A 144179-nucleotide genomic window follows, 5' to 3' on the forward strand; every position below is an offset into this window, starting at 1 on the left:
GGGGTGTTGGTGTAATTAGATACTTACTAATTACACTTACTTAAGCATACTTAGGATAATGAATTACATAGTAATTTGTGATTGAGACACTTAGGAGTTTGCACCTCAATTAAACACATGGTCTAGGAGAATTCCACACTAGGTGGTCATAATGGTTATCTCATTCAACCTTTAGTGCACTTATCACATTATCATCCTCATCATTACACATACTTCATTGCACAATGGAGGATGATCCACCTTTGGTGGACATGTGATTCCACCTTGTGTGGGTGATAGCTTATCTTCTCCTTATCATTGTCTCTTATTGCCTCTCCTATATAAGGAGGCCTATTATATACATTTTAAATCAATCCATTGGATGTCCATCAAGCCCATTATCAATAATAGCATTCTTGCATCTTCATGCAATTGTCTTGCCAATCTCTTGTGGAAGTTATCTTGGTCTTTCATTTGATCTTGGGGGTGTTGTAGAGTAACCTAAAAATCTAACACTTTTATTATTGGAGTGTTATGGTATTTTATCAGTTATGGTGTCTTGACACTTGTTGTAGTCATTGCTCCTCTCACTATTGGATAAAATTTTCTTTCCTTGATGAAGTTAGAGAACTAAAGGTGATTGGTTCTTCCTCAAGTTCCTCAACATATCCCTCATATTCTACTAATTTGTTGGTGCCAATGGATGCAATCCTCTTCACTTTTCCTTTGTCATTCAAATCACCTCCAGTTAAGGCTTTTGTTTTCCTTGGAGAATTTAGAGAATACATGAGCTCCATCTGATTTTCTATTTATGTCTAGTATCTTTTTTTTTATTCAAACAATTATATTTCTCTACTAGTTATTATTAGTGAAATATTTTCTTGAGTTAAAAACTGTGAGACATATGCTTCTACATGTGTTTCCTTGTTTTCTTGTGTGTAGTCTAGCTTGACCTTAGATAATGCATCGCTAAGAATTTTTTTTTTGAGTTGTGTCATTCTAGCTTGCTATTTCTTGATGATGACTTATGCCAAGTCCTTTGGTAGTACTCTCTTTACCCTACTATTTATTCTATAGAAAGTTCTCATGTTGACCAATATTGTAATTATAACACTATTTTTGTCCTTTTCAGTCATTAGTGTGTATCTGTATCTTATCATGTTGCAATTTCCATTGTGAAAATTTTCATTGAGTATATCCTTAATGGCGAGTGTAGGAGTGAGATTTATACATTTCTCTTATAATTTTTTTTCTCTTGATGATGATGTACCCATGGATGGGATCTCTCTTTTATGTACCGATGTGGATTGTACTTTCATTTTACTTCTATCTCCCTTAGTTGACTCTAGTTATAGTGAGTAGTTTATTTTCTTGAGCCAGTTTATTTTCTTTCCTACCTCTTATTGCTTAAGGACTTGGTACTATTTTTCTTCTTCTTATTTTCTTTCTTGGCTTCTTTCTTATTTTCCTCCTTATCCTTTTATATTCTTGTAGTTGTGGTCCTCCTCATTGAGCTCATACCACAAACAGGTAGCATGTTATCTATAGGCATCAATAGTATCAGTTCAATAGTCATCCTTCCCTCTTCTTTTGTTATCTCATACTAAAAACTAGTGAGCTAGTGGGTTCTATCCTTCACACTTTGAATCATGCATGTGTCTTTCCATGCTAGAAAATTTACATTATTTTTGTATTATTCTACTGGGTAAAGGATATCCTCTCCCTTTTCCTCATTATTTCCTTGAAACTATCAAAACATATTTTGAATAGATTAAACTTATTTTCTCCTAACTTCATATATGATTTTCATACTTTTTCATAGATAGGCTCACCCTTTAGCTAAATGACAAAGCCTAGTCTAGGAAATTGTTGTGCACAGTAGTAATATATACATACTAGGAGAGCTCCAAACTTGAATAGGTGTGTACCTTGGAGTTTTATTTAATCTTTGTCAGGTTTAGTATTAATTTCACATATAGCCACCTAGTTAGGTCAAGAGGTGCACATTCATGAACAATTTGATATGTTGCATGTAATACTCTACAAGGTACATTTGTGGCCTTTCTCAAGAAAAAGAGTTTGTATAAAATTACCATTACAAAAAAATTCATTTTAGGGTTGGGAATTTCATCAATGGCTAGGGCTTGTCCTACCTTCTTTTCTCAAGACAACCTTGAAAATTCTTCAAGTGTGATTTTCCCTATGTTCAACCATGCTCCTATTTCACCAAGCCTATTATCCTAAGGATAACTCACTTGGTGATTTCATCAAGTTTATCAAGTTACATGAACTTCCCATACACTCTTCTCATTACCAATCTTACCTAATCTTGATGTATGAAATTAGGAATTTAACTACATAGTGCAATGTTGTGTTTAATAAATGTATCCATTCTTTCTTTAGATCATCACCTTCTAAAATCTAGAAAATGGTTCATAAATCTTTTCTAATCCTAGTTCCTAGATGTTTGCCTCTAGATATATGCTTACATCTTCTACAAGTAATACATCTACATTAAGTGAGGATAATGTAGCTACCTAATTTCTTGCATCTCTCTCTAGTGGGGTAACCATGTATTCTGGTTCAGAAAACTCTTCATTGCTAATAAGGTAAAATTTGGGCATTCCTTCTTCCATGATGCTCTCTATCTTATCTAAAATAGTTATTCTCTTCTATATAGGATCTAGTGCACTTGCAATCTCAAAAAAATTATTTGAGGTAGAAAAAGCACATAATTGTTTAGCTGGGTTTTTCTCTAGTTTGCTTATGTCAAGAGTTTGAAGTTCACAATAATTAATCAAATCCTTCTTCAACTTATTTATGCCTTTTGACCTACGAACATTATGTTTACATTGGATATCAATGGTAAACAAAAAAAATTACCTACCTATCTTTTCACATTAAATGTAGGAGATTTGTATGCCAATGGTCACATTCTCAACATTCTCTTTCCTTGATATAGACTTCTTATGCATGGTTTGTACTTACTTCTACCAATTTTGAATAGGGGACCAGTATGTGGCATGTGCTCTGTAGTGTAACCCCTTCTAAGCTTAAATTAACTTTTTTTGGTAAAGGTCTTGCTAGTAATTAGTAAGTTTTATACCTCTTCAAACTTGACTTATTTGTTCTTGTGTACCTTCCTTGCTCGTATCTTATTGAATTCCTTTATGACTTCCTCCTTTTCCACCACCTTTCTCTTTCCTTTGTGGTCCAAGTTGTACACTTGGGCTACTCTCCTCAATTTGAACTCTTTAGCAAGATGTCCTATCTTGCTACAATAGTAATAGGTCATGCATGTACCTCTTAATGATCTTGAGCGATTAAATCCACTTATTCTAGTTTAACATTGTTTGGCAATATGTTCTTTGTTCTCATAGTTTGAGAATATAGGTTTGTTGAGCATGTTCTTCCAACCTAAATTGAATTTTTTCTGATATTGCTTAGTTGTCCATGGTATTGATCTACGTACCTTAGCTTTGTGTTTGTACTTTTTATAGTAGTAGTAGTAGTTCCCATCAAACCTTTTCTCATGGGTATGAGACTTGCATTCCTAGGAGGAGTGATCATACCAGTGGCATATGTTATAGTACCTGTAAGGGGTGTAGTGTACATTGGATGTAGCCTTTTTGTGCCAAAACATACTTGAGGTGTGATCTACTTTACCACACCAATGGTAGGTTGGTTTCTTAGGTTTCTTACCTTTAGACAATATTTTCTCTCATCTTTGTTTGGTTTGAGTTTTGCTCGCAAATGGTTCTATAGTCTTAGTTTTTCTCAATCTTACATAGGCAAGGTCATTTGTATTCATGGTCCTTCTTTAAGCATTAAGTTTCTCATCTATCTTCTCAAAGCTATCATTGAACCTTCTCAACTTCTCATTTCTTTCATTAGTACTTCTTAGCTCCTTGGTTGAGCTTCTTTATATCCTTATCCTTTTGTTTGGCACATTCTTCATCTACTCTATTTTCTTCCATTCCTTCACTTAGTTCTTTAGTATCTCTCTCTATTGCTTGTGTTGCATCATTTGTATCCTTACATACTTGCCTAAGTTTATTCAATACTTCCTCTAGCTCTCTCTTCAACTTTGAGATTGATTTGTTCAACCTTTTGTTATCCATTGTGAGATCAAAGATGGTTTCTTCTAACCCATTTTATATTCTATGTTCTTCCATTTACTCTATGATGGTTTCTTCTAACCCCTTTAGCTTATCCTTGAAATCTTCTATGGTGTCAAGAGATTCTTCATATAACTTCTTGTACTTCATGGCTATTGTTTGATCTTCCCTTAACTTGTGAGGCTCGCTATTGTTGGGGTCCAAACCTTGATTACTTTTACTACTACTATAAATATACTAACTAAAAAACATTAAATAACTAAAAGAGATATGATAGCAGTAAAGTAAAACCAAATAAACTCATACACCAAGGCATTCATCAAGATGACATAGATGTTTTGTTTGTGGAAACCCTAGATGAGAGGATGAAAACCATGGTGGGGCTAATATACCCACTAGTGTTTTACTACATATTAAAGGTTTCCCTATTAGGAGCTACAATATGTTCCTTCTAACTACTCATTCTATTAAGAATGTCAGTAACATATTAGGATTAGTATTAGCCTATTAAGAGTATCTGGTTATAGGATTTAACACTCCTTTTAGGAGGTACCTCATTAGAGGATTTAACAAATGCTTACTATTGAAACATGCCTAATTAAGAGCTTACAAAATTATTATAGTTTTAGAAAGAAATCAAAATGTGATATAATTAAGATAAATAACACTCTCTTTCCTAGAAGATCTTCATTGTCTACCTTATGAGATATAATGATATCTTTGTTGCTCAAAGTCACCAAGTGATATCCTATTGTATCACCTATAACTCTTTCTTCTTTTGTTACTGATGTTTGTAGTGCACTCTACTACTTCTAGTTAGATATAGCTTTGTGTATCTATCTTATTCGCAATGGGCTTCATTTATCATTTTGGTTTACCTCCTTATTGGCTTAGCATTGTATTCTTTCTCTTCCTTCTCTCTTTTTTTTTTATAGCCTTGTTATTTTGAATTGTGTTTTTTTCCTTTTTATCTATGGGTTATCAAAACCCTAGATTGTTATCCTACTCAAAGTTAGTGAATTCAAAATTTTAATTTTAATCATTGAGTGGTTCATGGGTGACCCATGACACCTATAATGTAGGGTATAGACTATTGGCACAGTCCATTACTTTGTGTCGAGTCTTAATCTAGCTGTTCTTTTCTATGTTGCATCATTCATGTTAGAGTAAAAGGAAATTTTGAATTCTTCCATACCTAATCTACCATGTTATATTGATGATTCCCCAATCTAAGTAAGTTGGCTTCTCCCTTGTTTTATTCTCCTAAGCGGACTGGCGAAGATTTCTATAGGTGCATGCAGTGAAGTATCTCTTCAGCCAGTTGCTAATCAATGACAATGCACTTGTACCAATTGTACTTCATTATGTTAATGTGACTAGTTGGGTCAGCAAACCCTACTATTACAAATGAAGCCTTGGACATATTGGATGTCATTTCAAAATCCACCACTAATATATATGTATATATTTATGTATATGTATATATACATATAGATATATGTATGCATATGCATATATATATATATATATATATATATATATATATATATATATATATATATATATATATATATATATATATATATATATATATATATATACATACATATACATATATATATATATATGTATGTATATGTATACATATGTATATATATATACATATGTATACATATCTATATGTATATATACATATATATGCATCTATGTATATTTTATATATATAATACATATGTATATGTATATTATATATATATAATATACATATGTATATGTATATATATGTATATATATACATACATATATACATATGTATGTGTATGTATATATGTAATATATACACACACATATATATATGTATATATATATACATATATATATATGTGTGTGTGTATATATTACATATATATATACACATACATATGTATATATGTAGATATGTATATATATACATATACATACACACACACACGCGCACACACACACACACACACACACACACACACACACACACACACACACACACACACACACACACACACACACACACACACACACACACACACAATTTTATTTTTCTAATGGAGCCAAGTTCATTTAATGGGGTCAAAATTGTATTTTTTAGTCTTGGTGGGGAGAGGCCCTAGAGCCTAATGGCTTTCCAACCATATTTTTCCAATGGTTATGGGATAATTTTAGCTAGGATATTTTTGAGGTTTTAGAGGATTATAGAGAGGGTGGTTTTGTGCTCAAAGCTTTTAATAACATGTTCATTTATCTCATTCCCAAAAAGGAGGATACAACCTCATTTCATGAATTTCAACCATTGCCTCATGTAGTGTTGTATTTAATCACTCAAGAATGGTCATCTAGACTATGAGCCCCATTTCTAGTAATTTTGCATAATTTATTCATTGTTATTCTTTGATCAAATCACCAAAAATCTATTTATTTGATTATAACCTATGGTTTGACTACTTTATCCTAAGTCTTTTTATTTAATTAAAAGAACATGCTCCCTTTTAATTAAATAAAAATCTCCACTTCACAGTTATCCTAAGTTTGTACACATAAAGTATTATTCCTATTTTAAAAGTAAGAGGAAAAGACATTTTTGTCTACACATGAATGAAAAAATTTTCTATGTGAGAGGAATCTTTTATTTTTAAAATAACTTTAATTCTCCTCCACATAGTTCTTTCTCTCTCAAAAGTCAACTATTGATTGTGATTGGTGGAGATGCTTGCACACATGAATAACTCAAGATGCATTCCCCTCAATCTCAATCATCCATTTTTATTTTAAGGAGAGGGTTCTCTCCTCATTCCAAAATCTTAGTCTTTCATGCTAACATTATGTTGTAGATTTTCTTGGTGACTTTTGGATATTTGAAGGACTTGGAGTGTCCTCGTTCTTGCATTTTGGTATTTTAGCTTAGCTTCATTCTACTTGCATTATGGCATAGTTTTTAGCTAAGTTTTCCCTTATGCTTTAGCTTAGTTCTTTCATTTAATTTAGTTTAGATCTTGCATTTGCATTGCATTCATTATGATTCTTGGATGCTAGCACTCTTTCTCTCATCTTTGAATCTCTCTCTCTATCGTACACCTTGCAAGGGTTGTATAGCTTGGTTCATTTGAGAGACACCATCTCATAGATTTGTACATCATAGATAGAGAGCTATAAGGTGCCTCTAGAGATGTTCTCTTTCATGGGTATTCTTGAGTATAATGGTTTATAGAAGTGTGACACTTTTTGTACACACTTTTTTTGGTGCTCATCATGGGGCTAGAACCAAGGATTTAGCTCCATTTGCTTGTATTTATTTTAGTTCCATTCTCATTTCTAGTTTTTTCACAGTAACTTATTGGATCTAATCAAGTGGTTTTACAAAGATATCATTTTGGTTTTAAGGCTAATGCTTGTGCAGATTGGTTTGAATGCCAAAACCCTAGTTTTTCAAATATTGAATCATATCTTTTGAACCACCTAGAGTTTGGATCATAAATTTTTTTTTCATATTGTGGATTCTTTTTACATGTAACAATCCAATTTTTAGATTGTTTTGAGTTGCATCACATATAATTTTTTCTTTATTTTTCATTAAAAAAAAATTATAATTGCAAATTAGAATCATTTTTGGAAAACTTTACATTTTTGGAAATGTCTTTAAATTATACATGGGGTTAATTCTTTGTATTTTTAATTTAGAGGTCATATTAGGGATAAATAACTTGATTTGAAAAAATTGGTCTATTTTGAGAAAATGAGTCCATAGGGCACAAATTGAGAGATATTGCTAAATTTCTTGCATTTTAAAAAATATCTCTAGTTTTTAGCAAGGGTCTCTTTGAATTTCTATTTTTGGTGCTAAAATAATAGCAAACAAATTAGATCTTGTTGACTAGGTCAAACATAAAAAGTAAAAAAGAAAGCATTTGTGATTATTTTGCACTTTTTTTGTATATGCTTGATTGGAAGACAACTTGGATTTTTGAGGAAACTAACCACTTTGTGTTGTAGTTCTTACTTGGTTTTGATTCCTTAACCTTGTTATTTTTTAGGGGTTTCACACATTTTTTCCAAAAAAATAAAACACTTGTCAAAGATAAAAGGGCTACTAACGTATTTGCAGGGCTGCCCAAAGAAAACAAACAAACCAAGTCTTTCTTGTATTTTATTTTATTTTCAAGTGAGGAATTAGATTAGTCATTTCATTTTATAGGAACGTAAAACTTGCAAGTAGGGTTCATTGATGGTAGGAGAGTATGTTCTTCACCTTATAGGTGAATCAAAAATATCGATCCTTCATTGGATCTTGAAAGTGAGCAGCATACTCCACTTTTTAGTGATTTTAATTAATCTTCTCATTGTGTTTGTGGGAAGCACCAAGGAATATGAGAGTATTCTCTTCATCTTCTAAGGTGAATCATAAAACTTGACCTCCTTGGTGTGGATCCATTTTTTAAATCTCACTAGTGAGATCTTAACTTTAGAGGGCCTACTATTGGTGGAAAGATACCAATAGGAATGACCCAAAGTGGTAACAAGAAAAACCCAGCTAATTTGACCCACTATAATCACAAACCCCTTGACAAAGGCCAAAGCCTTGGGGGGCATTACAATTATCTTCATCTAGTGGAAGTACTTGTCAGATTTTGACTATGAGGAAAACACTAGGTGAGAATACTTAAGGTACCCTTGTGGTCATGAGGTCCATTACTTAAAATGTGATAAGTTGTCTCGTATTGGGAGAAAGGGGGGAGTTGTATATGGAACCCTTACTAGACACTCTATAATTAGCCACCTTATTTTTTCATTCAATATCTTGGTGCAAGGATCAATCCTAGTGTACTACCCAGATCACCCCAATATTTGACTCACTATATGTGTTCCTTTAGGTGTGGGTAACACATCTATGACAAAGCCAATATCTATTTTGGGCAACCAATTTGTGTGAGCCTAGGAAGCATCAAGTTGTGGGCCAAGGTACTAAGTAATAAACTATATCCTTTAGGTAGATATTTTTTGATGTGTTCTCAAATGTGCTAGACCTATGGAAATATTTTGGACATACACATTGCAGTAGTTCTAGAGTTTCCTTTTTAGACCTAACACATGCTTGTATCATGCAAGGTTTTTTTGTCCCTTCCTTTATTTTTTTAAGACTACTCATGGTGTCACTATCTTTCTTGAAAAACTTTCTTATGAACATCAAACTTGCTATGCTATCAACTATTGTCAAACTTTATCAACCAAGTCAAAACATTAAGTGCAAAAATTTTCTTGTGCTTCTTGCTAAGGGGAGTCTCATCATTTGACTTTGATTTTATATGTCTCTAGTGCTTGAACATGATTAAAGTGGATCTTTGGTCTTAGTTCTCTTGGTATTTTCCATGTTCATGGTCTATACTAGAACACTGAGAATTTGTTTTTCTGAAATGGTTACTATGATCTCTTGACTACACCCTTTAATTAGGAAATTTGTTCACTTTTCATCTCTTTTGCTTTATATACTTTTCTATTTGGGCTTCTTGCCTAGCTCTTGACTTTAGTCACTAGTGCTATAAATTTCTTGGACACTTTTCTTGACAAGTCACTCTTTCATTGCCACCTCTCTTTGATAACTAGACACTCTACCTCTCTAGTTTGGACATCAAGTTATCTTGTGTCACCTTATTAGCCTCATCTAGTCTCCTTTCATGCTTGATTTTAGGTAGATATTTTTTGATGTGTTCTCAAATGTGCTAGATCTATGGAGATATTTTGGACATACACATGGCAGTAGTTCGAGAGTTTCCTTTTTAGACCTGACACATGCTTGTATCATGCAAGGTTTCTTTGTCCCTTGCTTTATTTTTTTTAAACTACTCAATGTGTCACTATCTTTCTTGAAAAATCACTATCTTTCTTGACAAACTTTCTTATGAACATCAAGCTTGCTATGCTATCAACTATTGTCAAACTTTATCAACCAAGTCAAAACATTAAGTGCAAACATTTTCTTGTGTTGCTTGCTAAGGGGAGTGTCATCATTTGACTTTGATTTTATATGTCTCTAGTGCTTGAACATGCTTAAAGTGTATCTTTGGTCTTAGTTCTCTTGGTATTTTCCATCTTCATGGTCTATACTAGAATACTGAGAATTTCTTTTTCTAAAATGGTGACTATGATCTCTTGACTACACTCTGTAATTAGGAAAGTTGTTCACTTGTCATCTCTTTTACTTTATCTAGTTTTCTATTTCAGCTTCTTGCCTAGCTCTTGACTTTAGTCACTAGTGCTATAAATTTCTTGGACACTTTTATTGACAAGTCACTCTTTCATTGCCACCTCTCTTTGATAAGTGAACACTCTACCTCTCTAGTTTGGACGTCAAGTTATCTTGTGTCACCTTATTAGCTTCATCTAGTCTCCTTTCATGTTTGATTTTCCATCTACCACTATGGGTTTCAAATCTTATGTTACCAAACCTCAACCAAGTCTAGGTGATCCTGAGTTCTTCTATGACACTAGATATTTTCAAGATATATATGCTGAAGACAAAGAACTAGAAGAAACAAATGATCTTTCTTACCTTCATCTAACTAGGGGCATGACAGAAATAAATTCTAAAATTGAGAAAAGGTTAGAGGAAAGAGTGGAATCATCATGTGATCTTCCCTTAAGCTCTCAATATGCATACAAGTCATCTTCTTCAAGATCATATGCTTCCTCTTCTTATAAGTCTACACGCTTTATCTCTCCAAGATATCAATTGACTTCATTTATTGGATCCAAAGACCTCCTTAGAGATCAAGAAAGTGATATCTCATTTGAGAGTATGCCAATATTGTATGATAAACCTATCTTTGATGAATATATTGATGCATTTTATGCACTTGATGAACAACAAAAAGAACTTAGACATACTCTTGAGAGAAAATTTACTCCCTTGGAATATTCTTATGATGACATTTTGTAAATACTTCTTGGCACTAAGCTCATCACATTTCCTAAGTATAGCTCATATTGAAACCAATTCTTGGATATATATTGTTCGCATTATCAACATAATGAGCATAGTACTTAATATTTCTTTGAGCTAAAACATAAAATATAAGATCTTATTGATGATGAGATCATTGATACCCCTAATGAATCATGTGATGAGGATAATTCTCTTGAGCAAGATCATAACCTATGTCTAGTAGTGGTTCCCTTAATACCTCCACTTCTAGAAACACACATGAACTTCCTAAAAATTTAAAGCTTTCCAACATGCCTCCATCATATAAAGAACCTAATGCTTTCCATGTTGACTATGCCTACCCTCAAGGACTACCTCTAAAAGAATCTCAACCTAATATTCACTTGGTTGAAAACCTTTTCAATTCTACTAAGAGTAAATTTCGTCATCCTTCATACGATGTTATGCTAGTATGCCTACTCCAAGCAATCCTCTATTCCCTCTTAATGACCCTTTTTCCTTAGAATTGGCTCCACATCAAGAAGACTCTAAAAAATATAAAGCTATAAATGTCAAGAAATATCAAGATCAAGCACCCTTTCATATCCTTCAAGATGCCACTCTTCCATATCTTATATCTTATCCACCTCCTAAGTATGATGAAGAAATCACTTCCACTATTTCCATTGAGCTTACTAAAAATCATAAGAAAATTTTTTCTACCTATGATATCCAAAGAAACTTATCAAGATCAAAGTGTCCCCCCATATTCTACTTCTCCATATCCACTTCAAAACTATGCTTAAGCTTCAAATGCTCCTATCAAATGTGTTTCTCCTATCAAAGCTACTCATGAGTCTATTGATGACCTTGGCCATGTTTCTCACTCTAAAGATGTTGATATCCCTATTTATTATTCCTTTTCATATTCTAAATCTATCCTTGGTCCTTATCCATCAAAGCTAAAACCTTCCAACCTTACTTCAATATTGGGACCCTATTTTTCTCCATCTCCTACATTCACTCCTAGCTCATCCCCCAACACTCCTATCATAACTCAAGATCAACAAAGACACTCATATTTGATGAATTTTCATCCACATATCCATATGAACCATTTGTATCAGCCTTATTCATCTATAAATCCCAAGTCTTTTGGAAGAAATTTGTATCAACAACTAAATAAAAAACACAAGAATCCATTTACAAATGAGGATCACTATGTCCTATCTAATTGACATGTGAATACAAAGGAAGAAAAATTATTCAAGAGACCACAAAGGTCCACTATTCAAAAAGCTAAATCAAAGAAAATATGGGTTCCTAAAACCATTATTGAAGAAATATGTTCTAGTACATCCAAAGGAAAAGAAAAATCAAAAGATATATGGATTCCCAAGTCTCTCTTGAAAGACTTGAACATTGAAAACAAATCAAAGTTGAAATTCAAGCTTCCAAAGGCTTACACTCCATTTTCTTCCAAAAAAATTCCTCAAAAGCTTCCAAAGGCTTCCACTTCATCTTCTTCCAAAATTATCCTACTACCTCATACATCTAAACCTCAAGCTATTTCCTCCATCATTCCAAAACCCTCCAAGGTGTGTTTCGATGTTGATTTTCCCCACTTTTTCACATACCCTTATGAAATATTTTCTAAGCTACACTTACTTGAAATCCATACTCCTATAATCCTTTCAAGGCATGAACTCTTATCCTCCATATACTTATCCTACTACCATCTCTCTTCCTTCACCCTATCAACATCTTTGAGCATACTTTTCTATGGTCTTGGCTTATCATGACTTATTCTTCCAATAGGAGAACTATCTAATTTCAAAAAGCTTCATCTATTTCTAAAAACCCAAAAAGAAAAGAAAAAAGAAAAAGTGTCTTGGTGGAAACCACTACTTGTGGAATGTTGGTAGCAAAATTAAAGAGAAATAAGTTCATTATATAGTGAAACCACTTCTTGTGGCACCTTGGATAAGTACCATGATGAAAACCTGGTAAATAGACATCATGCATAATTCTTCCATCATCCATTTATTCCCTCTTCTTTCTTTGATCTTGACAATTTTGAGCTATCCTTGCATATTGGTTATTTTATCCATTAGCTTCCCTATTGTTCTTTCTCATTCATTCATAGCCTTCATATCTAGCTTCATTTTTATTTCTCTATCACTATCCTATCTAGTTGACCCCTTGGTCTTGATCAATAAATAAAAAATGGTTCTTAGGCTCTTGACATGTCTACTCTTTTGGATTACACACTTTCATGCTATCTCACTTATTGTCTTCCACTACTTATCCCATATGTTATATTTCTTGTTGGCTTCACTTCCTATCCTACATGCTATCTTTCTCATTGATTGCATTGTTTATCCAAAAATTTCTTTATATGACTATCTCTCCTAGCTTGGGTACTCTTGAGGTGTCAGTTCTTGAGGATCACTTTCACTTGCTTCATTCTTTTTTGCTTATCCATCTTATCCACTTGGTTTATTTCCATATTCTACACCTTGCTAGACATTGGGACAAATGATGTGATCTTTCTTGAGAACTAGTAATCTCTTAATCATTCTAAAAAATCCAAAAACACAAGATCATATATGATATTGAAAAAATACTAAAAAGTATAAAATGTCTCAAAAAAATGATCATCTTAGTAAAAACCTAGAAATAGGCGCTTTGATGTATCACCAAAAAAATCAAAAATTCAAAAAATTCAAAAAATCATGAAAAAATATGCCAAGTGGTGAAAACATAGAAACATGCACTACTTGAGACCCTCACACGTATGTCTATAATTAGTCTCACTTCATGCTTATTCATTTCCCAAGTACATTTCCTATTTTGGAATTAACTCTTGTCCTCATATAAGGGGCACAAGTGCTTAACTTATCAGGGTCTTCTTGTTTATGAGGGTTTCTCTAGAAAATTTTCTAAAATAGTGTTTCTGAACACTTCACCCCCTCATTGAGTGTTTCTCAACACTTTTTGGATACTAATTTTTAGTCTAGAATGCTACGTTATTTCTCACTAACAGATTTGAGTTTGAAGAAATGGCCATGTGACTTATACATACACACACATAATATTAAAGTTACTGAGACGTGATGAATTTTATTTTATTTGTGTGCTATCTATGATTATTTCTTTGCTAGGTATTCCCTCCCTAATAGTCTTTCAAGGATGTCATGGACTAGAATACTGGGGGCATGGGATATGTTTTACTTATTTTTTGCTTGTGGGTATGCTTTGTTAGTCTAAGGTGTTGAGAGCCTTCATGCTTGTCCTACTTGGAACTTTGGGCCCATAATATATCATCCTTGTCTATTTTTGCAAGACTGCACTCATGGGCTATCTTGGCACTTATACCTTGATACAGATGTAATCTTGCTATGCCAAACTTAGGGAACCTAACTACACTAGTCATGTCAACTTATATGTCTTTGATGCATAGGTTGGGTTGCCACATTTCTATCAGATATAGATCATATTCATATCCTAATAGTTATTCTAGTGACAATTGTATGATCTTTCAATGTCCCTAATAAGGCTCAATGATAAAAAAAAAAAAGGACCTATCTATATCACCCTTGTAATTTCACCTTTTGCATACTAGCTTGCATTTTACGGTTTATTTTAGCTTAGCTTTACATTTTTAATGTTGAGAGAGTATTCTTTATAAATCATGGATGTGTTAGCTAACTACGCTCATTATTCTCTTCTTCTTGACCATATCTTATCATCTTCTCTTGGCTTTTGCTTGCTTCTTTTATATCCTTTCATCACATTTATCTACCCTTTTGGATCCTTTATATAACATTTTGACCTAATTTTTCAAAGTCTTGGATTTTTGTGAAAAAATGCACATCTACCTAATTTTTACATCCTGGATCCATTTTTGGGATTGAAATCAAAATCTGAGTTCATCTTGATGGTCAAAATGGTATTTTAAAATTCTTCCTTTTTCTATGGAGTTGGCTTACTTTCTTAGGCTTAATCTTCAAATCTTGTTGGGGTATCATTTCTTCATTCCTTCATCACTTCTACCATCTTCATCTCTTCTCTTTCATTCTATTTCATTTCATTTCACCTATCTTCTTATTTTGACCTTATCCTTATGCTTTATCTTTGTAATCAAACTTTGTCAAATTGGGGCATAATATCACTCCTTGGTGGTTATTCTCCTTAGTCTTAATTTCTTATTTTTCATGTCATGGACATTAATCTTGATTTAATTAAATCTAGCTAATTTCTATATCTCCTCTATGTCATTTCAATTTCAATCTTGAGGGGCAAGAATATTCTATCATTTGCTGCAAATTGCTTTTTAGCTATGGCTATATATTTCTTAGGAGCATGTGATTGACGTTCACATTTTCTCTTGATTTATCTTCTTTCTTTGGATACTTGGATTGACATATTAGTTGTCATATCAAGTATAAGTATTGTTTATCTCTCTCCTAATGTCCAGTCTTGTTGCTAACAAGTTGTGCATTCAGGATTTGCTATCTCTCTACACTTCATTCTTTGGAGTTAGTTTCTACTACTTTCTTAGCTTCTTCAATATTTGATGTAATCTATCCCCATATCAATCACACATTAGTCAAAGAGGGAAAATTTTGATCACCCAAAAATGATCATCTAGACTATAAGCCCCCTTTCTAGCAATTTTTCATAATTGATGCATTGCTTATCTTTGATCAAATCATCAAAAATCTATTTATTTGATTATAACCTATGGTTGAACATTTTATCTTAAGTCTTTTATTTAATTGAAAGAACATGGTCCCTTTTAATTCAATAAAAAGTCCCACTTCCCACTTATCCTAAGTCTGCACACATAAAGCACTATTCCTATTTTAAAAATAAGATGAAAAAGGCATTTTTGTTTACACATGAATGCATCATTTTCTAAGTGAGAGGAATCTTTTATTTTTAAAATATCTTTAGTTCTCCTCCACACATTTCTTTCCCTCTCAAAATTCAACTATTGATTGTGATTGATGTAGATTCTTGTGCACATGGATCACTCAAGATGCATTCTCCTCCCTTGATTAAGCCTCTCTTGGATTTGAATCTGAATCATCCATTTTTTTTAAAAGAGAGGGATCTCTCCTCATCCAAAAATCTTAGTATTTCATGCTAACATTATGCTACAAGTTTTCTTGGTGACTTTTGGATATTTGAAAGTTCTTGCATTTTTCTTTCTCATTGCTTGCATTTTGGTATTTTAGCTTAGCTCTCATTCTACTTGCATTATGTCATACTTTTTATCTTAGTTTTCCCTTATGCTTTAGCCTAGTTATTTTTGCTAGTTGTTGCATTTCATTTAGTTAAGATCTTTCATTTCCATTTCATTCATTGTTATTCTTGGATTCTAGCACTCTTTCTCTCATCTTTGAATCTCTCATTCTATGATGTACCTTGCAAGGGTTGCATAGCTTGGTTTATTTGAGAGACACCATCTCATAGCCTTTTGACATCATAGATAGAGAGCTATAATCTGCATATTGAGATGCTCTCTTTCATGGTATTCTTGAGTATAATGATTGATAGAAGCGTGACACTTTTTGTACACACACTATATAAAAGATCATATTAACAGTCATTGCTAATCATCTCAAGAAGATATTGGATTCAAGTATCTCTAGAAAAAAAGGTGATTTCTCTCCAAATAGATCTATATTTGAAGGTGTAATCATAGAAAATGAGTCTATACATAAAGTTAGGATTTAGAAAGTGGAGAAAATATTTCTCAAACTAATCATAAGGAAGGCTTGTGATGAAGTGTATAGAGAATTTTTACTTAAGGTGTTAGAAAAATTTGGATTCAAAATGGAATGGATTAAATGGGTGGGCAACTATATCTCTACCTAGGTTTCTTTATCCTAATAATTGGTAGTCCCCAAGGGTTTTTTGATTCAAATAAGGTTATCTAACAAAGGGATCCACTTTATCCTCTACTATTGAAGCAATTGGTAAAATTATAGGATTAAGATGGCCAAACCATTCACACATGAAAACAAATTCCTAATTTCTTTTCACAAATACAACATTGTTGTTTATGTGTGCTCAAATAAAGATAGAGCTAGATTTAGTACTTTGATAAACCATTTGGTGGGATTAAGAGGAAGATCTAGAAGTTGTGTATTTTCTTGTAAATTTTTCTTATGTGTTTTTCTTTTTTATTCTTTTTGAAGTTATTGCATCTTGGATATTAGTACTTGTTTGTGCACTAAGAATAACTTGCATAAAAAAAAATTGAAAATAAAATCTTCTATTTTTCAATTGTATAGAATCATGTTTAGAAAAGTAATATGTAATTATTTTATAATTGGTCAAGTAGACCAAAATTTATTAATAAAATGGTATATATGTGTCTCTAAGGCTTATCAAGAAAATGGTAAAGAAAATTAAATTTCACTATGTTAATATTGTCAAAAAAGTGAAAAGCTTATATGGTTACAAAGATAAAATCATGTATGAGATTATAGTGGTAATTTTAGAGATACACACTTGATCATTTCTAAAACTGATGAGGATGAAGTCCAGAATTGATTTTGGAAGATGAAAATTTATGTAAAAGGACCAAACTAGAGGGAAAATGGGATTTCAAGCCTTAAAATCATTTTCCAAGCCTAAAACATGATTTGGTTTTGGTGTCCATAAAATATGATTGAGTTTTGACAAACACAAAGTATGTTTATAGTTTCCATAACATGATTGTGTTTTGGAGATGTAAATGCATACCTATTACATCTCTCATTTCCTCACTCATTTAATTCTCTAATCCTCTCCTCTCTCTCTCTCTCTCTCTCTCTCTCTCTCTCTCTCTCTCTCTCTCTCTCTCTCTCTCTCTCTCTCTCTCTCTCTCTCTCTCTCTCTCTCTGGTGTAGGAGCACCTAGACTAGCCTCCATTGTTTTAAAGTTTTTAGCTTGTACTTGACTATAGCCAAGTCAAGAGGATAGATTATATTTTTTGAAGACCTTAGAAGGTTATTTTCAATGTTGATTAGGTGACTTAGTCATTAGGAATAAGGTCACTAATTAACCTTTTTTTGTTGCTATTTCAATTTCCTAGTGTTAGGAGCTTAGATAAAGTTGGAGTCTTAAATGTGTTCTAAACACATAATAGTTATTGTAAAGATGCCATAAGGTCATAAATTGCCTTGGATCCTTGAAACATAGGTGGATAGGAGTTCTAGAATATAGGATTGAGGCACATGACAAAGTTTCCAAGTGTTGAGAAGAAGTTGTTATAAAGATTTGCACTAATTGCAAAAATGGTATGCAAATTAGTTAGCTTTGGATACCCTAAACTTTAGGAGGTGGGGAATCAGTCAACTAGCCCAAAAATGAAGGAAATGGCATCTAATGATACCCAAGACTCAAAAAAAAATTCATTCATTTATGCATTGTAATAGTTTGGAGAAAGTGAATAAAATTCAGCAAGCATTTTACACTGAATTTCTAGTATTTTTGTGATTATATTCATACTTAATGGACTGAATGACTAAATCCAATTCTGGATTAGTGTTCTATAGGTTTTTTATGAACTTTTTCATTTGAAGTGTTAGTCATTTTGAGGTCATCTATCTTCTAGTTTTCAACAATCTAGTTCAGGGTGTCTAATTTGCTAGTGCTTTGAGTAGTTTAGGAAGCCATGGAAAATAGTCCATGTTAGATGGAAATGGTAGAGGAGTTAGTAGTGTATGTAGTCGAGGAGTCTTATAAGCATGAGAGACTATTTTATATGTTAGGCCCTAGGTGAGTTTTTGCAACCCAGTTTGAGGTCTAGAGGTTAAAAGAGTGAAGAAACACTGCATGGTTGTATGGATCCATACTGCTCCAAGAAATTTTCATGAAGTTAAACATAATGTATAACCATTTTATGAAGATAGAAGCCATACCAATCATTTAAGATTTAGTTTGAACAAGTTTTGTATCAAAACTATAGTTCAGTCCTAGAAATTAGGCTTATTAGGCCTCTTGTTCTTGTTTATAGGAACCCCCTGTACGTTCACATTGAGACCCAGAACCCTTAATGAAATTTTTAAAACTTCCAAAGGGTATCCAAATATGATACAAGGAAATATGCTTATTTTAGAATCTCTACATGATGATTCACGGGATTTGATAAGAAGATGATTAAAGACCCTTAAAAAGTGGATCAAATGGGAAAGGAAAATAATGTTTTCATGATGGAGTAGACCCTTGCAACGTTGGAGAATGTTGTGGAGATTTTGTACTTAGAGCCTTCTAAGTGAGTGTAGAGAAGTTAATCAAAACTAAGGTGTTAATATTTCAAGGTTAACTTTTTAGAGATTAAGTCTTATAGAAGAGTTTGAATATATCTTAATTAATGATCTAAACCTATTGGAAGATCCTATAGAGGAATAGGATACTAGGAGGTAAGTGAAGTCTCTTGGAGGGTGTGAAAATAAGCCTTGAAGTTTATCATACACCATATTGGTATCAAAACTTGAGTTAGATTAGGTGTGTGGTTCATGTTTAAGCCTACAAAATCAGTGGGAGATAATATATCAAGTGGAATAGTAGAAGACAAAACCATGGTGACTAATGATGAGTTAGTCAAGAAGGTTGAAGAACAAGAAGAAGACAACAAGTCACTAAGGGAAAGAATTACTCAAATAGAGAAACTCTTGGGTGAAGTCCCAAATAAAGCTGATAGGGTCAAAGAAAAAATTGACCTAAAGGAAGAAAAAGAAGAAAGGGAGAAGGAGCTAGATTTGGAAGAAGAACCACAAACCCTTGACCCTATTCTTCCTAAAGAGCCATTCTTAAAGACATTAAAAGCATTGAGTGGCAAAGCTCTAGAAGGAGTACCACTATTTATGGACAAATGGATCTAGATTCAGTTGTGGACTGGATTGACAACATTGAGAACCATTTTGAATGTGATGGTATCTTTGAGGCACAAAAATTTGTGCTGGCCAAGTCTAGATTAATAGGTTCAACTCTTACTTGGTGGAAGTTTGTACAAACCAATAGATAAAAGGATGGAAAAGGTCCTATTTGTTAAAAATAGTAGTACACCAAGATAACTAGTGGGGGGGGGGGGGGGGGGGGTGGTGAATTATTTATCCAACAATTAAAACATTTATCTTCTTTAAACAAACTTAACCATTCAACCAAAGTAAGTAGTAACCATACAAAGATGCACATAGACAATAACACCAGATATGTTAACTAGGGCAACCCTTGATTAGAGGGAAGACTCCTATGGGAATGATGCCCACAAGATATTATACTAATATAAATTTTCCTTGTTAGAGGATGGACCATGTTAGGATTCTATTACAACATTTAGTACATATGAGTCCTTGTTAGGAGACTTTGAATCCCTGTTAGGAGATTCCAAATGTATTAGGAGTTGTAGTACAATGTATGCAAGATGAGCCCACTACCCAAACATGCAATTTCAACAACAAGAAGAGCTCACTCCTAAAACACATTATTTATTGTTATGTTCTTCTTTCCTTTGTTCTATCAACCAAACCAATCATTATCAAACCTTGTAGACCAGGTTGTAAACCTCAAATCCAAGTATCCAACTTTAGATCACTCAATAAAACATCGACAATGAAGTTTCCTTCACTTTTGCTTTGCTTTGCTCAACTTCACATTCCATTCTTCTCTATTTCTTACAATTACTTTTCCATGTCATACTTAATAAAGAAAAAATTCCCTACCTTTATACCAAGTCCACAAAAAAATTCCCTGAGTTGGTTGTTAGACCTTCTCAATTAATCATTATAGGACCACATTAAGAACGTGTTACACTTAGGGATAATAGTAATATTCTGCCTCACAACTTCAATAAATTTCCATACACAAAATATTATGACAAGTGAACTTGACCATGTTATCACCAATATGTCTTCATCATATCCTCAATCTCAATTCTTAGAATAACAACTCTGCTAAGATATATAACAAGTTTACTAGAACATGCTATCTGAGAACATACATCACCAAAACTTACATAACTTCTTCTATACTTATCATTGCTTTGTCTAACATTAACTACATATACTAGATACTTAGAAGTATCTCCCATAAGCTTAAATAGTTAGAATACTCAACTAGTCATCTATACCAACTTGATCTTTCCATTATTTTTTTGTCAAATACCAAAGAAAACTGCTATATTGACATCAATGGAAAACTTAGTCATAAATGCAACATATCATCATAGTAACATAACTAAAATACTCCACCATAGGAATATCATCAAAATTCATGCTTTCAAAAATCTCTCGACACTATTGTGAGATAGTAGGGTATGGTGTCCAAAGTAAAGAAAACCTACCTTCCTGATGATTATGAAGTTCAACTTCATAGGAGGAGACAAAATCTTAGGCAACAAGATTTAGATGTCCAAGAATATAATGAGGAGTTTCAAAAATTGTGTTTGAGGTCCAAGGTAGTTGAATATGAGAGCATCAAGCTTGCAAGGTACTTGAATGGCATTAAATGGTCAATTCAAGAAGAGATGATCCTAGTGAACTTCAAAACCATTAGGCAATGTTACCAAATGGCCTTGATGATAGAAGAGAAAAGCAAGAGGAAGCAAGAAACCTCTAAAGGAAAAGCTAAGTGCAAGGATAATAGAGGCTAAAGAGATGGATTTGGTGGAAGAAGTTTTGATTCAAGAGCTCAAGGAGAGGTAAAATTCAGTGAGCAACAATAAGGAAGCTCAAGTAGAGGTGGTAAAGGAAGAAATTCTAACTGTAACTTTAGAGGAAGAAGTGGTGGTTCATCACAAGGAGGAAGAGGAAATTATTTTTCCAATATGAAGTGCTATCATTGCAATCAAATGGGGCACCCTACCTATAGATGCTCGAAGAAAGGTGGTTCATCACAAGGAGGTGATAAGAAGACTAATTTGATCTAGATGAGTCTAATGCAGCAGACAAACATATTGAAGTACCATTGAACTTAGAGGAAGGAGAAAACCTCATAATGAGAAGAAATCTAACCAAGGAACCAATAAAGGAGAAGCCAAGTGAAAGATGATCTTTTTTTAGGATTAGATGAAAGATAATGGGAAAAGTATGTAGAGTCATCATTAATTCAGAGTCTACTAATAATATAATGTCAGAGGAAGTAGTCAACAAGCTCAAGCTGAAAAGAATATCCCATACAAATCCTTACAAGGTCACTTGGCTTAACAAAGACCAACATGTGTTAGTGAATGAATAGGCATGGGTGGAGTTCTCCATTGGAAGGTACAAAGACAAAGTTTTATGTGATGTGTTACCTATGGATGCATGCTATTTTCTTCTAGGTAGACCATGGCAATTTGACCACCAAGCCATACATGATGGAGGAAAGAATTCTTATTCTTTCAAGAAGGACAATGTGACTTTAAAAATTCAGTCATTGTTGGAGGATGTTAAAGTGAAGACATTAGGTCCAAATTTTCTTATGGTAGGTGAAAAAGAGTTCCTACAAACCATGTAAGAGAGTGAAGTTATAGGCTATGCATTGCCAAGAGAGGAAAATGAAGGCAAGGCAACCAAGAATATTGAATCACCAACTGAGATTCAACGTATGTTGCAGACCTACCAAGGCATTGCAAGTGATGGAAAACCATCAACCTTACCCCCTAAGAGAGCCATAAGTCATATGATAGATCTTATTCTAGGAGCTACCTTACCCAACAAAGAAGCCTATAAGATGACCCCTCAAAAAAATGAGGAAATAATAAGGCAAATACAAGAGCTCTTAGACCAAGGCCTAATTAGGAAGAGTATTAGTCCATGTATCATACCCACTATACTTGCACCTAAGAAGGGAGGAACTTGGAGACTATGTACTAACTTAAGGGCTATCAATAGGATAACCATAAGGTATAGGTTCCCTATCCCTAGGATTCAAGATTTAATGGATTATTTAGGTGTATCCAAGTACTATAGAAAAATAGACTTGAAGAGTGGCTATCACCAAATAAGAATTCATGAGGGTGATGAGTGGAAGACAACCTTCAAGACTAATGAAGGGTTGTATGAATGGCTTGTCATGCCATTTTATTTGTCAAATGCCCCCTCCACATTCATGAAGTTTTATAAGACTACATGGGAAAGTTTGTGGTTGTATACCTAGATGATATACTAAAATTTAGTAATACAAGAAGTGAGCATTTGGAACATCTTGATATTGTCTTCAAGAAGCTGCATGAAGAGAAATTGATGATCAACTTGGAGAAGTGCGAGTTCATCAAAATAGAGCTAGTGTATCTTGGGTTTGTCTTATCTCATGGTAATCTAAAAATTGATAAAATTAAAGTAGAGGATATCATAAATTGGACTTCTCCAAGGACATCAAAAAAGGTAAGAATTTTTCATGACCTTGCACAATACTATAGAAAGTTTATAAGACAATTTAGAGTAATTTGTGCTCCCATGTTGGATACTATTAAAGGAGGAATGAAAACCAAGTTATTTTGGAATGAAGATGGAGACAAGAGCTTTGAGTTGTTGAAGGAGAAAATAACTACCCAACTTTTTTTAGTGCTGCCATGCTTTAAGAAGCTATTCACCATTGAGTGTGATGCTAGCAATGTAGAAGTTGGGGCTATTTTAAGCCAAGAGGGCAAACTAGTGGTTTTCCATTCTAAAAAGTTAAGTGAAGATAAGAAGAAGTACTCTTCTTATGACTTAGAGTCGTATGAATTGGTCCAAGCTCTAAGAAAATGGAGGCACTATTTGCTTCCCAAGGAATCCATTATGTATTCAAGCAATCAAGCACTTAGTTTCCTAAATTCACAAGAGAAGTTGAGTCACAAACACATGAAGTGGGGTGAGTATGTTCAAGCATATACTTTTAATATCAAGCACAAGAAGGATTTTCTAAACAAGGTGGTTGATGCATTGTCAAGAAGAAATATAGTTGAAGAACATGGGAATAGATCATTTCAAGGATATATATGTAGATGATGAGGATTTTTCTGACATATAAAAGGTATGTCCTAAATACAAGAATCATTTTCATAGTAGGTATACTGAATATACTTTTCAAAGTGATCTCTTTTTTCAAGGGGAATTGTGTGTTCCTAGAGGCTCAATTAGAGAGAATTTAATTCAAGAAAATCATAATGGCTCTTTGAGTGGTCATTTTGGGATCACTAAGACTCATGACCTTGTTTCACAATTCTACTATTTGCCTAGAATGAATCTAGATGTTAGAAGGTAGGTGGAAAGTTGTGTGGTATGTCAAAAGGCCAAGGGCACTTCATCAAATGTTGGTCTTTATTAGCCACTACCCATTCCAACTAGGCCATGGGAATGTTTAAGTATGAACTTTTTAGTTGGGTTACCCAAAAAAAGACAAGGCATGGGTAGTGTGTATTTGGTTGTAGATAGATTTAGAAAGATGGCTCACTTTGTGCCATGCAAGACCATAAATGATGCAATTCAAATAGCACCCTTATTCTTCAAAGAAATAGTGAGAATCCATGGGTTACCTATCAATATTTTGTTAGACAGGGACACTAAGGTTATGAGTCATTTTTGGAAGACTCTTTGGCAAAGATTGGGCACCAACTTATCTTTTGGATCAGCCTACCATCCCCAAACCAATGGTCAAATTGAGATTGTTAATAGAAGCCTTGGGAATCTTCCAAGATGCTTGACTAGAGAGTGTAGAAAAAAATGGGATCAATTGATTGGGCAAGCTGAATATGCCTACAATGACACCATAAATAGATCCACAAGGAAGAGTCCATTTGAGATAGTTTATGGACTACATCCAACTGTGTCTTTGAATTGAGAGATCTAAAAGGAGTCAATTCAAGTAGATATGCAAATGATTTTGCATTTGCTATGAAAGAAGCTAATGAAATAGTGAGGAAGACATTAGTGGACAACACCAAAAAGCACAAAGCTAAGGTGGATGAAGGTAGAAGGTCAATAGAGTTCAATGTTGGTGATATTGTAATGGTGCACTTAAACAAATCTAGATTGAAAAAAGGAGTAACCCACAAGTTGCAAATGAGAAGCATAGGACCATGTCCTATATTGGTGAAGTATGGTGATAATGCATTCAAGGTTGAACTACTGGAAGATAGTGGACTATCACCTATCTTTAATATTGCAAACTTATTTCATTATAGAGGACCAAAAAAATACATGGATCAAACCCTTCATGAAGTGATCAGAGATGTGAAGGATCTCCAATTACCTATTGCTATAGTCACAAGCCTAGACAACATACCAGATACAAGAGTCTATAAAAAGATAAGGACTAAAGAGTATAAGGAGCATCTCATTAAAATGCATAGAAAAAATGATACTAATGTTGTTTGGATAAAAGAATTAGAGTTCAAAAATATGGGAGTTGATCTTACTATCATCTATCCAAGGGTGGATTGATCTTCTCATTTTGGGGAGGATGGTGCAAGAACACCTAGACTAGCCTCTATTTTTTTAAAGTTTTTAGCTTGTACTTGACTCTAGAAAAGTCAATAGGATATATTAGTTTGTTTGAAGAATTATAAGGTCATTTTAAATGTTTTTTATGTGAATTAGTCATTATGACTACGGTCACTAATTAACCTTTGTTTGTTGTTATTTCAATTTCCTAGTGTTAGGAGCTTAGCTAAAGTTGGAGTCTTAGATGTGTTCTAAACACATAATAGTTATTGTAAAGATTCCATCAGGTCATAAATGGCCTTGGATCCTCAAAAAATAGGTGGATAGGATACCTAGAATGAGGCACATGACAAATTTTCCAAGTGTTGAGAAGAAGTTGTTATAAAGATTTGCACTAATTGTAAAAATGGTATGCAAATCGGTTAGCTTTCGATCCCCTAAACTTTATGGAGTGGGAAATCATAAAATAGGCAAAAAAATGAAGTAAATGGAATCTAATGATACCCAAGACTCAAAAAAAATCATTCATTCATGCATTGTAATACTTTGGAGAAAGTGAATAGAGTTCAAAAAGCATTTTACAATGAATTTCTGGTGTTTTTATGTTGGAAATCATAGTTAATGGACTGAATGACTAAATCCAATTTTGCATTAGCATTATATAGGTTGTGTATGAACTTTTTCATTTGAAGTTTTAGTCATTTTGAGGTCATCTATCTTCTAGTTTTCAGCAATCTAGTTCAAGGTGTCTAATTTGCTAGTGTTTTGAGTAGTTTAGGAAGCCTTGGCTCCCCCATGAAATCTAACCATGGAAAATAGTCCATTTTAGATGGAAATGGTAGAGTATTAAGTAGTGTATGTAGTCTTAGGAGTTAGGAGTCTTAAAATCATGAGGGACTATTTTATATGCTAGGCCCTAGGCAAGTTTGTGTAACCCAGTTAGAGGTATAGAGGTTAAAAGAGTGAAGAAACATTGCATAGTTATACAGATCCATACTGCTCCAGGAATTTTTCATGAAGTTAAACATCATATCTAACCATTTTTTGAATATATAAGCCATACCACAAGTTTTTTATCAAAACCACAATTTAGCCCTAGAAATTAGGCTTATTAGGCCTCTTGTTCTTGTTTATAGGAACCCGTTGTATAGTTACATTCAGACCCAGAAACCTTAATGAAAGTTTTAAAAATTCCAAAAGGGTATCCAAATCAAGTTTTATTTTTCTAATTTTTTTGAATAATTTTACTAAAATGGGGGAAAATGAACAGGTGAAGGCTACAAGGAAATAGGCTTATTTTAAGATCTCGACATGATGATTAATGGGATCTGATAAGAAGATGACTGAAGACCCTTCCAAAGTGGATAAAATGGGAAAGTAAAAGAATTTTTTCATGATGGAGAAGACCCCCATAATATAGGAGCATGTTTATGGAGATTTGGCACTTAAAGCCTTCTATGTGAGTGTAGAGAAGTGAATCAAAACTAAGGTGTTGATCCTTCAAGGTTAAGTTTTCAAAGATTGACTCTTATAGAAGAGTTTGAATAGGTCTTATTTAATGATCTAAACCTATTGGAAGATCCTATAGAGGAACAAGGTACTAGGAGGCAAGTGAAGTCTCTTGGAGGGTGTAAAAACAAGCCTTGAAGTTTATCATACATCACTCTCTCCCTCCACTTCTCTTCTCTTCTCTCTCTCTCTGTCTCTCTCTGTCTCTCTCTCTCTCTCTCTCTCTCTCCACCCCCCCCCCCCCCCCCCCCCCCCCCTCCATATTCCCTTTTCTCACTCCCTCCCTTCATATTACTCTATTTTTCTCTTTTGTTTTCTCCCTCTCTTAATTTTCTCTCTTCCACCCTCCCTCCCTCCCTCCCTCCTCACACCCCCTTGCAATATCTCTCCATCTCTTCCTCTCTTTCCCTCTCCATCTCTCTTTTTATCTTTCAATTCCATTTTCCTTATCTCCCAATCTCCCTCCTCCCTCCCTCCCTTCCCAAGTTCCTATTTTACAAAATGTGTATGCATTATAGAAAAAATTTAACACTGGTATTAGGTTTCCATAATGCAAATATGTTAAGAGAAAATGTGTATAATATACTTTTTGGAACCCTAATTTTTATCAAAATTGAGAGTTCCAAATCTATAACTAAAATTTGATTTATTAGTACAATCATTTCCAATACCAATGATCAAACAAGTTCATCCATCTTCAACTCTCAGAAATTTATTACAAGGCATGCATGAGGTGATCAACCTTAAATTTCTTGTCACTTAATTTTGAAAGTGGACGTGATCCATTATATTAATTAATTGAGTTCATACAAGTTTGATGGATTCAAAGGGTCACCAAAATCCCTTGAAAATGAAAACAAATGTGAAAATCCATTCAATGAAATCAGAATGCTACCAAGACTAAGAAATATTATATTAAATATTATGTCTACTTGGAGAAACCATAACTTTATACTCCCAAATCAAGAATGTGAACTGTATACTTTGTTGGAAAGATCTCCAAGGGTTCTAGGTTGAGGCTTTCTTGAGGTGATTTTCCTGAAATGCCCATGAAAATGCAAATTACTAAAACATAGAAAACACCAAATTATTTTATTTTGACACTTTTCCTCCAAAATTGTCTATTTCAAATATTCAAAGTGGTAAGATTGTATTACTATTCCAAATAAGTGGCACACTAAGAAAATTAGGTCAAGTCAGCCTTCAAAACATGTTATTATGGGCTAATTTTTCTATTTCACAAACAAGAAGTCAATAGCTTAGCGAAGATGCAAAATTTTAGAATTTCACACAAGGTATATCCAAGGCACATCAAAACAATGACATTTTGTTATTTTTTGGAGATTGAATAAGGAGGGTTGCAAAGTAGAAAAAAAATATCATTTTGTGGGAGGCTAATATACATAGTAGTGGAATAGCAGTTTCCTTCCATTTCATAGAAGCCTATAAAGTAAGGTTGTGAAAATGTACTTTTGCAAGGCATGATCAAGGAATCTTATGAAGTGGAGTTTTTTTGCAGAATTGTGTGCGATGGCCAAAGTGAGCTCAGAATCAACAAAAGAATTGAATGGAAAGGATGGTGATCACAATTTTGGGACACATGATTGAAGTGGCTTGCAAAATAGTGAAAAGGTAAATATTTACTACAAAACTATTAAAATGGAGATTAGATTTATGACAAAATCATGCATAGATCACACAATGGGTGGAAAGCTACATGAACCTTTCTTGGATATCTAGTACTTGTTTGTGCACTAGGCATAACTTGCATCAAAAAAATTGAAAATGCAATCTTTTTTTTTCAATTGGATACAATCAAGTGTAGAAAATTAATATGTAATTTTTTTACAATTGGTCAAGTAGATCAAAATTTATTAATAAAATGGCATATATGTGTCTTTGAGGCTTACCAAGACATTGGTAAAGAAAATTAATTTTAACTATGTTAATATTCTCAAAAAATTTGAAAAACTTATATGGTTAGAAAGATGAAAAGATTTATGAGATTATAGTGGTAATTTTAGAGATACAAACTTGATCATTTATAAACCTAATGAGGATGAAGTTGAGAATTGATTTAGGAAGATGCAAATTTATGTAAAAGGACTAAACCAGAGGGAAAATGAGATTCGAAGCCTTATAGTCATTTTCCAAGCCTAAAACACGATTGGATTTTGGTGTCCATAAATTATGATTGGGTTTTGACAAGCACAAAGTACGTTTATAGTTTCCATAACATGATTATGTTTTGGAAATGTAAATTCATACCTATTATATTTATCATTTCCTCACTCATAAACTTCTCTAATCCTTTCCCCTCTCTCTCTCTCTCTCTCTCTCTCTCTCTCTCTCTCTCTCTCTCTCTCTCTCTCTCTCTCTCTCTCTCTCTCACCCTCCCTTTTCTCCCTCCCTTCCCAAGTTCCTATTTTACAAAATAAGTATGCATTATAGAATAAAATTTAACATTGGTATTAGGTTTTCATAATGCAAATATATATTACGAGAAAATATGTATAATATACTTTTTGGAACCCTATTTCTTTCAATATTGAGAGTATCAAATATATAACCAAAATTGGATTTATTAGTACAATCATTTCCAATACCACTGATAAAAAAAAGTTCATCCATCTCCAACTCTCAGAAAGTTATTGCAAGGCACACATGAGGTGGTCAATCTCAAATTTCTTGTCACGTGATTTTAAAAGGGGTGTGATCCATTCTATTAATTAATTGAGTTCATACAAGTTTGATGGATCCAAAGGGTCACTATAATTCCTTGAAAATGAAAAAAAATGTTTCAAATAATGTTTATCCTTTGAATGAACTCAAAATGCTACTAGGACTAAGAAATATTATTTAAAATATTATGTCTACTTGGAGAAAACATAAATTTCTACTCCTAGCTCAAGAATGTGAACCATGTACTTTTCTGGAAAGATCTCCAAGGGTTCTAGATTGATAAATAAAAGTTTGAGGCCTCCTTGAGGTAGATTTTCCATGAAAATTCCCTTGAAAATGCAAATTACTAAAACATAGAAAATGCCAAATTATTTTAATTTGACAAGTTCCCTCCAAATTTGTCTATTTCGAAGATTCAAAGTGGTAAGATTGTATTACTAGTCCAAATAAGTGGCACACTAAGAAGATTAAATCAAGTTAGCCTTTAGAACAAGTTATTATGGGCTAATTTTTGTATTTCACAGACAAGAAGTCAAAGGCTTAGCAAAGATGCAAAATTTTAGAATTTCACACAAGGTATATCCAAGCCACATCAAAACAATGAATTTTTGTTATTCTGTGGAGATTGAATAAGGATGGTTGCAAAGTAGAAAAAAAAATTCCATTTCATGGGAGACTAATATACATAGTTGGGGAATAAATTTTTTTTTTTCCATTTTGTAGAAGCCTATAAAGGAAGGTTGCAAAAATGCAATTTTTCAAGGCGTGATCAGGGAAGCTTGTGAAGTCAATTTTTTTTGTAGAATTGTTCACGATGGCCAAAGTGATCTCAGAATCAACAAAAAGCTTGAATAGAAGGGATGGTGATCATAATTCTAGAACTCATGGTTGAAGTGGCTTGCGAAATAGCAAAAAGGTATATATTTGCTACAAACTACTAAAATGGAGATTTGATTTATGACAAAATCATGCACAAATTGCACAATGGGTGGAAAGCTACATGAAATTTATTGGATATCTAGTACTTGTTTGTGCACTATGCATATCTTGCATCAAAAAATTGAAAATGCAGTCTTCTATTTTTAAATTGTTTAGAATCAAGTGTAGAAAAGTAATATGTATTTTTTTTTACAATTGGTCAAGTAAATCAAAATCTATTAATAAAATGGTATAAATGTGTCTCTGAGTCTTATCAAGACATTGGTAAAGAAAATTAAATTTCACTATGTTAATATTGTGGAAAATTTGAAAAAATTATATGGTTAGAAAGATTAATAGATGTATGAGATTATAGTTTTTATTTTAGAGATACGCACTTGATCATTTCTAAACTTGATGAGGATGAAGTCAAAAATTAATTTTGGAAGATGAAAAATTATGTAAAAGGACTAAACTAGAGGGAAAATGGGATTTCAAGCCTTACAGTCATTTACCAAATTATTTTCCAAGCCTAAAACACGATTGGGTTTTGGTGTCCATAAAATATGATTGGGTTTTGACAAGCACAAATTATGTTTATAGTTTCCATAACATGATTATGTTTTGGAAATGTAACTACATACCTATTATTTCTCTCATTTCCTCACTCATCAACTTCTCTAACCCTCTCCTCATACTATTTATCCCTATCCCATTCTCTCTCTCTCTCTCTCTCTCTCTCTCTCTCTCTCTCTCTCTCTCTCTCTCTCTCTCTCTCCCCCTTCCTCCCTCCTTTCCTATCTCTCTTTCTCTCTCTCTCTCTCTCTCTCTCCTTCTCTTCTTATTCTCTCTATCCCTCTCTCTCATAATATATATCCCTATCCCATTCTCTCTCTCTCTCTCCCTCCCTCTCTCTCTCTCCCCCTCCCTCCCTCCCTCCCTCCCTTTCTCTCCCATCCTCACTCCCTCCCTTATTACCCTTCCTATCTCTCTTTTTCTCTCTCCCCTTTCTTTTATTCTCTCCTCATATATGTATCCCTATCCCATTTCCTCTCTCTCTCTCTCTCTCTCTCTCTCTCTCTCTCTCTCTCTCTCTCTCTCTCTCTCTCTCTCTCTCTCTCTCTCTCTCTCTCTCTCGCACGCGCGCGCTCTCTCCCTCCCTCCCTCCCTCCCTCCCTCTCTCTCATATTCTCTTTTTTTCCCTCCCCTTCTCTCTCTTCCCCATTCCCTCCCCCACTCCCTCTCTCCCTCTCCACTCTCCTAATATCCTATCTTTTTCTCTCTATCTCTCTTCATATCACCTTTTCTCCGCCCCTTCCTTATTATTCCTATCTCTTTCTCCTTTCTTTTTCTCCCTCTCTTCATTTTATCTCTTCCACCAGCTCTTCCTCCCTCCTTCTCACACCCCCTTCCAATCTCTCTCCCTCTCTTCCTCTCTTTCCCTCTCCTTCTCTCTTTGTATTTTTCAATCCTATTCTCCTTATCTCCCAATCTCCCTCCTCCCTCCCTCCCTTCACAAGTTCTTATTTTAGAAAATGCGTATGCATTTTAGAATAAAATTTAACATTGGTATTAGGTTTCCATAATGCAAATATGTATAATATACTTTTTGGAACTCTAATTTTTTTCAAAATTTAGAGTTCCAAATCCATAACCAAAATTGGATTTATCAATACTATCATTTACAAAACCAATGATCAATCAAGTTCATCCATCTCCAACTCTCAGAAAGTTATTACAAGGAACACATGAGGTGATCAACCTCAAATTTCTTGTTAGTTAATTTTAAAAGGGGATGTGATCCATTCTATTAATTAATTGAGTTCATACAAGTTTGATGGATTAAAAGGGTCACCAGAATCCCTTGTAAATGAAAAAAAATATTTTGCATGATTTTTATCTAGTGAATGAACTCAAAATGCTATCAGGACTAAGAAATATTATATAAAATATTATGTCTATTTGGAGAAACCATAGCTTTCTACTCCCAACTCAAGAATGTGAACTATATACTTTTTTGGAAAGATCTCCAAGGGTACTAGGTTGAGAAATAAAAGATTGAAGCCTTCTTGAGGTGGATTTGTCTTGAAATGCCCCTAAAAATGCAAATTACTAAAATGTAGAAAATACCAAATTATTTTATTTTGAAACTTTTCGTCAAAAATTATCTATTTCAAAGATTCAAAGTGGTAAGATTGTAATACTAGTCCAAATAAGTGGCACATTGTGATGATTAGATCAAGTTAGCCTTTAGAATAAGTTATTATGGGCTACTTTTTCTACTTCATAGACAAGAATTCAACATCTTAGTGAAGATGCAAAATTTTAGAATTTCACACAAGATATATCCAAGGCACATCAAAACAATGGCTTTTTGTTATTTTGTGGAGATTGAATAATGAGGATTGCAAAGTAGAAAAAAATTTCATTTCATGGGAGGCTAATATAAATAATTGTGGAATAGCATTTTTTTTCCATTTCACAGAAGTCTATAAAGGAAGGTTGCAAAAATATGATTTTGCAAGGCATGATCAAGGAAGCTTGTGAAGTGGAATTTTTTTCTAGAATTGTGTGTGGTAGCCAAATTGAGCTCGGAATCAACAAAAAACTTGAATGGAAAGGATGGTGATCATAATTTTGGAACTCATGGTTGAAGTGGCCTACAAAATAGAAAAAAGATAAATATTTACTATAAAACTAGTAAAATGGAGATATGATTTATGACAATATCTTGCACAGATCGCACAATGGGTGGAAAGTTACATGAGCATTCCTTGAGTTGCACAAGATGAGGTAGGGAATAATGGAGAAGAAGATACAAATCAGGCAGAATGATACTTAATGCTCTTTGCAAAGAATTTAGTCTACTATAGTTAGTTTCAATTGCAAATAACTTTGAGCTTGGTTTTATTAGTTTAGAATAATCACAATTATGAATGTGTCTGAAGCTATGTTACACCCCTTTACTTCCAATAAGAAGGGGTACCAAGGCCCTAATTAGGATATAGTAAACAAGAGAGTATAGAATATCATGGAAGATGAAAAAAATGATTTTGCAACTCTAAATAGGTGTATGCAACTAAGCACGACTCTAATGTACTTCATTTTTTGAATTAGTTAAAGATATTTTTTTTGCCCCAATTTGGAAAATTCATTTTTTAATATTTTCATACTATATTGTCCTCTTGGATCTAGAACTTTCTTTTGATAGATCAAACTCGATATACACTCTTGATTATTAAATATTATATCCGATTTGATTATTTTATAAATGGTCTTTTTTAGTTGGATTTAAATTCATTTAGAATAGGGTCCATATTTTAAGTTCTTTTTCTGGTGGTTGATGGTTGGTGCATGCCATCTCTAAAAGATTCTGATGATAAGTTCATGAAAGGTTGACTCCAATTTCCCAATTGGACTGAGGACTCATCTTGCTTGATTCGTTTGAGTTAATATACAATTGCAATTTATGTATATCTTTTCCTTGTTTATCTACATGTCATTTATTCATTCTCATCCATATTTCTAATCACCCTTTATTCAAAAAACATTCAGTTATACTTAAGAATTGCTTACCATCTCAAGAGCATTATCCAGAAAGCCTACATTCAAAAGCATTGAATCATTGTGACAAAAATTGTGAAGGTGTACACAAATATGTATATTAGGGCTTGAAGAGTAGGGGTATTTGATTCTCAAGGGGTGAAAGTCATCCTTTGGCTAAATTGTGTTAAATTTTCTAGAATTGAGTGGGCAAGACTCATAGGAATCAAACCAACACCTTGAAGAACCAATAATACTCCCAATGGCCTAGAAACTAACAAGAAAAATTGTTTGAAGGTCCCACTACTATTTGGCATCACTATTTGGGAGGGATAGTGATAGTTAGGTCTTTAGTTATTTTGCAATTTTTTATTTTATTTGATTGACTTGTGTTACTTTTTAGTTTGTTAATTTATATTATAATAAAATTATGCTCATTTATTGTTTTCTTTTTATTTGATTGTAGATATTCATGATGATGTTATGTGTAGGACCCCATATTAACAATGAGAAAGAACAAAATAAGAATAAATGAACAATAAGAGGCAACAAAGATGAGACAAAGGGAGTGTAGAGGAGTTTACATAGAGGTACATCATCTAATGCACCTAATCAAAATTATGAATGTGCACCAATCCAAATTGACATGATAAAGGTTCCTAATGTGCCAAATAAAAATGGTCAACATACACTAATTCAAATAGACATAATGAATGTTCCTAATTAATCCAATGAGCATAATCCATTTGAAATCAATGTGATGAATGCATGTAATGAATTTGAAAAAAAAAAGGACAAAACTTCAAATTGATGAGAATAATGCACCTAATGAGAACCAAGACCATGCACATTGATGCAAATCTTTTTGGTACACTTTTAAGGAATGCTAATTCAACTCAACAGATTTGCAAAATGGTAGTACTCCCTCAAGGAATTAGGATCAACACAAAGGTTTCAATAGAGAACACTAACTTTTGGTAGCCGAGACAACATAATTTTGAACAATTTCCCTTTCCCCATCCACTTATCATGAATCAATATTCATTTGAAACCACACTCCAATCTTATATCAACATTATTTTTCTTCCCTTCCAAACTCCTCATTATATCTCAATTCTAATTTCATCTCCAAGTCTGACCACATTCTTCATAATAGGGACAACACCATTATTTCTCAAGAATTCACTAACTTCATTCATTAGAAGACCCCCAATGGTCCTACAACTCCAACTCACCTTACGCCATCCTTTACCCAAATAGACTTCCTTAAACTCACAAAATCCTTCCTTAATCACATAACTCCTCAAATTATTTTACCTTGATTTTGGTTGTCTTGCAACTCTCTCAACATTCCCTCAATCTAATCAACTATAGATCCTTTATGGGATTAAAAACTTATGCTTTGACTCCCCAATATCCTTCGACATGAGATAGGGTCAAAATCTTTCCTCTATATCTTCCTATATTAGGTTCACTAGGTGATTCAAGTTCCAAAATGAATATGAAAATTATTGTACCTTGTTATCCTAACAGTGACAATCACTCTTTTCTAAAACTTCCTAGGCATCAACTTCTTCTTGACTATGTTGGTTCATAACACTTCCCACCAAATAATCTTAGGACTTGACTCACATTTCCATTAGCTTATAACATCATTTTTAAATCACAATTATCAACTCTCAATCATGTATGGACTTATTCATGCTATGATTACCTTATCAAACCATCAACTAGTCTATCAACACCATTAGAAATAGACATTTCCTTACCAGAACTACTTGATCTAGAAGTAATACTAAATATTCTCAATGAATTTTTCACCCCTACTCTTCCTTCCTATATTTTTTATCATGAACCAACCATACTAATTATGAAAAACTAAACTATGAGAGGCTTTTCTATGAAATAACTTCTTATCTTGACCCTATCTAGGGCATCCAATTCTCCTTAGGGACTTCACTCATTCCATAACACTCTTTATACCAATAATATAGTGTTTCTTACCCTATCCTTCTTAGGATCAAAATCAAGGCTTTCTATATTTCCTTGGCTTTATTCTCATTTTAATTTAACCAATAATTTATTTTTGGACTCTAACCCAAATAAACTAGTTTACTTACCAACTTCAGTCCTATTGTAATAGTGAACCCACAAAAATATACTGTCGAAGCATTGATCCATCAACCACTCAAATAAACTAGTTTACTTACCAACCTCAGTCCTATTGTAATAGTGAACCAACAAAAATACACTCTCGAAGCATCCATCCATCGATTTGGTTGAACTATTCTCTTCAAAAATTTACACACATTCCTCTACCTTAGTTACGAGGTTCTTAACACTCTTCACTATGAACAAATCCTTTTAAATTCTTTGTGATAATGAACTCTCCATGGTGATTATCATATTCAATCTATACATTTGAAACTCATGCACTCTATTGCATGCTTTCCCATCAACTATATACATAGGTAGAATTCATGATTATCCATGCCCTTTCCAAGAATGATGACCATATTTTCTCATGCAACACATATGTATTCACATTTTAAATGTTTTTTGTGAGCCCTTGTTTGAGTTTTCCAGCCACCAACTAGACAGATGGGTCTTTTAGTATGTACAATCAAATAAAATTTTTCAAACCCAAATCAAAGTTAAGACTTGGCACTACTAGTTCCAACCAATATTCTCTCATGAAAAATGGATCAAAATGTATAAAATATTAGTTAGATAATCAACTATGATAAGAACACAAAAGTGTTTACAGAGCAATCAAAATAACCTTTATTGATTTAAAACTTGTATTACATCTATTGACTCCTTTGGAATCAAGAATTCCATGCTCAAATAAACTCATAAAGATTGACTAACTATATCTTAACCAACCATAGTTGACTCAATTTTACTTATAAACTACTAATAGGCTTAAGTTAAAAATTTGTATGTTGCCATGTTGACAACTATAAGTTAAACATTATATATTGTCAACTCAAAAAATTTAGACCATACCCCTCATTAAATATTAAGAAAAAATATTTTAATGACCTTAGAAAGATAAACCCTTTATTCAAAACTTAAACTATCCCATGAACCTACATATGTATCCTCTTAGGCCACATATGCCAATTTGGATTACATATCATGATTATTGATCCTATTACATGAAATGAACCCAATGGTCATATAAGCCTCATATAATGAAATGAATTAGTCTCATTACATGCACAAATGACCCTTCATGGTCTTCATTCAATCTTCCAATTTATTTGGAATCCATCATTGACTCATGGTGCCTCGTGGCGTTGGTGCCCCTACACCACACATATCTTAACACCTCCTAGAATTTGGCGTACAAAACCAATGTTTCTAATACACATTGATTAAAATACTTTGAAACCAATACATGATAAAATAAAATAAAAATAACTTGTAGGAGAATGATTGAAAAAATTGGAATAATTATTTTGAAAATTTAAGCCAAAGTGGAAGATTCCAATTAGTTGTTAAAATGTTTAAAATTTTGAAATTTAGAGAGACAATTATGATTTTGGAGTTAAGAAAAACTTAAAATAGTAGTGAAAGAATAATTGTGATAAATATATTTGATGCATACCAAGCCATTAGTATGAAATCATGTCAAATAATTGTTAATGTTACTCATTGTATCCTCACATCAACCATGATGAGAAAGGAAATGTAAAAATATAATTTGATAAAAAAAAAGGCAAGTCATTAAGGATAAGTAGAACAACATTACACATTGTCTTAGAGAGGGGAGATAAATTGAGGATCCTAACAATAATTCTCTTTGATCATTCTGGGGTAGACTCACACACAAGGGAAAGGTTATTATTGATGCACAAAGATTGCTATTTGAAAAGATTTGGCATGATGACACAAGGGTTTCACCAATCAAAGAGATGTTGTTAGAAGGAAATTTGGAATTAGGAATCATGAGCCACATCTAAAAAATTATTTAGAAATGACTCAAAAATAATTTTATGAAAGTTTTCTTTGAAGCTTTCATCATATTACAATTAGTCAAAGATATTTTGAGATGACTAAAATATTTTATGTCAAGATTAATCATGCATTTATTACATGTTGTTGTAGTGTCCATGTTGAATTTTTCATGTATTATGATATTTTTCATTATATATGTTGTACTTTTCATACTAATGATGTTTTGTAGGATTGTGGTCTACAAGAACCTATTAAGTCACCTAGGTAATTTATTTCAAGTATGTTACATAGATGAGATGATGAGTAAATCTATTATAAGATGATGTGTTTGAAAGGTATTTGTCCTAAATGTGGTGGTTTGAAATAGTTGCATAGATTCCTACATCTAGCTAGCATACATGGAATTAGTAAGGTGCTAGTTTCTATTGGAAAATACAAGTTAGTCACATATGGTATTAAAGATGGAAAATAATTAAAGAGGTGAGAGTTAGTGAAAATATATATATGTGTAGCTGATTTTATGAAGATGTATCAAGAGAAACTAGTTTGAAAATTTGTATCAAGATGTATGAAAATTTGGCATATGATATATGCACATTGCTTCTCATTGTAATTTTTTTATACAAAGTTTGGCCTCTAAATGTGTGTGTGTGTGTGTGTGTGTGTGTGTGTTGTAATGAGATACCATGTGCACATTAGATGCCAAATTTTGTATTAAAAAATGGAAATGAGATGCCATGTGCATATAAGGTGTCAATTTTTATGTTAAAAAAAAGAAATGGGCTATCATGTGCATGTTAGATACCAAATATGTATATATATGTATGTATGTATGTATACATACACACATACACACACACATACATACAAACATACATATATATACATATTTGGTATCTAACATGCACATGATAGCCCGTTTCTTTTTTTTAACATAAAAAATGACACCTTATATGCACATGGCATCTCATTTCCATTTTTTAATACAAAATTTGGCATCTAATATGCACATGGTATCTCATTACAACACACACACATGCACACACATGCATATTTAGAGGCCAAACTTTGTATAAAAAATGATTTTGAAAATATATGAGAAGCAATGTGTGTATATGCACACACACACACACACACACACACACACACATATAAAATCTGGCATATGATATATGCACATTGACATTGCTTCTCATTGCCATTTTTTGAATACAAAGTTTTGCCTCTAAATATGTACATATATATAGAGGCCAAACTTTGTATAAAAAAATGACAATGAGAAGCAATGTGCATATATCATATGCCAAATTTTATATATATAAAAAATTTGGCATATGATATATGCACATTGCTTCTCATTGTCATCTTTTTATACAAAGTTTGGCCTCTAAATATGTGTGTGTGTGTGTGTGTGTGTGTGTTGTAATGGGATACCGTGTGCATATTAGATGCCAAATTTTGTATTAAAAAAATGGAAATGAGATGCCATGTGCATATAAGATTTCAATTTTTATGTAAAAAGAAGAAACAAGCTATCATGTGCATGTTATACATACATACATACATACATACATACATACATACATACATACATACATACATACATATATATATATATATATATATATATATATATATATATATATATAATTTGGCATATGATATATGCACATTGCTTCTCATTGCCATTTTTTATACAAAGTTTGGCCTCTAAATATGTGTGTGTGTTTGTGTGTGTGTGTGTGTGTGTGTGTGTTGTAATGAGATACCGTGTGCATATTAGATGCCAAATTTTGTATTAAAAAATGGAAATGAGATGCCATGTGCATATAAGATGTCAATTTTTATGTAAAAAAAAGGAAACGAGCTATCATGTGCATGTTACATACCAAATACATACATACATACATACATACATACATACATACATACATATATATGCATATATATGACAATGAGAAGCAATGTGCATATATCATATGCCAGATTGTGTGTGTGTGTGTGTGTGTGTGTGTGTATTTGGTATCTAACATGCACATGATAGCTCGTTTCTTTTTTTTAAGATAAAAATTGACATCTTAGATGCACATGGCATCTCATTCCCATTTTTTAATACAAAATTTGGCATCTAATATGCACACGGTATCTCATTACAACACACACACACACACACACACACACACACATTTAGAGGCCAAACATTTTATAAAAAAGAAACGAGCTATCATGTGCATGTTAGATACCAAATATATACATACATACATACATATATATAATTTGGCATATGATATATATGTATGTATGTATGTATGTATGTATGTATGTATATATTTGGTATCTAACATGCACATGATAGCTCGTTTCTTTTTTTTACATAAAAATTGACATCTTATATGCACATGGCATCTCATTTCTATTTTTTAATACAAAATTTGGCATCTAATATGCACATGATATCTCATTACAACACACACACACACACACACACACACACACACACACATTTAGAGGCCAAACTTTGTATAAACTATGCGCATACCATGTGCATGTAAAATGTACACATTTAGAGGCTGACAATGAGAAGCAATGTGCATATATCATATGCCAAATTTTATGTATGTATGTATGTATGTATGTATGTATGGTAATGAAATACCATGTGATAATTAGATGCCAAATTTTGTATTAAAAAATGGAAATGAGATGTCATGTGCATATAAGATGTCAATTTTTATGTTAAAAAAAAGAAATGAACTATCGTGTGCATGTTAGATACCAAATTTGGTTTATAAAAGATAGAATGTATTTAATTTGTAAATATATTATCAAAATACATCTATTCAATCCTCTCAATTGCTACCTCTGAAGAATATAGAATTTAGTTTTGAACTTTACCTTTTATTTTGTATGTTCAACAATAAATATTAATTGCTAATGGTACTCTTTTTAGACATGTTTTTAAAAGACTATTATTTATAAGTCATAATTTGGATCAAGGATAACTTTAAGAAGCCCCCCTTTGGAAAAATGTATAAAATTTTGGCAAATCAAACATTAGTTCAGGGGAAAATAATTAATTTCTATTGGAAAATTAATTTTTTTGAGTAGGAAAAAAATATTGGCAATGTTTTTGCAACTGTATAAAAATTCTATAAAATCCTGGTGAATCTTTCATTATTAATAAAATCATGGACATAAGTACATGTACCTCGAAACCATGATTTTATTATTATTATTATTATATGGATCCTAATTGATCATCAAACTTGAAGTTTAAATTTATACCACTTATATCATTATATTTTCCCTCCAAATTATTGAATAGTGGTATGGAGGCAACATCCCTATTGTTTATAATCATTGGAAGATCCTAAATCAATGGTCTAAATCCTAGTTTGGGTCAAAATTTTAAAAGGATACCAAGTTTTAAAGAAAGTCTCAAAAGTAAAGACATGTGTTCTACATCAAATCTATTTTGGGCCAAAGTGAGAAAGGATAAGAAGTTTCATGGAAATTCTCTAGACTAGAGATGCATATCAAATCTACATACTTAACCTATAACCTAACTTTAATTTTCACCAAATATTGGCTAATATAACATTGAATAAGATAAGAATTGGAAATTGTAGGTGAATATATATAATTTACCATGTGGAAAAAAAAAATTGCACTAGGGAAGTCATCACTAAAATACAAATACTTTTTTATTATTGTTGGTGATTGGCCTAAGCATGGGACCCAATTTTTGTATAGCGCAAGTGACATGGCCATCTCAAAAGTGCAAAAACATTAGCCAAATTTTTGGTCCCTAATGAGTGAGATTATCCATTTGGAAAATATTAGCCACTAAAGTTATCCTTGACCCAAATGTAACGAAAGAATCCAAAAAATGTATAGGTGTGTTCTTTAAAAATATCATGTGGCATATGAAGTAATGAAATATATTAAGTTGATCTATTTAGCTATGCTAGTAGACCTTTAACTGGTCATTCATCCATAGGTTAGTTTTAGTTTTATACATGCATAAATGTTATATGAATTACTCCAAAGCATTAAGTGATAATAAAAAATGTCATTAGAATTGATTTTATGCAAATTCTGAACTTCACTCATTTCATCATGTAGCTCTAAAAATTATGAGAGTAATTAGAGAGAATATTGTGTAAGAAAAACACGTGTATTACCAAAGAGTTCCCAAATCTTACTACAATGGGTTTTATACAATGATTCAAATTCAAATTCTATCAAGGAAATTTTAGCTTCTCGAAACCAAACTATGGATCTTAGGATTATGTAGTCTATTGTTCATCCAAATGGTGAACCTTACATGGGGGACTTGATTGCAATGAAATAAAAAATTGTAAGGTTAGGATATACGAGAAAGAAACTTTTGGTTGAACCAGAAGATAAATCATCCTCAAAAGAAATGGCATAGACTATTGTATGAGGTGAAATGTTAAGTAATCATAATAGTGTTGGAATACTTTAGAATAATTGAGAGGGGGGGTGAATCAATTATCCAAGGTCCAGATGTATAAATAAAACTTTTCATAGCTTAGTGAACCAATAAAACATTTATACTCATGCATGCATCCATAAGATTATGCAATCACTTAAAACTTGTAGGTTACTATCAAATCAACTTGCAGAAATGTAAAGCATGAAATATGATAGATTCATCAACACATTTGACACAATGATTTACATGGAAACCCAATTTGGGAAAAACCACCAGTAACATGCTACTCTTTTCACTCTTCTAAAGTGATGTCCTATAAAAGGCCAACCTTGCTAAAGGTTACAATACGCACTGTTAAATGTGACCCTGTTAAAGGATTTCAATCACCCTATTAAGAGTGAGCCTTGCTAGAGGAATTTAGACCATTCACTTGGAATGCCACTCAATTAAAGGATTTGCAAATGATTTTTAGGTCAACCTTAATCCAAAGGATTTACCCTAGACTGATACAATTGTTAGAGAGTAACAGTAAGGCTTTGATTTGATACAACTTACAATTTCATTTGAAGGTTATAGATCACTATTTAGTCCTTAATTATGCTTTTCCTTCATACTTTGTAGCTTTGATAGCTTGTTCACCCTTCAAGAATTCATCTCCTTAAGCCTTATTTCTTAACATGTCATTGCAAATTCTTCTCTTAGGTCACTTGATGAAGCAAAACCCTTGACTTCTTGTATCCCTTAGGTTCTTGCACATGAAAACCTTGCTTCATGACCAACCATTCCTATAAATAGGAAATTAAGATATTATTCTGCTCATTCTCCATCATCCAATTTAGGGTTTGGATGGATTAGCTAGGATATAATGTATCTACCCCATATCTCATATCTCTTCTAGAAAATTCTCCTAAAATCTACTTTAAATTTTCCTAAAAATAGTTTACCTTGAATTTTGTACCACCAACTCATCAACCTTATCTTCCACCTAGTTCACACAATCCAAGAAAAAAATTTCAGCTTAGATTCATCAAATCTATGATCTTTTAAATAATGTATTAGCTTGCCATTATCAAGCTTCCGATGCTCGACACATACTGTGTTGCTCAACATCTACTATAAAATTACTCGGCATGAACTAAAAGTTCACTGGTGCTCAGAATCAACTAAACTTTACTCAGCATCCATTGTTCTACTCAAAATACACTAGAATAAGCATTTACTCAGCTCCAACTAATTTTCTACTTGACTTGCTCTATATTTTCTTTGCACCTACTATCCACTCGGTAAAGCTTTGTAGACAAACTTTGTGTAACTTATTCTTCTAAACTTTCTTAGTGTAACTAGCCTTTACAACCTTAAGTAAATTACTATAATACATCATGTCAACATTGTCTTAACTAATTCTTGTACTTCATTACATAATCATAACTCAACCTTTCTTCTAGGTGATATTGTTACATATTTTGATCAAATGCTCTTCATCAAAAAAGTAAGTGATAGTACTTGAATCTTATAAGTAGTTGTCTTAATAGCAAATAGAAGGTTTGAGATCGGTGACAAAATAATGATTGAAACATATAGTCTTCTTCAACAATATCCCTCTTTGGCATTGATGATAAACCAAACTGATCAACCAAATCAACCAAATGGTAAACACCTTTGTTCAACCAAACTGACTAGGTTAAAACCGTGAGACAATACCAAAAGGAAAATATTGAAATCTCTCCCTCTATCAGCAACTTCCATCTTCTGATTAGGTTACAAAATTCTTTCTTATAGCTCCCTCTTTCTATACCTCCCTTTGATTAGGTAAATATTAGGATTTCTCTTTCTGTGCTCTCCTAATCAATAACTGTCTCCTTCAGTAATTATCTCCCTCTAAGGATTAGTAAACTCTTCCTCTTTGACAACAATTTCTTGATATAGTCTTTCTTGATCAGTAAAACTCTCCCTTAGCATTTATATTATTTTGATCAGTAGATTATCTCCCTCTTTGACAAAAATGCTAAAGACTTGTCATCTTTAACATGATAGATATAACCTTTTTAGTTTCTTTAGTTTTCTCCCTCTGTCACCTTGCTTGTGACCAATTTGATGTTTCAGCTTTTTGATTACTTTAGATAGCTCCTAAAGTAAGATTATCTACATCAATGTGTAACATATGAGCATTAGCTTGATTGATGCAGGACAATCCTCTTTCCACTTAGGTAGCCTTTGATAGGGGTATCACCCCTACTTTACCTCTTAGATACTCATGAGCATCCTTACATAATGCTTTTGTGAAGATATCAGCAATTTGTTCTTTTGTGTTGACATATTCCATCTTTACCTCTTTATCTTGAACTAACTCTCTCAAGTAATGATACTTGATTGCAATGTGCTTTTTCTTTGTGTACATCACTGAATTATTTGATATATTGATAGCACTAGTATTATCACAATAAAGTATCACTAGTTCTATGATCTCTTCCTTCATACCTTTGAGTAACTATTTGATTCACACAATGTTTGTGCAATTTACATCAGCAGCAACATATTCAACTTTAGTAATAGATTGTGAAGTGTAATTTTGTTTCTTGCTAGTCCATGTAACTAGTCTCTTTTCTAAGAAAAATGCTCCTCCACTGGTGTTTTCATCAATGTTTCCAACCCAATCAGCATTAGCACAGGCTCTCAATTCAAATTTTTCATTCTTCTTATAGTATATACCAAACTCTTATGTTCCTTTCAGATATCTCATTATTCTCTTCATAGCTATTAAATGATTCTCCCTAGGATTAGTAGAGAATCTTGAAACTATCCCTATAGATAATGCAATATCAGGTCTGCTATGTACTATGTATTAATATTTATCAATCATAGACCTATACAATGTTTGATTCACCTCAGCTAAATGATCATTCTTTGACAACTTATGACATGTCACCATAGGTGTACTTACTAGTTTAGAATCCTCCAATCCAAAAGTTTTCAATATTTCCTTGAAATATTTTCATTAAGTGATGTATATACCATATTTCATCTGATATACTTACAAACCGACAAAAAATTTGATCTCTCCAAACATAGACATTTCAAATTCTTGCTTCATCTAATTTACAAAATCCTTACATAAAGCATCTTTACCTCCAAATATGATATCATCAACAAAAATTTTAGATAACAAAATACCTTTGCCTTTTTCTGTCTTCATGTATAGATTATTGTTATCATCAGTCCTTTCAAATCCAATCTTCACAAGATAATTATGAAGTCTATCATACCATGCTCTTGGTGCTTATTTCAAATCATAAAGAGCCTTGTGTAGTCTACATACCATGTTCTTATTGTTAACATCAACAAAATATTATGGCTATTCTATGTAAACTTATTCCTCTAATATACCATTCAGAAATGTAGATTTAACATCCATTTGATAGAATTTGAAACATTTGTATGCAGAATAAGCAAGTAAAGTTCTTATTCCTTCTAATCTAAAAATAGGGGAAAATGTCTCTTCATAGTTAATTCCTTCTTCTTGTGCATATCTCTTGCAAACTAGTCTTGCTTTATTCCTTGTGACTTCACCATTTTCATCTAGCTTGTTTCTAAATATCCACTTGGTACCAATCACATTTTTGTCTTTTGGTCTAGGAACTAGACTCCATGTTTTGTTCTTCTTTACTTATTCAATCTCTTCTTCCATAGCTTTACTCCAATCATCATCTCCTAAAGAATCTCTCACTGTTTTGGGTTCCTTCATGCTCAGCAAACATGTATCACTTCTTAATCTAGTTCTTGTCTTTGGTCTAGCATCTTTATCTCCAATGATTTGAGCAGTAGAATGTCTTTTGACATACTTAAACAATCTTGGTTCAACTCTTGTTTCTTCATTTTGTCTTTCAACTTTAGAATTATTGTGCATATCTTTGTTAGGTAGCTCTGTGTCTCTTTCATGTTCACTAATCTTAGAATTAGAATGTGCATCCACTTAATTCTATAACTCAACATTTGAATGTAGCTCAGTTCTTAAATGCAACTCGACATTAATAGGGTGTGACTCGGCAGTCATTGAAACTTGTTGATTTATAGCTTGATTTGCAACATCTTCTTCAATAGGCACACTTTCATAAAAGTATACAAATGATTTCATAGGTTCAGCCTCATAAACTTCTATATATTCATCAAAGTTTACATTTGCACTTTCCACAATTTTTTTAGTGTCAATATTTGAACACATATAAGCTTTACTTTTTGTGGAGTATCCTAGGAATATACCTTCTTCACTTTTTGGATCAAGTTTACCATTCCTAACATCTTTAAGAATGTAACATTTACTTTCAAATACCTTAAATAATTTTACATTGGGTGAGTATCCATATCATAGTTCAAAAGGTGTTAAATGAGTACCTTTCTTGATTTGCACATGGTTCAATGTATATACAACTATACTTATAGCTTCTCTCCACTATTTTAGAGAAAAATTCATCTTTATCATGAGTGTTCTAGCATAGTCCATTGTAGATCTATTCCTCCTTTCAGCTATTCCATTTTTTGGAGGTGTTCTAGGGGTAAATTTTTGTCTTTTGATTCCTCTTTCATTACAGAACATCTCAAACTCATTTGATGTGAATTCTTCTCCTCTGTCAGATCTCAAACACTTTAGACTTTTACCTATTTCCTTTGCAACTCTTACTAAGTACCACTTAAACATTTGGAAAGCATCAAATTTCTATTTCAGATACATAACTATCATCATCCTAGAATAGTCATCAAAAAATAACATAATGTATTTATCTCCTTTGTAGCTTTTCACATCAATTGGTCCACACAATTTAATATGAACAATATTTAGTATTCCTTTAGAGGCATAAGTTTTACTCTTAAAACTTGACTTTCTCATTTTTTCTAACATTGTTTGCACATCACATTATCAGACTTCTTCAACTTAGGAAAACCTCTAATTTTCTTCATGTTACTGATACTAACCAAGTTATGAAATTTGACATGACGTAACCTCTCTTGCCATAGCCATACATCATCAAATTTTACAACATGACAAGTAGAATCCTCTATATTAAGATAGAATAGATTACTTCTAGTTTGATTACCATTTCCAATCAGTTTCCCATTTGTGTTATATATCTTAGCAATATTTTTTTTCAAACTCAACCTTACATCCTAAATTATTTAGTTGTGACACACTCAACAAATTCCAGTTAAGTCCTTCAACATAGTAAGCATTGTCACATAAAATCTTATTTATGAATTTGATAAAACCTTTTCCTTTTATCAAACATGGTGCATCATTACCAAATCTTACACTATTTCCATCATAACAATTTAGGGTAATGAACTTACTTTTGTCTCTAGTCATGTGATGTGAACATCCACTATCAATGATCCATCTATCATTCTTGTTCACACAACTCACAAGTGCAGATGCCTTATCTTTATCAAATTCATCATTCATTGCAACATACACCACCTTATCATCATGTTCATCAGATTCATCCTTTGTTTCCTCTTCATCAATGTAGCAAGACTTCTTGCCTTTGTCTTTGTAATCTTTGATGTCTTCATCTCTTTCAACCTTGTACTTGTCATCACCTCTATAGTTCTTCTTCTCTAGACATCTAGCAACAATATGACCAACCTCATTGCAATTAAAACAAATGATGGGTAACTTATCTTTGAACTTTCCTTTACCTTTGTGAAATCTTTTTTCTTGTAGTGCTTCAAGTTATTCGACATCCTCCTCATCTATATCACCGTCACTGGACACATACTTCTTCTTTTTCTTCTCCTTCTTCTTCTTATCAGCTTCCTTTAATGATACCTTATCTTTGAAAGTAGATTCAATCTTTTTAGGTTTGTAATTATCAAAGTTAGATAGCTCAAAATTAGTGAGTCTACCTACTAGACCTTTAGGTGATAACTTATTCCCTAGAATACATCTCAGTTCTTGAATTTCAGAAACTCTAATAGCATATATAGGCAATAATGTCCTTATAACTTTTCTTAGTATAGTAACCTATTATGTATGCTTGGTGATAATACTTATTTACAAAAGTCATGCACCGTATTAGAAATTTGATAAATTTCTAATACTCTAAGATGACTCATTCCAAAAGATTCAATGAACTGTAGAATCATGACTAAGACTATTAAACAAAAGCTTTATATGTAACCTAAGTACAATTTTATCTACACCGTGATATATTAACTTGTAGAGAATTGAACAATGTGTATATCCCTATTAGTTATGACAATAAATATTATAAAGATACAACAATGATATTACCATTATTATGTTAATATGATAACTTGGATAATTAATGTTAATATGATAACTTGGATAATTAATATTAAGTTATGATATCTTAAGTACCACTAGTTAATTCTAGTCTCTAAGAGTACTTATGTCAAATATTAAATACTCTTCCCTAGAAAAACTTTCAATAGTAACCTATTATGCATACTTTCACTTGACAACTTCTTTTATCCTTTCAACATATTGAGCAATATTCTCACCTTCTTCCATTTTCATATCATCAAACTTACCTCTGAGACTTTCAACATTGGCTCTTAGAAAATTTGTATCTCCTCCATAGATAGTGGTTAGGTCATCCCACATTTTCTTTGCACTATCAAGACCTTTGATATCATCAAATTTGGCATAACTTAGGGTAGAGGAAATCTCCAACATTTCCTAGTTGTCTTCTTTCTTCTTCATCATATCCTCAGTAGCTAGGGCATCAATAGGATCAACATGCTCCACATAAATGGTAGATTGTGCATGATCTCTAAGTCCTCAAAGGTGTAGCTTCATCAAAAAAATTCATGCAGGAAAGTAATCTCTATTGAGCTTGGGTACTTCTCTTTTTGACATCTTGATCTTTGTGCTTTTAGTACCTTTAAACTAGTCCTCTTAAGAAAATGACTCTGATACCAATTGTTGGAATACTTTAGAATAATTGAGGGGGGGGGTGGGGGTTGAATCAGTTATCCAAGGTCTAGATGTATAAATAAAACTTTTCATATCTTAGTGAACCCATAAAAAATTTATACTCATGCAAGCATCCATAGGATTATGCAATCGCTTAAAACTTGTAGGTTACTATCAAATCAACTTGCAAAAATGTAAAGCATGAAACATGACAGATTCATCAACACATTTAAAATAATGATTTACATGGAAACCCAATTTGAGAAAAACCACCAGTAACATGCTAATCTTTTCACTCTTTCGAAGTAATGACCTGTGAAAGGCTAACCTTGTTAAAGGGTTACAATACACACTATTAAATGTGACCCTATTAGGAGTGAGCCTTGCTAGAGGACTTTAGACCATTCACTTGGAATGTCACCCAATTTAAGAATTTACAAATGAATATTAATTCAACCTTAATCCAAAGGATTTACCCTAGACTAATACAATTGTTAGAGAGTAATAGTAAGGCTTTGATATGATACAACTTACAACTTCATTTGTAGGTTATAGATCAATGTTCAGTCCTTAATTATTCTCAACCTTCATACTTTACAACTCTGATAGCTTGTTCACCCTTCAAGAATTCTTCTCCTTAAGCCTTCTTTCTTAACATGTCATTAGAAACTCTTCTCTTAGGTCACTTGATGAAGCAAAACCCTTGACTCCTTGTCTCCCTTAGGTTCTCACACATGACAACCTTGCTTTGTGACTAGCCATTCCTATAAATAGGAAATTAAGATTTTTTTTTGCTCATTCTCCATCATCCAATTTAGGGTTTGGATGTATTAGGTAGGATATGATGTATCTACCCCATATCTCATATCTCTTCTAGAAACTTCTCCTAGAATCCACTTTAAATTTTCCTAAAAATGGTTTACCTTGAATTCTATGCCACTAGCTCATCAACCTTATCTTCCACTTTGTTCACACAATCTAAGAAAACAAACTTGTCGGCTCAGATTCATTGAGTCCATGATCTTTTAATTAATGCAGTAGCTCAGCATTATCAAGCTTCTACTGCTTGGCACATATTGCGTTGCTCGACATCCACTGTGAAATTACATGGCACCAACTAAAATTTTACTAGTTCTCAACATCAACTAAACTTTACTTGGCATCCACTATTCTACTTAGCATACACTAGAATAAGCATTTACTCAGCTCCAACTAATTTTTTGCTTAGCTTGCTTTGTCTTTGTTTGACACCTACTATCCACTCGGTCAAGCTTGGTAGGAAAAATTTGTGAAACTTGTTCTTCTAAAATTTCTTATTTAACTAGCTTTTGTAACCTTAAGTAGATTACCAATACATCATGTCAACACTATCTTAATTGATTATTGTACTTCATCACATAATCATAACTCAACCTTTCCTCTAGGTGCTATTGTTACATCTTTTGATCAAATCCTCTCCATCAATCAAATAAGTGATAGTACTTGAATCTTATAAGAAGATGCCATACCAGTAAATAGAAAGTTTGACATGAGTGACAAAACAATGATTGAAACATGTAGTCTTCTTTAAAAATCTCCCTCTTTCAATGTAGTTTTACCAGTCTCTCTCAATAATGATCTTTTCAATCTATTTTCAACCAGAAGATAAATCATCCTACAAAGAAATTGCATAGACTATTGTGTGAAGTGAAATGTGAAGTAATCATAGCAAGGGGTTAGCTATGTCACATTTCTAGATTAACCTTATACTTGAAAGGGGAAGTTAAGGATATTTATCCTTCCAACTCTAAGGTAATTATATATAAGAAGATTAGTTACAACCAAGTGATAAAGGAGCACTAATGCAAACCAAGATCTATAAAATTACAAAAAGAATGCATGATTGTTAAAACCCTAATGTAGAAAGAACCATGAAGTATAATGAAGATAATAGATATAGAAAGTAAATGTGATAAAATAATGAAAGCAATTAATTACTTACCTTGAAAATGAAGAGAGATATTGGATCTAATTTTGTAATGTTTGTGTAACTATAATCAACAAGAAAATCTAGGTCCAAACTTGAAATAGTGAGATCTCCAAAACTCCAAAATATTATAGTTGTCTGGCAGAGTCAACCTAAGACAACAGGGTTGACCTAGGTTAGTAGGGTCAACTTGGAAAGGCTGCATTGCATCCCTTCTCAATAGTGCCCAATTACAAAATAGTTTTCACATATCTAAAGTTCTACAAGATGGTATCTAAATATGTGATATAGTTTTCCTTTCAAGATTTGCGACCTATAAGAAAAATAGTTTTTTTTTGTTGATGGAGGTTTTCCCTTGATCAAACCTCAATTTAGGAATTAACCTTGAAATTAAAATAATTAAACTATTGGAAATGTAAAGTAAATGTATGAATTTACATTCGAATATTAGGATTTCTTAAATCAAATGCAATAATCTCAAATTTATCAACTTAATGGGTTAAGTAGAAGATAGATGAGTATAGAAGAGATGATGAGGCCTCCAAATGGACTCCTTGGATATCCTTCAAAGGTATTTGAATGTAATGGAGATCCTTTCTGATAGTTTTCAAATGGATCTCCTTTAATGTGCTTGAAGATATCTCAAATTCTTGAACACTTTAATCCTTGAGTGTGGATTCTTGATCATGTATACTTACAATGCAAAATGAGGCAAATGGATGGGTTTATATGGAACTCAAAATAATATATATCTCATTGACTAGTTTTTCATCAAAATTAACACCCTAGATCAACCCAAAAATAGAGCTTGAGAAGGGGACCCAAAATGAGACCAAGTAGGGGCATGCTACATCCTTGATTAGCCATAGAAAGATACAGTTTTTTCTTGATTGAGTAGGGATGCACTATGTCCCTGCTAACTAGGTCCAAAAATCCTTAGGATAACCTCAAGATCCCAAAATAGATACTAACTTCTAGATATTAGGTGTGGATTTAGAGAAGCCCTAGTTTTTATGCAAAAAAAGAGATTCCAAGTGATAAGAAAGATAAAAGGGAGGACCCAAATGGATAGAATCTTCCTTAATCTTTGTATTATGAAATAGGCATACCAAGGAGGATCATAAAAAATATCCCTTAATTATTTCTTGGAGGAATAAAGAGAGATAATAAGAAAGAGGAAAATGAAAATTTGATGCAAACCTAGCATTAAATATCAATAAATATGTTCTAAATAATCATTAAATTGAAGTGTTTCTAATTTAAGATGGTACATTTATTCTCCACTTTGGCAAGAGCATGGGCTTGGTCAAAAATCTAGGTAAAGTAGAGTGCAAGGATTCAAATAATCCTATCATTATTAAGGAGACAAAATCCATCAATTCCCTAGGGGATTGAGTCTTTTCTAATTCCAAGATCATAATAATAGGGAAAATTAACAACTAGGAAACAAAGAGCAAGAAGGGGTGTGATTATTTCACCAATGAGAAGTATATGTCTCATTTTGAATCATGCATAAATATTAAAAAATATAAAATTTATTACCCATTTATGAGATTTACCATATTTGAATGGAATATGTTACCCGTATAATAGATTTAGAAAATTTCTATGTGTTTCCCATATATGTGATTTAGCATATATAAAAATGAAAAAGAAAGAGATATCTTAATCCTAAGAATGCTCACTTCCTAAATGTGTGTGCACAAAGGTGGGAAAAGCATATTCTCCCATGTTAAAGCCATTGCTAATACTTTAACAAGAGCAATAGATTTAATGGAGTATATGTACATCTGCTAAGAAATATTTCCACTGTGAAATTTCCCCTTAGAAAAAAATCAAGGGAAATAATCACATAACATACAGAGATCACAAAATGGATCTAATAACTTGAGGTTCAATATGATCATGAGATAATATATAGATAGATATTATAGCAAAGGAAATAAAATCATTCCCCAAAGGAAGTAGAACTACAACACAATAGAAGAGATACACGTAAGAGTTATGAAGAAGAATCTTTTCTTACTATCATCTTGGAGACTAAAAATAATTAGTTCTACCATGTTGAAAGGACAAGCATGAAAATACAAGGATACATTCACAAACACTAGCACATGTACAACACATGTAACAACATATAAAAACATTGAGATACAAATAATGATATGACATGTCAATTCATTTATCACCTTGCACCAACGGAGCAACAAGTACCATCTAAAGAAAGATTAAAAAAACATATAAAAATCATAATATATGGGAAATGCATCACAATAGGTTTAAAAAAAAACTACTGTGCTAGAGAAATCACTCAAGCACATTTCCTACCTCCCTAGACTCAGTTTCTATTAGTTGGGGAAGGTGGATAAATCCTAAGAGGAGAAAAATCCAATAAAGAAAGAAAAATGGCTAAGTTTAAATAGGGATCCCCTTGAGAGTCATTATGCTCAACAACAGATGTAAGTGAAAGATATTTAAACAAAATGTTTATAATATCATTATCAAGATCAATGGTATCATATTCATCATCATTAGTATGAAAAGGATCATCCAATGTATTTTATTCATGTCTATATCATCATTATTATTAACTTCCTTCATAGACATAGGCAAGTCAAAGGAAGGAGAAGAAGAATGAGAAGCATGCAATTGGGCCTCATCTCTATCTTGACAATTCTTTTGATAATTACATACATTTTGGTTATATTTCGTCTTTCTAGAAAGTGGTTGAGAAGAAAAAGGATCAACTTGCATAGGTTTCTTTCCATGTTTAGATAGGAGAGTAGAAGGAGCAACATTAGGTTGAGAAATAGGAGAAGGAACCATAGTAGAGGGAGCATATGATGGAGAAGATGATGTCTCTTTATAAACTAAAAATTTAGAAGAAATAGTTGTAGAAGGTGTAGGTAAAAGATGACTTGTAACATCCTTAGGCATACTTAACTCAAAGATATTTATACACTTGTAAGCTTTATAAGATTGAAAAATTAATTAGGATGAGTAGGAGTTGTATTATGAATAAAAGGCCTAAAGAAGTCAAGTAAAAAATATTCCTTGGCCTCAGAACGATGATAATGATTATGATTGATTTTATTAATCTCACCATCATGAGGAAACTTGATGTATAATGAATGGTAGAATTATTGGATTTCATGGAATTCATCCAAGGTAAATGAAGCTTCAATTGGAATTGATTAGAAGTAGGATAGACAACAAAAGTATTATTCACCACTTTACCAAAAAGTTCAACAAATAAGGTAATAGAACCATGAGGTGGATACAAGAAACAATTAAAATTGTGAATCCAAGTAAAAGTTAAATTATAAATGTGATGGTGCAAGAATTTATCAAAAAGATGTTCTTCAATGATAACATTAACCATGGAAGTAGGATCAATAAGAAAACCATAATAAGAATACTTAGCAACCCTAGCAACAATATAAAGAGGAAAATCAAGAGCATAAAAAAGTCAAAATTATCGAAGGTAATGGTAAGCTCTCTATCACTCTTTAGATTAGGTTTAGTCTTAGGTTTAACTTGAGGTTTACTAATGTAGGAGCATCCTCGGCTTTCTTTCAATCCTGCATGTTGGAGAGATTTTGGCTTGGAGTTGTAGACTTGGTCACCAAAGGAGTGGTGTTTGATTGTTATTGGGTATAGTTTTGGTCAAGGAGCTCGGTCATTAAAGGGGCTTGGTTGCTGAAGGAGCTTGAAAGATATTGTTTCTCAACATTCACTATAGTTCTCAGCATGTGTTGGTTGCTTGGAACCTATGGAACTCAACGATTCTTATGGGAGCTCGACAACACTTGTGGGGTTGCTAATGCTTGATAGTGTGTCTTGTGGGATGGAGTTTTGGTGGATTTTATCGATTGAGTTGGATCATTTAGTGCATGTTGTGTGAGATCATGATGTGGAGCAATTATTGGAGTTTGTGTGGACCTATTTTTGTTCTTGGTTAATTTTTTTTGATGTATTTAATAAATTTTATAAGGATTTTAAGGCATTTGGTATTTAATATTTGTTGGAGGCTGACTTATGGCTCAACATATATTTAATGTAAGAATTTAATTTAATTTGTAATGAATTGGTTCAACCTCAAGCTTAGTTGGGTATAAAAGTGGGGTTTTGTGGAGTTTTAAGTTAGAGGAAAATCATCTAACTTGGAGAAGAGGATGAAATGTAGGAGCAAATTTTGACAAGGCTAGTAGCTATGACTTGGAAAACTAGGAGATTGCTTAATGGGCTTGCGAGCACAACTTGAAATTTCCTTAGGGGTTTTCTTCTAAAGTGTAGATCTGGACTAGCTAAGATTAGTGTGGAGATTGGATCTTGAAGGTTGATCTTGTAGAACTATTTTGTAATTGATGTTGTACTTGGCCCTAACCTAGAAAACCTTATATTGGAGCATATTGCATGTAAATAGTTATGTTTTGGAATAAAGTATTGTGATTTAGTATCAAATTTTTCTTTTTTTTTGTTATTCTATTGTGTAGTTATTTTTTGGGGGCTAGGACATTTCCTTTAGGGATTTTCTTTCCTTGAACTAAATCATTTAGGTTAAGGTAGAGGTTTGGGAACATGCTCTACAATATTAATGGCATTGTCATTATTTTCCCATTGTTAATCATAGGCAACATTCATATCAGAGTAAGGTGAAGGTTGAGAAATCACATTAGTGGTATGTTGAGGTAAAGCATTGAAATAGATTTGAAGAATTTTTCCCATTATCATGATTATCAAAAGAAAAGGCATTGGAATTAATCAAATCTTGAATTTTATGTTTCAAGTATTGCACTTTTCAGTAGCATGGCTAGGTTGATGATGATATTGATAAAAGCACTTTTAATCAATGTGAGAACCTGATGTGGTAGAGTGAAGAATTTGTCTAAATTGATAGAGTGCAATAATATTAGCACTTACTAACCTTCCCATACTAGAATGAAAAGATTCATATAGAGGAGTAGACTTATGATTCATCTTTAAAATAGAGGAAGAAGTAGTGACACCTTTGGATGCAACTGCTACTTGCTCATCTACTATATTTGTGGCTCTATTAATCTTGACAAAGTTTTTAGGTTTCTAAAAAAAATTGTTTCTAGGTGCAACATCTCTCTTATAAATGGATAGGAGCTATTGGAGTGGTTCTCTCAAACTATCTCACTTGTAATTGATAAATATGAAGCACAAAACAAAGATGTGAAAAAGAGGTAAATTTACATAGCGTAATCTTATCTCTAATCTCTTTTTGTAAATTAGGAATAGATATACATTGAATATCAATGTCATGCATGGGATAAGAGATCTAAGCATGCAAATTCTTAAATCTATAAAATCAGTCAAATTTTCCTTAGGACGTTGTTTACAATGCATTAAATTAGTCAAGGATAATTAAGGACTTATGTTGTTCTGAAATTATTGCATGAAAGAATTAGAAATCTTGTGGAAGGAATCAATAGAATAAGGTGGCATGGAGAAATACTATTGCAAGGCCTTGTATCAAAAAGTATGAGAAAATAACTTAGCTAAAATACTATAGTCATTGGCATAATCATTATATAGTGCTTGAAAAGTCTTGAGATGAGTCACAAGATCACCTTTACTATTATAAGAATCAAGGTAAGGCATGTTATCTTGTTGAGTGAAAATGGTATGGATAATGTCTAAGGAAAAAGGACTACCCGTGTCACATGTAGGCACATTAAAATTAGATTGAGTTAAAGTAGAAAGTTGTTTCTACAAGGAAGAGATTATTTGAGCAATGCTAATGATAGTGGAATCATTAGAGGAAATAGTTGGAAAAGGTGCATTTGACACACTAAGAAGAGTGTATGAGTTTCCTCAAATAGAAGGTAATGTGCGTTGAATGTTAGGAAGCATGGTAGTAGGAGGATTAGGATAAGTGTAAGGAATATTATTGTATGAAGGTTGTGAGGTAGGTAATAAAGAATTTAGAAAACTCATAAGAAGAGAAGGAATAGGAAGACTCATGATAGGAGGATTGGAAGCTTGAATAGATGTAGCCACAATAGGAGGAACATATGTAAGAATGCTAGATATATGAGTGGAAATAAGGAAGGAGAGATCGGTGCTAATGAAAACTAAAACCATTCCTATTTAAGATGCATCTTGATCCAAATGATTAACATGTGAATGGACAAGGTGTGTAAGAACATGCAATAGATTAACATTGTGTTCATCATTAATTGTCACTTTCTTAATATCATAAAAATCAACAATAGTATCAACATTATGATTCTCTTGAAGAAACCAATCATACATTTTGTCAATCTCAGTAGCAAGCTTATGAACTTGTTTGTGAGGAACTCTTAAGGCCTCATCAACATAATGATACAAATGAGAAGAGTCGTACTCCATGGAAATATTAGGATCATGGAAAACAAAAGGGTCACTAAGGTTTGAAAGAGAGGAGAATAAAATTATGGATCAAAGGAATTTGTGAGCCTATGGTACACAAAATGGGAATTTTATAGGAAGGTTCAAGATAATAAAGATTATATACAAAGAAAGGCAAAAGGGAGGGTCACACAACTTGGGAATCTAACCTTGAGGTATGAACTAGATCACAAAGTACATAGTGTAATATAATGAAAGTAAATACATACAATATGTAAAGAGATATTGCAAGAAATGTATTTAAAATAATAGTTCATAATATAATTCCAAAATCAAAAGAGGAAATCTTGACAATTGAGTTCACCAAAATGTGCAAGGTATAATATCAAGTAGTCATAAAAGGGATTAACTAGTCCACATTTTGGGATTAACCTTGTACCTCAAAGGGGAATGTAAGGAGATTGGTCCTTCCAACTCTAAGGTAATTAGATCTAAGAAGATTAATTCCAACCAAGTGATAAAGGAGCACTAATGCAAACCAAGATCTAATAGCTATAAAATTAGAGAAGGAATGAAATATCCTTAAAACCCTAATGTTGCAAGAGATATGAAGTAAAATTAAGACTATAGATATAGAAAGTAGATGTTTTGAAATAAAGAAAAAAATTATTGACTTACCTTGAATATAAAGAATATTATTGGATTTTATTTTTTGATGTCTAGACAATCCAATCAATGAGCAAATCTAGTTCCAAACTTGAAATAGTGAGATGTCCAAAACCCAAAAAAATATTGGCTATCTACTAGAGTTGAACAAAGGTAGTAGGGTTGACTTGATAGGGACATAGTGCATCCCTACTAATAGTGTCTAAGTACAAAATAGTTTCCAATTCTTTGAGGTTCTATAAAAAGGGTATATGAATCTATGCTCTATTTTGCTTATGAGATCTGCAACCTAAAAGAAAAACATGTTTTTCATGTTGATGAGATGTTTTCCTTAGTAACACCATAGTTTATGAATTAACCTTGAAATTTAAATAATCAAAATGCTGGAAATGTGAAGTAAATGCATGAATTTACCTTACAATAATAGGACTTCTTAAATTAAATGCAATGAGATCACTTTATCAATTGAATGGATCAAGCAATGAATATAAAAGAGATGATGAGGCCTATAAATTAAATCCTTGAATCTCCTTGAAAGAATGCTGAATTTAAGGGATCTCCTCTCCAACAACTTGCAAAATGATCCCCTTGAATGTACTTGAAGATGGTTTGAATGCTTAAACATTTGAATGCTTGAGCGTGGATGCTTGACCATGTATACTTAGAATGGAAAATGAGGTAAATGGATGGGTTTATATAGAGCTTAGAATAAATTTTATCTTGTTGGATAACTGGGAAATAAAACTAATGCCTCAAACTAACCCTGAAATAGGGCCCAAGAAGGGGACCCAAAATGGGACCCAAGTAGGGATGCACTATGTCCCTGACTGGCCATGTAGGGATTCATTACATTCATGATTGAGAAAGGATGAACAATTTCCCTTCTAACCAAGCCAAAAAATCTCTTAGATTCCCTTTAATTCCCAAAATAGGTCCCACTTTTTGAAAATTAGGTGTAGATTCTAAGAAAACCTAGTTTGGTGTAGAACAGAGATTCCAAGTGATAAGAAGAGGAAAGGGAGGACCCAAACAAATAGATCATTCCTTGAGATTTATATAATTAAATATTAATACCAAGGAGTATCATTAAATCCTACCTTAATTATATTTAAGAAGAATAAAGATAGATGAGAAGAAAGAGGGAAATGCAAATTAAAAGCAAGTCTAGCATTAAGTCTAACTAAATAGGTGCTAAATCATCATTAAATTGAAGTGCTTCCAATTTGAAATGGTAAAACTTATTAAATATATGAGATAAAATTTATTCTATGCAATTTTCACTTCTATTTTTACCATGTAGGAATATTCAATGGTGGATTTGTGTGTGTATGTTGAATAGGAGGAAGAAGGGTTTGAAATTGACCCAAGGGTGAATTACTGTGCCATGGGTATTTTTCTTGAGGAATTTTCCACATGAGGGAAAGTTTTTTTTTAGTGATTATGTTTGGTTATGTTAAGAACAAGTTGAAGTGGTCATTGGGAATGTGTATTTGAGAAAGCCCTCATTTTGAGGGTCTAAATAGGAGGGTCTATGGGTTAACCCAATACAAGGTTGTGGCTAAAAAAATAAGTGGTAAAATATATTGTTTGGGATCAAAATAAAATATTTTTCAAAGTGGTAATTCTATATTTAAAAATTTGGAGATTAGTTTCTTTGTAAAACTAGCCTAATCAAGCCTCACACAATAGCAAATTTCCTTGTTTTACTTGGTCGGTCCAAAGGATTCATATCCAATTTTGGTATATGTTGTGTAACATCCAAAAGGTTATCTAAAATAGTAAAATTTTTGTGTGTTTTCATGGAAATTTTTAAGTAAGGACAAATAATTGAGTTTTGGAGATCTAATTGAGGGATTAGGCTTTATTGAGTACCTAGTTTGGGTATTGAACTTTAGTTTAGTTGAGTTCGTTAGGGTAAGCTAAGAACTTATAAGAAATATTTTGAGCTAATTTTGGTTTGGAATGTCCGGTCAACATAATACCTTAGTGAAAAAGGATTGGACATCCTTTCATAGTGATTTTATGGTCTCATGTGTTCTTTCTAAAATAATATACTAACTTCATTTAATTTTTCAACCCGGGAGCATATACTTGAGATGGTGATTGAAAAGTATATGCTCAAAAATACTAAAGGAAATCTATGATAGAAACTAAAACAACAACTTAACTCAAAGCTTAAAATAATGCTACAAATAGTAAACCTATCTATGCACCTATGTTGCAAAAATAGTTCACTAATTCTATTATCAATTGCTATAGGAGAAAAAAAAATTCTATCTCGCAAGGAAATAAACAAGGAAATGAAATGTATTCTAACAAAATAGTTCACTCACCAAGTGACCCCCCTTGAATGAGTGAATAGAAAAGATAATCAAGATAAAAGAAATAAACTTGAAGTGCTCATTATATTCATTCATGGTGAAAGAATTACACTTAAAAATATTATCACACTCTGCTGCTATGAAAATCAACTTATTGAATTCTTGTTTCCAAAAATAAACTCAAAGCTACAATAGTCAATATTTAAAGGAAACTACAACTACTTCTCAAATTTTTGATCACTCCATTAATGAGGATATAATAACCATTAACCATGAATAAATCCTCTAGGAATAAAGCAGGTTGTGGAAGCTACATTTGTGTGTTGTAGCAATAGAAAGCATATAATGACTTGCTCCACTTGCAACAATTTAGCAATCTAGTTGGCTTTGACTTTTAGCATTGAGGTGTTGATCTTTGAATCTCTATGGCATGTACCTCAAAAACATTCAATGTACACACAATATCCACATACATATATTTATTTCATCGGCAATATTAGAGAAAAAGTGCAAAGTTCAAATTACCACTCTTGCAAATCCTATGGCTATAGGAGGAAAACTACCCAAGACATCGCATAGATAGGGAAACATTTATTAGCATGTAACATTACTTCATTATACCATTTTTTTCTATAGATTCAAACAAATATAGAATAATTGAACTATTCATACTTCAACTTCATGTTTTAACATATATATAGCATATACATAAAAATAGAAGTTCATCTACTTAAAACCATAACATCATAACTATTTTTGCAAGATAACTACTTGAAAACAACATAAAAAGAACTTAAAACAATGGCCTTTTTGAGGCCCATAATTCCCCCCAAATAAGCTATTGATGGTCCCTAGCAACCATGAAGTTTTTGATTCTGGCTTGAACCCTCCAATCACTAGTTGTCCTCTCCCCTGGCTTGGTCTTAACATAGTCTAAGTACCCATAATTTTCCTTGAGCCTTCTCCATCACCAAATTTTTTTTGTCATATCATGATCCTCTATGTTTTCATTCACTACTAGTAGTAGCTACAAAATAATAGGAGGTTGATACTTTAATGGAAGCCAATATTTGCATAAATTCCTTCCCAAATCAATATACCATGGAATTCTGACAGTAGCAAGAGTTAATTTTTGAGGACAGAGGGGTTCTCTTATCTTTAGGTCAAGTGGAATCCATTTCCACCTCTATCTTGAACTAACAATAGTTGTCTCAACATCTCGAGAGGAGTGTTGTTCCTAATCTACAAAGGCTTGTTCTCTGACTGAGCATACTTTACTAGCTCCAGCAAGGTTTCCTAGAATATAAATCTAATATAGAAATATTTTCCTAGAGTGTTGAACTTCTAGTGTCATAAGTAGAGGAACTATCATTTCATTATCCCTATAAGGTGTAGCTTGATATTCCCTACTTATCTCAGTCTACATCCAAGACATTACTACTCTCAACTACACATCCCCTATAAATAGGAGTGAGTTGCACTCTATGTCATTAGGTACTACCAAATTATGGAGATATATTTCACACAATAAATTCTTCAAAGGCATTAGAATAGATTGGAATGCATCATAAAACTCATGTGGAGTTGAAATGGAGGGATTAATCCCTTCCACAATTCTAGTCAATTTAAACTGTACAAGCTATTCCTTGAGGAACAATGCATACACCAGTGATGGTGATTTACATTCCATCAGTATAGGAATCAATCCCATGACTTTTTTATTCCTCTTTTTTAAAAATTCATTCTAGTCTGAGATCTACTTCAATTGATAGCTCTATTCATTAATAAAATATTTCAATTTTTCTCTTTCCAACTTCCATTGAGCTCTTTCCCATAATAATTGTTGGAACAAATTGATCCCTGTGGACAAAGTTGTAGACATATTTGGTGGTGTCAATGGTTCTTGGTTAAAAATTTCTATCCAATCAGATATTGGATGAGGAATTTTATTGGCACTTCGTGTTGTGGAACATTCTCCTTCCCTTATAGCAAGCATTGTCACCACATTCTCTTTCTTACTGGATTCAGTTGTTGTTGTGGCTAATGTATCTAGTCCATCCTGATTGAGCTTTTCCATTACTTCCTCAATAATTTCTTCCCTAAATTATGGATAGTCCTTAGAAGAAAGGTCTTGTGAATTCTCAATATTATCCAACATAATAGGACTTTCTTCAAATTATTCAAATGCTTTAGGCTCGCTCGACTCCTTATCACTTTCAACGAGTACATAGTTAACACTAAGGTCAACTTTAGGTTGTGGACTCTGGTTATTTCACTCATTATCAATGGTTATTTTTTATTGTTATTTTCCCTTTGAAGAGGAATCCTTCTCAAACTTAGAAGACTCTAGGTTAACCATTGGAATAGAGGCTTTAGTAACCTTATTTCCTTTAGAAAGCCTCACACTTCACCTTATAGGAGGTGTAGAAATGCATGGAGGATTCTTTCATTTCCTCTTGCTTATAGACATTTACATAGTAGATGCTTCAGGAGGTTTTTCTAAAGCTTCCTCTTCTTGTGAGTGTAGGTTTTTCTAAATCACTTTCAACGAGTACATAGTTAACACTAAGGTCAACTTTAGGTTGTGGACTCTGGTTATTTCACTCATTATCAATGGTTATTTTTTATTGTTATTTTCCCTTTGAAGAGGAATCCTTCTCAAACTTAGAAGACTCTAGGTTAACCATTGGAATAGAGGCTTTAGTAACCTTATTTCCTTTAGAAAGCCTCACACTTCACCTTATAGGAGGTGTAGAAATGCATGGAGGATTCTTTCATTTCCTCTTGCTTATAGACATTTCCATAGTAGATGCTTCAGGAGGTTTTTCTAAAGCTTCCTCTTCTTGTGAGTGTAGGTTTTCATTAATATTACTTTCATCATCAAATTTTTGTTCTAATTTCTCTTCTTCAGGTTCCACAACTTTACCTTTGCCTTCCCTAATAGTAGACCTAGTCTTAATAGACGATGGGGTCTTGGGGGCACTAACAACTTCTTTATTTTTTCTTTTCTTTTTTCTAGAAATGGAGGCATCAACAATATAAATTCTCTTCTTAGTTGGTCTAGAACTAGAGGAAAAGGCTTCAAGAAAATTTTTAGTCCTCAAAATAACCTTAAAAAAACCAGTAGATGTCATTTCCCTTCATCTAATACCTTGTCCTCTAATGTCAACCAATCTAGGCTCTACCTCTTTTAACATCTACAAAAACTCTTCCCATGTCCCAATTGATTATTTGATTAATTATCTTTCCAAAAATAATTTTATCAAGCAATGATGGGACATGGATTGATCCTTTCTTGATTGTACTAAAGAAGCTTACTTCTTAATAATATTAAATAGGAAATTGGAAAGATTTACCTATCTATAATCATGTCATAATGGAGCCAAAATTTAAAATGTAGGGCATGTAGATATTTGTAATGAACTTCACAAGTGAAGTATTGAATGATAAAAGCTACTGGCTAGATAAACTCCAAAGGAAATGATAATCTGGAGGTACCTTGCTTCTTGTCAATGTCTAGTTGAGGGTCAAGAAACACATTGAACTGTGCCCTAGTTGTACTTAGGTCAAAAACTTTTGCCCAATTTTCTCCTTCCTTGGGTAACCTAGTGACTTCGGCTACCACATCTTTTATGAATTGAATTCTAAGGCCCTTAATCATTACAAAGCCATCCTTCAAGGTGCTCAAAAATTGAAGAGAAATTTCTTCATCAAATCCCTTAAGACTGAGATAGTAATCTAACCATCCTCTTCTCATGAACATTTTTCAACTGGTCATGTCACCCAATAAAACCCAATCATCAATTGGTTCATACCTCTAAAGACCTCCACCCATTGTTATGCTCAACATAATTTTGGAAAAATTGTGGCATTTTTAGAGCTCAACAATGGAAAGTTAACAAAATTTACAATGTTATGGCACAAAATAGAGAAAATGATGTATAGTTACTACGTGCTTCCTAAAGATTTTTGATGCATGCAATCTCATGGTATCCTTCCTTACATTAAGTCTCATAATTTTTCACTCATGTACAGGTTTGTCACCTTGAACACATTGCCAAATATCATTAAAAGTTAAGCTCAACTCTAATGTCCTTAACTCCCTTAATAACACAATCATAGAAGGATAGATCATCAATATGTGATGATAGTCATCTCATATGACAATATCTTTTTAAAATTAAATGCAATTCAAAATTTTGAAAAATGAATATTTCCTCCCCCCAACTAAGTATGGGCATGGGTCCCACCAGGCTAGGATATGCAAGAGTAACAAATTTAAACAACATGAATTCCTAATAAAGAGTGAATAAAATAAAATATATGCAAGGGTATGTGGCACGCACTTGGTAGGCAATGCAGGAAAGTGTTTTGGAAAAGATAATGGGAAGTGGTGGAGTGATGTGATGGGGTGGAAGGATGCGGAAGAGAGAGGATGAGATGAAGTGTATGGTGGAGAAAGTACTTTCAAGAAGAAAGTACTAGTTTTTGTAGAGCTTGAGGAGATACCTATTGACAAGTAACTTAAATTGAATGGGATCAATAGTAGACAACTGGACCACTCCATTTGGAAATACAAAAATTTCATACGGTGATAACCAATAAGTTTGAAACTTTCTTGGATTATGTTGATTCTTGGAATCATAAAGAAGGGCCCAATCTCACACAGCAAACATTTTATATTTGATAAAATTATCTTGTTGTTGTTTCTATTTATGCTTGATGAGTTCAGTGTTATTCAATATAGATTTGCATCATTCATCAATGCCATTTAAACTCAAGATTCTATCTTCTTGTGCAATAGTGAGTTCCATACCAAGCTCCAAAGCAGTCCATAATGTTTTATATTCAAACTCCACAGGCATTATAACTAACCTACCATAGATGAGCTCAAAAGGAGTGAAACCTGCTATAGATTTCCAAGTGGTTCTATAAGCCCAAAGAGCTTCAAGTAGGTTTGTTGTAGTGCCTCCCCCATTTGAATTCTATGAGTCATCCTTATGGATGCAACCTTGCTGATCTTTTATTGTGATGGGATCATGATTGTGACCCTGAGTGGTCTACACTGTCGAGGTGTTTCGATTTATTTTTCTGTATCAGTTGCTTTGATTATGCTTTTGACTGATCTATGAGATTATGATGTGATTTTTGGTTCACTGAGGTTTGTGCTAGTTTTTACCAAGATCGATGTGGTATCATGAGGTTGTTTCGTGATTTCCTTGAGATGTGTGCAAAGATTGTACTATGTGCTTTTTACTTTGCTACACTGGACTAGGTTCCTGTAGCAGTGATTAGTCATGTTTATGATTGTGTTTGCTTATGTGTTTTAAGTGCCTTTTGTTGATTCTTTAAACAATCATTATTTAATGCTTAAGTAATTAGAAATGGATTATTCATGTTAGATTATTCGGTTATGTGTTGTGGACATTTACCTTGTGATATTTTGATCTAAGAGTTATGTGTTAGTTTGTAATGATTTACATTTGAGACGACCCGAGGGTCAAATGTTATACCTTGATTTTAGTATCATAGATATTAGACTTCTATGCTGTTCAATTAATCATATTGCATGATGATGCCATTTTGAGATGACAGCGTGTTTTATGATGATATCTGGTTATCTAGTATTTGGACATACCTTTGATTATGTTAGGTGATGGATTTAATGCTATGGTTATTTACTTCATTCCTGCATTGTTATGCTTTATGCGAACATGAGTGATGTAAATAGATTATTTTAATATAATTAAATAAATGGTTAAATTAGGTGATTTAATGCATTTATTGCTTCGGCTATGTTATTATATGCAATTGCACTTGATCGTGTTGTTTAGTGTGAAGGATTTATATCCCTACTAGTGGCACATGGAGTTAGTGATTCAACCATTCTTATTTTACCAATGTTGTCCTTATGTTGTCAACGTATCCTTAATTAAATGTTTAAATTAAACCTTTTGGTGATTTTTAAATCTGAACTCATTTGCATTATGTGATTAGACCAGTAAGGGTGTCTGTGCATTTAGAGGTTCGCATTGTCGCAAAAGTTATTAAGAAATTTATGTGTTTTTGAGTTTTCGAGCTTTCTAATTGATTTATTTTAATTTTTGGCAGCTTTTCCATAGATGAATTCCTATTTATAGGAATAGCTTATTTTCGTTTGGGTCGATTCAGGGTTTAACTAGGTTGGCTGATTATTTGCCCTAATCGATTATTCACTCGAAAAGTGAATAAGTATCCAAAAAGGAATTTAATTCCTCACTTCTCACTTTTGAATTAGAAAGTTGGAGAGTAAAACCCAAAATCCTCTTCATGAGGATTTACTATTTTGTTCATTGTGGGAGCTACGGGTGTGGGATCATCGCGAGGTTGACCTCGTTGGATCCAACTTGGGGAAACCTTGAATTGCCGCAATTTTCGACCACTTATGCGGGCATTTTATTTTCTAGTTCAAATTCTCATTTTTCCCTTTTGGCTATGAGGTAGAGCTTTCTTGTTTTATTTTTTTGGCTCTGTTTCTACTTCTGCTTTTGGTAGCCATTTGTTTGGAGGTTGAGAACTAGTGTTCCCTTCCATTTCTATATGTTAGTTCTACCTAGTTGGGTGGGTATGAACATTTCTTTATTTTTTGAGATGAGGGTTTGGGGTTTTATGCCGTTATACTGGCCATTTTTGCATACGGTGTCCGAATTTGATTATTTTTGCATTTTTGGGGTTTTTGTGTCCAACGGCCAAATGGGTTTTAATTTTGTAGTTTTTCAAAATTTTGGGGTTTTTACCTCATTTTACGTGCTACCCTATTTTTTTGAGTTTTCTTGGCACAATGTGGGTCGTGGACCTAGATGATCCATTTGGATATTAGTCAGACCACTATTGCACTTTTTGTTGCATTGGGATGCATGTTGCATTTGTACTCCCAATGTTGTGTTCGGTTGAGTGATTTTATAGCTGGTGTTATTGTTTCTTTTAGACCTTTGCTTTTGTTACATGAGCACTAGGATTCATGTAGAATCCATACTCTCAGATTGAGGCCAATTGAGTGATTTTATGATGTATGGTTTTATTGGCTTTGGGATTCATGTAGAATCTGTCCTCTTAAGTTGCCTTTGGTTGGGTGTTTTGTCTTGCTTTATGTTCTCATCTCGTCCTTGTGTTATGATCTTTGTGATGGTGGTACACCACACACAAGTACATGCACGTACATTTTTTGGGTGACTTGTGAGGCTCAATCTTCCATGGTACTTCCAAAAGTTATGATCATTAGGGTCAGGATGGGAGTATGCATGCCCACAAGCACTTGTCTTAGGATGAGCATGGGTAGCATAGGGTAGCATATAGAGGGGGCTTCTGTCTCGCAACCCAACGATCATGGCGCCATGGGTTGGCAGAGGGAGATTTATATAAGTGATAACTAAATAAAATGTGTGATTGGTAATACACACTTAAGATAATAAAAATGTGGGGTGCTAGAGCCTTTTCGTTGAAGGATGTTGAATCTACACAAGTTTGAGCTTGAGCTTTTCAATGCCAACCGACTCTCCATGATGTTAGTCCCTAGTTAGTAGCCTTTTGAGTGTCTGACCAAGACCTGTACTCCTTACATTATCTTAAGTTCTTGGTTACAACCATCATAGTGTCTGGTGTGAGTGTTAGCCTTGGATGTTGTGCTTTATGTGTGTTTGTGGTTTGATCTTTATCTCCATCAGCATGGTGGGTGTGGACCTATGGGTTCCACGTGGTTGGGAGGCATAGCTACCTTCACCACTGCTAGGGATTGGTGTACAGAGACAATCTTTTGTCCTAGTGTAACCATTGCTGGATGATTTCACTTGGTACTTCAAGTTTTGGAGTATGCTTTCTTGTGATTTATGCTTTCATTGGAATGCTTGGATATCATGTTTAGATGATGTTAGTTTATTTGACACATTCTCATATTATGATGTTTAGCATATGCCTAGATGATGTGAAATGTTGTATTAGTTTATCTATTGCTTATTGGTTTAGCATGTTAGATTTTCTTATTATGATGTTTAGCATGTAATAAGTGATGTTATCTACTTGTAGGATTATCTGATGCTTTACTAGTAGCATGTTAGATTTTCTTATGCTTATGTTGGTAGCATGTGTAGTAGTGACATCCCTATTACGACAATACTGACAATCCGATTGGTGGCTTGGGATGTTACGTGTGGGGGATGGCTAGGATCCATGATGGTCTTATGATGTTATTGACGGTTGGGAGAAACCGTGTACTTAATTTGGTTGTTTTATAATTGTGATATTATCTGTGTACATTGCAATGTTGTTTATTTTCACTTTGATGTTGCTTTTAGTATGTTCTTTCTTGCTGTAGTTTTAGATGGATAGATGTATCTCCTTCTTGATCTTGGCATCTTGTTGATTATGCACTCAAGTGTTCACTCCTTGATCTATGTGGATCCAGTACTCCCCAGTGTGGAGGTTTTGAACTCAATTTTTCTCTATTTTTTCTCTTTTGTGTTTTCCTTTAGTATTTTTGTGTTTCTTTTGGTTACATTTTATCAGCATGGTGCGACATAGAAATGTATCGCATGCCCATAGAAACTGTGCCGTACAATTTTGGAAAGTATTGTATGCCTCTTGGAGAAATGTTGTGCAATATTGGAAAGTATCACACCTCCTTTGGAGAAATGTCATACAATACCCTAAAAGTATTGCATGCCCTTGAAAAGAGTATCACTCAAACTTTGAAAGTTTTGCCCTCCTTCTTTAGAAATGTCGCGCGATACTTTTTAGTGTTGTATTAAAGTATCGCACAGGTTTTGTAAAAAATTGCATGGGTCGGCAGTGGGAGCTTTTTGATTTGATCCAAAGTTTTTGAGAGTTTTTTTGGATACCCTTTTTGGTGTTCTTCAACCCTATGTTGTGGCTTTTTGGATTCAGGTTGTTTTCTTTCAATTCCTTTTTGTGTGTTTTTGTTGTAGTCCTTTGGGGTTTAAAATATATCATTTAATTATAAGTATTTAATTCCTTATACTTAAGATATATTTTAATATATCCGACAAATCTTTTGAGATAGGTTTCAGACCTCTCAGAGATAAGATAAAGATTCTAAGAAATTTCAGGGCTTCAAAAATCCAAACTTAACCAATTTTCAAGGCTTCAAGATTTCAGGCTTAGCCAAATTTTAGGATTCTGCATTTTACCCCAACTTGGTGTTTTGTTGATGAGTGGTCATTTCTTGAGCCCTCATCTTGTATGTGCTGGTTGTTGGCTTTTGTTCATGTGTGTCAGTTTGGTAGTGGCATTCAGAGATCTGTTGGTTGTCGAGATTGTGGTGAAGTCTTTTGTTGCGATCTTTGTGATCCCTATATGATGTTGTCATGTGCATTCATAGTTGTAAAAAAAAATATCTTCACTTGTATTTAATCCTTATTCCAAGGATCTCCAAGCGGGGCATTACATGTGTGGCCCAATCCTTCCTATGAAGTTCTACTATTTTGGTGAGAATGGCTTTTAGCTCCTTGTTGGTAACTTCTACTTGGTCATTAGCTTGTAGATGGTAAGGTGAAGATTTACCATGCCAAACAATATATTCCTCCATGAAAGTAGCTATCAGATTAGATGTAAACTGAGCTCCTTGGTCATATGTCAACTCCTTACGGACTCCAAACCATGTAAACATGAATTCATACAAGAACTTGGAAACATTGTTATCCCTTGGGTGTTTCATGGGTTTGGCCTCTACCCACTTAGTTACATACTCAATGCAAACTAAGATATAGGATTTACCTTATGAAGAGGGTTCAATAGGGCCTACAAAGTCAATCTCCCATTTATCAAAAGGTGCAACAACTACTTGACACTATAGGGGCATTTCATATGATTTAGTGGGTCTTCCCATTCATTAACACTTATACATTTTTTTGTGTATCTAGCTACATCCTTGTGTAAATTTGGCCAATAGTGTCTAGTTGTCAATATTTTAAAGGATTTCTACTTGGTTATGAAATGGCCTCCACAGGGCTCATCATGACATGCCCTTAAGATATCATATGTTTCATCTTCCCTTATGCACTGATGCATTGCTTGATTAGGACTAGTTAAAGCTCTTTTCAACTAGTAACTTTCTTTCTTTGGTAGAGAAGTGAACCAACATCTTTTCTGCGGTGAGGTGATTTGCAATATCTACATACCATGGATTTTGTGCTAACAATAAGAAAAAGTGTTCATCTAGAAAACTGTCATCAATCACTGTAGGATCATTAGGGACATGCAACTAAGAGAGAAAGTTAGCTACCACATTGGCCTTGCCAATTTTCTCTATTATATTGATATCAAATTCCTACGTAAGTAGAAACCAGTGAGCCAATCTTCCTAATATTATAGGCTTATTCATCAAATACTTTATAACAGAGTGATCAATATGAACAGATATTTTGTATCTAGTAATATAGTGCCTAAATTTATTCAATGCATAAATAACTGTAAGTAGCTCTTTTTCAGTGACTATGTAGTTAAAATCTACACCTTGCAAATTTTTACTAATGAAATAAATAGCATGTTCAAGTGAGTCTACCTTTTGGCATAGCACAACACCTATAGCATAGGCTAAGGTAATATGTATGGATATGGAAAGGCAGTCCCCAATTAGGTGCTCTTAAAACTAGTGTTGTGGTGAGAACTTCTTCAAGTTGTAGGAAAGATGTAGCACACATAGAGTCCCAAGAAAATTTAGAATCCTTTTTTAACAAGTTATAAAGGGGTGCTACAAGTTGAGTAAAATTCTTGATGAATCTTCTATAATATCCAACATGTCCTAGTAAACTCCGTACATCCTTCTACTTCTCTGGTGTAGGAAAAGTACTAATGACTTCAATCTTTTCTAGATCTACTCGGATGCCTTTTGATAAAATGAAATGGCCTAATAATACTCCTTCTTCCATCATCATAAAATAATTTTTACTATTTAGGGAAAGGTTATAGTCTTGGCATCTCTTGAGTACTATTTCAAAGTTGTCTTTTGCCTCCTCAAAATTAGCCCCATAAATAGTAAAATCATCCATGTAGATCTACATATAGCTAGCAGATATATATAAAAAGATACTAATGACAGCTCATTGGAATGTGATTGGGGCATTACACAGGCCAAAAGATAAGATTAAGTAGGAAAAAGTTTCCCATGGTCATGTGAAAGTTGGTTTTTTCTTGATCCTCTGGAGCTATTTGTATTTGATTGTAACCATTAAAACCATCTAGAAAAGAGGAATATTTCTTGCCAAATAGGTTGTCAAGAAATTGATCTATAAATGGTAGGGGAAAAAGGTCTTTCTTAGTGGTTGAATTGAGCTCTCTATAATCTATAAAAAATCTCCATTTTCCTCCCTTCTTTGGTACTATAACCAGGGACAAGACCCATTGGCTATCAAAGATGGGGTAGATAAAACCAGTGTTTAATAGTTTTTGTAGTTCATTCTTAACTATATCCTTTAAAATAGGGTTAACTCTCCACTGAGGCTGTCAAAAAATTTTGAAATTAGGAATGATGTAAATCTTGTGAGTAAAAAGCATAGGGTCTAGTCCTTTCATGTCCACGTAGTCCCAAGAAAATTCTTTATGATTCTCCTGTAGTAACTACAATATAATTTCCTGATGGGAAGGTGATAAGGCATTGTTTACATTCAACTCCCTTTTTGGACCAACTTTCATCTTAATAACCTTATCTGTCATGAATAATTGGGTAACAGGAGAAGAATTTGTCTCATGAGGTAATAAGGAGTGAAATAATTGGGAAGCTTCTGAATGCTGGGGTGTGTTCAAAGGTGGTAATATGGTTTCTAGGACACATTTTTCTTGAGGACACACTTGAGGTTCTACTCCATATTCATTCATGATAATAGATGAAATGATCTCATCTTCTTCTTGAGATACTAAAAATGACTCTTGTCCTATCATCATTAGCTAATGGATGGAATTTACCTCTAGATATTTATCACTCAAGTTTGTCCAGATTTCTTGGTCATCTAACAATAGTGGCTGAGCAAGAGAGTATAAAGTTAGGTTCTTAGTATGGATACCATTGGATATTGTCATCTTTCTAGATTGACAAGATATATAGGCATCTATAGTGGCTAACCATGGTTGTCCTAAAATTAAAGGATATCCACCCATGTTAGCCTTTGGGGAAAGGACAATAAAGTCTACTAAATGCTCCCACAAGTTTAAGGTGACTATGAAATCTTCTATCATCTCATCTGGTTTGATAGTAGAACTATTAGCAAACTAAAGTATTTTTGGTGTTTCTCTTAGACCAATGATATGTGATCGAGATAATAACTCATTTTTTTATGATGTTTATAGATGCTTCTAAGTCAACTAAAGCATTTTGAACTTGCATCCCATGAACGGTGACAATAACCATAGGACTCCCATGGTTAGAATATTTAGGTATAGTTAATTTTTTGAACATTAAATCAAACAATTTTCCTAAGACATGAATAGTTTTTGGATCCTTCTTTTTTCTTCCTAGTTGTTTGATACATGCTTCCTTGATAGCTTTAGCATAGGTAGGGACTTCCCTAATAGCATCAAGTAATGGTATTTGTACTATCATTTACTTTAGTTAATTGAGAAAATCAATTATTGCATAGTTTTCTGTAGGTTGGCCTTGTTCCATCAACCTATGAGGAAATGGAGATTCTTTGGCTATAGGAGAGGTCTATTGATTTGACACATTTTTCTATTTAGTTGGGGAATCTTCAAATTTATCTATTATAGGCTTTTGGGGTGAAGAAAGAGTAGTGCCTAACCTTAAGTGGATATCATTCAAGGAAATAACATAGCTTTGTTGTTGTGTTGGTTTTTTAGTATTGTTGGGATTACAATTAGGCCGAACTAGTAGTTGAGTCTACTTAGGAGGAGTATTAGTGGCAATAGGAGGAGGCATTAGAGCCTGCTATTGAGGTTGTGGCATTAAGGCTTGCTGACTAGGTTGGGTATTCCAATCTTGGTTTTTTTTCCAACCTTGCTGAGGTTGTTACCAACCTTGTTGAGGTTTTTGCCAACCCTGTTAAGGTTGCTGCCAACCCTGCTAAGGTTGTTGCCAATTATTATTTTCACTAAAACCAGTAATTTTCCATTGATTATTACTATTATAAATTTGAATAGGATCTTGTGGTATATCTTGTATTTGAGCCCATGGCCTTTGTTGAGCAATGTAGAGCACCTCTCCATTTTCATCGATGGCTTTAAACTTAGTAGGCATTGGTTGTGTCTCTAGGATTGCAACAAACTTGCATCTACAATGCCTTTTCTTTTCCCTACAATGTGGATAGTGTTCAGCTAACATGGCATAATCTCCATCCTTCTTCCTTCTCACTTCCACAATATCTAGCTGAGTGGCTACATCATTAATGATGCCTTTTTTGAAATCTGATAGTGAATTGGGTAGTTCCATCTTTTATACTCTTGAACTGTCATTACACTTATGTGGTAGGTCTCTAAGTGGCCTTGGAATAATTTAGACATATACTCTATATATCAATCTAATTTTTTGAGTCATATCTCCTCTTGGCATAAGATCTAGAGCTTTAATGCTTCTATCATTTACACCTCTCAGGAAAAGGTGTTTCTTTGATTCTTCATTCAGTTGATGTTGTGTATTACCCAATAGGTTGAACATGAACCATGAAACATAGTCTTCTAGGGTTTCATAATCCTTTTGGGACATTTTGAAAATGTTATCCCCTTTCAAATCTTGACCCCTACAATATTCTTTATAATTCGTAAGAAAAAAGTTGCTCATTATTAGCCAATCTACTACAACATTGGCACCCAATTCCATGAACCATCTCAAAGAAGCTTCACTTAAGTTGGATAGAAAAAATTTTAGCTTCTGAGCATCAATTGTATAGTCATAACTTCTACAAAGGATATCAAACTCAAAGAGAAAGGTTTTAGGGTCTTTATTAATTAGGCCATAGAACTCGATAAGTGTTGTAGAAGGTATGTTCTTAAAGTTTGATTAACTTGTTGAGGAGGGATAGGAAAAGGAAATGTAGGCTGAGGCTAAGCCATTCTTGGAGGAGGACCTGACGATGGTGGTTCATAGATAACAAGGGAAAGTGGATTGTCTTGGTATTCATGCTTAGCAAAGAGATTATTCAAATGCAAGGATTATTCAAAGGATGAGGGTAGTCATTCTTGAGCAGCAACGAATGGATTTTTAAAAGGTTCTTCTTCTTTGTTCTTTTTGTGAGGTTCTTCAGGCTTAGGATCAAAAATGTCTTCCTGAATATTATGAGGAAGAAATCTCACAGGGAGGTCTCTAGTTCTTCTATCCATGAAAAATAATGTGGAATTCAAACTAACATAATGACTTTAAGGTTGAACTAGATTGACACATTCCCTTCCAACAGTGCTAAAAATATCTAGTCATCTTAATAGCTTAGTAACAAAGGATTGGAAATCATTTCATAGTGATTCCATGGTTAGGCAGCTTCATGTATTTTTCCTAAAATAGTATACTGACTTCATCTAATTTTTCAACCTAGGAGTGTAAACTTGAGATGGTGACTATAGATTATATGCTATAATTCTTCTTTAAGTCATTGCAACTAAAGAGAAAAAAATCTTGAAGGAAATCTATGATAGAAGTTGAAATAACAACTTAAAGCTTAAAGTTATGCTACAAACAATAAACCTATCTATGCACCTATGTTGCAGGAGTACTTCACTAATTATGTTATCAATGGTTGTAGGAGCAATAGAATTCTATCTTGCAAGGAAACAAACAAGGAAATGAAATCTATTCTAAAGGAATAATTCACTCACCAAGTGGGCCCCCTTGGATGAGTGAATAGAAAAGACAATCAAGATAAGAGAAATAAACTTGAATTGCTCATTCTATTCATTCATGGTGATAGAATTACACTTAAAAATAGTATCACACTCTGCTGCCATGAAAATTAACTTATTATATTCTTATTTCCAAAACTAAACTCAAAACTATAGTAGTCATTATTTAAATGAAACTACAACTACTTCCTAACTCTATGATCACTCCATTAATGAGGATCAATTATAGACTCATAAATTTTAAAATAGAATCACCATTAACCATGAATAAATCCTCTAGGAATATAATAGGTTGTAGAAGCTACATTTGTGTGATGCACCAATAGAAAGCATATAATGACTTGCTCCAATTGCAATGATTTAGTAATCCATTTGGCTTTGACTTTTAGCACTGAGGTGTTGATCTTTGAATCTCCATGGAACATACCTAAAAAAAATTCAATGCACACACAACCTCCACATACATATATTAATTTCATCATCAATATTAGAGAAGAAGTGAAAAGTTCAAATTACATCTCTTGTGAGTCCTATGGCTACAAGAGGAAAACTACCCAAGACATAACATGAATGGGGAAACATTTATCATCATGTAACATTACTTCATTATACCATTTTTGTCCATGGATTCAAGAAAATATAGCATATGTGAACTATCCATACTTCTACTTCATGTCTTAACATATATATAGCATATACATAAAAACATAAGTTTTTTTGCTTAAAACAATAAAGTCATGACTACTTTTGCAACATAACTACTTGAAAACAAGATAAAAAGAACTTAAAACAATGGCCTTTTGGAGGCCCATCATGGAACACAAATTGGGACTTTGAGTGAAGGATATCAACTTGGCTTTATAACACTGAATGTTGTCTTATTTCATGTTTCTCCCCTTTTTATGGAGTTCAATATGTTCTTATAACCAAAATTAAACCTTAAAAGTTTAATTCAATTGTTCATCCCTAAGGAAGAGTTGTCTATTAGTTTCAAATACTTTGGCATTCATAAGGAAGGATTGGTCAATCATCACTATGACTGAGCCATCCTATATAGGTTGAGCCACGAATCAAGAGTTTTTATATACTTCAAGTTAAGTGTGCAGCTTAAGTTATTATTGAGCAAGCTAGAGGTCACTGAGTACTCTAGTGATTGTCGAGTAATGTAGAGGTTGAGAAAGGTGATATATGTTGATTATAGTTAAGGCCAAGGGATGGCATGAAGAAATAGTTAATGTGGAGTGTTAGTATGGTATAAGTGTCAAGTAATACAGTTTTATAAAATTGTTTGGAGTTATACAAACTTTAAGGTAAACCAATTTTATCAAGATGGAAGTATATTTTATAGATCAAGGAGCTAATCAAGGAATTGATTATACATCAAATAGAGGATCATTAATCCCAATGTAAGGAAACCTTCCAATCAAAAAATTGCATAGACTAAGTGGAAAAGAATTGAATCTAGATCATTGATTGGAATCTAGAAGGTTCACCCAAACAAATATTTAAGAAGGGCTTATGACCTAATTCTAATGTGTTTTTGTATGATCAATAGGAGTTTGAATGTAAAGTTTTGGAGGTGAGTTAGAGTGTCAAAGGTAGAAAGAACAAGAAGTGTAATGAATAGTTTTGAGAAAAGTTATAGAAGATCAATAATAGAGAGGTGATAATACATTGCATAGAGGAGATCTCATATCAACATTGTAGTGCAAACCAAAGGATCTAGTACTAAACATTCTAATATGTGTTTCAAGGTTCAAATCTCTTAATAGAGTAGCTATGATGTAAAATCCTTCAATCAATGTAGGACTTAATATCCTTGTAAGCCTTTAATAGTGTAGAACCCTCGTAGAGTAGATTATCATAAGTGATCAAACGTTGTAGCCTTAAGGCACACTTTATTGCTACACTAGTGAAGATTTTGTGGGTTTCATACCCACTGTAATTTTACCTTCAACTTGGAGGGTTTCTACATTACCAAATCTATGTGATTAATGTTTTATGTGTTTATGAGTTTTTATTTATGCAATTAGAAGTTACATCTAATGTTATGTTGAAGTATATGATTACATTGATGTGAGGTTAATGTTCAAATGAGGATTTATGTGAAAAAATCAAATATATTCATGTTTAAAGTGTTAACATTTTTATAGATCCTCATGCATCCCCCCCTCTTAGTATCTCACTTTCCCTATTAGAGTTCTAACAATTGGTATTAGATATTTGTACTCTTGGCAAAAGTCTACCCACTTGGGAGTTAAAGATCTTGAAGATGGAAGCCTACAAACTGGGAAATATCATTAAGAACCACAAGATTGATGTTAATCTTGCATTTGAATAAGTCAAGACTACAAAGAAGACATTGAGGAAATCCTTGAAGAGAAGGAAAGAGATGGAAATTCAAAAAAATGACACCCAATACAAAGAAGAGACTATTGGAGAACTATTTGATGAGGGTAGTTCTTATAAATCTAATGCATCTATAGTATATTTTTTAGAGAGAAATGACATTCTCAATGAAGAATTTGGAGAATTCAAAAGAGAACATGAGAGACAAGTAGTAAGACTATGTGAAGTGATTGGGAAAAAGAAAGAGATTGAAGAAGACAAAGAAATGGTAGATGAAGATAAAATGCATATGGCTACAAGACTTGATGAAAGGATCAATGAAGTATAGAAGTTGGCTCACAGTTAGCTTGACATGATTAATTAGTTACTAAGTGCAAATCATGAGGTTTCAAGAAAGGAGCTAGACATTGTAACTTTGAAATTTGAGAATGACAGATTGGTGAATGAGTTGAAAGATGGAAAGGAATTTGTTGAGAGGTTGAACAAACCTAAGAGGTTATGCAATTTCTTAATGAATAGATGAATGAATGAAGGATACCTCATGACACCTCTAGAATAATCTATGTCAAGTTATTGTCAGGTGTTGAGCAATGGGAATCATCGGCAAGGAGAGCAAAGGAATGTGGCCATAAAACCCAAGAACAAGAAGCCTACATGCTACCAGTGTGGAAAACTAGGCCATACAATAAATGTATGTAGGAGAAAAATTGGTAAGTCAAATCCTAAACCCAAATTTAATGGTTATTGTTTCACTTGCAATAAACAAGGTCATCAAGGACATGTGCGTGGATCAAAGGTCAATAAGGTTCTAGCTACTTCTAGATTTGAAGGTTAATGTTATACATGTTAGAAGTATGGTCATAAGGCACAAGATTGAAAATCTAAAGTAAAGAATAATTGGAAACCTAAAGGTCAAGGCAAAGAACCTAAGAAAGGTAATACCATAAATTGGGATTGCAATACTTGGGTGAATTTTCAATGTTGTGGAAAATATGGACACATTGTGCTAGAATACATCTTAGTGGAAGATTAGGGAACTGGAGAAATTGTGGACTTGTATTTTTCAATTATTAGAAGGTCAGTCACCTAAGTAAGCACTGCATGAATTGAGCAACAAAACCCAAAATTAAGGAGAATAATGGAAAGACAAAGGTCAATATTGAAGAAGTAAGAACCCAAATGAATCAATCCTATAAGAAAAAAACCAATGGAGGAAACAGTGAAAATGGTGAAATTGTGATCATTGAATCCAATGGATTAGGTGATTCCCCCACCTCAAACTAAAATGATAAGGTATGTATGGAACTATGCCATAAATTGATAAATCATACATTATCTACTAATACTATATGCATGTAAGTCCAAATTTTCATGATAATAGATGTAGAAAGAAAAATCTAAGGCTTAAAAAGAAAATTTACTTTTGGTGCTGAATGGAAAATCTGGTAAAGAATGAGTGCCAGTATTGGAGTTTGGTCAGTATGAATTGAGTTATGATATTGTTTGAGTGAAGTTGAGGGAAGTTTATTTACCAAGTTCCACTAAGTTGGTTGAGATAGGAATTAAGAACCTAACACATTTATGGAGACCTAATTCAACTATTTGAACCTATATAGTAGATTTCAAGGCTCATTTTAAGCACAAGGCTTTTGAGAATTTATAAAGAAAATTGTAAAGGTGGTAGTAGAGTGAATATGTGTGAAGTTTCTAAAGATCTAGTGCATGTCTTTGACATCTCAAGTAAGTTGTATATAGTTGAATTAAGTCTCAATTGTGAAGTTTCTTGTAATTTAAACCCTAATATGAAGAAATGACATTTGTTGCATCTACAAGTGAGAAGAAGGATGTACTAAAGGATACTAATGATTAGATAGTTTGAAATGAAGCATGTCCTCCACCAAAATTTAAGGCATACTTAGATGTTGCATTAACTAGTGATTATTATTGAGCATTATTAGCGATTCCACCAAGGGTTATTATGGTTCTTGATTTCATATCATGTTACATTTGTAAGATTGGAGAGATTGGAGACTCTAAGTTGAGGATTGCATATGAAAAGTTGTGTGAGAATGGCAGGTTGAAATATAAGCACAAGGTAGTAACGAAGAAAGGGTTAGCTCTTGCCCTAAACTTCCCAAATATTTTCAAAGTGAAATGGATCAAGATTGCATTATGTTAGATCTATGACATGAAACTCTAGCTGGAGAACAAACTAGTAAAGATCATGAAATTGATTATCCATCATGTCATGGGTTACCATGTTTTGGATAGGGTAAAGATTGTTCACTACCAAGAAATAAATGTGGTAAAAAATAATAATAAGGAAAAATAGAAAGGCATAGGTATGTCAACCACAACCATTGAGAACCTAGAGATTGAATTTTTTATTAGAATTTTAGCACATAAATTCTACCAGTCAAGTTTCTTAAGAATGTGTCATGTGTTTTTGTGGATATAGGTTAGAAACTTGTTAAGGAATATCATAGTTATGATCTAGCCAAGCTACAACTTATTCAGTTAGTAGAGAACCTGGGAACCATAAGGAAGGCAAAGAATAGTTTCTATAAGTTTGGCTCTATCATTGTTTGTATATTATTTTATGTGGAAAATCAATTCCCTATAATAGGAGATGTGGTATGGGATAAGAATAAACTTTTTACCAAGGAGATCAATGAGTTTATTAGTCAAATAGGTGATAACTTTGAGTTAATTATGGATGAGTACTTTGAAGATTTGAAGCAAAAGATGAAAAATAGGTTTAGGATCCCTAAGTTGGTCTTTGATCAGTATTATGATGATATATATTCCTTAGTGGATATTGATTATACATATGTTCAAGTTTTTATTCCAAGAGTTTCATGATTGAGACCTCTTCATTACAAGGTAAACATTGATGATGTTTCAGCATCCATTATTGCATTATTGGCCAAGGAGATTGACAAGAATATTGAGCCTTTCGATACCTATGAGACAAAAAATATTAAGATGATGATGAAAACTAAGGTTCCTAAGTTAGATAGGAAAAGAAAGAAGATGATAGAGAATCTATAAGGAACATTTGGTGAAGCCCTGCTAATGATTTTAGAAGGAAAAAGAGAAGACCTTAGCAATGGGGATGAGGATGAAGGAAAAGAAGGAAAAGGTAAAGAGTTAGTTGTTGTTGAGCTTAAGGTAACCAAGGGTAAATAAATTATTGTGGTTGAACCTAAAGTGAAGAAATATTTGAAGATGATGGCTTATACTAAGCCTACAACCACACTACCAAGGCTCACAAGATAGAGATCCAAAGCAATTGCATTATAGTTGTCAAGATACTAAAGAAATGGATTGTCAATATTACCAAGCCTGCACTAGCTTTAAGTGAAACAAAGAGAAAGGAAACATCTAAAGAAGAAGATCCAAATAAACAAATCAAGAAACCAAGAAGAAGGCTTGTGGTAAAGAAGGATGATGAAGATGAAGAAGAAGAGAGGACTGTATCTGATGACTTGAGTCAATTTAAAGTTATAGTACACAATAAACCTCAAAATATTGACAAGGAGTGACAAACTTAGGAATACTCTAGGTTTATTAGGATTTCACTTTATAAATTATGAAAATTTGAGTAAAGAGGATAAGATGAAAGTAGAAGAAGTTGTAATAGATATGATGATAAATTTTAAGTACACGCCTATAGATCTGGGAAATTAATTCCTAAAGAATTATATAATGAGATTGATAATAAGTGGAAGAATGCTCTAACCACTTAAAGGAAAATAAGGGAAGCCCTATTGGCTTAGATTATGCTTGAATTCAATAAAGGCTAGATTAGTTTAGCTTTGAGAGGGTACACCAACAAAGTTATACCAAAGAGAAGAGCTTATTTGGTTTTGAAAAAAAAGATTGAAAATGTTGTGGAAGTTGGAAAAAACATGTGGAAGAAGATATATGGCCTAATACCTAATAATGAGGATGACAAGGAAGAGGAAGAGAAAGAGGTTGGTCAAGTTGAGCTTAACACTATAGAAGACTTTCATGGATAGGTAAATCTAACTGATATATTTAATGACCTAGTACAATTAAGTGAAGGAAGAATAGAGACTATAACCATTGATGATGAACCTAACATGAGTCCTATTAAGAAAATGATTGATTTGTTGTGCTGTGGAGCCGAACCAAACTTAAGGGTTTATTTGACGTGATTTCTCCCTAGATTATTTCTACAAGGGTTTGGGGGTAGCATCCCTTACAAGTTGATAATAATAATATTGGACTTATTGTTAGTGGATGTAGCCAAAGGATTGGGTGAACCACATTAAATCCTTGTGTCTAATGCTCTCTTCTACTTCATGGTTTATCCTAACAAGTGGTATCAAAGACATACTATCATCATTTTTTTAAGCCCTGACCATCATCATTTTTTTTATCAATCTTTTGTAGGAAGGTATCATGGTTGAGTGGGAGTCTCATGGTTCGGTGGGAGAAATAGTAGATGAGGGTAAGCTAGAGTAGTTTAATGGGTAGAACTTTTAGTTATAGAAAATGCAAATGGAGGACTATCTTTATCAGAAGGTTTTATGGAAGCCATTGGAAGGAAAACCAAGAAATAGGGAACTATGATAAATGAGAATTGGGACATTTTAGATAGAAAGACACTTGAAAGTATTTGATTATGCTTGGCACCATTAGTAACATTTAAAATTACAAAAGTGAAGATGACAAAAGAGTTGATGCAAATAATAGCAAAGTTATATGAAAAAACCCTATGCTGCAAGTCAGGTATTTCTCAGGAAGCATTTATTTAATATGAATATGGTAGAAGGTGGATCTATTGCAGATCATTTAAATTATTTTAATAAAATTTCTAGTTAGTTATCTTTTGTGAGTGTTAATTTTGATGAAGAAATTAGGGCTCTCTTGATTTTGTGTTCTTTTCTAGAAAGCTGGAATAGCTTGGTAATGGTTGTGAGTAATTTTGTTTCTAGATCTAATACCCTAAAATTTGATGATGTGATTGGTGTTATTATGAGTGAGGTGGATCTACATCAAGAATTTCTTTGAATGCACAAAATAGAGGCAGAACGACTGATAGAGGAAGTAATTCTAGAAATTGTGAGAAATCAAGAGGAAAATCAAAGGGGAAGAGGCCTCAATCTAGAAGACTAAGAGATTTATGGTACTATGGAAAACCAAGGCATAAGAAGAAATGTTTTTGGACTTGAAAGAATAATAAAGGAGAAAAACAAGAGGGAAACAAGGAGTCAAATGTGGTAAGTAACAAATCTAAAGAGGATGCTTTTCTTCTTTCTTTAAAAAGTGTTGATGATTCTTTGGTTTTAGATTTTGGGGCTTCATTTCATGCTACACCCCATAGAGGTTATTTTATTGATTATATCCAAGGAGATTTTGGCTTGTTTATTTGGGAGATAATGAACCTTGTTGGATTTTTGGAAAGGGAAAATTTAAGATTAAGCTGCACAATGGGAATCATTGGCTATTAAATGAGGTAAGACATATTCCAAGGTTGAGTGGGAATTTAATTTTAGCAGGGAAACTTGGTGATAAGCATTGCGTAGTTACTTTTAATAATAAACATTAGAAGATTTCAAAAGGTTCCCTTGTAGTAGAAAAAGGTGTGAAATTAGTCAACTTATATCTTTGTATAGGTCATACTGTTTCTTCTATTTTAATTATTTCAGACAAAAATTAATGTTCAATAACAATTGTTGTAGTTGAGTAGGGAGAACAAAGAGTTGATGTAGATTATCATATAGTGCTATGGCATAAAAAACTTAGGGACAAGAGTGAGAAAGGTTTACAATTACTTCATTCAAAGAATGTTTTACTAGGTCTAAAATGTGTCAATATGGATTTATATGAAAGTTGTGTTTATGGAAAACATAAGAGAGTGAGTTTTGTGACAAGTGAGAAGGAAAAGAAGAATGAGAAATTAGAGCTTGTGCATACAAATTTATGGGGACTAGCTCAGGTGTCTTCCCTTGGTGGTTCTCATTATTATGTTACATTTATTGATGATGTGACTTGAGAATTATGGATTTATTTCCTTAGATAGAAATCTAATGTATTTCAAACTTTTAAGAAATGGAAATGCTTGGTTGAAAATGAGACTGGTGAGAGATTAAAATTTTTGTAATCTGATAATGGTGGTGAGTATTGCAGAAAAGAATTTGAAGATTATTGTTCCTCTAATGGTATTTGCAAATAGAAAATGGTTCCAAGGAGTCCACAGGAAAATGGAGTGGTTCAATACATGAACAAGAAAATAATGGAACATGCAAGGAGTATATGGTTGCATGCTAGGCTACCCTTAAACATGTGGTTTAAGGCTGTCAATACTGATTTATATTTGATCAATAAAGGTTCCTCTCTTCCGTTGGGTTGTGGTATTCTAGATTAAGCATGGACTAGTAAGAAGTGACTTATTCTTTTCTCAGACCCTTTAGTTGTGAAGTATTTGCACATATTGACTCTAAAAATAGAACCAATTAGTTGGAAGCTAAGTCAAAGAAATGTGTATTTGTTGGATATGAAATTGATGAATTTGTTTATAGGATTTAGGATTTTCTAAATCATAAAATTGTAAGAAGCAGGGATGTCATATTCAATGAGAAAGTGTTGTAGAAAGATATATTGCAACAACATGAGAAGTAAGAGAATTATTATGTCATGATGGATGATACTCAAAAGGAAGATGTTCCAGTAGTCCCTCATGCTCTGCAACAACCACAACAACAAATATCACACCCTAGTGAATGTTAGATAGTCAACAAGGCTAAGTAGACCTCTAAAAAAAATTTCTCCTCTTTGTACTCTATTTTACTAACTAATGTTGGTGAGCCTCAATTTTATGATGAAGCTATGTAGGTGGATACTAAGATTTAGTGGGAGTCTACAATGAAAGAAGAAATGGACTCCTTACTAAAAAATTAGGCATGGGATTTATGCAAGTTGTTTGCAGGTAAAAGAGTTTTATAGAATAAATGGGTTTATAGGTTGAAAGAAGAGGATGGAGGTAAGAAAATATTTAAAGCTATCTTAGTTGTAAAAGGATTTGTAAAGAAAAAGGGCATTGATTTTGATTAGATATTTTCTCTTATTAAAATGACTTTTATTCTTACTATTTTAAGTATTGTGGCTACTGAAAATTTATATTTGGAGAAGCTTGATGTTAAAATAATATTTCTTCATGGTGATTTGGATGAAGAGATATATATGGTACAACCATAGGGATTTGAGGTCAAAGGTAAGGAGAACTTAGTGTGCAAATTGCAAAAAAGTAAGCATCTTGGCAATGGTATTTGGAATTTGACAATTTAATGCATGAGCATGGATATATTAGGTGTGATTCAGATCATTGTATTTATTTTAAGAGTTAGATGATGACAACTACATTATTTTATGTTTGATGATATGCTTGTAGTTGGTTCTAACATGGATCAGAGCAAGGGGTTAAAAGAACAATTAGCACATTCAATTTCTATGAAGGATTTTTGCGCAGCAAAAAAAATCCTTGGTATGAAGATTTGTACAGATAGAAAAAATAGAAAATTGACTTTATCTCAGGCTGATTATATTGTGAAGGTGTTGCAAAGTTTCTCTATGGAGAATGCAAATTTTTTTAGCACACCTTTACCTAGTTATTTAAAATTGACTAAGGAGATGTGTCCCAAGACACGAGAAGAGGAGAGAAAAATGTTCAAGGTACCCTATGCTTCAACTATAGGAATTTTGATGTATGTCATGGTATGTACTAGGCTAGATATTGCACATGTAGTGGGACTTATTAGAAAGTATATGAGTCATCTAGGTATTGAGCATTGGAATATGGTTAAATGGACTTTTAGATATTTGAGAGGAACATCTAGTAAGTTTTTACATTTTAGGGGCTCTACTACTAATTTATAGGGCTATGTTGACTCAGATTTAGTAGGGGATATTGATACCAAGTGGAGTACTATAGGTTATTTATTTACTCTTGGTGGTGTAGAAATGAGTTAAGTTTGTCAGTTACAGAAGGTGAATATTTTATCCACTAGAGAGGAAGAGTATGTTGTTGCTATAGAGGTATCCAAGGAGATGATATGGCTTCAATTCTTCATGGAAGAATTGAGACACAATTAGAGGGATTATTATTTTTTCATAGATAGCTAGAGTGTCATTCATCTTGAGAAGGATTTTGCTCTACATTCAAAGAGAAAATACATTTTATGATACCATTTCATTCAATCAATTTTGGATGATGGACAATTAAGGCTAGAGAAAATACATACATATGATAATCTAGCAGATATGTTTATTAGGCTAGTAATAAGGGAGAAGTTGAACTCCTCTTCATATTTGGTTGGTATGTTGACATTATAGTCAAGTTTTTGTATTAGTGACACACACACTTAATCAAATAGTTGGAAGCTACTGAGCTTATCTTACAGTTTATAGTGTTAAACAAGTAATTCGGGCTCTATTGAGTTTTACAATTGCTACCAAGTTCTAGGAACAATATTTAGTTCACATGGAGGAGTATCTACCAAGTTAGTGATTATTATTGTAAACTGAGCTTCATAGTGTTTATCGAGTTTCTTAGTGCAAATTGAGTTCTCTAGTGTTTATTGAGCTCACAATGATAGTTTTGACCAAGCTATGCAATGTCAACCAAGTGATTTAGTTTGTATGTCAAGTTTCACAGTGTTAATCGAGTCATCAATGAAGATTGAGTTCAAACTACTTGGAAGTGATTAGTATGAGTCAAGCTTCTATGTCTACCAAGTGCATGAAGATGTTGAGCATTGACAATGGTTTCTCGGTGTCAAAACCTCACCAAGTTTTTCTTCAGAACCTGAAAACCAATAGTTGGTCTGACTTTGTGTATTTTGGTGGAAATTTTATTGTAGCCAACTTTGATGAATTTTAATTGGATTGGTATATATGTAATGTAAATTATCACATCCAAAGAGAATGGCATGAGTATAAAAAGATATGTATAAAAGGAAAAGTGTGAAGTGAAAAGGTCACAAGTAGTATAAGGAGTAGCAAAGATTTATCTATCACAACAAGGTGATCATTATACTCCAAAGGTATCTCATTCAGCAAATCAAGATTGTAGATTAGAGATCAACCGCTGGTTCATCCTAATAGGAGGAACAGTTAAATCCTTTCACAAGGTAGACTTGACAGTCTTTTGTAAATCTCTTTATTGAGTGCATACTTCACTATATGTTTCTAAATCCTTTTTCACGGTGGACCTATCAATCCTTATTGCTCCTAATAGGTAAAATCATCAGAAGTGATCATTGTAAGCCTTAATAGACTAGCTTTATACTGTAGTACTAAAGCTTGTGGGTATCATCCCCATCCTAGTTTTACTTTCTATTTGGAAGGTTTCTGGGTTATGATATTTTGTGTCAAAGTGTTATGAATATTTTAATGCTTTCAATTTTACATGCATGCAATTAGATCATATTACATATGAAGGATTAACAGGTGAATTAAGATTAAGTTTAATTGGTTCCTAATTTACCTCTCCCCTCTTAGTAACCTAGCCTATCTTATATTTCCAACATCTTCTTCTAGACTAAACAAAATAAAAGAATAGTAGAGACTAGGTTGGTTTGATATTCTAGTGGGAGCTACAAGTTTAGCAGTGTTATGATCACTATCCAAGTGGGAGGTTATTCTTATGGAGTCTGATCAATCTCCAAGTGGGAGATTTTTGTGAAGTGGAGCCTAATCAGACTGAGAGGTTTATTCAACGTGGTTTCCCTCGAGATTATTTCTATGGGGGTTTGGGATTAGTAACCCCAAGATAGGGTCAAGGGGCAACTCCTTAGGTGCACTCCCTATCACAGTATAGGATGGGGTTTAGGGGCAATGCCCGTGCAAGTTTTTTTGGGTTTAGTTCCCCCAAAGCCAAAAATGACTTACTAGTAAAAGGTGTTTGCCACTATTTTTCTATTGGATGACTTATTCTAGCCCTAATTTTTTGTGGAAAAATCTTGTTTAAAATGGCTTAGGGTTAGGGATTTCATAATGCATGGTGATATTGTAGCTTCTTGTGTAGTATTGAGCAATAAGGGATTGTGGATTGTAATCACTAGATAATAATAATATGGGACTTGCTCTTGGTGGATGTAGCCCAAGGATTAGGTGAACCATGTTAAATCACTGTGTCTTGTGTTATCTTCTGTTTGACTCATTATTTACTAATATTGGTTATATTTGCATGTAACTATTATTTCTATATATGCTTGATCCTAACATGAGTTAGCACAACAAACTGCAAGCCAAATTTAGATCGAGTCTGAGTAGTTGCCAATCCCTACAAAGTTTTTAGACTCTACCCTATACTTGTACCAATAAAAGATTATCCAAAGATTGAGATATATGTGATAACTCAGTTGGTCAAAATTGCATTAACCCCTATTGCCAAACTAAGTCAAGTTGATACCCAGGGTTATGTATAGGCTAGTGTTGTCAAGCAATAGAGCAAGATGGTCATTATAAGAGATATCAAAAAGATAGATGAAGCTATAGAGGAAAATATTACAATAGATATTGAAGCAGAATAGAAAGATAAGTGTTAGAATGATCAAGTATAGTAATCTAGTAATAACAAAGAAAGGCCATAAGCCTCAGGACCATAAGTTAAGGGAATGAAGGAGGTAGGACAAAAAAGTTACATAATTTAAATCAAATCTATAAAGGAGGAGAAGTCAAGTGGAGAGTCTAAGATGGATGAGGAAATAAGAACTAAGGTTTAGAGCCCAAGTATAGAGCTATAAATGCAAATATTTTAGTTACCAATGCCAAGCTCTAGTACTCCTGGTAAGAAAATCAAGAAGAAAAGAGTGAAGTCCCCAATTACTTTTCAGGCTAAACTTGTTACTCTTGATAAAGACATTGTAATACCTGATTGGGAAAAATGCATTTTAATAGAGGAGTAGATGAATATATTGAGTGAATTATTTCTTAGGAAGGCTAAGAAAGTCAAGCTAAGAAGAGATTATCAATAAAAGCAAGCCCAAAATAGAAACTTTATGATATCAAGGACATATTTCTTGATTCATTTGTTGGTAATAATTTAGATAAAAATGCTCCCATTATAGAGAAAATGACTAAGATTGTGGAGAAAATAAATGACCCAAATATAGATGCAAATGAAAGATTAATGTAGTGGCTAGAAAGAAAATTTGAGATGACAGTTACGGAAGAGGTTTCAATAAAGATTTTTCTCTACCAATAGAGTTGTCAAATCTTGTGAATAATTTAGAAAACATTTCTTATAATGTACATATAATGTTTAGGAAGTTGTGTGATACTTCCATGCATACAAAATACATAAGGGGAAGAATGGATAAGTCAGAGGAGGATTTATAGCATAGTGCCAATGCACTAACTATGGATGCAAGTTCCAATGGTATTCAATTATCCAAGCTTAATTTTTAGCAAGGAAGCTCCACTGAAATAATTGTAGAATATAGAAACATAAGAGCTAATATTAGATCTATGCAAGCTATGATGACACCTATCTTGAGGTTATGAAAATACATTTGAAGGATGCAAAAGAGTTGGTCTAGATAGATCCAAATCTATCAGTTGCAGAGAGTTTGGTGGATCTAGCAGCAAAGTTAGAGATTGAGATTCATACTATTGAATCTATATGGACTAAGTGGAATAGTACATTTGGTAACATTTTGCAAATCCACAAATCATTTTTGGATGCATTTGGTTCAACCCCTTTGTCCCAACAACCATGAGTGAAAAAGACAAGGGGGAAATAAATATGATGATAATAAAGGGGGAAAATGATGATGATCAAGGGGAATTTTGAATTTTTTAACATGTATATATCGAGAGAAGAGTCAAAACATGTGTATAGTGTTTACCGAGTCAATGTATGGATTATATCCTAATGGGAGGTATTTATGTTTCAATTTTCTACTTCAAAGTTTTTTTATCATGACCAATTATTTTTTCCACTAATGTCAAATGGTGATATTGTTGATCCTTAAGGTAGAGTTGTCTATTAGTGTCAAACACTTAATCATTCACAAGGTAGGATTGGTCATTCATCACTACAACCAAGCCATCCTATATAGGTCGAGTCATGAATTTATAACTTGTATATATTTCAAGTTAAGTGTCAAGTATTAGTTACTACTAAGAAGGCTAGAGGTCATTGAGTACTCAATTGATGTAGAGGCTGAGAAAAGAAATATATGGTGACTATAGTTAAGTCCAAGGGACAACATGAGGAAAAAAATTATGTTGAGCATCAATATGGTATAAGTTTTGAGTAACAAAACTTTGCAAAATTGTTTGGAATTGTAAGAAGTTTAAGGTAAACCATTTTTATCAAGTTGGAAGCATGTTCTACAAATCGAGGAGATAAAAAAGAAGCTAGTTACACATAAAATAGAGGATCATTGATCCCTATGTAATACAATCCACCAATCATAAAATTGCATAGACTAAGTGGAAAAAGAAATGAATCTAGATAGTTGATTGGGATCTAGAAGGTTCATGAAAATAAATATTTAAGAAGAGCTTATGACCTGATTCAAAAATGTGTGTTTGCATGTACAAGTGTGTGATCAATAGGAGTTTAAATGTGAAGTTTTGGAGGTGAATCAAAGTGTTAAAGGTAGAAGTAATCAAGTAGTACAATGAATAGTTTTGAGAAAAGTTAGAGAAGATTGATCATAGATAGGTGATAATACATTTCATATAGGAGATTTGATATTAGCATTGTAGTACAAACCAAAGGATCAGGTACTAAGGTATTTCAAGGTTCAAATTTCTTAATAGGGTAGCTTTAACAAGATTTTTTAAATCTCCTAGTAGAATACTCACTTAGTTGTGATGTAAAATCCTTTAATCAAGGTAGGACTTAATAGTCTTGTATACCTTTAAAGGGTAGATGCCTCATAGGGTAGATCATTAGAAGTGATCAAACATTGTAGCCTTAATAGACACACTTTATTACTGCAATAGTGAAGATTTTATGTGTTTCATCCCCATCACAATTTTACCTTCACCTTGGAAGGTTTTTATATTACCAAATTTGTGTGATTAATATGTCATGTGTTTATGATTTTTCATTCATGGAGTTAGAAGTTAGATCTAATGTTATGTTGAAGTATATGATTAGATTGATGTGAGGTTAATCTTCAAATGTGGGTTTATATGGAGACATCAAATATGTTCCATGTTCGAAGTGTGAAAAAATTTATAGATCTTGATTCACTCTACCCCGTTCACCCCTTAGTATCTCAATTTTTCCATTAAATTTCCAATAGAAATAACCCAAGGTTTTAAAAAAATCATTAAACTCTTACTTTTCCATAATACTATTAAAATCCAACTAGTAAATTTTTAGGGTCTTTGGTTCATAGGGTGCCAAAAGTTGTCCTGTTGCCAAGATTTGTCAAAATGAGTCAAAATGATAAGATCAAGGAGAATGACCATTTTTAATCATGTTTGATATTAAAACATATAATAAAATAATATTGGGTCATTAGATTGACAAATTGTTCAAAAGGTGAAAAGGTTGCAAATGTTGCAATGTTTCCTAGTTAAAATGAGCAACATTTGGTATCTTTCAAACCATTTACTAGAAGATTGAATCATCTACTCCATTATCTCTAGCTGGTCAAGTAAAATCTAGTGCTAACCTTATTTCACCCATACGGTCCCTCAAACATTCATGAGAACACCAAACGAAAGTGTTCCTAAGGGTCACTAAGCAACATCAGGCTATGATCTTTCTTGGGACATATATCATAGCTTGTGTGAGGTATTTACAAATGGCCATGTATTACAGGACCATATTTGTGAAGCCTAAAATTACCTATCTTATTTTTTTGAGATTTCCCTTCATTTAAATTTGGCATCCCTATCTCAATTAATGTCAAAAGTTAAAATGTTGCTTACTTAAAATGAGAAACATTGGTGTATTGTCTTAAAATAGAAGTACTTCCATGTTAAGAGTGTTTAGCCCTCTAATTAAGTGTTATGGGGTCATGTTAAGCACATTGAATAGGTTTTTGTATCGATCTGGTTATTTTTCCCCTGTTCTGCTTCTCTCTCTTTATTTCCAGCCTATTTCTGACAACTTTCTTTGTGAAACTGAGGATTTTGACTTTCTGCATCAAGGATGACCTTTAAGGTTAGGGTCAACCTTGACCCTAACCTAGGTCAAGGATGACCTTGACCCTAACCTAGGGCATGGTCAACCTCCTCCCTAACCATTGGTCCATTTTTAAATTTCTAGGAGTTTCAAGATATTGAGCTTCAAAAAGTTTCATTTTTCCACTTCCAAGTTAGTTGTTTCAAGTTTTGGAATGGTAGACTCTTAAATTAAATTTAATCTAGGTCCAATTCTATAGGTTAAGGTTAATTAGGATTTAATTCTCCTATGTTAGCCTTCTCTAGAAGTTTGTGCCCTAGATCTCTATATAAGGAAGCCTTCTTCACTCATTTTGACATCTGCTTTCTATCCACTGTCTATGAGAAAATTTATTATCTATTTTTTTATGAAGAGCATTTATGATCCTTTATCAAGAATTCTATTATTCAAGAATTCAAGTTTTCCATTGAAGATCAAGGATTGAAGCATTCAAGCCTTTGAAGGGATTTGGTTCAAGTATTCAAGATTCATCACTCAAAATCGTAGATCTAACCATTATGGTGGTGTGATCTTCCTTCAAGATCTTTTTTTCATCTTCAAGATCTATTTATTCTTCTATTAAGATGGATTTCATGCATACAATCATGATGGTTTTGATTTACATTTGTTAATGTTATGTTCAAGATTTCATATTAATATACTTGTTTACATTTCAAATACAATTGTATATCTATTAAATATCATATCTTCATTATTAGATTTACTTCTACTGCTTGCTAGCATTCTTTATTTCAATTCCATTATTAAAGTTGATACCAAACTAGGGTCTGACCAAGGAAAACCCCTCATCCAAACAACAAAACCATTTTTCTTGCAGATACAAGTGTGGAACAATGAATTAAAGTGCATATTTGGATACCCATTTTTTTGAACTTGCAGGATCCATGAACAAAATTTTCATTAGAGTTGCGTACGTCAAGGTCAACTTTTCAAGGCACAGTTGTGCTTGGGTAAGATTGTGCCCCTCTAGTTGAGTCAAAGTTGACCTACATTCAAAAGGACAAAAGTTTTATGGGTTTTCTCCATTTCAAAATTTCTAGTCTGGAACAAGTTGTAGAATTCTTCAAAATTGTACACAGACATCAAAAATTAGCATTTTCCAAATTTTCCCCACTTTAAGGTTAGTATGTGTCTTCTATTAATTTCATATTTCAAGTACTTACTTTTCCATACTAAGGATTATAGGATCTTCTCCTTTCTCCCTATTCTCCATTACATGATCCATTTGTGCATTGATCACTTCCTTGTGGTTAATCAATTTGGATCATTCCTTTTGGGAATTTGGGTTGAGGATAGGTCATATATTTCTCCTATTAATTTTGGTGAACCTAAAACACTTACCTCCTATCTTTTTGTGGAATTAGATACCCTATTATGTTTTATGGTGTTAGATTCCTCTTCATATTATCTTGTTTGTTCACCCTATTCATTTTGGTGAACTTGACACACTTACCCGCTTTTCTTTTGTGGAATTAGATGCCCTATTCTATTTTGTGGTGTTATATTTCATTTAATATTTTTTAGGTCTTTTCTTGCATTAATATTATATTTATTTTATGCTCTTGCATTTTAAATTCCAAAATACAAAAAAATCTATATATTCAATAAAATACAAAAATATTTCTTGCATTTCATTTACTATGAAGATTATGAAGATTTTTTGGTGTGTGGTTATGTTTCTTATTACCCTTCTTTTAGCATCTCTTTACATTAATTATGATGTTTGTGAGAGTATCATTTTTTTTATTATGTTCATGATCTTTCATTTTATTCTCACTTATACTTTTATGAATTTAACCGATACTAGTCTTCTTACATTCAAAACTTTCATTAAAGGTTCATATCGTAGACTTATTATTCTTTTGGATTATGTGAAGGATTTGTTAGATGATACAACATCTCTTAATATTCCTAATCTAATGCCTAATTTTCCATCTATTAATCCTTGTTCTTCCCATACTTATGATGGCATTCAAGCTATAGTTTAGGATGCAGATGTCCAATATTTCTTTGATTTACCTTCTCCTCTAATTCATAATGATATTAAAGGAAATGGTAAAGACACTTCTTCAAAACCTATTATTCCACCTTATAAAACCTTTACTTATGAGCATGATAAAAAATCACCTCGTGTAGAAGGTTTACATGATATGTACACTACATGATAAAATATGATAGCTAAACAAGGTTATAAAGGTTTAGGGCTTGGAGTTAATGAGCATGGTATTAAGTATCTCGTTCATATACCCTCTAAACTATATTTTCATGGTGTTGTTTATTTGAAATAATAAGTTAAGGAAGGAGACGTTAATCATCATCCTCCTCTTCATCAACTTCTCCCTACACCTACCTCAGAGAACTTTGATATTCATCAAGAGGTGGCTATATAGGTCTATGTTGAATTAATGAATTCCAAAAATAAATCTTTAAACCTATACCCAAAAAAAACCTTATCTAAGTACAAATTTCCTTTTCATTATTGTAAAATGCACTTACTTGCTGATTGTAGACATTTTAAATTGTATGTTTGTGAACGAGCTACTTTAGGAATTATATCTCACTCTCATGCAGTTTTACGATTTCTTCATAATTTTTATATAGGGGATTCCCCTCCTTCTAATATAGTATAGATCTCTTCTCCTCTTGTCTTTGGACTAGAGAGAAAGAGGTACATTTCCATCCAATCTCCTAGGATCCATTAGGCATTTTCTTGGGCTTAATTGGTATTCTTTCTTCATAATTTTCTATGGGTTTTTATTATGTTTAATAGAATTTGTTCAAGATATCTTTTGTAAGAATTTTTTTTTGCAAAGGTGTCCCTTTTCTTCCTCCTTGGGGGCCAATGTTCTTCCTTCTTTCTCTTTTTCTAGGAAACTATTTTCCTTAGCTTACTAACATTTTTTTATATTGCAATATTATTTCTTCATACTAATAGATGTTTTCACTATGGATAATATTTTTATATGAGAGGTTTTTGTCCTCGATAATCACCTCTTCTCTATGTTGCAAATTATGTTCTTATAAACTCTTACCCTTTCCTTGGTGTTAGAGTTGTTTTCATCATTCCAAAGATTCATTTTACTCTTCTTTATAAGGGGCTTGATGATTAAATCTTTTTTCCCACTTGGTTTATCTTTGAAAGATGATATTTATCAAAAAGCAATCCTCAATGGTGAGGGTCTTATCGATAAAATCTCTTTCTTTGAGGATACTTTTTTATAAGTGACATATTCTTTTCATGATTATCTATACCCTTGGATGTAGGGGTCAATATCCATGGTTAAGAATATGGTATACATTGTTGTTAAACAGGATATCTCCTTGACTTGTGAAGTAGGTATTATCTTCCTCTTCCTTATCATGTCTCATAGATAGCCATGATAAGGAGGGGGGCATATAGGGTCTCCCTTGTGCTATAGTTTTTTATTTATATGCTAAATATCAAAAGGTAATGCACATAAGTTGCTAAATCATCAAGAGACATGCATTTTTCATTTTTTATATGCTAGATCCTCTGAAGGTAACACGTATAAGTTTCTAAATCCTAAAGAGTACACATTTTTCAATTTTCAATATGGTAAATCTTTTGAAGGTAACACACATAAGTTGTTAAATCCTAAGGAGACACGCATTTCATATTGATAGTGATACAAGAAGGTGGATCTATGGATATTCTAAAAGTTGTCAGAAGATGAATTACAATTGCAAGCACATTTTTTGGGTGAACTATTAGGTTTGGCCACTTGTTTGTCTCTCCTTTTCTTTTGGTGATTCACAGTAAGGTCAGCATCTTACCAAGCAAGCTAATCATTTCTTCTTTTCTTTATTTTTTCTTTCATGTTAGTAGGACTATATCATGAAGCTATGTTATTTATAGTGTTTCTCTTATCTTTCCTATGTAATAATTTATGTTTTTATGATAGCTTTCCAAATATGATATTAATATGACAAATGTTTCTTAGCAAGGTTTCTTGTGCTACTTGATTTGGGTTTGTTTAGTACTAACTTCTTCTTTGTGTTGTTTTGGTTTTCTTTTCATTAAGTTAGAATCCTTAGCCTAGGGGCTCTTGTCCTTAGCTATGTGTTATTTTATAATGGTGTGAATCCACTTGGATCTCTTTTTTCTTCTCCTTTACCAAGATTTTGTATTGAATCCATACTCTTGCTAAAGTGGGGACTAAATGTGTCATCTTTAAATGAAAGCACTTCCATGTTAAGGGTGTTTATCCCTTTGAGTAAGTGGTCTAGGGTCATTTCAAGCACCTTGAATAGGTTTTTCCATGGATCTAGTTGTTTTCCCCCTATTGTACTTCTCTCTCTTTATTTCTAGCCTATTTCTAACAACTTTCTCTATGAAACTAAGGACTTTGACTTTCTGGGTCAAGGATGACCTTTTAGGTCAAGTTTAATCTTGATCATGACCTAGTTCAAGGATGAGCTTGACCATGACCTAGGGTAGGGTTGACCTCATCCCTGACCCTAGGTCTATTTTTCAATTTCTAGGAGTTTTGGGATATTGGGCTTCAAAGAGTTTCATTTTCTAGCTTTCAGGTAGGCTATTTCGGGTTTTAGAATGGTAGACTCTTAAATTACATTTAATCTAGGTCCATTTCTAGGGGTTAAGGTTAATTGGGATTTAATGCTCCTATGTTAGCCTTCTCTAGAAGTTTGTGCCCTAGATCTCTATATAACGAAGCCTTCTTCCCTCATTTTGACATCTACTTTCTATCCACTATCTATGAGAAAAGCTATTGTCTATTTTTTATGAAAAAACATCTATGATCCTTTATCAATCATTATATTATTCAAGAATTCAAGTTTTCTATTGAAGATCAAAGATTGACGCATTCAAGCCTTTGAAGGAATTTGGTTCAAGCATTCAAGATTCATCATTCAAAACCCTAGATCTAACCATTATGGTGGTGTGATCTTCCTTTAAGATCCTTTGTTCATTTTCAAGATCTATTCATTTTTCTATCAAGGAAGATTCTAAGAATACAATCATGGAGGTTTTGATTTGCATTCGTTAATGTAATGTTCAAGCTTTCATATCAATATACTTGTTTACATTTCAAATATAATTGCATATTTGTTGAATATTATAGCTTCATTGTTAGAATTACTTCTACTAGTTTCTAGCATTCCTTATTTCAATTCCATTATTAAGGTTGATTCTAAACTGGGGTTTGACCAAGGCAAACCCCTTATCCAAATAACAAAACCATTTTTCTTCCAAATATAGGTGTGGAATAACAAATTAAAGTGTAGATTTGGATACCCTTTGCATCGAACTTGCAAGATCCATGAACATAATTTTTGTTAAAGTTGTGCACATCAAGGCCAACTTTTCAGGGCACAATTGTGCCCTAGGGTAAGATTCTACCCCTCTATTTGGGTCAAGGTTGACCCACATTCAAAAGGACAAATTTTTTTTGGGTTTTCTCCATTTGGACATTTCTAGTCTAGAACAAGTTGCAAAATTCTCCAAAACTATATAGAGACATCAAAAATCAGCATTTTCTAGAGTTTCCCCAATTTAAGGTTAGTATTTGTCTTCTATTCATTTCTGATTTCAAGTACTTACTTTTCCATACTAAGGATTATATGATCTTCTCCTTTCTCCCTATTCTCCATTACATGATCCATTTGTGCATTGATCACTTCCTTGTGGTTAATAAATTTGGATCATTCCTTTTGGGAGTTTAGGTTCAGGATAGGTCCTATTTTTTCCATATTCAATTGGATATATTTCAAATTATTCATCATGGGATTGAATCATCTGGTACTCCATCAGCTCTAGTTTGCTAGGTAAGGGTTACTGCTAACCTTTCTTTACCCATAGATTCCCTCAAACATTCATCAGTACACCAGACCAAAGTGTCCAAAAGGGTCACTAAGAAATATTGGTTTGTGATCTTTCTTGGTACATATCTCCAAGCTCATGGAAGATATCAATTAATGGTCAAGTTCTATAGGATCATTCTATGGAGTCCTACAATAACCTATCTTAATTTTTTGAGATTTACCTTCAATTAAATTTTGCATACCTATCTTTGTTAATGTCAAAAGTTCCAATATTTCTTAGGTAAAATAAGAAATATCTTTCAAACCATTTTTCATGGGATCAAATTGTCTGCTCCATTAGCTCGGTTGGCTACATAAACTCTATTTGCAACCTTGTTTTACTTGTAGAGTCCATCAAACATTTGCGATCACACTAAACATGTACCATCTTAAATTGGAAGAACTTTAATTTAATAATTATTTAGCACCTATTTAATGAGTATTAATGCTATACTTGTATTTAAATTGCATTTCTCTCTTTCTTCTTATCTCTCTTTATTATACGTAGATGGGATTGAGGTAGGATGTAATGATTCTCCTTGATATTCCTATTTCATGATGCAAACCTCAAGGAAGGATCTATCAATTTGGGTCCTCCCTTTCCTCTTTCTTATCACTAAGAATCTCTTTTTCACACCAAAGTTGAGTTTTCTCATAATCCGTACCTAAATTCCAGAAATTGAGAGCTATTTTGGGACCCTAAGGGAATCCTACAAATTTATAGACTTGGTTAATAGGGACATAGTGCATCCCCTCTTAATCAAGGATGAAGTGTATCCTTGCATAACCAACCATGGATGTAATAAATCCTTACATGGGTCCCCTTTTTGAGCCCATTTTAGGGTTGATTCAAGGTGCTAATTTTAATGCCCAAATGACCAGTGAAAGAAATTTTATTTTGACTTCTATAAAAACACATTCATTTTCCTCATTTTTCATTCCACGCATATATGATTGAGCATAAACACTCAAGAATTAAATCCATCTTTAATTATATACAAGGAGTTCCTTTTGAGATCTATTAGAGAGGAGATTATTTTCATTCAAAGTACTTTCAAGGAGCTTTAAGGAGATCTTTTGGCCTCATCATATCTTATATATCCATCCTTCTTCTACTTGATCTATTCAATTGATAAAGTGATTTTATTTCATTTTATTTAATAAATCCTAATATTGTAAGGTGAATTCATGCATTTACTTTACATGTAGATATCAAAAGAGAAATTAGAGCCTAGATTTAGATACCCTTTTCACAAAACTTTGAAGATTTGGGAATTATTTTAAATCATACATTGTTGAACAAGGATGTATTCTAGCCCTACCAAATTAACCATGCTACCTTATATTGATGCTACTTCCTTAGGTAACCTCTACTAGACAACCAAAGGATTTATAGGTTTCAGAGATCTCACTATTTTAGGTTCAAAACCATATTCTCTCATTGATTGGAGTTTTCCAGACATTAGAAAATTAGCTACAATATTCCTCTTCATTTTTAACTTAATTCATTAATTATTATTTTTATTTTACCACATCTACTTTCTATATATATAGTCTTAATTTCACTTCATATCTCATTCCACAATAGGGTTTTAAGGATCTTGCATTCATTCTCTAGTTCTATAACTATTAGATATTTTCTTGAAATAGTATCCCTTCATCATTTTGTTGGCACCAATCCTCTTAGATCTAATTACCTTAGAGTTGGAATTGAAAGGACCAATCTCCTTAACTTCATTTTTAGGTACAAGGTCAATCTTGAAATGTGGAGTAGTTGAGCCCTTTTTATGATTCCTTCATATTTCACCTTGCACTTTTTGGTGATACCAACGTATAAAATCTCCACTTTTGATTTTGGGTGTTAGATTGTTTGTTTACTCTCTTAGTGAATCCAACTATTAACATTTCCTATTTTCATTTTGGAGTTAGATCCTTTTATCTTGTTAAATAAATCTCTTGTATTATCTCTTTGGATTTTGTATGTATTTACTTTCATTAGATTACACTGTGTTCTTTGTCATTTAGTTCATGCCACAAGGTTAGATTCCCTTTTTGTGATCTTCCTTTTTTCCTTTCTTTTTAATGAACTTTATTACCTTAATCTCTACCTATAGAATTATCATAATTAGGCAGACCCATAGGCTCATGACTCCCTTTGATCCATAATCTTATTCTCCTCTCTTGCAAAACCTTGGTGACCCTTTGTTTCCCATTATCCTAATACTTCCATGGATAATGACTTTTCTTATTCATCTCATGATGAAGATTAGATTTTGTGATTTCCTCCCAAATAAGTTCGTAAGATTGCTACTGAGATTGAAAAAATGCATGATTGGCTTCCTAAAGAGAATCACAATATTGATATTGTTGTTACTTTTGATGCTCTTGGGAAAGTGATACATAATGATAAACATGGTCTTAATATTTTCATGGTCTTACACACCTTTTTAATTCACAAGTTGAGCCTTCAGCTCAAGTTGTATCTAAAATAGGAATGGTTCCACTTTTTACTATATTCAAGCCCTCCTTGCCTATTTACACTCCTCTATCTAGCATTCCTACACATTTTGCTCCTATTATGGCTACATTTGTTCAAACTTTCAATCCTCCTATAATGAGTCTTCTTAATCCTTCTTTTCATGTGAGTGTTCTACATGCTTCATTACCTACCACATAGCCTTCATATAATAGTTTTTGTTACACTTATCCCAATCCTCCTACTATTATGGTTCCTAGTGTTCCACCTATAGAACCTTCTATTCTAGATCATTCATGCACTCTTCCTAGTGTGTAGAATGTGCTATTTCCAACTATTCCTCTAATGATTCCACTATCATTAGCTATTGATGGAACCCTGATTTTCCCAAAATTAAGAGTTCTAGATCTATAACAAAAATTTAATTTATTCGTACAATCATTTCCACTACCAATGATCAAACAAGTTCATCCATCTTCAATTCTCATAAATTTATTGCAAGGCATGCATGAGGTGATCAATCTCTAGATTTTTGTAACTTGATTTTGAAAGGGAAAGTGATCCATTCTATTCAAAAATTGAGTTCACACAAGTTTGATGGATCCAAAAGGTCACTAGAATCCCTTGGAAATGAAAATGAATGTTTCACATAATATTTATCTATAGAATGAGCTCAAAAAGCTACCAAGACTAAGAAATATTATATAAAATACTATGTCTACTTGGAGAAACCATAACTTCCTACTCCCAACTCAAAAAATTCAAACCATTTACTTTGTTGGAAAGAACTCCAAGAGTTCTAGGTCTCCAAGTTTTAACTTCCTATAAGAAAGTGTACCAAATCCCATGTTAGGATATATAAAACAAGTGAATATAGAACATCATAGAAGATATAAAAACATTATTTTGGAGTTCTAAATATGTTTATGCAACTAGGCATAGCTCTAATGTGCTTCCTTTTTTGAATCAATAAAATATACTATTTTTGTCTCAATTTGGATAATTATTTTTTGAATACTTTCATTCTATATTTTTCTCTTGGATCCAAAAATTTTGTTTCATAGATCAAACTTAATATGAACTCTTGATTATCAATTATTAAAGCTAATCTAATGTTTGTATAATTGGTCTCCTTTAGTTGGAATTTATTTCATTTAGACTAGGGTTCAAATTTTAAGTTCTTTGTCTGGTGCTTGATGGTTGGTGTTAGAATTTTAGAATAACTACGAGTGGGGGGAAGGGGGGGGGGGGGGGGGTGTGAATCAGTTATTTAAGGTCCAGATGTACTGATTGAACAAATAAACACTTAAACAATTTCAGATCTTAACATCCATTAGCTCAACCTCTATAGAAAACTTTTAGTAACATAAACTAGCACTCCACTATGCTAACTATAACAAACTTGCAAAATGTAAACATTAATAGTAATTCATCACACATAATATCCACACAAATTTGACTCTAGAATTTAACATGGAAACCTAATTTGAGAAAAACCACCAGCAACATGTCACCAATCTTTCACTCTTTTGAAATAATGAGCTCTATTAGGAGCCAATCCTATTAAAGGTTACAAAATAGATAATTAAATGTGACCTTATTAAAGGATTTAATCACCCTGTTAGGAGTGGCCTTGCTAAAGGACTTTAGAACATTCCATTAAAATGCCACCTTGATTAAAGGATTTACATATGACTATTAGATCAACCTTGATTAAAGGATTTCAAATTGTTACAGTGGTTAGAAAATAATAGTAGGTTTTGATCTAGCAAAAACAAATCACTTTGCAAATACAAAACTCAGTTTGGCTCAAAATTTGATCCACTAACTAGCCTTTATTGCCATCTTCATCTATAATTTGCTTCACAACCCTTCAACTAATCACTCTTCTCCTCTTCACAACTCTTCTTAGCCTTTTTCTCATGAAGTTATCCAATCAATAGCATCAAAAACTACTCCAACCCTATTAAGTTATCCCTTATACCTCCTTAAATAGGTAATTTTGATCTTTTTCTACTTAAACACCACCATAGATCTTAGGGTTAGGTCAGATTCATCGAATCCTTCCAACATTTCATCTCTTCTTTTCTGTTCTAGAAAATTCTACAAAATTCTTCTTGAATCCTTGCATAGAAATGTACAAACAAGGTTTTCCTTGATTTAAATGTTCCTAGTCATCAATCTTTATCTTCAACATGCTTTCCATATTTCAAGAAATCAACTTTTTTGGATAGAAATTATGATTTCTCATAAACTGTCGAAGTGTTATCCCTTAGCCAACACTATGTTCTGACACTCAATTATCACCGGGTTACTCAGTTGCTACTAATTTTCTTGTTTGACACATATACTAATCCTTAGTTAATACAGATTCTCAGTCAACACTAGTTTTTCTTGGCTTCTATATAACTATCTTCTCCACTTGTAACATGATTTATATAATCACTTTATCTTTTCAAAGTCTAACTAATCAAGTTTCCATTGTACTTTCTTCTCATAACTCAACCTTTTCTCTTGGTATTTTTGTTATAACCAACTCCTCAAAACCTCTTCATCAATCATCAAGACATGACATCAAATCATTTAGCAAACTATCTTACCAATAAGGTTTGACATCAATGACAACATAGAAATTGTTCCAATTGTAGTTTCCAACAATATCCCTCTTTGACATTGATGGAAATACCTCTAGTTACCATACAATCCAAAACATGTACTGAAATCTATAAAACACCATTTGTGTATAGTATCAAATCTTCATTAATATCCTTAGTTTCATTATGATTCTCATCTCTATGTCCAATAATCTCTTTCTTTTAGTTTCATTCTGATTCTCATCCATGTAACTTTGATATACAACACATAAGCTCCCTCTATTATATCCTATTGTGAAATCAATCAAACTCTTTTGTATTGCTGGAAATACCTCTTAGAAGTTCTATGAACTCCATTGATGTAGAGCATCCTACATACCAAAAAAAAAATAGGATCCTTTCTCATCCTTTCATCATCAATTCAATAATTTCATAATGTAGAGGCATCTTATGAGGTAAAACACAATGTGTTTTAATACAAAAACAAAAACCCTTCTCCATTTACATATCTCGATTTCTATATTTGATTCCATTGTTCATAACTTTTAATCCTTAACGTTCATTTCCAAACCCTTTGGAGAAATTATTCCAAATTATCCCTTTTAACTCACATCCAAATCTAATAGCCATCCATTAAACCAATTACAAGTTATGGTCTTTGATCAAGACCCATTTTCTATGTCATAAACCAGAAACAAAACTAGTAACCCTTCCTAAGGAATCAAATAACTTGCTCAAAATGACTCCAAATGAAACCAAAATAATTTTAGATTGATCCTATATAAGTCTAGTTTCATACTCGATAAGCCATAAATTTATCCAATACATAAAGTATTTTATAAGATCAAATCCTTTTCTACACCTTCAATGGAGATCCTTAAGAAAAATCTTCACTCAAATATTCATAACTTACAAAAATATAAATGAAGATACATAAAGAATTTTATAAGATCAAATATTTTTCTACACCTTCAATGGAGATCCTTAAAAAACAATCTTCACTCAAATATCCATAATAGTGAACATCCTTTGTGTATAGTATCAAATCTTCATTAATATCCTTAGTTTCATTATTATTCTCATCTCTATGTCCAATAATCTCTTTCTTTTAGTTTCATTTTAATTCTCATCCATGTAACTTTGATATACAACACATAAGCTCACTCTATCATATCTTATTGTGAAATTAATCAGACTCTTCTATATTGCTTGAAATACCTCTTAGAAGTTCTATGAGCTCCATTGATGCACAGCATCTTACAAACCAAACAAATAATAGGATCCTTTCTGATCCTTTCATCATCAATTCAATAATTACATAATGTAGAGGCATCTTATGAGGTAAAACACAATATGTTTTAATACAAAAACAACAACCCTTCTCCATTTACATATCTCGATTTCTATATTTGATTCCATTGTTCATAACTTTTAATCCTTAATGTTTATTTCCAAACCCTTTGGATAAATTGTTCCAAATTATCCCTTTTAACTCAAATCCAAATTTTATAACCATCCATTGAACCAATTACAAGTTACGATCTTTGATCAAGACCCATTTTCTATGTCATAAACTAGAAACAAAACTAGTAACCCTTCCTAGGGCATCAAATAACTTTCTCAAAATGACTCCAAAGGAAACCAAAATAATTTCATATTGATCCTATATAAGTATAGTTTCATACTCTATAATCCATAAATTTATCTAATACATAAAGCATTTTATAAGATCAAATATTTTTGTACACCTTCAATGGAGATCCTTAAAAAACAATCGTCACTCAAATATCCATAACTTACACAAATATAAATGAACATGACTCAAACAAATTGGAAATGAAATATAGTTTACATATCTTTGAAATAAATATAAAAAGAGTTCCTATTTCATCCAAATGTGTCTGTACCAAACATTTCAATCTAACTATAGTTGAGCATCCTCAAATCTGCAATTTAGAAGCTTTGTCAAAACTTGCATAACTTCTTCATTTATACATGAAATAAATCCAAACCAAATACAAAAGAAATTTTATTCACTAATCTATCTACATATACAAATTTTACATGGTTTCTAGGCTGTACATGATCATACAAGACCTGAAATCAACACTAAAACTAAAAATCCAATCAAAATAACAACTCAGAATATTACCAAATTTATTTTAAAATGTATCTTTTCCTTTAATTTATGCTTTGGTTTGACCATAAATACATTTTTATATCTTTTTTGGTTGGTTATAACTTCCAAACCACCCTTTAATCTGACCCATTACATTATTTTAACCCTTTTGCATTTTTGACAACATTTTATGCACTTTATACATTTTTGCATTACAACTTTCATACAAACCCAACCTAGACCAAAATTATGACTCAAGTGAATTTAGATGGATACCAATAGATCCATTCACCTATTAAATAAACATTTTGACATTATTTATCATAATAAGACCTTGTTTTACAATTTTGACAACTTATTACAAATGGCTTCTCTAGCCTTTACATCTTGACTCAAAAGACTCAAATATATCATAAATGGAACACATTAATTCAACATATACCTTAAGAACTCTAAATCTCCTTATTCTCTTGAAATTTAGGTACCTCTGCACCATACTCCCAACCTTGAAAAGTTTCCAAGTCCCTTGGAAACATGGAACCAATAACCTGCAAGAAATTTAGACCAAAAATCTTCATCTTTACCTACATTTTCCTTTGCCTCTTCATGCCTTTATCATCATCATATTTTCCTTTGAGGACATAGGACTATACTCAAAATCACCTGCTCAAATACTCCTTATAGTGGAGCATTAATAGCTACAACTTCCTAGTGCCTTATCAATTAGAGATCCATCTTTACAATAGTTCTTCAACTCACCACAACCAACTCTCCATGTGCCTCACCTAGGATTCCTCCTCTTTGCCTCTCTCCCTAGTCTCTTGGCATCTACTTGGACCTTCTCATGGCCCTTGATAGAACTTCTATATTTTTCAACTCAAAAACACAACCCATTCTTTATGAAACAAGATAGATGAGCACCTACAACCAAAAACTCATTAACAAATCAAAACCAAATCTTCAAGGTCCTAGTGTGGATTGCCTCCCTTGATGCTCTACCCACACACTCAAGATCTTCAAGCTCTGATACCAATTTGATGCAAAGAATCCTACAAACCAAAAAAACAATAGGATCCTTTCTTATCCTTTCATCAATGATTCAATAATTTCATAATGTAGAGGCATCTTATGAGGTAAAACACAACATGTTTAAATACAAAAACAACAACCCTTCTCCATTTACATATCCCAATATCTGATTCCATTGTTCATAAATTTTAATACTTAACATTTCTTTCCAAACCCTTTGTAGGAATTTTTCAAAATTATCCCTTTTAACTCACATCCAAATATTATATCCATCCATTAAACCAATTACAAGTTATGGTCTTTGTATCAAGACCCATTTTCTATGTCATAAACCAAAAACAGAACTGGTAACCCTTCATAGGGAATCAAATAACTTCCTAAAAAAGACTCCAAATGAAACTAAAATAGTTTTGGATTGATCCTACATAAATCTAGTTTCATAATCTATAAGACATTAATTTATACAATACATAAATCATTTTATAAGATCAAATCTTTGTCTGCACCTTCAATGGAGATCCTTAAAAAATAGTCTTCACTCAAATATCCATAACTTACACAAATATAAATAGAAAAAACTCAAACCAATTGGAAATGATATCTAGTTCACATATCTTTCCAATGAATATAAATATAGTTCTTGTTTCATCAAAAAGTGTCTGTACCAAACATTGTAATCTGACTATAGTTGGGCATCCTCAAATCTTCAATTTACAAGCTTTGCCAAAACTTGCATAAATTCTTCAATTATACATTAAATAAATTCAAACCAAAGCCAAAATAAATTTTATTCACTACCATATCCACATATACAAAGTTTACATGGTTTCTAGGCTGTACATGGCTGTACAAGACCTGGAACCAACACTAAAACTGAAAAACCAATCAAAATAACAACTCAAAATATTACCAAATTTGTTTCAAAATGTATCTCCTAATTTGATTAATGCTTTTTTTTGACCAGACATCCATTTTTATAGCTTTTTTGGTTTTTTATAACTTCCAAACCACCCTTTAATCCAACCCATTGCATTCTTTTAACCCTTTTGCATTTTTGACAACATTTTATGCACTTTGTACATTTTTGCATTACAACTTTCATACAAACCCAACCTAGACCAAAATTATGACTCAAATGACTTTATATGAATACCAATAGATCCATTCACCTATTAAATAAGCATATTGAAATTATTGATCATAATAAGACCTCCTTTTACAATTTTGACAACTTATTACAAATGGCTTCTCTAGCCTTTACATCTTGTCTAAAAAGACTCAAATATATCATAAATGGGACACATTAATTCAAAATATAAATTAAGGACTCTAAACCTCCTTATTCTCTTGAAATTTAGGTGCCTCTACACCATCCATCTTTCTTAATAAATCTCTCCCTCTTTATGATAGCTATTAGAAATAGATAATACTAGGGGGGTGAATTAGTATTCTACAAACTTTTGCCCACAACTGAATATTATTAATGACTTTATAACTTGCATATGAAAGTAAATAAATAGTACTAAATAGTAAATATAACCATACACAAAGAGAACTCATAACACCATTATTTTTTAACTAGGGAAACCCTAGCCAACGAAAAACCCTGGTGGAGATTATACACTAAACAAAAGAATCATGTTAAGGATATTGACCTTGTTAGGATTCTATGAAGTCATATAGTGTCTCAAGTCCTTGTTAGAGTACTAGGCCTTGTTATAAGTCTCAACCCTATTATATACAATGTATGCAAGAAGAACCCATTACCCTAGCATGCAATAAGCAATAAATTTCTTCACAAGCATAGGTATACATACAATACTTTCTCACCACTGAAACTCAAACTTTATCTAATCATACATCAGATATTGCATCACATAAATCTCACACATGTTTCAAGCCATCTTCACAATAGTTAGCATGTCATACATAATTCAAATCAACTTCACCTTATTTGGGCACGATAAGATCTCTACTTATATCTCGCAAATTAATAATTCTCTGCTCAGTCGACCTTCATGTCTTCACACGTATGACATAATATAAAATCACTTATGGCATAATATCCACAATATCAGATCATCATGACTTAGTAATTATTTTTTCACCAAAATAATTCCTTAAGTCATACAACTCATATTTATAATATGTTATGTTCTATCCTATCAAATACTTGAACTAGTAAATCAACTGTAACTTGTGTCATACTATCCATACACATCTATGCACTGACTTATGTCATCATTAAATTTTAATAAATATATCCTCAACTATGCATGGGCTAACTTGAAGTGTGTCATCTATACACATCACATATGTCTCTGTACTGTTGCAAACTATCTAACACTTAGACAATTTTCTAGCTGTAAATGCATAAATGAAATGTTGAATACATGTCACCATAAATGAAAACTATCTAGACATCTAACTGACCATATTTCCAATAATCCCCCCCTTTGGAATTGATGACAACATTTGGGAAATTTGGCTAAGTCCCAAAATGATGTCATACAAAACAAAACAAATAAAAGTAACTACACAAAATCACCCTCAAAACATAACAATTTTATTCATATTTTCATAGATCATTACATTCCTTATCACTCCTTACATTGATACATAAGTATACTCCCCCTTACATATAAACATACAATTTCCTTACATATATTACTCCCCCTTTGACATCAATGGAAAAGGTGTCAAAAACTGTAAAGAAAACTTTGTGGCCTACTGCTGATCAACTTGATATTCTAGAAAAACAATCTACATAAACAAGTTTTAGTCATTCAACTTCCTTTTTCTATTTCTTCTTAATTGTATTAGAGATACTAATTAGTGTGCAAAGTTCATAAGATGCCACTTCAACCAGGCTCAATTCAGTATAGGAAAAAAATTCATAGGAGGCTTTGGTTGCAAGACACTCCTCTAATTGCCTTTGCAAAATGTTGATCTTAGGTGACAAAATCTCCCTAAGAGTAGAGATCCATTTTATTACCTTTTCTTTTTCAGCCTTTTTGCCTTTGATTGCATCATGGATCTTCTCAACTTTAGCTCCAAAATCTTCAATGCTGGCCTCTAGAAATTGTAACCTTGTAGTGAGTGTATTAAGTCCACTCATCTAACCCTTTAACTGATTCTTAAAATCTATCTAGTATTTGTATGACAATATTCACTATCCATACAACTTCTTACCTTCATTAATATGCTTTCATAATTTCTTGGTGCATAGATCAAGTGGCTTCAATTCATTCCTTATATTCATGCATATTGTATCAAAAAGTGATGCATCATTCTTTGCATGTGCTTGTGCTAAAGCAACTTCAGACAAGGTTGTGAATTCTTCATCAAAAGACTTCACCAATTCTTTAGCCTTTGACTACAAGTCTAGATTAGTTACAATTGTTATAACTATCTTTTGCATTCTCTCCAAGACTTTAGCTAATGTCTTCTCCAAAGAATTCACAAATTTATTCTTTTCAAATAACCTTCTCAATGAGCTCGTTAACCCTTTTTGGTCATCATCATCATCATCAGATAATACTACTATTGATGTTGGAGTCATTGTGGGAATGAGTACAACTAATTTCAATTATGTACTCTTCTTCTCTTCCTTAGCCTTCTTCCTCTCTTCTTCTAGTATTTCTTTCTCATCTTCTTTTTGTTTCTCCTCTTCTGCTTTCTTTGATTCTTCTTCTACTTTCTTTTTCTTTTATTCTTCTTTTCTCTTTTTCTCTTTTTTCATCTTCTCTTCTTCTACTTGTTTCTTCTTTTCCTCTTCTCCCTTCTTCTCTTATTTTCTATTTTCATCTTCTTTCCTCTTTCTTTCTTCTTCTTCATCTTCTTCATCAAAGCTAGTATAGGCAATAATGTTGCCAACAATTTATGTTTCATAGCCCGCAAAAGGATTTTCTTTTGCATCTACTATTATGTGATTACTATCCACTTGCATGGTTTTATTACCCATAACTATGTGAGAAGGTGATGTTTCTTGTTGTGTTTCCTCAACATCTTTTTCATCACTAGATGGTATACTTGCTTGTACATATACTAGCCTCACTAGTTTTGATTGTGGACTTACTTCTAGCATAGAAGTCACATGTTTTACTATCACTTCTTCTATTTCCTTCTTAACTTCTTCATAAATGCCTCATGTCAAAATAATTTCTCTTATTTTGTTCCTTAATTATATCCACATCTTCCTTGGAGTTAACTTCACATAGTTTGTTTATCATGTTTTCTCTTAACTTTGTGTCTTCTTCTATCACTCTTTTATTCCTATTTAATAAACTATTATATAGGTATTCTGGGATCTTTTTGTGAATGTTGTCAAACCTTTTTTTCCTCAAGATCATGTTCCTTACTATGGTATTCTCTAGTTTCCTTATATCCATATTATTATACAAGCTATAGTATTTATTCAACTATACAAAATTATCATCATTTATAATTTGCATGTTTAGATTTTCTACCTTTGGTTTCTATGTCTTCCTTCATGCTGGTGTTCTTCCCTCTTGTGTTGCTTGCTCAACTAGTTTGTCCTTAATTTCATCCTCTGATTCCTCTAAATCAGTAACTTGTAAGGTCTTTCTCCTTTTTCTAGGTCCACTAGAAATTTTCTTGATCCTTTTCCTTTTAGATGGTGTAGGTTCTTTCTTTACCTTTACCAATCTTTTAGACTTCCTCTACACAACTGATGAATCAAATTTTGGTTGCCTCCTAGGTTGATCATATTGACTTTTGATTGGTTGCACTTATGCAATTGTTGCATAAGGTGAATGTGTGTTTGTGCACTAGGTTGTGCCAATGCTACGCCCTCAGAAGGTGTTGCAACAACAATTAGTGTTTTTGCTATCACCTTAGTTTTTCCATTATTCTTCATTTCTAATGCAATACCTTTGATTTCATTGACCTTCTCTTGAGTCCTACCAGATTCCTTAAGAATGGAATCTTTCTCTTTCTCCACTTTCTTCTTGCTTTCCTTACTATGAAGTTCAGAATGAACTTCCCTTGCCTTTTCTTCATATGTACCCCATCTAAGGCACTCAATTTCCTTTTCTGACTAGAATATGATATGTGCATACCCTTCAATGAGTTTTGCACTCATCTTATATCCCATGGGGTCAATGAATTTCACCCTAGGTTCCACTACTTCCATGCATGTATTGTGAGTTTCCACCATGAAGAATAATTCATCTTTGTACTTCTCTGCCATGGAGGGAGGTATTATATACCTCTATTTCATCTCAATCTAAAAAATCTTCATCATCCTGTCTATTTCACTATTGCTAACATTTTCAAATTTTGCTGCATAGCAATGTGTCACCAACTTCATTGCACACTCATTGCTTTCCCAATTTATCATTCTTGGGAAATTCTTGGTTGCATAGAAGAATAAATGTGTCAATAGAGACTCAAATCTAAAGACTACATTCTTAGTCTTCTTTAGTTTTTCAATGTTGTCCAATAATTGAGTTCTAATTATCTCTCATAGGTTCACTTTTCTTCCCTCAACTGCCATTACATAGGTTGTATGTAATTATCTAGCTAGTACTAAGTTAACCCTTGAATCATGGTTGAACTTGTACCCTAAAATTTTGGTTAACACTTTGACTCCTTTGTCCTAAATCATGTCCACGTTCATATTCCTTCCATCAAATCTAGTGTACAGATTTGTTTCTACTAACTTCCTTACATCCTTCATTTCTCAAACCTCTGACCTTCTGAATTAGGTCATTATCAATTTCTACATATTGTGTCACCTATCAAGAACATCGCATTAGGAACTCTACTTAGAATGGTTTTGGTCCATTCATGATTTTCAAACTCTATGTAAAACATATACTTTGCTAGGTTTAACTCATTTAAATGTGTGTATTTAGATTTCAAGCTTAGGTCATTGTTACACATGATTCCTAAGTCCTTGTGTATATCCTCATCACTAATACTTTCAAACTTACAATGAATGTAACTCTGAACATCTTCTACATAAAGCACATTCGACTAGATTTGTCAAGATGCTCCTAATAAACCATCCACTAAAGAAACAAATGGGTGTTTCTTGAACTTATACCTCATTCTTTCACTAATATCATATACTATATGACTAACCATGATTATTTAACTATATGCACTAAAAACTTAATTCAAACTTTGTAAAATACCTTAAAATGTCATGTTTAGGGCTTCCACAACTTTACACTTCAAAGTCTTCTTTACACACATATTCATTTTCAAATTGATCTTTAATCATTCTAAACTCTTCACAAGATCAAATGGTACTTTCCATCTTATTCACAATCATTAAATCACTTCAAAACATACTTCACATTAAATGCACTTCTACAAAAAATTCAAAAATTATCACTAATTAACAATAAACTTGTTTTCCATCTTTAAGCTTATTGTGATCATATTTAATCTTGTACACTCGACCATAGCTTTCTCTCTTTGTCCTCTACATGTTTTTAATTGTGCAACTTCTACTTCTCTCTCTAACATCAATTCTAATTATCTAATTCTCTACCTCTTCTAAAACTACTTAATTCAGATAGAATGAGTCATACACAATTTTTGACTTCAATCTCTCATCAGGTGCATCACAATATTGTTCCTCCAAAACTGTATAAGAACTTTATGGATCCTTAGCTTTCATAAATGCTTATTTTAATTCATCAATGTGTTCCTTGATTTATTCCTTCTAACTATTATCATTCATGTTATCATTCCTTCTATCTTTCCTATTATTATTTCTTCTATGATTAGGATTCCTATTGAAGCTTCTTCTATCCATTCTACAATATCTTTTTGTGTGTCCAAATTTATTGCATAATTGACATGCAAGTGCATTCCTCCTTTGATTGGTTTAATTTGAACTATCATGTGCTTTGTAATTCCTTGTAATGTGTCCAGGATTGTTACACTTGTAACAGACAAACTGTTTCCTTTCTCCATCATTAGATCTTCTTAGTGATCTTCCTCTTTCATTACCTATGGGGTTAGTGTTCCTAAACATTCTAATATTTTTAATATTAATATCAAGCTTATTTTTCTTACAATCTACTTCTTTATGTCCATAACCATGACAATTATAACAATAAAAATTAGTAATAGGTTTGAAAGAGTTACCTGTCCAATCTCTTTTCATACAACCAATTTTATTGCATATGAAACATCTACTTCTAAATTCATGTCTAATTTCCTTGGGTGGTTCATCTTTCTTAGGTTTATCAACTTGTTTTTCTTTCTTAGGTTCATCATGTTTTGCAAACAAATCAACTAGTTTGATCTCTTTAGATACTTTAGTAGTGATGCTTGATTCAATCTTACTCAGATCATATTCTTTAGGGGATTCAATAACTAGATCTGGTTCTTTTCTAATTCCAACTTTCTTGGCAGATATCTCTCCAATAAGGTAACCAAGGCATTTCTTTTCATAAGAAGGTCTCTAGTGAAATACCTATTCATCAATTTTCTCAATACTGAAATAAATTTTCTCTAATTATTGCTTAGCTTGTGTTAATTCTCCTTTCAAAATGGTATTGTACTTTTCTAATTCTACATGCTCAATCTTAATAAAATCTAATTCAAAACGTTACTTGATTCAACTGGGATCTAAGGTTTTTATTCTCATATTTTAGATCATGTCCACTCTTACTACCATCTTTCTTAAGACTCAACTTAAGTTCCACAATTTTCAACTCATGTTTCAAGATTTCATTTTCTTTCTTGAGATTTCCTATTTCATCATTATCACTAGTCTACATATTTGATTCCTTACTAGATTTTCGATCATCAATCTTGTCTTTTAGTTTCCCAATGTAAAATTTTGCATCTTCATACCTATCTTTTAGGTTATCTCTTTCTTCTATAAGAAGGTCAATCTATTCAAGAGCTTCTTCAATATTTCTCTTTAGTTGTTCCATATCCATAAGGATCTTACTCAAGCTATTAAGCCTCTTTATAGTAACTATGATTTGATACTAATTGTTAGAAATAGATAATACTAAGAGAGGGATGAATCAATATTCTACAAAAATTTTCCCACAACTAAATATTGTTAATTACTTTATAACTACATATGAAAGTAAACCAACAATGTTGAATAGTAAATATAACCATACACAAAGATAACTCATAACACCATCATTTGTTAACTAGGGAAACCCTAGCCAAGGGAAAACCCTAGTGGGTATGATACCCACTCGATGATCCACTAAAAAAAAGAATCCTCTTAAGGATATTGACCCTATTAGGAGTCTATGAAGTACATATAGTGTCTTGAGTCCTTGTTAGAGGATAAGGCCTTTTTAGAAGCCTCAACCCTATTAGGAGTTGGTAGATCAAATACAATGTATGCAAGAAGAGCCCACTTCCCTAACATACAATAAGAAATAAAGTTCTTCACAAGTATAGGTATACATGCAATACTTCCTCACTATTGAAACTCACACTTTCACTAACCATACATCAGATCTTGCATAACATAAGGCTCACATGTCTTTCAAGCTATCTTCACAATAGTTCACATGTCATAAATTTTTCACATCAACTTCACATTATTTTCACAAGATAAGATCTCTACTTGTATCTCACAAATTTATAATTATCTCCTCAGTTGGCCTTCATGTCTTCAAACGCTTGACATAATATAAAATAACGTATGGATTAATATCCACAATGTTAGCTCATCATGACTTAGTAATTATTTTGTCAACAAAAAAATTCTTTAAGTCATACAACTCATATTTCTAATATGCAGTATTATATCCTATCAAATACCTACACTATAAATCAACTATAACTTGTGTCATATTGTTCGTACACATCTGTGCACTAACTTATGTCATCATGATATTATAATAAAGATATCATCAACTACACATGTCCTAACTTGCAGTGTGTCATCCGTACACATCACATGTCTCTATAATATTGCAAACTATCTAACACTTAGAAAATTTTCTATTTCGAAATGAAAAGTTGAATTCATGTTTCCATAAATGATAATTCTCTAAACATCTAACAGACCATATTGCCAATAGTAACTTCTTCACAATCTTTGAAAACAATGCCAAATATACTTTATCTATCTCATGAATCTTTTTCATGTAGATATCTTCATGTTAGTATTGGATTAATCCTTTGTCATCTGTGAATGATTGATACAACATGATTATGTCCTTTACTACTACTTTAGGCAACACCTAAAGTAGGACTATCTACATCAACTTGTAAGATATTTTGATCAACACATTTGATGCAGAGCACCATCCAAGCTTAAGTAGCCTTGTCTAGGGGAATCACCCCTAATTTAACTCTTAGATATTTATGAGAATCCTTAGGTAAAGCTTTAGTGAAAATATCAACCATTTTTTTGTTAGTATTTACATGCTCCAATATCACTTCTTTTTCTTGAGCTAGCTCTCTCAAGTAACGATACTTGATAGCAATGTGCTTGGTCTTTTTTTGCATTATAGGATTCTTTGATATGTTTTAGATTATGGTAAAAAAAGGTTTTGAAGGGACCCCAAAACCCTTTTACATCCTCAAAAAAGGAAAAAAAATGCTAACCAAAAGGAAAGAGCCCATAAACCTACTAAAAAGTAGCATCAAAATTAGGTTTTACAGGGACCTGAAACCACTAATAAAGTCCAAATATAAAACCCAAGTTTTACAAGGACTTGGAACTGATAGTATATATAAAAAACTAAAATCCAAAAACCAGGACCAAACACAGGAACTACAAGAACCAGCCAGCAAACAGGACCTGCATAGGAACCCAACCAGAAAAGAAGACCTAGGAAACTATTGTAATTTTGTAATCATCTTCATAGCCTCCTTACCAATCTTAGTTGTATCCTGGATGGAGTTAGTAGCCGAAGAAGCAGCATCAATCAAAGCTTTTTTCCTCAAACTCTATCTTGTCCTCTTGCTTGGGCCCTCCGAAGATATGGTTCCTTCATTAACTCTTTTACCCAAAGCAGCCACAGCTGCACAGTGCTTGAGGTAACTTGATCCATTTTTGTTCCACTTTCCCTGATGAACAATCTAAGATTCTTCTCATAGTCCTTTATTTTTTTTTGGGATATCTCCCATTTGCACCTCCATGTGTTGAATAATAGCTCGGTCAGCCTCCTAGTTATGTTGCAATGTATCAACTTTCTTCTTCAGCCCCATTATTTCATTATATAACCAAGAATCGACCTGAAGGAAAGAGTTAGCTTTTTGTTTAGCAGAGTGGAGCAAGGAAAGAATGGTTTCCCTCTCTAGGGAGTCACCCACATCATCAACAATCATGTGTGGAATAGGGCCATCTTTATCAATATGAATCCCCTTGTCCAACAGTTCCATCTCACCAGGCTCCTCTTGAGTATGGTGGCTCTGTCACACCTTATCATGTCCCTTAGTTTTCTTCAGAGGAGTGGAAGTTTTCCCCATGTTTTCCTCCTCACTCAAAATAGCTAAATCATTATTTTGTTTCTCTTTATCACTTTCCCTAGAATCGAGATGAGTTTCCTCATTTTCAGACTTGCTCTGTTCCAAATTCACCTCCGTAGTATCATCCTCTCTCCCCTCCTCATTATTGTCTCTCAAATCTAGGTAACCATCTAGGTTAGAGCTAAACTCCCTAGCATTCATCCCCTCCTCTACCTTAGGGGCATCCTTATTAGAGCCATTAGTGCTCTCCACCTCAGTTTCCTCTTCCTCAATATGTCTTCAAGAACTGGAGGGTTTCAATTTAACCTTTGTTATCTTTTTAACACTCTCATCCATTTTTCCTGTAACGAGATTAGGACTCTTTTTCTTGGAAGTGGAAGGGGACGAAGCAATGGACTTATTTTATCAAAAACCCTCGATGATTAAAATCAAACCTTCATGTAATATGGACCGAGACTGTTTCTTTTTATGGGCATTCAAACTTTGGAGCAAAGAAAACTACAAATAGAAAGGGAAGGAGATTATGTCCTTGTACTTGAAATGGTTAAGGAAAACAAAGTAGAATTTGTGCACTCTTTTACTTCTTCCACCAAGGATGAAATATTCATGAATACAACCAAGCACATCACGCCAAATACCTTTTATCTATTGCACATCAAAGAAGTCGCCGCTCTTTTCCAATTGCAGTTCTTCTTCTTTCATCTTCGAGAATTTTTTGTAGGCCACATTGGAAATGCTAGTCTGCTTCGAAAACTTGATACCTTTCATGGGAAGATCAGTGACTTTGGCAATGAATTCCTTAGTCATCTTAACAGACACTCCATGTAGGGTAACTTTGTCATTCACCCAGTTTTTAAAGAAGGCAGTGGTGACATGGGATTTGAATCCATGCAATCACTCCAGGTAGCTGGCCACCTTTCCTTTCTAGAGAATCTTCCAAATATCCTGCCTAGCCTTCCAATCATCACATTTTTTGGGTTTGTACTTCCTTGGTTCACCTCCCATATTGCAGAGTAGACAAAAAACCAGAGACACTTAGATATCAAAAGCAAAGAGGAAGAAGTGAGGCTAGTTTTTTGTGACATGATATCAAGAATGCCTTTTTGAGGATACGTGCAAAAAGAATATAGCCTTCACATGAATGTACCTCCTTGGGAATGCTGAACTGACAATCGTAAGGCCACTCCTGCAAATCATTAAATTTCTAATCCAAGCAAATCTGTCCCACTCTGGAATGAATAACATCATAATTAATGATCGATTTAAGATCCACTTGTTTGTGCAAGTAATCAAGCCACCTCATCTTTTGCCCCATTTGAACTGCATGATTAGCTATCCAATCAGCAACCCCGTTGGCTTCTCTATAAGTATGGGAGACGACCACCTTTTCAAAATTTTGAAAAAGAGTTTTGATTTTCATAATCGTTGCCTCTATAGACCAAGAGGTAGTATTTTTATTATTAAGGATATTTATAATATTCAAAGAATCACCTTCCAACCATAATTTGAAGTACCCCAAATCAATAGCGAAAATGGTAGTATAAAGGGCAACAGTAGCTTTAGCAATATGAGCATTTGAGTGACCAATAGGGATTGCAACAGCATCAATAACATTTCCCATATGATCTCTAAGAACACCTCCACATCCTACTCTTCATGGGTTGCCCTTGGCTACTCTGTCAAAATTTCCTTTGATCCATCCATTAGGAGGAACAAGCCATTTTATAATCGATCTAGGATTATCAATTTTCAACTTAGAATCTTGAGATCTTAAAGGGTGATCAAGTTGGAAGGTCTGAGCAGGCTCCCTCTGGGACAAAAAATTCTCCTTGTAGGCTCTGATAATATTCTAACCTATCACCCAACCTGGACGATCTTTGTTTCTGAATACCCTATTATTTCTTTCTTTCCATATACCCCACCAAAGATGGGGAAGGGTTAGTTTCCAAAGAAATTGAGCGTCAGGATCCTTTGAGGGGCATCTCCAACTCTTGAAAGCAAGCTCCACATTGTTTTGATGAGCCAATGTCATGCCCCAAAAGTTCAAAATCTCAGTCCAAACTTCCTGAGAAAAAGAACAGCTCAAAAACATATGATCTCTATCTTCATAACCCTTTCTACATAAAGAACACCTGTTAACCAAGTTTATACCTCTTTTTTGCAAATCATCCAGATTCAGAATTTTATTTTGGAGAAGAGTCCAATAGAAAATATTAATTTTGTGAGTAAGACCCTTAATCCAAGCTAGAGTCCAAAGAGGTTGATTGTTCTTATTCTTAGGAGCAACGATAGAAGAGACTTTGAAATTCCCACTAGGGTCAGCAAACCAGATAATCTCATCCTCCAGACAAGGGTAAAGAGAGACATCATTAAGGGATAATTGGATATTATTGAACACTCGGCTAACATTAGTTAAATTCACCCATGAGTCATTCTGCCAGTAATGACAAACAAGAAGGCCAAATCTCTACTTGCAATGATCAGTAAAGGTATTTTCATTAAAATCTTCAGTCAAAGGGTGATCCAAAAGCCAGATATCTTCCCAAAAATTTACTTTAAATCCATTGCCAACTTTCCAAGCACATCCTTTTTTTAAAGTATTCTTGGTCCCCTGAATAGCAACCCATATGGAGGAAGAGTGAATAACATCAGGAGAATCAAGGAAATCAGGAAGGGAGTAAGCATTAGAGAGATACTTATGTTTCCATATAGAACTCCACTCTCTATTGTCATGATACACTCTCCACCCTTGTTTGGCTAGAAGGGCTTTATTCAAACTACTGGTTTTCTGAATTCCTAATCCCCCTTCACTGTGAGGTTTACAAACTTGGTCCCAAGCAATTAAAGGCATTCTCCTTTTATCCTCTAAGCCATACCATAAGAAGTTTCTTTGAATTTTATGAATTGACTCATCAAATTTAAAAGGAATTCTAAATAGACTTAAAGCATAAGTAGGAATGCTCTGGAGATAGGCTTTGAGAAGAGTTAACTTACCAGCTTGGCTTAAAAGTATACCTTTCCATCCCACCAAATTTTTGCTGAATTTGTTAATAAGATCTTCCCAAAAAGCATCAGGGACCTTCAGACCAAGGGGGAGCCCCAAGTAAGAGGAAGGGAGAGAACCTATAGAACAACCCAAGATTTTAGCAATTTTAATTTTTCTGTGGATAGGGGTGTTAATGAAGAACACAACACTTTTGCTCCAGTTAACCCCTTGACCGGAAGCAGCAGAATATAAGTTAATAGCCTATTTTAAAATTCTAGCTTCCTTCACTTCAGCCTTTCCCATGAAGATAGTATGACACTAGTGTTTATAGCACTAGTGTTATCACAACAGATAGCAACTAGATCAATAATTTCTTCATTTATACCTTTCAACAATTTCTTGATCCATGTGATATTTTATCAACTCATTGCTATTGCCACATACTCAGCTTCAGATATTGATTGAGAAATGCAGTTATGTTTCTTGCTTGTTTATGAAACTAGTCTCTTTTGTAAAAAGAATCCTCCTCCACTAGTATTTTTTCCTCTCATCAACATTTCTTGCCTAATCAGAATCAGTAAACACCTTTAGTTCAAACTCATCATTCTTCTTGTAATACAATCCATAGTCTTTTGTTCCTTTAAGGTATCTTAGTATCCTTTTTAGTATCATCATATGATTCTCCTTAGGACTTACAAAAAATCTTGCAACTATCACAATTGCTAATGCAATATCTAGTCTATTATGAACAACATATTATAAATTTCCAATCATTGATCCATACAATGTCTGGTTCACATCAGTAAAATCATCATTCTTAGATAGTTTATGTCCACTAGCCATAGGTGTACTAACTAGTTTTGAATATTCCATTCCAAATGTTTTTAGTATATCCTTGATGTATTTGGATTGAGTGATAAAGATACCTTTCTTCATTTGATATACTTCCAAACCAACAAAGAATTTGATCTCACCAAACATAGACATTTCAACTTCATTCTTCATCTCATTTGCAAATGATTTTTATAATGCTTCCTTTCCTCCAGCTATGATATCATCAACAAATATTTTAGATAACAATACCTCATTAATTTTACCAGTCTTTGAGTATAGATTATTATTATCATTGTTAATCTTAGATTGGTTTTGACATATGAGTGATAATATACTTAGGTCATTTACATAGTTCATGTCAAACAAGTAATACATGTCAAGCATAAGTTGTTAGATAGTATATGATGAGAGACAAATATTTAGTGAGTCAAGTAACTATTAAGTATTGAGTCACTTAAGTGTTGAGCAGATGGTATGTTCTAAGCTATTTAGATGTCAAGTGATTAGTGGATGCCAAGTCATCCAGAGGTCGAGTTACAACATTCAAGTTGTAGTTGATTTTGAGCATTAAGGACTTCAAGTGTCAAGTTACACATTTTTGTCATAGTTGTTTGTAATGGCACAAAATTCTATGTAAACCATTTTGGTCTGACTAAAGGATTGTCTTACGATCTTTGTTGATAAGGATGAATCTTTAATATGAATCCCTGTGCATTACATGCATCCAATTAGAAAAAGGGAAGGTTTAAGTGGCAATATGGGTGAATCACAATCATTGATTCATACCTAACCTTAAGTCACCTAGGTCTTCTTAAGGAAGAAAAACCCTAAACTTTTTACGAATGCTAAAAAAGGAGGATTGAAGAGAGCTTGCATACACAAATAGAGAATTCATGGCGATTAAGGTGTTATGAATTGAGTTACATTGAAAAATCAATTAAAGGAGAATAGAGGAAAGGAATTAGAGGACAATAGAGATACATCTAATTAGAATGGATCAAGTAAACATCAATATAGAGGTGCTCTGACATCAATCAACATAGTGCTAACCGAAGGATCATTGCTGAGACATTTTAACAGGTAAATCAATTAAATCTCTTAACAAAGTAGTCTTAATAGGCTATTATAAATCCTTTAATAGGGTGATTACTTCATTGTAAGTTAAAGTCCTCTTACCAAGCATACTTTTAGCAGTGTATTTAAATCCTTTAATAGTGTAAGATCTAACAATCTTGTAAGCCTTTAACAGGGCAGACCTTTCGTATGGTAGATCATGTTTCATGATCAAACATTGTAACCTTCATTAGATACACTTTATTAGTACAGTAGTGAAGATTTGTGGGTGTCATCCCCACCCTAGTTTTACCTTCTCCTTGGAGGATTTCTAGGTAACCAAATACCTTGTGTCTTACATGTGTTGAATATTTTACTTTCATGTTATGGATGTATATTTAATTTGGTATTTCATTTTATATGCATAGATTGTGAGATGGATGTGTGGTGAATAGTTTTTGAGGTTGAAATTTTTAAGTGTTGATTCACCCCCCTCCCCTGGCAACCTCTCAGAGTTTACTTCCCTATTGTATTTCCAATAATCATTAGTTCTTGTAAAACCAATCTTCACCAAATAATTGTGTTGGCTTTCATACCATGCTCTAGGGGCTTGTTTCAAAACATATAGTGCCTTGTGCAATTTGCATACCATATTCTTCTTGTTGGGATTTGCAAATCCTTCATGTTGTTCTATATAGACTTCTTCTTCAAATATTCCATTCAGAAATGAAGATTTGAGATCCATCTATTATACCTTAAATCCTTTATAAGCATAATATAAAAATAGTGTTCTAACTCCTTCTAGTCTTGCAATACGGACAAATGTTTCCCCATAGTCAATTCCTTCTTCTTGGCATATCATTTGCATACCAGTATAGCCTTGTTCCTTTTGACTTCACCATTTTCATTCAACTTGTTCTTGAATACCCACTTTGTTCCAATAACATTTTTGTCCTTAGGTCTAGGTACTAGTGTCCATATTTTATTCTTTTTTATCTACTCAATTTCTTCATTCATTGCTTGAATCCAATCCTCATTCTCAGAAGTATCATTTACTGATTAGCTCAAACTCACAAAGTAAACATATCTCACTTCTAATTCTTTTCCTTGTCATCACACCATATTATTTATCTCCAATGATTTTCTTATGTGTATGATGTCTTCTTACATATTTTTTTACTATAGGTTCTTACCTTATCTCTTCTTCTATAGGTTCATCTTGAAAAATAATTTCCAGCCCATTATCTCTTTCTGGTTCATGTTCTTCTTACTTAGCGTTTCCTTCCTAATGTCTAGATCCCTATGTATGTGAATTGACAGCATTTTGTTGTTGCTCAGCACCCATAGTCTACTGCTTGGAAACTTGCTATTACAAATTGGCATTCTCATTTTGTTGTTGATTTATAGCTTTATTATCTTGTTCAGGTGGGGTGTTGGGAGCACCTTAATTTACATATATCAATGTACTCTAGTCTTCAAGTTATGCCTTGCATTCAACTTCATTCTTTTATGCATATTCATCAACTTTCACATTTGCACTTTCCACAACTTTGGTAGTGTTAGAGTTTAAAACCCTTATAAGATTTTCTCTTAGTGGAATAATCTAGAAATATATCTTCGTCACTTTTAGCATCAAGTTTTCCTTTTCTATTATCCTTAAGTACATAGAATTTTCTTCCAAAAAATTGAAAATAATTTACATTACATGCATATCCATACCATAATTCAAAAGGTGTAACATTTGTACCTTTATTAATGTCCACTCTATTCAAAGTATAAATTATTGTACTTATAGATTCTCTCTAGTATTTATGTGATACATTGTTCTTCATCATCAATGTTCTAGCATAGTCCATGATAGATCTATATCTCCTTTCATCTATTCAATTTTTAGGTGGGTTCCTAGGTGTTGACATATGTCTTTTGATTCCTCTATCATTGTAAAATATGTTCAATTCATTGGAAATAAATTATCCACCTCTATTAGATCTCAAGCATTTCACACTCTCTCCTATCTCCTTTTCAATTCTAACCAAATACCACTTAAATAACTAAAAAGCATCAGATTTTTCATTAAGAAATATCACAGTCATCATTCTAGAATAGTCATCAACAAATAGAATGAAATATTTATCGCCACAAAAACTTTGAACACCAATAGGCCCACATAGATCATTACATGAACCAATTCCAAGATATCATTAGATGAATATGTCTTACCCTTAGACTTTGTCATTTTTCCCAATTGACATTGTTTACACATGGCATTATCAAGTTTCTTCAATTTAGGAAATACTCTTACTCTTTTTATCATACTACAACTAACTAGATTTTCAAAATTTAAATGACATAGAATCTTGTTTCATAACCATATATCTTATTCTATGCAAACAAACTATTGGAATTCTTTACAATTAGTAAGAGGGGGGAGGTGTGAATCAATTATCCAAGGTCCAAATATACAAATAAAACTTTTTAGTGCTTAACTTATTAGGTCACTGTCCTAGTCAAAATAAGTTTGGAGAAATGTAAATATGAAATACTAGAAACTTATTCACACAATTTGACAGAATGTTTTTACATGAAAATACAATTCAAGAAAAACCATCGGTAACATGCTACCCGATTTCACTCTTCTAAAGTGATTCCCTATTGAAGGCCATATTAAAGGTTACAATACACACTGTTAAATGTGACCTAGTTAAAGGATTTCAATCACCCTCTTAGGAGTGAGCCTTTTGAGAGGACTTTAGAAAATTCCATTAGAATGTCACTTGATTAAAGGATTTACAAATGACTGTTGGTCAACCTTAATCCAAAGGATTTATCTAGACTGATATAATTGTTAGAAACTAACAAATGAACTTGATTCACCCTTCATCTCTAACAGCTTATTCACCCTTCAAGCATTCAACCTCTTAAGCCTTCTTGCTTTGCATGCCAATTGCAGTCTCTTCTATTCAGCACCATATGAAGCAACACCCTAGACTTCTTATCTTTCTTAGATTCTTGCACATGAAAACCTTTGTTTCTAGCCTACTATATCTATAAATATAGAATTTAGATCTTTTTTCATTTAACCACAATCATCCATTTTAAGTTTAGGTAAGATTCAATAAATCTACCCAATTTTCCATTTTAGTCCTTCTAGAAACTTCTTCTACAATCTTCCTTGAATTCTCCTCAAAATGGTTTATCTTGAATTCCATGCCACCATATCATCATACTTATCTTCTACATGCTTCATATAATTCAAGAAATCAAATTAGTTAGCTCAGATTTGTCAAATCTTTGATTTAACACTTTTTGATGTCACTTACTATCAACAATGTTCACTTAGAAATAATAGTTTTCTAATGCTCAGCCAACACTGGGTTGCTCAGCATTGACTACATCTTCTTAACTTGGTCACCACCATTATTTCCTTGATCCTTGAAACTTACTAAATTTTACTTATGCTTAGCACATACTAACTTTTCTAACTAGGTTTTCCCAACTTACATTATTTTCTCAACCAGGCTTGCTAGACACTTTTTATGAAAACACTCCTTGGCTTAGCTAAAGTAACCATGTACTTTAGCCTTAAGTAGATCAACAATACATAATATCATCAATTTCTTACTTGGTCTTGGCACTCCTTTTATACACTAAATAACTCAACCTTTCTCTAGATTCTCTTGTTATCTTCTCTTTTCAAATCCTCTTCATCAATAAAATGAATGATAACATATAGACCAAAAAGAAATTGTCTCACTAGCAAGTAGTAGGTTTGAAATCATTGAAAAAATAATGATTCTTCCATGATAGGTTACACACTTCAAGAAATCTCTTTTCAACAATCTCCCTATTTGGCATTGATGGCAAACCAATACCAACAACAATACCAAAAAGAAGAAAAAGAAGAACCAAAGGAACCAGAACAATGTCCTCCCTCCTTTATCTCCAACGTCTACCAGAAGTAGGTTCAAAGTTGATGTTGGGATAACCCCCAAGGGAGTAGGAAGAAAGAACTCAAATCAGCTTCTACAAGAAGAAACAAAAAGGAACCTGGCAGATGGGAGCCAGAAAACCATCAAGGATTTCTCAGGAAGGAAGAAATGAAAGTCATTTCATGGAATATAAGGGGCCAAAATGGGGCTCATAAATAGGATCTAGTCAAAAATATGATTAGAGACCATAGACCCAATTTTCTAATGATACAGGAGACTAAGATGAAAAGGGACCTGGTTAAGAGGATATCCTTCAATAAATCTTTTAGCTACAAAGCCTCAGATTTGGAAGGTACTTCTGGAGGAGTATTAATCCTATATAACTCCAGGGCCTTCAAGTTATCTACTCTTTTCAGCACTTACAATGCTCTTATGTGTGAGGTCTCTCACATCCATAGCAATGATTCTTGGCTAATCCTAAACCTATATGCCCCCAACACCAAGAAGGAAAGGAATTTTTTTTGAGTCAAGCTCCTTGACATCCTTTCCAATTGCAATGTTAACAAAGGGATTATCATGGGGGACTTCAAATCGCCTCTCTCTGATGCTCAAAAATGGGGGGGTCTTACTCCAGATCAGGACAGTAAGCATGACCTCGCATTGTTCATTCAGAATCTTGCCTTCTTGGATATGGACCTTCAAGGGGGAAGTTTTACTTGGTCTAACAGGAGATTTGGGGGAGATAGCATTTAGGTTCACCTCGAAAAAGCCCTCATATCTCTTGAATGGCTTCTTTCCCATTCTTGTAGATTATCCCTCCTCCCTAGGGTGGGTTTCGATCACTCCCCAATTTCTCTCTCTTTCTCCCCCCTATCTAGCAAAAGGGCCTTCCCTTTTTTCTTTGAGAAAATGTGGCTTTCCCATCTAGTGCTGAAAGGAAAAATCTTTTCTTGGTGGAACTTTGAGGTAGATGGTACTGCTATGTATAGAGTTGTCCAGAAGCTGAAAAACGTGAAAAGGAACATTAAATCTTGGAACAGAATAGACTTTGGCCACATTTTCTAGGAGAAAGATGAGAAAACTAATTAGCTCAATTCTATCCAGGAAGAAATCCAGCTCTCCGAATATAACACTCACAATAGATAGGAGGAAAAGGCTATCCTCTCAAATTCGCATAACATCATATCTAAGGAAGAGCTTTATTGGAAACAAAGATCTAGAGTCAGCTGGTCGAAAGAAGGAGATCGTAACACCAAATTTTTTCACTTGACCACCCTTAAGCATCAGGCTAACAATAGGATATCTAATATCAAAAGGGGCTAGGTTATGGTTTCTAAGGAAGAAGAGATAGTGAAGGAAGTTGTTTGCTACTTCTCTCTACTCATAGCTGATCCCTCCCTCTCTGCATCTGATCAAGAGGATATCTCGGTAGCCATCCCCCCCCCCCTGCTGCAAGATCATCATAATTCCTTGCTAGAAGCTATCCCCACCTTCGAGGAAATTCACAAGGCCCTCTTTTCCCTCCCAGGGGATAAAGCTCCAGGCCCAAATGGCTTCCCTACCTTCTTCTTTCAGACTTATTAGAATGTGGTTAAGAAGGATGTGGTTAAGGTGGTTCAAGAATTATTTTGGGCTAGGAATCTACTCAAAGAACTTAATGCTACTTTTCTAGTCCTCATCCCCAAGATTTTAGGAGCTGACTCTTTGGACAAATTCAGGCCCATCAACCTCTGCAATTCCTTCTACAAGATCATTTCCAAGGTTCTCACTTCCAAACTCCTCAACATTCTTCCCCTGATCATCTCACCCCAGCAAACTGGCTTTGTCCCTGGTAGGCAGATCCTTGATTCCATCATCTCACTTCATGAGGTCATCCACTCTCTTGAGGTGGGAAATAAGGAAGGTTTCCTTTTCAAACTGGACTTGGCTAAAGCTTACAATAGGGTCGATTGGAATCTCCTCTTTGTTGTCCTACATGCCTTTGGTCTCAATGCTCAGGTATGCAAGATCATCTCTTAGCTCATGTCTTCTCCCTCTTTGTCTATTATGGTTAATCGTCTCCCCTCTCCTTTCTTCTCCCCCTCAAGGGGTTTAAGGCAGGGTAACCCCATTTCTCCTGTCCTTTTTATTATCTTGGTGGAATGCCTAGGAAAACTCATCCAGAAGAAGATTCAGGACAAGAGTTTGAAAGGTATAAGGCCTTCTTCAAGACCCTCTACTTTCACCCATCAGCAATTTGTGGATGACACTATCTTGGGGGGTGAAGCCTCTGTCTGGGAGGTCAGGACTTTCAAAAGCATTTTAAACTCCTACACCAGGGGCTTAGGGCAGGCAATCAATTTGGATAAGAGTTTGTTTTTCTTCCTCAATACCCCTTTGGAGAGGCAGAGGAAAATTGCTCGCATCCTAGGATGTGGCATCAGGTCCCTGCCAATGACTTAACTTGGGCTACCTTTTGGAACTAAACCCCCAAATTCCTTTTGGATCAGCATTATAGATAATTTCAATAGGAAACTTGTAGGTTGGAAAGGGGCCACCCTCAATCAAGATGGCAAATGCTCTCTGGTTAACTCTATTCTCCAGAACCTCCCTACCTATGCCCTCTGTCTTTTTGGGATTTTGGTTAAGTTTGTGAAAATAATGGAGAGGATTTCAAGGGATTTTCTCTGGATAGGGACTGATGACCACAAGAGATACCATCTATTTTCCTAGGACCTAGTCTGCCAGCCCAAAAGCCAGGGAGGTCTTGGTATTAGAAAAATTTCTCACCTCAATCAATCCCTTTTAGCTAAACATCCTTGGCACATCTTCCAAAGCACAAGTGTTGGGAGGGATATTATGGCTGAGAAATACCTAGGTAGACTATCTCTTAACTCCATATTTCAAGGGGCTGAGCTGCTGATGGGATCCTACAGTTGGAATGGGATCTTGAAGGCTCTCCCCCTTGCTAAATCCAAGGCTAAATGGAAAGTTAGAATGGGAGAAAAAATCCTTTTTTGGCAGAATAACTGGCTATGTCAGGAACCGCTCATTAATCACCCCATATTTGGTAAGTGGGTTGATCACTGTATTGGCAGATATGGTTTGATGGTAAGGAACTACAAAAATGGTAATGAATGGCACAATCTAGCTGAACTTTCATAGGACCTCAAGCCTTTAATGTCCTCTCGTGACTCTTTAGTTTGGGGAGATTCTTCACGGGGCCTTTACTTTGTGGCCTCTGACTATCTATCCCTTGTGAGTAAAGAGGAGAAACCTATCTGGGTCAAATCTTGGATCCCTAGGCTTACACCTAAGATAAACATTTTCTTTTGGCTCCTCTTACAAGATAAAATCCTCACCCAAGATAATTTAGCCAAGAGAGGCAAAATCATACCTAATAGATGCTATCTCTGTAAGAAAGATCTAGAAATGGTTAATCATATGTTCATTCACTGCCCCTTCTCCTCCAGGGTGTGGAGCCATTTGACTACTAACTTGGACTTCAACTAGTGCCCTCCAGCTGCATCCAAGATTTTTTTAGTCAGTGGAGAAGCCACCACCAAGGATTGAAATCTCAGTTATTGAGCTCCTAGATCCTCCCACACTTTTTTTGGGGAATTTGGAAGGAGCACAACAACAAGATATTTAAAGACAGAGAAGCTCCTAAGGTTATAATAGCTAAGAAAATTGAAAGCCTTATGATAGAGAACTATGCCATAACCAAATAAGGAGACATAAAGGTTGGAAGGAATAGTAAAGCAGATAGGAGGCTATTTGGTCTTTTCTCCCTAAGAACTGGCATAAAGCCAATTTTTATGGGGCAACCAAGGGGAATCTTGGTCCAACTAGATGTGGAGATATCATAAGAAACAGTTTGGGAGGTGGCATTTCTACTATCTCTTCCCCTATTGGCCACCAGACCAATCATCTAGCTGAAACTAGTGCTGCTAGGCTCACTGTTAAGTTGGTCGTGGCCTCAGGGATTGAGAAATTGTGGCTTGAAGGTGACTCCTTAAATATAATAAATTGTATTTTATGAGTCACTAAACCCTCCTGGACCATCGAAAGCATTATTGAGGACCTAAAATCGGACTTAAGGAAATTTAAAAAATACCACGTCAGCCACATTTATCATGAAGCAAACATTTTCAGTGACTGGTTTACCAACAAAGTGGTTGCTAGCAACTCGATGATGACATGGGGAAGCAATAATGATTTTTTGGTGACGGTGACTGAGCTAATCTGAAAGGAGAAAATCCATGGCACCAACATAACATATTTTTAATGATGATAGGATTTGCAAAATTGTACTTCAAAAAGAGAATTATTTGGAGTTATGCAAAAACCCCTTCGCTCCATAATCATGTGTACGAAAGACACAAGCTAAAGGAACCTAGAAATAAACCCATAAACATGCACAATATTATTTTTTCTCTTAGTTTCTTTTGCTACTCTGAACTCGGAAATATTGCTAGTGATTTAGGGTTAGTTGAGCCAAAAACTGCAATGGTGGGAGAAAGGATCAGAAGAGAGCCATGGGACAAAGTGGAGAGATGGAAAGAGAAGAGGAAGGTCTGGAGAAAGCTCCAAAAGGGTGGTATAACTAGATTCATGGAGAAGCTTCATGGATTTGATGCGGGGGTTACTAAAGCTATGGTTGATTCCTGGCAAAATGACAGGGTCAAAATTGATGGTATTTCCCACCAAATCACTGAGGGTCTTATTGTGGAGGTGATTGGCTTTTCTCAAGATGGTTTGAACTTCTATAGGGTAAAGAAGATGTCCACCAACACTGTCAATGACTTTTTCAAGGATGATAAGGAGAAAAGAAAACTAGTCAAGATTGACACCTACTATGACATTGATTCCATCAAAAAGTTCTGGAGATATGTTCTCAGGATTATCATTGAATATGTTACTCTTGACCCAAGGTTTGATAGAATCAGGACTCATCATTTTGTTCTATTAAATCACTTTAGAAACAAAGTGAAAATTTCTTTTCCTTTTTACATTTTCACCTCCATGGCCAAGAATATAGAGGGGTTTAAGAAATGCCCTGTCAAAAATCCTGCCCTCCATGAGGGTCTCCTGTTTCTGATTTATGAGTTCTTGAAAACCCATACTAGAGGTAAAACCATTAAGGATTTAGATAGTACCTCGAAGCACACTACCATTTCTGATTCTGGGGATGAGCTTGTAGTGAAATCAAAGAAAATTGACACCCCAAGCAAAGCTATCCCAGTTACCCATGATCCTCACATCCTTAGCAGTAAGAGCCCCAGATATCTTCCCCCTATCCCCCCCTCTCCTCATCCTAAGGAGGTGAAAGAGGCTAGTGATGATGATGTGGAGTCTAATACAGAGTCAGAGGAGGAGGACTTGGAGATGAGGAAGGAAAGTGAGATGGAAGAAGATAAGGGGAGAGAAAATGAAAAGGAGGTGGTGACCCCTATGGACCCCAAGGTTAGCCCCAAGAAAAGAAAAGTGAACCAGGCCCTAGCCCAGGAACATCCCAGTGACCATGTTGATGTGCCCCCCAGCCCTACCCTACCCAATTCACCTCAGGAGGTTCCCATTTCACCCCTAGAGGAGATGATTGAAATCATGGTTGAAAAAGGGGGGCAGGTAATCAGAAAGAAAAAGAGGAGGGCCTGGAGGAACTTCTATGGGGACAAGGTCAATTTGGGTATTGTTAGAGAACCTACTAAAATCTAGGTGCTAGAGGACCTTGATAGAAGTAACCACTATGATGAGCTCATTGACCTGGCTCTTTTGGTTATCTCTAATAATGTGCGTGAAACTACCTTCAACTTCCTAAACAATGCAAAGAATAGTCTGATTGACAACCTTCATTCCATCAAGTGGCTTTTTTAGTAAATTGAGGCTCTAAAGGACAGGAACAACCAGCCCAACAACTAGGGTACTGACAAGGACCAGGAAGCCAAAGGAAGCAATGACCAAGTGGGTAGCTAGGAGAAAGATAGAGGTCAAGTCTCCAGAGACCATCAAGATTATAGACTCACCTAGCTTGAGCAGAAGGTCCAAAGGCTAGATTCTATCCACTAGATAATCACCAAACATATAGTGGACACCCTTCACACCTTGAATGAGAATATTGTCAATCTGGGGGACTATCTGACTACAACTAGCCTTGATAGGGATGTGAAACAGAACACAAAGCATGGATTCAATCGGGATGAATTCTAGAAAGAGGCTAGTGACCAGGTGAATCAAGGGAACTAGATGAACACTCCTACGAGGATTCAGGAGGGCATGGCCAGTCAGAAGGACAATGATGCTGTAGAAACCTTGCAGGCCATGGACACATATGGCCACTAGCCTGTTCACCTAGATTTTCTTTTCTCTCTCTGGCCTTTGTTCTTTGGCTTCGGGCCTTCTTTTGTCTCTGGCCTTTTGTGGCAATTTTTTGTTTGTTTAGTCTATTTCATCTCGCTCTTTTTGCTATAAAACTTTGGGTTTTAGGATCCCTATAAAACCTATTTTACCTAATCAAAAACAATACCAAAAAGAAAATTAATATCTTTGAAATTTCTCACTCTATCAATATATGTGCCTCTTTCTTTCTTTTTTTCTTCTTTTTTTTGATTAGATCTCTCTAATATCTCCATTACCTTATATCTCCTTCTTTGATTCTTTTATCTCTCTCTACTATCTCCCTCTTTGACAATAATGCCAAAGACTTTTCATCTTTTCATGCAGATATAATCAATTTAGGTTGTCCCTCTATCACCTTGTGTATAACTATAAATATTTTTATTCAGCTCCTTCATTGCTTTAGGAAACTCCTAAAGCAACATCCACTACACCAAATTATAAAATATGACATTCAACTCAATTGATATAGGGCACTACCCTTGTTTCTTAAGTAGCTTTGAATAGGGGTTTGCCTCTAAGATATTCATGGGCATCCTTAGGTAAAACTTTGGTGAATATATTAGCTATATGTTCTTTTTTATTCATGTATTTCATTCTCACTTCTTTTTCTTGAACCAACTCTCTCAAGTAATAATACTTGATTACAATGTGCTTTGTCTTTGTGTGCATCATAGGGTTCTTTGTGTTGGAAATGTAAGAGGAGTAACTAAGAGGGGAGGGTTAAATCAGTTACCAAAAAAACAAATCCTAGATGCCTTAGATGTCAATACAAATCAAAATTAAATTATCCTTAAACTAAAACATTGTTGTAACTCAGTTAGCACTAAATCAGTCAGCAAAAACTATGAATTACTATCACTTGGCAATCATTGAAATAAATGCTCCTTAAGATGTTTAATGTGATTAACCTTAATTAACTTAGTTGTAGAAACATAAACAAAATAGCATGAATACATATGGCATCAGGATTTAAAGTGGAAACCCAATTTGGGAAAAACCACTAATTGTAACTAGTTGTTATTTTTCACTCTTCTAAAGTGAGCCTTATTAGGAGCCAACCTTGTAAAAGGTTACAAAATATACTATTAGGTGTCACCCTATCAAAGGATTTAATTACCGTATTAGGAGTGGCCTTGTTAGAGGTCTTTAGACACTTCAAACTAGAAATGTCACCTTGTTAGAGGATTTGGAAAACAATTGTTAAGATAACTCTATTAAGAGATTTGATTCACTGCTACAATTATTAGAGAGTAACAATGATATGATCTGATTGCTAATGCAGCTATATTGCTGATTTCAAATCTTTTTTCTAGCTTTAATACATTATCCTTCTTGATTATATGAAACTTTGTAGCTCAATCAACTCAGGATACTCTACTATCCTTCCAATTCACTTCCTTAATTTATCTTTTCAATCTTATGCTTCTCTTATTCAATCCCACAACTTGACCTTATACTTATATCATTTATCTTGTCAAGTAAGCTTGAATACACTTTCAAATATTCAATATTCATCCCTTAAGTCAGCTAGACTTAACAAATAAATTCATCAAACTAAATATGCTAACTCAAGATATTTCTTTGTTAGCTGACCTAGATTCTTTGTTAGCTGACCTAGCTCGGTCAGCAATAACTTAGACAAGAATTTCTTCATACTTCATTTGGTAACCAAGTGAACTTAGTTAACACTTTATCCTAAACTAAATTTTCTTTGGTAACTGAGTGAGCTCGGTTAATATTGGTTCTCTGCCAACTTTTCTTTGGTGCTTGAGTGAACTCGATAGACATCATCTTCCTACAAAGTTCCTTTGGTGCTCGAGTGAACTTTTTAGACACTAACTTTGAACTTTATTTTCTCTAGAACACTCAGCACACACTAGAAACTATCTTCATTGCTTGAGTGAGCTTGAAAAATACTAACTAGTAAAGACTTGATGTTTTGTGTAACGTTAAAGACAATATACAATTGAACAATTATTTTCAATAATCTCCCTATTTGGCATTGATGGCAACACAACATGTCATAATACAATAAAAATTTAGAGGAAAATAAAAGTAAGGATAATATTCTTAGTTTCATTCTAATTCTCATCTATGAGAACTCCCTCTATCAATGTGAACTCCCTCTGTCATTAATCTCCGATTTCAATGGCTATAATATCAAACTCTTCCTCTTTGATATAAACTCAAGCTCATTATCCCTCTTTGACATCTTTGACTTATATAAAAATGTCTCTAATATATGATACCAAATCTCCCTATTAGACATTAAAAGTTCTCTAAATAAAATTTCTCTAATGTATGAGAGAAAACTCTCCCTCTTTGACATCTCATGCCAAAGATAGCATATAATGAGCTTCAATGTACCTAATGTACTTATTCATATTCAATCTTCCCTTTAAAATATTGTATCAATTTGACTAATCTTCAACATGCTTGGTTGATGCATCACTAAAATCTAATTAATGGGCTTTAGATAGCGGACTGACCCCTAGTTTACCTCTTAGATACAAGAATTCATCCTTAGGTAATGACTTGGTGAATATGTCTAGAATCTATTCTTTTGTATTTACGTATTCCAATCTTACTTCCTTGTCTTGCACCAATTCTATCAAGAAATAATACTATATTGCAATTTTATTGGTTTTGGTATGCATCAAAAGATTCTTGTAAATTTTAATTGCACTAGTGTCATCACAGAAAACAACAACTAGATCCTTGATTACTTTTTTCATACCTATCAATAGTTGTTTGAACCAAACAATAATTGAACAATTGAGTACTACAGCAACATATTTTTCTTTTATTGTTGACTAAGAGATACAATTCTATAGAGATACAATTCTACTTCTTTCTTGTCCAAGATACAAGCCTCTTCCCAAGAAAGAATACTCTACTACTAGTGCTTTTTCTATCATCAATGCTTCCTACCTAGTTTGCATCAATGAAATGCTTTCAATTAAAAGTTGTCTCCTTTCTTAAATACCACAAACCATAATCTTTTGTACCCTTTAGATACCTCATGATTCTTTTTATTGCCATCATATGATTTTCTTTTGGCTTTATAGAGAATCTTTCTACCATTCCAACTTCTAATGCTATATCAGGTCTTGTATGCACCACATACTAAAGTTTTCCAATCATTTATCTATATGTGGTTTGATCTACCTCTTTGGAATCATCATCTTTGGGAATATTATGTCTAGTAGACACATGTGTTTCAACTAGTCTAGAATTCTCCATTCCAAATTTCTTCAATATCTCCTTGATGTATTTTGATTGATTAATATAGATACCATCCTTCATCTGTCGAATTTGAAAGACAAAAAAGAATTTTATCTCTCCAAATATTGAAATTTCAAATTCCTTATTCATTTCCATAGAAAAATATTTGCATAAATTATCATTTCCAATAAATAATGTTTCATCCACAAAGATTTATGCCAACACAATTTTCTTATCTAGTTCTTCCTCGATGTATAGGTTGCTATTATCATTAGTTATTTGAAAACCAATCTTTATGAGATAATTATGTAACCTTTCATACCATGCTCTAGGGGATTGTTTGAGACTATACAAAGCTATGTGTAATCTACAAACCATGTCCCTTTTTCTAGGATCAAGAAACCTTCTGGTTGCTCAATGTAGACTTTCTCTTCTAAGATTTTATTTAGGAATGTTGATTTCACATCCATCTAATATAATTTAAATGGTTTGTGTGTAGTATATGAAAGGAGTGTTCTAACACCTTCTATTCTAGCAACATGAGGAAAATTTTCTCCATAGTCAATATCTTTCTCTTGAGAAAAACCCTTGAAAACTAGCCTTGCCTTGTTTCTTGAAACTTGTCCATTTTCATTCAACTTTTTCTAAATACCCTTTTTGTGCCAATTACATTCTTATCCTTGGGTCAAGGAAGAAGAGTCCAAGTTTTTTCCTTTCAATCTAATTAATCTCTTCATTCATTTCTTCTATCTAGCTTTAATTATTTGATGCATCTTTTATAGATCTAGGTTCAAATTTAGTAAGCAAACATGAACCTTTTAATTTGTGTCTTGTCATTGTACCAACTAACTAATCTGCAATGATTTTCTTGAGTGCATGATGCCTTCTGACATATCTAGAAAGTCTAGGCTCTTTCTTTCTAAATTCATTAGATTCACCATGATCTTTTGAATCATGCTTGGGTCTCACTAACTATGTTTTGGGTCCATCAAAGTGTGACATGGTTTCCACTTATGAAACTTGGGTCCTTCTAATGACTCAAGTTGCACTGGCTGCAACTTGAGTTGAACTAGAGATTTTGGGGACTTGGGTGGTGAAGGTTGTTGATTCACAATTGCATTAGATAAAGTTTCAGGCTCATAGTAAGCAAAGTTTATGTAGTTTTCAAGTTTTTTGTTACTTTCTTCTTCACTCCTTTCAGCAAACTCACCAATCTTCACATGTGCACTTTCTATAACTTTATGAGTAGATGAATTTAGACATTTATATGCTTTTCTCTTACTGGAGTATCCCATAAATATGCCTTCATCACTTTTTACATCAAATTTTTCTTTTCTTGACTCCTTCAAAGTATAATATTTTCTTCAAAATACTTTGAAATAAAAAAAATTAGGTTTATAGCCATACCACAATTCATAAAGTTTTTACTCTGAATCTTTCTTCAACTGCACTCAATTCAAGGTATGAACTACAGTGTTGATTACGTCCTTCTAGTATTTGATAGCAATGTTCTTCTATATCATCAAAGTCCTTGCACAATCCATGATTGATCTATTCCTTCTTTCATTTATGTCATTCTACTAAGGTGTACCAGGTGCAAACACTTGCCTTTTGATTCCTCTCTCATTGTAGAACTCATTGAATTCATTAGAAATGAATTCTCCTCCTCTATCTGATCTTTCAGTTGAATTCTTGTTTCTTTCTCTACTCTATCAAGATACCATTTGAAATTTTAAAAAAATTATGATTTATCCTTCAAGTACATTACTATCATCATTCTAAAATAATCATCAAAAAATAAAATAAAGTACTTATTTCCATAGTAGCTTCTTGTGCCAATAGGTCCACAATGGTCTATATGGACCAACTCCAACACTTATTTAGAATGATAATTTTTCTTTTCAAACTTTTCTTTCCCATCTTACCAATTTGACAATTCTTGCACATGCCTATGTTTGGTTTATTGAGGCTTGGAATGCCTCTCACTCATTTTTATTTTGCTTATGTTGACTAGGTTATCAAAATTCACATGACATAACCTCTTATGCCATAACCTACTTTCTTCTACTTGAGCAATGAAACATGAACTTTCATTTAGATCTAGGTAGAATAGATTACCTTTAGTTTTCTTGCCAATCCCAACTAGATTTCCTTTCCCATCCAACAGATTAGCTTTTCCATTCATGAATTCTACCTTGAATCTAATTTTATTTAATTGAGACACACTAAGTAGATTATTCTTCAGTCCTTCAACCTAATAAGAATTATCACATCTAAGATCATTGGTTAGTGCAATACAACCTTTACCTTTCACATAACATGGTTCATCATTGCCAAATCTAACACTTCCACCATCACAGTAAACCAAGTTCTCAAATTTAGATTTTTCACCATTCATATGGTGAGAACAACCACTATCAATAATCCATGTATCATTCTTATTATCATGTGAGATAAGTGTCATCTCATCATTTTCATCATCTAGCTCATCTTTAACAACAATCTAGACCATTTCATCTTCTTCACTACTATTAGAACCTTTAGTAATGTAACAAGATTTCTTACATTTGTCCTTGTAGTCCTTTTTGCTTTTGAATTCATTATTTCCCTTGTACTTTCCATGCTTCTTTTCTTCTTTTCCTTCTTTGTTTGGACACCTTGCAGCAATGTGGCCAACTTTTTCACAAGAAAAGTAGATCAAAACAATTTTTCCTTTATACTTCCCTTTCCCCTTGGGAAATATTCTTGCAATTAATACTTCAATAACTTTAAGATCTTCATCATTAACATCTTCATCTTTATTGTCAGATTGGCTTTTAGATTTTGTATCTTTCTTCTCGAGTGATAACTTGGCTTGAAATGCAGACTCAAGGTTGCTAGAGTTAGAAACATAGTTATCATAGTTATCTAACTCAAATGCAATCAACCTTCCCACTAGTGCATCAAATGTTATATCATTCTTGGGATTGGATCTCATCTCTTGAATTGCTAAAACTCTAATTACATAGATAGGAATAAGTGTTATGAGAACCTTCCTTACCACTGTCTCATCATCTATCTTTCCTCCTAAGGCTCTAATTGCACACACACTAGCTTTGATCTTTTAACTACATTTTAAAATATTTTTATATTATGTCATCTTCATCTGATCAAATTGACCTCTAAGACGTTATGCCTTAGCTCTTCTTACATTTTCATCTCCTCCATAGATCTTTCATCTCGATCCACATCTCATAAGCATTACCACAATCTTTGACTTCATCAAATTGAACTTAGTTGAGAGTCGAGGAAATTTCAATTATCATAATGTTATGATTCTTCTTTTTTATGATTTCTTCAATAGTCATAGTTCTAGTAGGTGCCACATACTTGCTATCTAGGTACTTTAGGCATGAGTCTCCAATGGTTTCCAAATTTAATCTCATGAGTTCCTATTATGCCTTGAAGTTATCTCTATTCAACTTAGGAATCTCCCTTCTATAAGACATCTTGATCTTTAGCTTAGGTCCTTGAATCCTTCTCTACAAGCACCAAAAGATCTTATACCAATTGTTGGAAATGTAAGAGGAGTAACTAAGAGGGGATGGGTGAATCAGTTATGACAAAAACAATTCCCAAATCTCATAGATGTCAATACAAATCAAAATCAAACTCTGTTGAAACTAAAATATCATTGTAATTTGGTTAGCACTAAATCACTCAACAAACACTATGAAATAGTGTCACTCAATAATTACTGAAATAAATGCTTCTTAAGATGTTTAATGTGATTAACCTTAATTAACTTAGTTACAAAAACATAAAGAAAATAACATGAACACATATGATACCAATATTTAATGTGGAAGTCGAATTTGGGAAAACCACGAATGGTACCTTGTTACCATTTTTCACTCTTCTAAGTTGAGCTTTGTTAGTAGCCAACCCTATTGAAGATTATAAATCACATTGTTAGGTGTGACACTATTAAAGGATTTAATCACCTTATTAGGAGTGGCCTTGTTAGAAGTCTTTAGACATTTCAATCTAGAAATGTCAGCTTGTTAGAGGATTTGGAAAATAGTTGTTAAGATAACTATGTTAAGAGATCTGATTCACTGCTACAATTATTAGAGAGTAACAATGATATGACCTAAAAATTGATGCAAGTGTATTGTTGATTTCAAATCTCTATTCTGGCTTGAATACTTTATCCTTCTTGATCAGATAAAACTTTGCAGCTTGGTCAACTCAACATACTCTTCTATCCTTCCAATTCGCTTCCTTGATTTATCTTTTCAATCCCACGCTTTTCTCATTCAATCCCACAACTTGAACTTATACTTATATCATTTATCTTGTCAAGCCAACTTGAATACACTTTCAAATATTCAATATTCATCCCTTAAGTTAGCTAGACTTAACAAATAAATTCATCAAACTAAATATGTTGACTCAAGAAAATTCTTCATTAGTCAACCTGACTAAGTCAAAGCTAACTCAAAAAAGACTTTATTTAGACTTCCTTTAGTAACTGAGTGAACTTGGTTAACACAACATCCTGAACTAAATTTCCTTTGGTAACCTAGTGAGCTCAGTTAACACTAGTTCCTTGCCAAATTCTCTTTGGTGCCTAAGTGAACTCGACAGATAATGTCTTCTTGTAAACTTCCTTTGGTGCCCAAGTGAGCTTGGTAGACACTAAATCTAAACTTGATTATCTCTAGAATTCTTGGTAGACATTGGAAATTGTCTCCATCACCCAAGTGAGCTCAAAAAACACTGGCTAATAAAGACTTGACATTTTGTGTAACATCAAAGACAACACAATTGAACAATTGTTTTCAGCACTTTACAATGTTTATAGCACTTGTATTTTCACAATAAAGTACCACAGGTTCAATAATTTATTCCTTCATTACTTTGAGTAGTTGTTTGATCCATGCCACATTTTAAAAATTCACTGCAATAGCCACATATTCAAATTTAGTAGTAGATTGAGATATACAATTTTGTTTATTACTGGTCTAGGTGACCAATCTCTTTCCTAAGAAAAATGCCCAACCACTTGTAGGCTTTCTATCATCAAGGTTTCTAGTCCAATCAGCATATCATATATAGGCTCTTGATTCAAATTTATCATTCTTCTTGTACTATAAACCATAGTCTTCTATTCTTTTCAATTATCTCATGATCCTTTTAATAGCCATCAAATGATTCTCCTTAGTATTCATAGAAAACCTTGCAACAATTCTAATAGCTAATGCAATGTCATGTTGGCTATGAACTACATATTGAAATTTTCTGTACAATGTGTGATTTACTTCAGCAGAATCATTAGTTTTGGATTGTTAGTGTCTTGTGACCATAGGAGTACTAATAGGTTTTGAGTCCTCCATACTAAAAGTTTTTAAAATTTCCTTTACATACATAGAATGAGTAATTTAAATACCATATTTCATCTAATATACTTGCAAAAAAACAAAGAAATTTATCTCTCCAAACATAGATATCTCAAATTCTTTCTTCATTTCATTTTTAGATGTCTTACACAATGCATTTTGTCCTCCAAATATGATATCATCAACAAATATTTCAGCTAGTAAAATCCCTTTACCTCATTTTGTCTTCAAGTATAGATTGTTGTTATCATCAGTCTTCTCAAAACCAATCTTCACAAGATAATTATAAAGCCTTTTCATACCATGCTCTTGGGGCTTTCTTTAATCCATATAAAACTTTATGTAATCTACATACCATTTTCTTGTTCTTTGGATCAATAAATCCCTCTGGTTGTTCAATGTTAACCTCCTCTTCTATTATACCATTTAGAAATGTTGACTTCACATCCATTTGATAAAATTTAAAACCTTTGTAGATAGAGTAAGCAAAATGATTCCTTACTCCTTCCAATCTTGCAACCGGGGCACATGTCTCTCCATAGTCAATTCCCTCTTCTTGTGCATATTCTGTGCAAACTAATCTTTCCTTATTCATTTTAACTTCACCATTCTCATCCAATTTGTTTTTTTACATCCACTTGGTTCTAATCACATTCTTGTTCTCTAGTCTGGGTACTAGATTCCATGTTTTGTTCTTCTCAATTTGATCAATGTCTTCTTTAATGGCTTTACTCTAGTCTCCATTCTCTAATGCATCCTTCACTAACTTAGGCTCATGCATGCTAAATAAACATGTATCACTTCTCAACCTATTCCCTCTCATTGGTCTAGCTTATTTATGTCCAATAATTTGTTTAGCATGGTGATGTCTCCTAGCATATTTTGACAATCTTGATTCTACTCTTCTTTCTTTGATGGATTTGTCAACTTTAGAGTCATTGTGCACTTCTCTATCAAGTAAATTGGAATTCCTTTCATGTACACTAATCTTAGTATCATAATATACCTTGACTTTTTTCTACAACTTGGCTCCTAAATGCATCTTGGTATCCATTGTATGTGACTCGACAACCACTGATACTTGTTGTTGTTGATTTACACCTTGGTTCATAGTTTCATTAGCATTTATGTCTTCATAGTAGTATATGAAGGTTTTTTACTCTTTAGGTTTAGCTTCATGTACCTTTTTATATTCATTAAACTTCACATTTACACTTTCCACAACATTATTAGTGTTAGTATTTAAACACTTATAAGTTTTACTTCTTATGGAATAGCCTAGGAATATGCCTTCCTCATTTTTAGCATCAATTTTACCATTTTGGTTATCCTTAAGAATGTAAAACTTGCTTCCAAATACCTTAAAATATATTACATTGGGTGAATATCCATGCCATAGTTCAAAAGGTGTGGAATTTGTACCTTTCTCTACTTGTACTTGGTTCAAGGTATAGACAATTATACTTACTCTCCAGTATTTCAAAGCAACATTCTTCTCCATCATCAGTGTTATAGCACAGTCCATTATAGATATGTTCCTCCTTTTAGTAATCCCATTTTGTGGAGGGGTCCTAGGTGTAAAATTTTGTCTCTTAATTCCTCTATCATTACAAAATATCTCAAACTTATTTGATATAAATTTTCCACCTCTGTTAGATCTCAGGCATTTCAAGATTTTTCCAGTCTCCTTTTCAACTCTTGCTAGATACCACTTAAATATTTGAAAAACATCATATTTTTGTTTCAAAAACATAACTATTATCATCCCAGAATAATCATCAACAAAGAGGATAATGCACTTTTCACCTTTGTAGCTTTGCACATCAATTGGTCCACACAAATTAGTATGGACTAATTTTGGAATTTCTTTTGAGAAATGAGTCTTACTTTTAAAACTAGATTTTGTCATCTTGCCTAACTAACATTGTTTACAGATCACATATCAAGTTTCTTCAATTTTGGAAAACCTCTGACTCTTTTCATGGTACTGATACTGACTAAGTTATCAAAGTTAGCATGACATAACCTCTTGTTCCATAGCCACACATCATAAAATTCTACAACAAGACAAGTAGCATTATTCATGTTAAGATAAAACAGGTTACCTCTAGTCTAATCTACATTTTCAATTATTTTTGCATTAGTGTCATAGATTTTTTTTTTCTTTCTATCAAATTCAACTTTGCAACTTGAACTATTCAATTGTGACACACTCAACAAGTTGTAGTTAAGTCCTTCTACATAGTAAGCATTGTCACACATAGTCTTTTTTTGCCAATTTGATTGATCCTTTACATTTTATCATACAAGGTGCATCATACCAAATCTAACACTATTTCCATTGTAATACTCAAGGGTAATAAACTTACTTTTATCTCCACTCATGTGATGTGAACATCCATTCTCAATGATCCATCTATCAGTTTTGCTCACATAAGATAACAATATAGTTTCATCATCTTCAATAGAGTCATCTTTCATGGGAACATACACAACCTCATCATCTTGGTCATTAGATCCATCTTTTTTTTCCTCTTCAGCAATGTAGTAAGACTTCTTTCCTTTGTCTTTATAGTCTTTGATGTTCTCATCTCTTTTACCTCTATGTTTATCTCCACTTATATTATTCTTCTTTGGACACCTAGAAGCAATATCACCAACCTCATTACAATTGAAACACATGATAGGTATATTATCTTTGTATTTCCCTTTGACTCTGTGAAATCTCCTTGCTAGCAATGCTTCAAGCTCTTCTACATCATCTTCATCTATGTCACTATATTTAGAAACATGTTTGACCTTTTTCTTCTTCTCTTTAGGGTCTTTTAGTGTCATTTTAGCTTTGAAAGAAAATTCAACATTTTTAGTTTTGAAATTATCAAAATTTGAAAGTTCAAAAGCAATGAGTCTACCCATCAGTCCTTCAATGGGTTAGATTACTACTAGGAACACACCTTATTTTTTGTATGGAATAGACTATAATAGCATAGATAGGTAGTAGAGTTCTCAATACTTTGTTGATCACAACCTCACCTTCAATAACACCATTTTCTCCTCTGATAGCATTCACAACATCTTTGATTTTTGTGCAATATTGGACTATAGTCTCACCTTCTTGCATTCTCATGTCATAAAAATTTCCTCTTAGACTTTCATCTTTGTCTCTCAGAGTATTCTTATCTCCTCCATAGATCACTCTAAGTAGCTTAGGGTAGAGGAAAGCTCTAACATTGTCTGATTGTGTTCTTTCTTCTTTTTCAGATCATCAATAGTAGGGGCTCCAGTAGGATCAACATGCTCAATGTTAATGGTAGATTGTGCATAATATCCAAGACCTCTAAGATGTATCTTCATCAAACTTTTCCATGTAGGGAAGTTGTCCTTGTTTAGTTTGGGGACCTCCTTTCTATATATCTTGATTTTTAGCTTTTAGTACCTTCAAACTACATCCTTACAAGCACCAATGCTTTGATACCAATTATTGGAATTCTTTAGAATAATTGAGAGGGCAGTGGTGAATCAATTATCCAAGGACCACATGTACAAATAAAACTTTTTAGTGCTGAACAGATTCATATCCATAAAATCATATCATGCATGCATCCATTAGATCATCCAATACCTTAACTTTGTAGGTCACTATCCTAGGTCAAGATTAACTTTGCAGAAATGTACACATGGAATACTACAAAATCATTCACACAATTTGACACAAGGATTTTATGTGGAAACCCAATTTGGGAAAAACCACCAATAACATGCTACCCA

This window comes from Cupressus sempervirens, chromosome 8, assembly GCF_028749045.1.
Source record: "Cupressus sempervirens isolate cs-2001-9-10 chromosome 8, ASM2874904v1, whole genome shotgun sequence".
In the NCBI taxonomy this organism is placed as follows: domain Eukaryota; kingdom Viridiplantae; phylum Streptophyta; class Pinopsida; order Cupressales; family Cupressaceae; genus Cupressus; species Cupressus sempervirens.